At 43.5% G+C, this 121,896-nt stretch overlaps 5 protein-coding genes and 2 non-coding genes across 12 annotated transcripts; 5 read left to right on the plus strand and 2 right to left on the minus strand.

Moving 5' to 3' along the window:
* The first annotated feature begins 2,753 nt into the window (after positions 1–2,753).
* On the plus strand, positions 2,754–16,316 carry LOC109893855 (SLAM family member 5-like). Its single transcript, XM_020487057.2, has 6 exons — positions 2,754–3,146; positions 12,397–12,711; positions 12,811–13,092; positions 13,209–13,325; positions 14,470–14,540; positions 15,293–16,316. Exons 1-6 carry the CDS (start codon positions 3,077–3,079, stop codon positions 15,410–15,412), a joined length of 975 nt encoding a protein of 324 aa, XP_020342646.1. The 5' UTR covers positions 2,754–3,076; the 3' UTR covers positions 15,413–16,316.
* A 14,448-nt stretch (positions 16,317–30,764) lies between these two features.
* Positions 30,765–33,385, minus strand: LOC109894185 (uncharacterized). 2 transcript variants are annotated; one of them, XM_031828485.1, is made up of 3 exons: positions 33,287–33,385; positions 32,605–33,132; positions 30,765–31,782 (listed from the first exon to the last, which is right to left on the minus strand). In XM_031828485.1, the coding sequence occupies exons 1-3, from the start codon at positions 33,374–33,376 to the stop codon at positions 31,540–31,542; spliced, it is 861 nt and encodes a 286-aa protein (XP_031684345.1). In that variant the 5' UTR covers positions 33,377–33,385; the 3' UTR covers positions 30,765–31,539. The 2 variants fall into 2 exon arrangements, with proteins under 2 accessions (XP_031684345.1, XP_020343051.1); XM_020487462.2 differs by having other exon boundaries at positions 32,605–33,346.
* Positions 33,386–34,242: 857 nt separating this feature from the next.
* LOC109894184 (protein PAT1 homolog 1-like) lies at positions 34,243–62,235 on the plus strand. 2 transcript variants are annotated; one of them, XR_004210551.1, is made up of 19 exons: positions 34,243–34,384; positions 35,959–36,061; positions 46,690–47,189; positions 47,593–47,673; positions 49,423–49,635; positions 50,029–50,130; positions 50,404–50,490; positions 53,498–53,724; positions 53,931–54,075; positions 55,041–55,158; positions 55,436–55,533; positions 57,688–57,747; positions 58,192–58,337; positions 60,226–60,385; positions 60,547–60,672; positions 60,873–60,964; positions 61,285–61,434; positions 61,934–62,010; positions 62,103–62,235. XR_004210551.1 is itself a non-coding variant. In XM_020487459.2 (18 exons), exons 1-18 carry the CDS (start codon positions 34,370–34,372, stop codon positions 61,953–61,955), a joined length of 2,445 nt encoding a protein of 814 aa, XP_020343048.1. In that variant the 5' UTR covers positions 34,243–34,369; the 3' UTR covers positions 61,956–62,235. The 2 variants fall into 2 exon arrangements, 1 of the variants encoding a protein (XP_020343048.1); XM_020487459.2 differs by having other exon boundaries at positions 61,934–62,235.
* Positions 62,236–70,766: 8,531 nt separating this feature from the next.
* On the minus strand, positions 70,767–70,839 carry trnak-uuu (transfer RNA lysine (anticodon UUU)). The gene has a single exon. It is a non-coding gene; the product is annotated as a tRNA-Lys (tRNA).
* A 921-nt stretch (positions 70,840–71,760) lies between these two features.
* On the plus strand, positions 71,761–71,852 carry trnar-ucu (transfer RNA arginine (anticodon UCU)). The gene is given in 2 exon segments: positions 71,761–71,797; positions 71,817–71,852. It is a non-coding gene; the product is annotated as a tRNA-Arg (tRNA).
* Positions 71,853–73,182: 1,330 nt separating this feature from the next.
* On the plus strand, positions 73,183–107,035 carry LOC109894186 (programmed cell death protein 4). Its single transcript, XM_020487463.2, has 12 exons — positions 73,183–73,507; positions 73,639–73,738; positions 90,694–90,993; positions 91,236–91,333; positions 93,325–93,438; positions 93,644–93,865; positions 94,154–94,251; positions 95,153–95,267; positions 99,965–100,072; positions 103,864–103,974; positions 104,406–104,545; positions 105,237–107,035. Exons 2-12 carry the CDS (start codon positions 73,693–73,695, stop codon positions 105,286–105,288), a joined length of 1,404 nt encoding a protein of 467 aa, XP_020343052.1. The 5' UTR covers positions 73,183–73,507; positions 73,639–73,692; the 3' UTR covers positions 105,289–107,035.
* Positions 107,036–107,497: 462 nt separating this feature from the next.
* Positions 107,498–121,668, plus strand: LOC109894187 (mannosyl-oligosaccharide glucosidase-like). Of its 4 annotated transcripts, none has more exons than XM_031828486.1 (5): positions 107,498–107,596; positions 114,256–114,615; positions 116,439–116,662; positions 116,913–117,106; positions 118,076–121,668. In XM_031828486.1, exons 2-5 carry the CDS (start codon positions 114,264–114,266, stop codon positions 119,835–119,837), a joined length of 2,532 nt encoding a protein of 843 aa, XP_031684346.1. In that variant the 5' UTR covers positions 107,498–107,596; positions 114,256–114,263; the 3' UTR covers positions 119,838–121,668. The 4 variants fall into 4 exon arrangements, with proteins under 4 accessions (XP_031684346.1, XP_020343055.1, XP_031684347.1 ...); XM_020487466.2 differs by having other exon boundaries at positions 107,518–107,768; XM_031828487.1 differs by lacking the exons at positions 107,498–107,596; positions 114,256–114,615 and adding an exon at positions 107,612–107,768 and having other exon boundaries at positions 118,076–120,595.
* The last annotated feature ends 228 nt before the right edge of the window (positions 121,669–121,896 follow it).

Raw genomic sequence — 121,896 nt, forward strand, 5'->3', positions numbered from 1 at the left:
CTCCCATATAAGGAGAACGACAGCGACTGACCCATATAGGCTACTGACCTCAGAGAGAACAAATAAGCGATAACCACACGCTGACATAGAGGAATGTACATGCACACACACACACGCATTAATAAACACACAGACAATATGGGGGTTGATGTGGGGGTTGATGGAATCGATGTATGTTGACACTCGTTCATTTTGATACATGTACAGTAGGGGAAAAAAGTATTTAGTCTGCCACCAATTGTGCAAGTTCTTCCACTTAAAAAGATGAGAGAGGCCTGCCATTTTCATCATAGGTACACTTCAAATATGACAGACAAAATGAGAAAACAAAATCCAGAAAATCACATTGTAGGATTTTTTATGAATTTATTTGCAAATGATGGTGGAAAATAAGTATTTGGTCACCTACAAACTGCCTGGTTTCCTCCAGACGTGACACTTGGCATTCAGGCCAAAGAGTTCAATCTTGGTTTCAACAGACCAGAGAATCTTGTTTCTCATGGTCTGAGAGTCCGTTAGGTGCCTTTTGGCGTCCGTCTGGCCACTCTACCATAAAGGCCTGATAGGTGGAGTGCTGCGGAGATGGTTATCCTTCTGGAAGGATCTCCCATCTCCACAGAGGAACTCTGGAGCTCTGTCAGAGTAACCATCGGGTTCTTGGTCACCCACCTCCCTGACCGAGGCCCTTCTCCCCCGATTGCTCAGTTTGGCCGGGCAGACAGCTCTAGGAAGAGTCTTGGTGGTTCCAAATGTCTTCCATTTAAGAATGATAGAGGCCACTATGTTATTGGGGACATTCAATGCTGCAGATCTGGTACCCTTCCTCAGATCTGTGCCACGACACAATCCTGTCTCGGAGCTCTACGGATAATTATTTCGACCTTATGGCTTGTTTTTTTTCTCTGACATGCATGGTCAAGTGTGGGACATAGACAGGCCTTTCCAAATCATGTCGAATCAATTGAATTTACAACAGGTGGACTCCTAACCAGTTGTAGAAACATCTCAAGGATGATCAATGGAGAAAAAAAAATGTTTTCGCTTTGTCAAAATGGGATATTGGGTGTAGATTGATGAGGGGAAAAACAAAGATACACCCAAAGATAGAGACGTTCTTCCTGACTCAGTTGCCAGAGAGGAAGGAAACCACTCATGGATTTCACCATGAGGCCAATGGTGACTATAAAGCAGTTACAGAGTTTAGTGGCTGTGGTAGAAAATTGAGGATGGATCAACAACAGTGTAGTTAATCCACAATACTAACCTAAATGACAGAGTGAAAAAACATGAATCTTGTTTGCAATTCGGAACTAAAGTAAAATTGCATAACATGTGGTTATGAAATTAACTTTATATCCTGAATGCAAAGTGTTATGTTTAGGACAAAGTACATCACTTCATATTTTCAATTATGGTGGTGCCTACATCATATTATGGGTATGCTTGTCATCGGCAAGATTTTGGGAGTTGTTTAGGATAAAAAAATCAACAGAATAGAGCTAAGCACAGGCAAAATCCTAGAGGAAAACCTGGTTCAGTCTGATTTTAAACAGAATGGGAGACAAATTCACCTTTCAGCAGGACAATAACCGAAAACAAAAGGCCAAATATACACTGGAGTTGCTTACCAAGATGACAGTGAATGTTCCATGAGTGGCCTAGCTACAGTTCTGACTTAAATCGACTTGAAAAAAGGCCGTCTAGCAATGATCAACAACCAACTTGACAGAGCTTGAAAAATAAGAATAATGTGCAAATATTGTACAATCCAGGTCTGCAAAGCCTTTAGAGACTTGCCCAGAAAGACACAGCTGTAATCACTGCCACAGATGCTTCTCCAAAATATTGACTCAGGAGTGTGAATATGTAAATAAGATATTTCTGTATTTCACTTTCAATTCATGTGCTAACATTTCAAAAAACATTATTTCACTTTGTAATTATGGGGTATTGTGTGTAGAGGGGTGAGAATTTAGGCTGTAACACAACAAAATGTGGAATAAGTCAATGGATATGAATACTTTCTCAAGGCACTAAGTGTACAAAACATTAGGAACACCTTCCTAGTATTGAGTTGGCCCTGCCATCAGAACAGCATTAATTCGCAGGGGCATGGACTCCACAAGGTGTCGAAGCGTTCCACGGGGATGCTGGCCCATGTCGACTCTAACGCTTCCCACAATTGCGTCAAGTTGGCTGTATGTCTTTTGGGTGGTGGACCATTCTTGATACACACTGGGAAAGTGGTGAGTGTTAAAAACCTGGCAGCATTGCAGTTGTTGACACACTCAAACCCGGTGCGCGTGGCACCTACAACCGTACCCAGTTAAAAGGCACTTACATCTTTTGTCTTACTCATTCACCCTCTGAATGGCACACATACACAATCCATGTCTCAATTGTCTCAAAGCTTAAAAATCCTTCTTTAACCCGTCTCCTCCCATTCATCTACACTGATTGCAGTGGATTTAATAGTTGGCCATGATATCAATAAGGGATTATAGCTTTCACCTGGATTCACCTGGTCAGTCTATGTCATGAAAAGAGCAGGTTTTCCTAATGTTTTGTACACTCAGCGTATATACCATAATAGAACATAGAAGGCTACCATACAAGATTATGCAAACTGTAAACAGTCGACCATGAAATTCTACATTTACTCCACTAGAAGGTAGTCTTTAACAACCTACAGTACAGTACTCTGGTTCATCACTACGCAACAAATCTCCTAACCGCTCCCCGTCTCAAGAGCGATGAGTATTATAGTCTAATGAGCTGATGGCAATAATGGATTATATGATTTCTCACACATGCGTCTTCTCCAAGGCCTCCATCTCCACAGGGTGTTGTGATGTTGTCTCTAGTACCGGAGGGGTGGTGATGAGATCGGGGTGTAATCATTAGTCCAAACAGTTGCAACTGAAACGACAGGTTCTATTGGACAAATTCAGGTCGGTCCCTCCCCATTTAGTTTGCTTCTCTTTAGAAACATTTGCAATACATCTGTACAACAAAAACGTCACAACTTTCAGGTTGTTCACAGTGGACACGACTGAACAGCTCGAGTTTTAGAACAATGAACCATTTGTTTGGATGGAGAAGGCTTGCCAGCCTGATGTTAATGCTGCTATATTTCATCATTGATGGTATGTTTCTTTTGTTACTGATTTGCTGTGTATGTGGGAGATAATAGATAAGTAGCCTAAACTTTACTTGTTTTAAATGTTCAATGTTTGAATTAGTAACTTTAGAAACGTATTTTTGTACGTTTGTTGTGGCTCCTGATAAGGGAGCCTAGGCTACCAGCTGTAGTGCATGGAGCGCAGACCAAATGTCAATTCCCCAAATTGCATTCCCAACCCCCCCTTCCCACCCCCTTATTAAATATGGTAAAATGTGTAAAGGCTAAATTATTTAAACAGTGCCACATTGAAACTTAGCCTGTCGCTAAGACTCAAAATAACATTCCTCTCTCTCTAGAGACATACCCTCCTGTATCCTGTCCGAGCATTTGATAAATATTTACAGTAAGGGATAGATAACGACAGAGAGTAGGTTGTATAACTGAGCTCTTTCATGGGAAGAAAGAGGTGGAGGCTATAAAAGTTTGCAATCTCAACACCAACTACAGAGTAGTACTTTGATGCTTAGACTTATTTATATGACAGATGAATGATCTTTTGGAAACAACAGGCTGACAACCTTTCATAATATCTGAGATTGAGACTGTAGCAAGTCATATGAAACTAATTTGCATGACTATTTGCATTTTTTCCCAACTGACAGAGCTCACAGGCTCACTGTGTTAAGACTCACAGTGCCTAATGACTATAGATATGAGAATAAAATACGCACCTTTATGGTGTTGGGACTTCCCTCAACCATGTTGAATCATTGAAGGGCAACGGACATGGCTTCATCCCCAAAATGAAGAAATCCTTTCACGGATATATCAACATCTAAAAGTCATGAGGTAAAATGAACATTCAAACTCAGTGATGTACTTTATTGAAGCTACATTCGATCGGAACATTAGATTGTTCTTCTCTAAACAGGAAACGTTGGTGGTTTCCTGTGATTACGTGGTCAGTGGCTGTCTTTACCCTGAATTACAGAAAGGACAGAAAATACACACATCAAAGGAAAAATACAAAAAATGCAAGCAGAAAGATAGAAAAACACAGTCGTAAAAAATAAAGACATTCATCAGTAAAAAGTTCCTCAATCAGCTTTCTGAATTGCCCCAGAGGCACCAAAACATCACATTTCAGAACATTTTGAAGATTGTTCCACAAATAAGGTGCAAAAAAAGCTTAAAGCTGTTTTAGCTAACTCAGTAGAGACCAAAGGAATTTCCTGGGTTAACCATCCCTGAGACCGGGTGCGGTAACTCGTTTGTCTGAAGTTTAGTAATGATGTTAGGTACAGTGGGACGTTTTGTAAAAGGGATTTATGTATGAAAACATAGCAATATGTCAACCTACGTGATATCAGAGGGCCAACCTACATTCTGGTAGAGAATGCAGTGATGAGTGCTAAAATTGTCGGCTTTAATGAAGTAGCAGCTGCGTTGAAATAGATGATGTCGCCATAGTCTAGGACCGATAGGAACATCGGCTGAATAATCTGCTTTCTCCTATTTGTTGAGAGGCAGGACCTTTTTCTATGGAAGAGCGAATTTTTATTCTCGGCTTCTTAACAAAATCTTTTATCTACGCTTTTTAAAAGACCCTTGACGTGTCATTTTGCCTGCCCCCTGTTCTAGTAATTCACTTTTGTTACTTTGATACTGTCTGCATCTGGGTCTTCTCCTGAAATGTGAATTCACCTGTATTTGGGGAGTTTCTCCCTCTCTTCTCTGCAGATCCTCTCAAGCTCTGTCAGGCTGGATGGTGAGCACTCCTGCACAGCTATTTTCAGGCCTCTCCAGAGATGTTCGATCGGGTTCAAGTCTGGGCTCTGGCTGGGCCACTCAAGGACATTCAGAGACTTGTCCCGAAGCCACTCCTGCTTTGTCTTGGCTGTGTGCTTACAGTCATTGTCCTGTTGGAAGGTGAACCTTCACCCCAGTCTGAGGTCCTGAGCGCTCTGGAGCAGGTTCTCATCAAGGATCTCTCTGTACTTTGCTCCATTCATATTTCCCCCTGATTCCCTTCTCCCCCGATTGCTCTTAGGCAGAGTCTTGGTGGTTCCAAACTTCTTCCATTTAAGAATGTGTGTTCTTGGGGACCACTGTGTTATTGGGAACCTTCAATTCTGCAGAAAAGTTGTGGTACCCTTCCTCGGATCTGTGCCTCGACATAATCCTGTCTCGGAGCTCTACGGACAATTCCTTCAACCTCATGGTTTGGTTATTGCTCTGACATGCACTATCAACTGTGGGACCTTAGATAGACAGGTGTGTGCCCTTCAAAATCATGTCCAATCAACTGAATTTACCACAAGTGGACTCCAATCAAGTTGTAGAAACATCTCAAGGATGATCAATGGAAACAGGATGGACCTGAGCTCAATTTCGAGTCTCATAGTATAGGATCTGAATACTTATGTAAATCAGGTATTTCTGTTTTTTACATTTAATAAATGTGTAAAAATTACCACAGACCTGTTTCCACTTTGTCATTATGTGGTATTGTGTGTAGATTGCTTAGGAAATAGTTTTATTTAATCCATTTTAGAATACGGGTGTAACACAACAAAATGTGGAAATAGTCAAGGGGTCTGAATACTTTCCAAAGGCACTGTACTTAGTTTTACCTGCATTCAATACTAATTTCAGGTCAATAACGTTTTTCTGTAATACAATGAAGGCAGACTGTAGTTCAGATGGAGCCTGTTCAACCGTGGGGCAATAGCATACACAACAGTATCATCAGCATACACAACAGTATCATCAGCATACAAGTGCAGGTACATTTATTTTACAGACAAGGCGATTTTGTTATTGTAAACAACAAAAAGTACAGGACCCAAAATCGACCCCTGCAGGACACCTTTCGTAATATCCAGGAAACTTGATTTAACACCGTTAGTAGATACACGTTGAGTTTAATCTGTTAAGTAATTTTTAAAACAGCTACATGCAGCCTGGTTGAGGTCACTTGAGGACAGCCTTTGAATTAGTAGTGAGTGATCAACAGTATCAAAAGCCTTTGACAGGTCAACAAAGAAGGCGGCTCAATGTTGCCCTTTTATCCACATAATTAACCAGATAATTTATAACTAGGGATGCAGCAGAGATAGTGTTTTGACCTGGTCTAAAACCCAACTGATGTACATTTAGAAAACATATCAAAGATAAGAAAGATCTTAATCAAGGATTCTAATATTTTAGCTAGGTAAGAAAGTTTAGAAGTAGGCCGATAATTATTTAGGTCACAAGGGTCACCACTTTGGTGAAGAGGGAGTACATGGGCCGCCTTCCAAACCCTGGGGATGGTACCAGATATAATCATCCAGTTAAAAATATGGGTTAATTATTCAGCAATCAGGGGGCAGAGACCTGGAGCAAAAATAGATCAAACATATCAGCCCCAGTGGTCATTTTTACATCTTAATCAAGGCATCTAGCACATCACAGATAGTATGTTTGCTGATATGAAAACAAAGATTCACTAGAAGATGACGTGTTAATCATCGAGTAAGCTAGAGGCTGGCATAGGGAAAAGCAGTTCATTGACTTACCAGGGTTAATTAAACCACAGTTTCTCTCAAATAAAAAGCCTGCCTATATAAAATTATGACTAAAAGCATCACTTTTCCCCTTCTCAGTTATGATGCCACAGTCAGACATAACTTGCTTAGACAGGGAGGAAGAGGAATTTGTACGCTTGAGTGCATTTACTGTTCTCCCAACTTTTTAAGGATCACCAGCCGAGTCAGAGATAAAGCTTAAAAAGTAGCTTGATTTAGCTTCCTTAAATCACATAGTAGATATGTTTCTCAATGGTCTAGAAAATTAACAGGGTCCGTTTCCTTGCCTTGTACCAGGCCGGATTTTTCACCTGATTGAGCTCAGATAGCTCAGAAGAAAACCAAGGGTTGGATCTATCTTTGACTCTGAATTGTTTAAAAGGGGTGTGTTTATCTGCCAGAAAAATAAATATGGAGGATACATTTTTACAGGAGACAGTGGCTAAATCAAGGCCAGAATATGTCACGTAAAAACCCTTGAGGAGAGAACTTTTAAAAATGTATCTTCTTAATTAAACGAGGATTAGTATTTTGCTGTCAATTCTCCCTCAAAGCTCTTCTCCTTTAATAAACCAAGGGGCTGTCACCACTCCTGCTATTGAAATGGGTGGGAGTAGAGTATTATCTGGCCTAGCAAAAGACAGTGGGCCTGTGTGTTAGTATAATGCAAACAGTGCATGGTCCATCCCACCTAGAAATCATATTGACTTTCACAGGAAAGAGAGCACACACGTTGTAACAGTTTCACACCAACGCTGATAAGAATGAGATTGGGGCAAGGTTCGCCCAAAATACATTCTAGTGGCTCTCCTCTCATTTTAGGGCATCGCTCTGTCACTCCTTCTCGCCTTTCCAAATCATAATTAGAACCCAATCAATGAATGAATTATCCAACCCAAATTTAGAATCACTCGAAGAACCTCAACTTAGCACACACTTGCAGAATGTACATTTATGTTGGCATGAAGGATCATCGTGAACGCCATTATCGCCCTTACTTCAGCCGGTTAGAGGGGGTGAGGTTCATACCGTTCTCGGCCAAATGATCCCTTCCGTGCATCTAGATACCATCTGTTGTCACCTTCGCAATCACCTCGATAGAGGACAAAACAGGACAACATTTTAGTTCAGGTCATTTCTGATTCAGGAAATCCAGACAAAGGGTGAGGGAGATGATGGCAAATCCTTAAGGAAAAATCCCAACCATCCAGCAGACCCAATCTGGTGAGAAATAATAAACAACCCAACAACAACAATACACTTCTTCATATGAAACTAGAGGTCGGGAAAACTTCAATCAACACCATAGTGCCCTCAAAGCTCATCACTAAGCTAAAGACCCTGGGACTAAACACCTCCTTCTGCAACTGGATCCTGGACTTCCTGACAGGCTGCCCCCAGGTGGTAAGGGTAGGTAACAACACATCCGCCACACTGATCCTCAACACTGGGGCCCCTCAGGGGTGCATGCTCAGTCCCCTCCTGTACTCCCTGTTACCCATGACTGCACGGCCAGGCACAACTCCAACACCATCATTAAGTTTGCCAATGACACAGCAGTGGTAGGCCTGATCACCGACAACAATGAGACAGCCTATAGGGAGGAGGTCAGAGACCAGGCAGTGTGGTCCCAGGATAACAACCTCTCCCTCATCGTGAGCAAGACAAAGGAGATGATTGTGGACTACAGGAAAAGGAGGACCAAGCATGCCCCCATTCTCATCGACGGGGCTGTAGTGGAGCAGGTTGAGATGCTCAGTCTCCGAACGCAAGGCACTACAGAGGGTAGTGCGTATGGCCCAGTACATCACTGGGGCCAAGCTTTCTGCCATCCAGGACCTCTATACCAGGCAGTGTCAGAGGAAGGCGCTAAAGATTCAACCACCCTAGTCATAGACTGTTCTCTGTGCTACCGCACAGCAAGCAGTACCGAAGTGCCAAGTCTAGGTCCAAAAGGCTTCTTAACAGCTTCTTCTTGCCCCATGCCATAAGACTCCTGAACCCCCCCCCCATCAACCCCTATTTTACGCTGCTGCTACTCTCTGTTTATTATCTATGCATAGTCACTTGACCTGTACTTACATGTACATATGACTTAAATTACCTCAACAAACCTGTGCCCCGCACATTGACTCTGTACTGGTACCCCCTGTATATAACCTCGCTACTGTTATTTTATTGTTGCTCTTCAATTATTTACTATTTTTCTTTTTTCTTTTTTTTCTTTTTTTCTTCGGTTTATTTTAGTAAATACTTTGTTACTTAATTTTTTTTTTATAGCTTATGGTTTATTCGCGGTTAGTTAGCACCTCTACATAAAATAATTTTCTCTGGGTGTGCGCCAGCTCATGTTTTTTATTCAAGTAAATACATTCTTAGCATTTATTTTTCTTAAAACTTAAAACTGCATTGTTGATTAAGGGCTTGTAAGTAAGCATTTCACTTCAAGGTCCACACCTGTTGTTTTCGGCCCATGTGACAAATAAAATGTGATTTGTTTTGGTAGGGGCTGGAGATGTCCGTGTCTAGATCAGCTGAGATGAGATTGGCCTCCTCTCTCTCCTTGGAGATGCGGGGAGGTGTGGGGGGGGGGGCTGACCTGGTTTGATTGTGGAACTCTGCCTAACTTGGCGTTCTTCAGGTCCTTGGCAAAGATTCTGACTCCCTCATGGTCCAGTTGCACATGGTCATACAAGTGTTCACATGTCAGGGTGTGGTGGTGAGAGACGCTGACATTTGGTAATGAGGAGCAGCTCCATGGTGATTTCTTTGTATACATTTTGGATAATTTGCCGGGGGAGATCTTTCCTTGGTAGAAGGGTGGATAGAATCAAGTTTCTCCTTGGGACCAGGGTGTGTGCTTTCTCTGCCACCTTTCTCACTTCCTCAGCCACTCTTTCACCTTTTGTGCGCAGGTCATTTGTCCCAGTATGTATGACAAGGTTGTCAGGATTTTCCAGCTTGACTTGATAGAGCAGTTGTAGTGCACTCGTTTTCAGTTGTGGTACACCAGCATTTAGCCATCTGGTATCTGGGGAAATGCTCCTATCTTCCAGATACTTCCTATTAGAGTCTATCAGAACTGGAGTTTTGGGAGTTATCCTGGGTTGAACTCGATCCTGTCCTCGGGAGGTGTTCGGCTGAACATGGTCAGACTGCTGGGAGGTTGGTGAGGCAGGGTAGGGTGTGGCAGGCTGGGAGGTTGGCAGGTCAAAGTGGACCGTGTAAAATGTAAAAACAATGTTGTAGAAAAATAATGTAGTTACACTCCTGGGCCTACCCACCCAAGCAAAATAGCCTGCATGTGAGACAGGACACCTGTATGCAGGGAAGACTGTGTGGGGCTGCTTCTCAGTGTGGTCAAACCACTAACATGACAGAAAAAGGCAGAACACACAATGTGACAGACTGAGGAAACGAGTCTGTGTTCACAAGCAGAGACACGGTCACATATTAATATGATTTGAACTTACAGCTGCAGGAGGATGACTGCCCGCTAGCCCCTGGTCTTCTTCCATAACATCATTGATATGTCCTCATACAATGCCTTCATGATATGGAACAAGATCAACCCTACCTGGATGGCTGATAAGCGGAACAAGAGGAGGGTGTTCCTGGAGCAGCTGGGAAAGGCACTTGTAACCCCACACATTCAAAGAAGGGAGCGCCTCCCCCGCACAGCAGCCTCTGCAGCGCTTGTGAAAGCTGTTCAGGGGGCGGAATATTGTCCTGATCCGCCTGAGGCTAAAGCTGGGGCAGGCAAGAGGAGGAAATGCCAAATTCCGCCCCCCCAAAAAAGGACTGTAAAACAAATACTATGTGCTACACATGTTAGAAATACATCTGCAAAGTGATGTAAATTGATTGATTTATGTTCTTCAAGTTTTTGTTTGTATTTATCTTATTTTGTTCGTATTAATTGTTGTTGTTTATACACCTTGTGGGTGGGGGCAATGGTTTAAAAATATGGGAGTAGACTAGTATTTTGTACTTGAATTCCTCATTGTACAGTATGTAAGAATATATAATTTTGTTGCCAAAAAAGTTCAAGACTGTTATTGTTTCTCTTCAATAAAATGCTTTCAAAACTACTTTCTGCATGTTTCTGCTACTAAAAAAAATATGTTTACACCTATGCAGTACTTTTAGCAATAATAATAATAATAATAACAAACCTCTACTTTAGTAAGGAAAACAACCATGACAGGTGTTTTGTAATACAAACGAGTGGTGTCAACTGATTAAATGCAGTATTTCTACATTGTGAAGAGGGAAAACTCAGATATTCACAAAGTTTGTCATGAATGACAGGTTGTTTCTTCATGAAAAATAGATTTAGGGTTTAAAATTCAATTAAGCTGCTTCATTTTAGGGGTTTAGTGAAGGCGTACCCTTAAGGGGAGTATACAGAATGTTAAGACTACACAAGGGTTAATTAAGCAGTTTTTTTGGGGGGGGGGATCTGTACTTTACTATTTATCTTTTTGACAACTTTTACTTTTACTCCACTACATTCCTAAAGAAAATATACTTTTTACTCCATACATTTCCCTGGCACCCAAAAGTACTCATTACATTTTGAATGCTTAGCAGGACAAAAAAAAAATCCAATTCACACACTTATTAAGAGACATCCCTACTGCCTCTGATCTGGCGGACTCACTAAACACAAATGTTTAGTTTGTAAATTATGTGTGAGCGTTGGAGTGTGCCCCTAGCTATCCGTAAATTTCAAAAAACAAGACAATCTGGTTTGAAATTACTTATACTTTTACTTTTGATACTTAAGTATATTTAAAACCAAGTACTTTTAGACTTTTACTCTAGTAGTATTTCACTGGGTGACTTTCATTTTTAATGAAGGTATCTTTACTTTTACTCACGTATGACAATTGGGTACTTTTCCCACCACTGATTATTGATATACATTACTTCTGTTTAGAAGAAAATTACATTTGAGTAATTTAGCAGACACTTTTCAACAGTCTACAGCTGCTTATAATCAGAATATTTTTGCAGTGTCCATATGTACAGAGTTCCTCCCACTTCCCTACTGCTAGTAGGACAACCATCATGCCCCTCATCTCTTTTTCTGTGTTGTCAACACAAAGCCTTGTTTCAACAAATAACACATAGGCTAACGCCTACATTAGTCCTCTGTCATGCTGCAATGTTCCTCTGACCCTGAAATTCAAAGAATGCAATCTAGGCTATTTTAGAGGCTGCCGTGGAAAATGTTAGGTGGTAATGAAATATCTCTGTAAAGTCGTGTGCTTTTTCAGTGATATCCTTGACTTTTATTTTGGAGGAAAAACAAACAGTCAATTGGGGAAGAACTTCCCTCACTCAGAGAATCCATTTCCATGTGAACTTAATTTCTGACAAAATATTAAACTACTAGTCCTAACAATTATTTCCTGACCCCAACCATCACATTAGGCCTGTAAATAACTAAGAAGGACTGTGATACTCAAGTCAGTAGTGTCATTCCAGGCGACTACATTGCAGCAAAAAAAATGTACTAATGATTGTATGTCATTGTCATCTTCAGTGCAGTCTGGCATCAGATCACTATATCATATGGATGCAGTTACTGACATGTTAAACACTTATCCAGGTGTTGTGAGATTTAGTGTGCGACTGTTTTACAGCCCCCCTGGAATGCAGTTGTTGTGTTGATATTGAGTATCTCTCTTTCCACAGTACTCTGTGCTTCCCAACCAACAGTCCAGTCTGAGACTCAGCGGGTGAATGGCATCGTGGGACAGTCTTTCTCTTTTCCAGAGAGGGTGATCAAGTCTGGCAATTTACTTTACGGAGACCTTGGCAGTATTGCAAATGTGTACCCTGGTAAAGAAGGCAAAATCACCCTTGAGAAGAGATTTGAAAATCGTATCCACTTGAACAGTGTTACAAGATACTTCACTCTGTCAGACCTTAAGATAGACGATGCTGGGGTTTATACTGTGGAGAATACAGATGGAGGGGGAAAAAACAAATTTGAGCTCACTGTATACAGTAAGTGTGTGTGTACGTGCGTGCGTGTGTGTGTGCTGTATATTACAAAAACATTAGATATAGGTTCCATTTCCAATTTATTCCAAATTTTTCTTCCAGATGTTGTTTCCAAACCTCAGGTGACAGAATGTGACAGCAGCTCCTGTCGTGTGGTGTGTTCTGTGGACAACGAAAAAGAGGTGACCTTGACCTTGTACAGGGGAGAGGACATACTAAACCAGACCAGCAGTCCTGATCTCACCACCGATCTATCTCTCCGTTTGGAGGTAGAGGGAAAGAACTACAACCCCACCTACAGCTGTGTGGCTGCTAACCCTATCAGTAATGAGACAGTTCCTGTCCCAAAATGTTGCAGCAAAGATGGTCATCCCAAGGAGACAGGTAAGAGCAATTTTGAATTAAAGTCATCCAGAAAAGAGCAAATACCAAGTGAAAGTGAAGTGTCGTTGAGCTCATTCAAAACCTATTTTACAAAAAATAATTTTCATTTATTTCAGACCGTGATGAGAGGGGTCGGGGTATTCTTATTATTGCTGTATTCTGCGTTTTGGTTGCCTTGGGGCTGGTTGGACTTGCAATCTATCTGAAGAAGAGAAGAAATAGACAACCAAAAGGCAGGTATTTATATTTTAGAGGTGAGAGGTCACCCCCCTCAAAGCATGCTTAGACTTTTTTCATGTATTTTTTTATTATTCTTTTAAAAAATCAAGGGTAGTGTTTTGGAAAAGGTAGGAAATGTTTGCTTGAACACAGGATGCAGGTCAAATAAAGTGGCACATCTTCCACACTTCCTCTGCTTGTCCCGACAGTGTCATTATTCCAAACAGTTTCTCAAAATGTTGAAAAAGCAGAAGGCGTGCACACGCATACACACACACACACACACACACACACACACACACACACACACACACACACACACACACACACACACACACACACACTCTCTCTCTGACAATGATTACCTGAATAGCTTAGCTTTTCTGACACCAAAAAGACTGCAAGCACAGAGACCGGTACCCATAGTAGACCGGTACGGAGACCCGTACCCATAGTACCCGGTACCCATACCGGTACAGAGACTGGTACCCATAGTAGACCGGTACCCATAGTAGACCGGTACCCATAGTAGACCGGTACCCATACCGGTACAGAGACCCGTACCCATAGTACCCGGTACCCATACCGGTACAGAGACTGGTACCCATAGTAGACCGGTACCCTGTACCCATACTGGTACGGAGACCGGTACCCATAGTACCCAGTACCCATACCGGTACAGAGACCCGTACCCATAGTCCCCGGTACCCATACCGGTATAGAGACCGGTCCCATAGTAGACGGGTACCCATCGTAGACCGGTACCCATAGTAGACCGGTACCCATAGTACCCTGTACCCATACCGGTACGGAGACCGGTACCCATAGTACCTGGTACCCATACCGGTACAGAGACCGGTCCCATAGTAGACGGGTACCCATAGTAGACCGGTACCCATAGTAGACGGGTACCCATAGTAGACCGGTACCCATAGTAGACCGGTACCCATAGTAGGCCGGTACCCATAGTAGACCGGTACCCATAGTAGACCGGTACCCATAGTAGACCGGTACCCCTAGTAGACCGGTACCCATAGTACCAAATGAGTCCTGAGTTTTTACAGAACCTGTCCTGGGCGGTGAGCATCTGTATGTCTCTGTCAGTTAGTCACTCCTCACCTTAGGCCAATATTTACTTTCCTTTATTTCTCTTCATAGATTCATCTCAAAAAGTGCAAGTGGACATCGTGTATGCAACGATAACTCCTAAAAAACAAGCAGATAATCAGGTTAGTAAAAAAAAAATGCTACAGGCTGAGAGACAAGACAGCAGCATTTGCAGCCCTCATGGCGACAGCTGTAGGCTTTAGCTCTGCGCCAGTGGATTAATGTGGTCTTGAGTTGCACAGACCACATGAGCGTGATACGCAGCCTGAAGTCATTGCAACCAGTTTTGACCATATGATATGGTTGGGTTGCACAATGAGAAGCCACACAGCACAAATGGTATACAGTAATGCCTTTGATCTTCACATAGTCTTTGTCAGTATTTGCAAAGTCTGTGGGCTTTTAAAGCTTGGCCTCGTGGTTCCTCCCACTAGCTTTAGGAATGGTCCTAGGTGTGTTGTGTTGACTGTTGAGTTACTTACTGCAGAACAAACAGGATAGACAAGAGAGCATGTCCTGTTTCTAATAAAGCATAAGATAATTTTTTCGGTTTGTTCCTTTCCTACCCCTTTAATCCCCTCCCTCCCTCCCTCCCTCCCTCCCTCCCTCCCTCCCTCCCTCCCTCCCTCCCTCCCTCCCTCCCTCCCTCCCTCCCTCCCTCCCTCCCTCCCTCCCTCCCTCCCTCCCTCCCTCCCTCCCTCCCTCCCTCCCTCCCTCCCACTCCCTACACCTACTTCCCTCCCACTCCCTTTCCCTGTCTTTCCCTGTCCCTCCATCCCTCCCACTCCCTCCTGTACCTCCCTCCCCCTCCCACTCCCTTTCCCTGTCCCTCTCCAACCTTCCCTCCCCTACCTCCCTCCCTCTCCCTGCCTAGGAGGAGCGAACAGGTGTACCAGAACTGGATTCACTTAGAGACAAACCAAAACTGACATCAGTTTATGATACACTACAATCACATCGCATGTCTGCCAGCGGGGATGTTGACACAGCATGAAGGAGCGAAATGGGAAGTCACTGAGAAACCGACATGATAATTCACATCCTGGAGAGGACGACATATCATGAAGAGGATATTGAAACAAACTGAAAGTAAAAGAATATTCGCCCAGAAAACCTTTTAGAGGCACAGTTGTAAGTTTCCCCTGAAACTTTTGCACTGATGTTATAATTTCAGGCTTTCTTTGTAGGTCATTCTCACAGACCTTCTGCCAAATGACATCCATGACATCCACTGGTGCGGACCAATTCAATAACTACGCATTGAGTTAGTAGCAGGATCTGTATAATCCTTCTTTTCAAGTGCCTTTTGTCCCAAATCCCAATTTATAGGTTAAAACAAATGGAACCTGTCTTTTAATCCAATTCCCTAGTGTGTTTGCTATGCTACTGCTGGGCCAAAGCTTCTTTTCAGTACTGACTGTTCTGTTGTTTAAATGTAGGTCCATCCCCTGTATCTTTTTACAGCTGGTAATTGTTTCGCTTGCCAGAGGATAGCAGCTGTGTACGTATTATAAAAATAGCAGTAGTTTGAGATAGACACCTACTCCTTAGAAGCAATGGCTGTTAGGTCGCTTTAGAAAAACAAAAGTTCCATAGATGTATTTTTTCCTTTCACCATATATGTTGTATTGAAACATTTCTGAGGGTAGATTTGCTGTTTGATCTTCAGCGACATTTTCCTCTTCTTAGCGTTTTTCACAAGATGGAGGTCTGGGCTAAATTGTAACTCTTAATCAGCTCATTTTATTTATTATGATGGACCATCTATTGGTTATCCTGATCTAGGTATTTTTATATGTTTTCATTTAACCTTTAACCTATTTAACTAGGCAAGTCAGTTAAGAACAAATTCTAATTCACAATGACGGCCTACCAAAAGGCAAAAGGCCTCCTGCGGGGACGGGGCCTGTGATAAAAAAAGATATATATAGGACAAAACACACATCATGACAAGTGAGACACAACACCACTACATAAAGAGAGACCTAAGACGACAACATAGCATGGCAGCATCACATGACAACACAACATGGTAGCAACACCACATGACAACAACATGGTAGCAACACAACGTGGCAGCAGCACAACATGGTAGCAGCACAAAACATGGTACCAATATTATTGGGCACAGACAGCAGCACAAAAGCAAGAAGGTAGAGACAACAATACATCACACGAAGGAGCCACAACTGTCAGTAAGAGTGTCCATGATTGAATCTTTGAATGAAGAGATAAAACTGCCCAGTTTGAGTGTTTTTGCAGCTCGCTCCAGTCGCTAGCTGCAGCGAACTGAAAAGTGATGGGGATGTGTGTGCTTTGGGGACCTTTAACAGAATGTGACTGGCAGAATGGGTGGTATGTGGAGGATGAGGGCTGCAGTAGGTATCTCAGATAGGGGGAAGTGAGGCCTAAGAGGGTTTTATAAATAAGCATCTACCAGTGGGTCATGTGATGGGTATACAGAGATGACCAGTTTACAGAGGAGTATAGTGCAGTGATGTGTCCTATAAGGAGCATTGGTGGCAAATCTGATGGCCGGTGGTAAAGAACATCTAGCCGCTCGAGAGCACCCTTACCTGCCGATCTATAAATTAAATCTCTGTAATCTAGCATGGGTAGGGTGGTCATCTTAATCAGGGTTAGTTTGGCAGCTGGGGTGAAAGAGGAGTGATTACGATAGAGGAAACCAACCTCAACTTCTTTGGTATCTAACCCTAACCCTAACCCAATACAACTCGTTTTGCTGTGTTTTGGGGGAAGAACATTGTTTGCATCAAATCCATCAGCTAGCTAACCTTTTTACGACCAGCACTGTCCAGAGCTTGGGGAAGGGCAGGTGGGCGAGACAACTTTGCCAGCATCAAAGCGATATGTATCGATTATTCGTTGTGACATATTAAATACGAGTGATAGTGTAATCAATGTGTAATAACTACGTAAAAATAATGTATGAACGCGCTCAATTATTATGTGACGTGCAGTCATATTCAGGTCCCGATTGGTCAACAAGCTTATTTGACACGTCAAATAGTGTTATTTGACATGTATCTTTTTTGACACGTAAAGACCCAAACGGCGTTCCATAGAGAAAGCTTGTTGGACACTAAGAAAACTTTGGTGTAGAGCGTTTAACACAAAATCCGGGGAGGGGCCAGCTGAGTAAAAGACTGTATCATCTGCATATACATGGATGAGAGGGCTTCCTCCTGCCTGAGCTATGATGTTGATGTAAATTGAGAAGAGCGTGGGGCCTAGGATCGAGCCTTGGGGTACTCCCTTGGTGACAGGCAGTGGCTGAGACAGCAGATGTTGTGACTTTATACACTGCACTCTTTGAGAGAGGTAGTTAGTAAACCAGGCCAAAGACCCCCTCAGAGACACGCATACTCCTTAACCGGCCCACAAGAATGGAATGTTCTACAGTACCAAAAGCTTTGGCCTAGTCAATAAAAATAGCAGCACAACATATGTAGCACATCATCCCTTCAAAATACAATCACTCCCTCCTGCAGACTCCTGCTGCAACTCCTGCAGACACCATACACTCTCCTTCTAGCAGAGCATTTTGTGGTCCACCTACATTAGTGTAACCTTTGTATGGATCACTGTCACCCAAAAATATTAAATCTGTCGATACCATAGTGAGTTGTTGCACTGTAGGCCATTTCAATTTTATGCCACTCAATTTCTGAGTAGTTACTGAGACTGAATATGAAGATATAATTCACTTTTCACTATTTTAAAATAACCTTGTGACTTGTTGTAAACATAAACATGTTGTACTGAGCTTCAATATATTAAGTCAAAGGCTTACCCATACCTTTCCTTTAAAGTCATACATTGTGTATATTTCCTGATGTTTAACAGTCATCAATACATCTATAACCATGCTTGCAATATATACATGTTTTACATACCCTATCACAACCCAAAATATGATTACTCTATTCTCCATTTATGTTTTTGTTGTAATTTAGATCTTTGTAAACAAAGTATGTATTGCTTCAGAATACCTGTGTAGACTGCCATTCATTGAAGCCAAAACTGTCTATGAGTTTGAGAGGGGAAACATTTCTCCAGAGACATTTCTCCAGAAACACAACTTCAGATTGTGGTTTTAATGTAGCCTACTTCTAGGGTCAAATAGGAGGGATCACTGTAGTTGTTTGGTGGATTCTCTATTTTAGAGACTTTAAGTGTGTGTGACCTTTTGTCATGTCACTTTGCATGCCAGGCAGCTGTACATTTGTAAACGATAATGACTGGTAACAGTGATTTACTCATTTGTATTTAAAAATCCTATACAATTTCAAGCATTGAAAACGTTAGCCTTTTCCTCCAATCCTTTCCCCCCATCTAGTGGTTGAACGTTTTTATATTTCAGTATACTGTACATATTGCACAAAGTTTTGTTCTGAGACAGCGTACTGTAAATTGTGTAAGTGTAGCTTAAATCATGTGCAACCAAAATGTAATCTAACCTTTCTATGCTTTGGACTGTGATCCCGCATGTTTGTGCCATTTGTGCCATTTATTGTAACGTTATTGTGAGTAACAATTAAAACAGTTGTGTCATGACGTTGCCCTCTTTGGGTACAGCAAGCCCATCCCCCTCTCCCTGCCTCCCCCTGCCTCCTTCAACTAGGCTGCTGTGGTCAGAGAGAGGTCGTAAATTCCTGAGAAGACCCTGCCTCATGGCCACACAGTATAAGAGACAGAGTGATTTTTCATAGAGAACAAAGGAATTTCTTCCACCTCACAGAAGTCCGAACAAATGTCATGATCTGGACGAGGTATAAAAGATCGGTGAAGAATCCAGCTACGAACTGGTCCGTTTGTCACAACTTGGGGAAGCTCATGGGAGACGGTGTGGCCACATTGCCATAACGCTGTTTATATAATAGCCTCAGATATTAGGTTTACATCTAATTGTTGTATAAGATGAATGAGTGAGTATGATATTGTTTGTAAAATTGTGTAATGTGATTTTGGACTGTTTAATGATAGAAACTCCAATTCCCTTTTGAGTTGAACTAAATCAGAGGACCGCCCCTGAGTCCAGTTAGGGCCAGGCATCCTGGGACAGCCCTTTTCTGCAATTCCCAATAAAACTCCAACATAGAGATAGACAGAGGACTCTTCTTTGAATCTGTGCCATTATAGAATCTGTGACAGCATGGGTAGCCTCATTGAAGCTATTTCCATTTTAAATTAGCCAGTCTTCTTCTTCATTAGCTGATTAATCCCATCTCATAAGAATCCCCACCCAGTTGACTACCTTAAAATGGTTGAACCCCTCAATGGTATTGGCCACGCTAAAACAACATATATCCAAGATGAGTCCTCTATCTATCTCTATGACAACAAGCACAACTCTGATATAAAGTCGTTTTTTTGTTGTTGCCGAAATGCCAGGTGCATTCATAACAACCTAACCATTATGAAACTTCTATTAGATCAAATAAGTCTCACGTAGCAAATTAGTAATTACATTTTTTTGTTGACCAAATTCAAAACTCATTGACCTCAACATAAAATGTTCTCACTTCGTGGGCTTATTTTCGTGGACAGATTTTGTGGGTGGAGTAAACCTCTTGTTTAGTCTCTTCCTCTCTGGAGCAATTAAAATAAATTCCATTAAGTTATTAAACCGAAGAGTTTCAAGGAATCGGACAGGTCACTCTTCCAGATACCAAAGAATATATCACTTTTCTCTGGAAAAAAATGTCGCATACCCTTTTAACCTTAGTGCTTAGAATAGCCAATTAATTATACTTCCACCAAATTCGTTTGGCTTCTTTTTGAAGACCTGAGGCCAGGGTCAACTTGTGGGTTAACCTAATGTATTCAGGGAACTGTAGCATTTTTCCAATATCGAATGAAATGTCAGTGATGAATTAAAGATAATAACTTTGAATATTTGCATGCAGGTTTTGTCATTTTAAGAGTTTGTCATGAAAATCTATTGTTTCAACAATATTTTATATGCTTGTACTGTATATAACGGCATGTTTGATGTTTTATGTAGAAGTATATTTGTATTGACTACTACACCTAATATGTATAAACTACTACACCTAATAATAATACAACACCCGTTCTGCCAGTCACATTCTGTTAAAGGTCCACAAAGCACACACATCCCTGGATCGCTCCTCTTTTCAGTTCGCTGCAGCTAGCGACTGGAACGAGCTACAAACAAACACTCAAACTGGACAGTTTTATCTCCATCTCTTCATTCAAAGACTCAATCATGGACACTCTTACTGACAGTTGTGGCTACTTAGCGTAATCGACTATTGTCTCTACCTTCTTGCCTTTGTGCTGTTGTCTGTGCCCAATCATGTTTGTACCATGCTGTATTGTCATGTGTTGCTGCCATACTATGTTGTCATCTTTAGGTCTCTCTTGATGTAGTGTTGTGGTGTCTTTCTTGTCGTGATGTGTGTTTTGCCCTATATTTCTATTTTTAATCCCTGCCTCAGTCCCCACAGGAGGCCATTTGCCCTTTGATAGGCCGTCATTGCAAATTAGAATTTGTTCTTAACTGACTTGCCTAGTTAAATAAAAGTTTAAAAAATAATAATATGGTAATAATAATAATATAGAATAGTAGAGGCATTTTAATTGAACTGAATTCAATTATTTTTCCAATAAATTCCTTATCCTGTTTACTACTTCGATTCGAATTCAATTCAAATTCAAGAATTTATTTGGAATTTGAGGCATTCTCAATTCAATTCTGAATTGAGCCCAACCCTGTTTGCTATTGAAGATTGACAGTATTATTTTTATTTATTATTATTTAAACTAATATTCCCGTTCAAATCAGTGTTGTCTGATAGGTGTGTGGCCCTCCAAACATCTTTGAGGTACCATTTGAAAGTTGAAACTTCTATTGTATTCCCATTTTAGTACATTTAACAGCCAAAACATGACTCCCACCCTGTATTCAAGAGCATGCTGAATTGAGCCCAACCCTGCTGTGAATCTCTTCTGGGAAGAAATCACAAGTGTACCGTACAGATTGTGACATTAGCCTGGCTCAGACTGGAATGGCGGATTCTGGCCAAAAGGGGGAGACCCTGCCACACACCGAGGGAGAACATACAACTCTTACTCAGAGGAGTGAATGTAAGTACTGAATCTCTTCATGATTTTCATATGCCTGGCCCTACAGTGCATTCGGAAAGTATATAGACTCCTTTACTTTTTCCGCATTTTGTTACGTTACAGCATTATTCTAAAATGGATGAAAAAATTATAATAATTCTCACACAATACCCCATAATGACAAAGCGAAAACAGGTTTTTAGAAAAAAAAAAAACTGAAATACCTTATTTACATTTTATTCAGACCCTCTGAGACTCGAAATTGAGCTCAGGTGCATCCTGTTTCTATTGGTCATCCTTGAGATGTCTCTACAACTTGATTGGAGTCCACCTGTGGTAAATTCAATTGATTGGAAATGATTTGGAAAGACACACGCCTGTCTATATAAGGTCTCACAGTTGACAGCGCATGTCAGAGAAAAAGGTTGAAAGAATGAGGTCGAAGGAATTGTCCGTAGAGCTGCGAGACAGGATTGTGTCGAGGCACAGATCTGGGGAAGGGTACCAAAACATTTCTGTAATATTGAAAGTCCCCAAGAACAGAGTGGCCTCCATCATTCTTAAATGGAAGAAGTTTGGAACCACCATGATTCTTCCTAGAGCTGGCCGCCCGGCCAAACTTAGCAATCGGGGGAGAAGGCCTTGGTAAGGGAGGTGACCAAGAACCCGATGGTCACTCTGACAGAGCTCGACAGTTCCTCTGTGGAGATGGGAGAACCTTCCAGAAGGACAACCATCTCTGCAGTACTCTACCAATCAGGCGTTTATGGTAGAGTGGCCAGATGGAAGTCACTCCTCAGTAAAAGGCTTGGAGTTTGCCAAAAGGCATCTAAAGGACTCTCAGACCATGAGAAACAAGATTCTCTGGTCTGTTGAAACCAAGATTGAACACTTTGACTGGATTGCCAAGCGTCACGTCTGGAGGACGTTGGTGGCAGCTTCATGCTGTGGGGATTTATTTCAGTGGCAGGGACTGGGAGACTAGTCAGGATCGACGGAAAGATGAACGGAGCAAAATACAGAGAGATCCTTGATAAGAACCTGCTCCAGAGCGCTCAGGACCTCCGACTGGGGGTGAAGGTTCACCTTCCAACAGGACAGCGACTCTAAGCACACAGCCAAGACAACACAGGAGTGGCTTCAGTACAAGTCTCTGAATGTCCTTGAGTGGCCCAGCCAGAGCCCAACTTGAACCCGTTTGAAAATCTCTGGAGAGACCTGGAAATAGCTGTGCAGCGACTCTCCCCATCCAACCTGACAGAGCTTGAGAGGATCTGCGAGAAGAATGTGAGAAACTCCCCAAATACAGGTGTCCCAAGCTTGTAGTGTCATAACCAAGAAGACTAGAGGCTGTAATCACTGCCAAAGGTGCTTCAACAAAGTACTGAGTAAAGGGTCTGAATACTTATGTAAATGTGATATTTCATTTTTTAAATTTATTTTATGTGCAAGAATTTCTCAAATCCAGTTTTTGCTTTTGTCATTATGGGGTATTGTGTGTAGATTGATGAGTGAAAAAAACTATTTAGTCAATTTTAGAATAAGGCTGTAACGCAACAAAATGTGGAAAAAGTCAAGGTGTCTGAATACTTTCCGATTGCACTGTATATACTGAATCTACTTCCTATTGACTCATCTCACTGCACACACAACAGTTAGAGCTAAGTTCACTAGAGACAATAGATTTAGTGTCATTCAGAAAGTTTCTCTTGTAGGCATATATACATACTGTATCTCTTCATGATTTAGGCAAAAATGTGTGACCTCATCAACCACTTCCACTCGTCCATGATGTCAGAGAGCGAGACCCCTCTGCGTGCTGTGCCAGACACCGTTGTGCTGTGAGATCTTGGTGGCCATTTTAGAAATCACTGTTGGGGGAGAGTGTGTAGAGATAGACACTCCGATGCAAATATACACTCACTTTTTGCTTGTTCAGATCGGGTTGAAGAACAATCAAAATGGTGAACACTCAGAATCAATCAGAGAGGTTGTTCATAAGCTATGGAAGCTGGGTTTTCTACAACTGGAGAGAGTAAGCCTCATATTCAGCGAGAGCGATGTGAATGAACACAGAATCGAAGGCTCCAAAAGTTCCACATTCCACAGGTTGTGTAGGCCGCTCATGTACCTGGAGATGTACCACTTTCTCACCTACACAAACAAAAGGAGAAACCTACTACTCCAACCTACTACAATCTTTGATCGATTGAAAAGGAGGTTCAGGAGAGCAACCCTTTTAGACCTCAACAGATGCTACGTGGACAGGGTTTTACAGAATACGCAGAGAACTGTTCTGATACCAAGAGGAACGAATGCTGTGGTCTTCAACCACACACAGACAGTAACTCTGTCCTTCTCTACTACCATTTCCATGACATTATTTGGTTCCAATTTAAAAGGAATTTGTTTTTGAGAAATTGAGAAAAAAGGGGCCTAGCCCTAAGGAGATTTAACTAAAGTCAGAGTATGCAATAATGAGACTTGCTCCCTCTGCAAGAACACTTCCCCTTTGTCTAATTTACTGACTCAATATCCTGTTATTTAGCAGTACACTGAACTAAGCTGTGAGAGACGAGCAAGACAAACAGTTTAGATTCCTTTGAGAAACAGTGTTGTGACAATGAGCACTGGGAAATGGCGTGGCAATACCGGTTACCAAATGACAGCACATAACACATACAAGTGCCAAAAACACGGTCTAAAACAAAAGTGCAACGCCTGACAATCGTCCACGTAACAAATAACAATCACTCACGAATACCACATGGGGAACAGAGGGTTAAATAATTAACAAATGATTGGTGAGTGAAGCCAGGTGTGATAAGACAAAGACAGAACAAATGGAAAATGAAAAGTGGATCGGCGGTGGCTAGAAATGTAACGGTCTGAGTGTAGTGGGTGAGGAGTCAGGCGCAGGAAGCAGAGAGTTCAGGGGAGTGCTATTTTAATGCACTGAGAAAACCGTGACATAAGCCAACCCTCACAAACACACAGGGCGTACTGAACAAACAAATGGCCCAAACAGGGGGACTTAAACTGTCCCGGGAAAAACCACAAAATGGGAAAACACAAAAACCCATAGACGTGCACATACGTACACCAAACAGACGATCACAATAATTAATCCCGCACAAGGAACCCTGCGGGCCGGCTGACTAATAAAGCCTACTACCTAACACAAAACAGGTGCACACAATCAACACATAAGGAGGGGGAGGAAATAATCAGTAGCAGCTAGTAGGCCGGCGACGACGACCGCCAGGCGCCACCCGAACGGGAAGGGGAGTGTCCTTCGGTCGGAGTCGTGACAGTACCTCCCCCTTGACGCGTGGCTCCCGCAGCGCGCTGACACCGGCCTCGAGGTCGACCCGGAGGACGAGGCGCAGGGCGATCCGGATGGAGGCGATGGAAATCCCTCAACATTGACGGATCCAAAATGTCCCTGGTGGGTACCCAGCACCTCTCCTCCGGACTGTACCCCTCCCAGTCCACGAGGTACTGCAGGCCCCTCACCCGGCGTCTCGAGTCCAGAATGGCCCGTATCTTATACGCCGGGGACCCCTCGATGTCCAGAGGGGGAGGAGGGACCTCCAGCACCTCACCGTCCTGTAGGGGACCAGCTACCACCGGCCTGAGGAGAGACACATGAAACGAGGGGTTAATACGATAATAGGAAGGGAGTTGTAATCGATAACACACCTCGTTTATTCTCCTCAGGACTTTGAACGGCCCTACACACTGCGGCCCAAGCTTCCGGCAGGGCACGCGGAGGGGCAGGTTTTGGGTCGAGAGCCAGACCCTGTCCCCTGGTACAAACACGGGGGCCTCACTGCGGTGGCGGTCAGCACTCCTTTTCTGCCGTCCACTAGCCTGTTGAAGGGATTCCTGGACGGCCCTCCAGGTTTCTTTGGAGCGCTGCACCCATTCCTCCACCGCAGGAGCCTCGGTCTGGCTCGGATGCCACGGTGCCAGGACCGGCTGGTACCCCAACACACACTGAAAGGGGGACACATTAGTAGAGGAGTGGCGTAATGAGTTCTGGGCCATTTCCGCCCAGGGGATGTATCTCGCCCACTCCCCTGGCCGGTCCTGGCAGTACGACCGCAGAAACCTACCCACCTCCTGGTTTACTCTCTCCACCTGCCCATTACATTCGGGGTGATAACCGGAGGTCAGGCTGACCGAGACCCCCAGACGCTCCATGAACACCCTCCATACTCGGGACGTAAACTGGGGACCCCAATCAGAAACTATGTCCTCCGGCACCCCATAGTGCCGGAAGACGTGGGTGAATAGTGCCTCCGCAGTCTGTAGGGCTGTTGGGATACCGGGCAACGGGAGGAGACGGCAGGACTTAGAGAACCGATCCACAATCACCAGAATCGTGGTGTTGCCCTGAGACAGGGGAAGGTCGGTCAGGAAATCTACGGATAGATGTGACCATGGCCGTTGTGGAACGGGGAGGGGTTGTAACTTCCCTCTAGGAAGGTGCCTAGGAGCCTTACTCTGGGCGCATACCGAACAGGAGGAGACATAAACCTTAACGTCCCTAGCCAAGGTAGGCCACCAATACCTCCCCCGAAGGCTCTCTACTGTCCTCCTCACCCCAGGGTGACCCGAGGAGCGTAGGACGTGAGCCCACCGAATCAGTTGGTCCCGAACACCAAGCGGCACGTACCTCCGCCCCGCCGGACACTGAGGAGGCGCTGGTTCAGCCCGTAACGCCCGCTCGATGTCCGAGTCCACCTCCCATACCACCGGTGCCATCAGCTTTGAGGCCGGAAGGATGGGAGTAGGTTCGGCGGACCTATCCTCCGTGTCGTAAAAGCGGGACAGTGCGTCCGCTTTCACGTTCTGGGAGCCCTGTCTATATGATAAAGTGAACCGGAATCGAGTGAAAAACATGGCCCACCTTGCCTGCCGCGGGTTCAGTCTCCTAGCTGCCCGAATATACTCCAGATTTTGGTGGTCGGTCCAGATGAGAAAGGGGTGCTTAGCCCCCTCAAGCCAGTGTCTCCACACCTTCAGAGCCCTGACCACCGCTAACAACTCCCTGTCCCCCACATCATAGTTACGCTCCGCTGGGCTGAGCTTACTCGAGAAGAAAGCGCAGGGGCGGAGTTTTGGTGGCGTACCCGAGCGCTGTGATAGCACGGCACCCACCCCAGCCTCGGACGCGTCCACCTCCACTATGAATGCTAGAGAGGGGTCCGGATGCGCCAACACGGGTGCATCCGCGAACAGCGCCTTCAACCTGTTGAAAGCTCTGTCCGCCTCTGCCGACCACTGCAACCGCACCGGGCCCCCCTTTAGCAGTGAGGTAATTGGAGCCGCTACCTGGCCAAAACCCCGGATAAACCTCCGGTAGTAGTTGGAAAAACCCAAAAACCGCTGCACCTCTTTTACCGTGGTTGGAGTCGGCCAATTACGCACGGCCTCACTGCCGTCACCCTCCATCTCCACCCCCGAGGTGGAAATAATAACCGATAACGGCTCGTTTGGAGAACACACACTTCTCAGCCTTGACGTATAGGTCATGCTCCAGCAGTCTACCAAGCACCTTGCGTACCAGAGACACATGCGCGGCGTGAGTGGCTGAGTAGATCAGAATGTCATCGATATAAACAACCACTCCCTGCCCGTGCAGGTCCCTGAGAATATCGTCTACAAAGGATTGAAAAATGGCTGGAGCATTTTTTAACCCATACGGCATGACGCAGTACTCATAGTGGCCCGATGTGGTACTAAATGCGGTTTTCCACTCGTCTCCCTTCCGAATACGCACCAGGCTATACACGCTCCTGAGATCCAATTTTGTGAAGAACTCCACTCCCTGAAACGATTCCACTGCCGTAGCAATGAGAGGTAGTGGGTAGCTGAACCCCACTGTGATGGCATTTAGACCTCTATAATCAATACACGGACGCAAACCTCCCTCCTTTTTCTTCACAAAAAATAAACTCGAGGAGACGGGTGAAATGGAGGACCGAATGTACCCCTGTCCCAGAGACTCCGTGATATAGGTCTCCATAGCCAACGTCTCCTCTTGGGACAATGGGTACACGTGACTCTTGGGAAGCGCAGCGTTTACCTGGAGATCTATAGCACAATCCCTTCCCGGTCGATGTGGTGGTAATTTAGTCGCCTTCTTTTTACTAAAAGCGATTGCCAAATCGGCATACTCGGGGGGAATGCTCACTGTGGGACCCTGGTCTGGACTTTCCACCGAGGTGGCACCGACGGAAACTCCCAGACACCTTCCAGAACACTCCTCTGACCACCCCTGGAGAACCCCCTGTCTCCACAAAATTTTAGGATTGTGCCGGGTCAGCCAGGGAATCCCTAACACCACTGGAAACGCAGGCGAATCAATAATATAGAGACTGATACGCTCCCTATGATTCCCCTGCGTTACCATGTCCAGTGGGATCGTGGTCTCCCTGACCACCCCTGACCCTAATGGCCGGCTATCTAGGGAGTGCACGGGAAAGGGAGAATCTATCGGCACAAGCGGAACACCTAATTTAATAGCAAGTCCGCGATCCATAAAGTTCCCAGCTGCGCCTGAATCGACTAGCGCCCTATGCTGGGAAGAGGGGAAAAATTTAAGGAAAAAAATCAAGACAAACATGTGACCAACAGGGGGTTCTGGGTGAGTTTGGTGCTGACTCACCTGGGGTGATCGAGAAATGTTCCGCCTGCCATCTCGACTCCCAGACGGACCCCCCCAGCACCGATCGGCCGTGTGTCCTCTCCGACCACAGTTGGTGCAGAGGGAGCCTCCTCCTCCAGTACCCCTCGGCAAAGCCCCTCCCAACTCCATCGGAACAGGAGTGGAGGTGCTGGGTGGTGGAACACACAGGACCCTCTCCGAACGCCCGCGGGCAGCCAGCAGATTGTCCAGTCGGATGGACATGTCAATTAGCTCATCCAAGGAAAGAGCGGTGTCCCGACACGCTAGCTCCCTGCGGACGTCCTCCCGGAGACTACACCTGTAGTGGTCGATAAGGGCCCTGTCGTTCCACCCGGATCCTGCTGCCAAGGTACGGAACTCCAACGCGTAATCGTGGGCGCTCCTTTTCTCCTGCTGGAGATGGAATAGTCGTTCTCCCGCCGCTCGGCCATCTGGAGGATGGTCAAACACGGCGCGGAAGCGGCGAGAAAACTCGGGGTAGTGCTCCTTAGCTGAGTCTGGGCCATTCCAAACTGCATTTGCCCACTCCAGAGCACGACCGTGAGGCAGGAGATGAGGACATTCACCCTCTCCGCTCCCGAGGGAGTAGGTCTGACGGTGGCCAGGTACAGTTCTAGCTGGAGTAAGAACCCCTGGCACCCTGCTGCCGCTCCATCATAGACCCTCGGGAGCGTAAGACACAGGGTGCTGGAGTCGGGAGATGGGGAATCCTGAGGAGGGGGGGCCGAAGGTGGAGAGAGGAGACCGCTTCTCTCCCATCGGTCCATTCTCTTCATCACCAGATCCATCGCAGTTCCGATCCGATGGAGAACGGTGGTGTGATGTAGAACCCTCTCTTCCATCGATGGGAGGGGAGTGGCTGTTGCTCCTGCTGACTCCATTCAGTGGTGCGGGATTCTGTAACGGTCTGAGTGTAGTGGGTGAGGAGTCAGGCGCAGGAAGCAGAGAGTTCAGGGGAGTGCTATTTTAATGCACTGAGAAAACGCTGAACATAAGCCAACCCTCACAAACACACAGGGCGTACTGAATAAACAAATGCCCCAAACAGGGGGACTTAAACTGTCCAGGGAAAAACCACAAAATGGGAAAACACAAAAACCCATAGACGTGCACATACGTACACCAAACAGACGATCACAATAATTAATCCCGCACAAGGAACCCTGCGGGCCGGCTGACTAATAAAGCCTACTACCTAACACAAAACAGGTGCACACAATCAACACATAAGGAGGGGGAGGAAATAATCAGTAGCAGCTAGTAGGCCGGCGACGACGACCGCCGAGCGCCACCCGAACGGGAAGGGGAGTGTCCTTCGGTCAGAGTCGTGACAAGAAAGCCGGTAATGTCGACCGCCGCCCGAACAGGGAGAGGGAACGACTTTGGCTGAAGTCGTGACAGCTGGTCATTCCCTAACTGAATAGTTGCCAAGGGCACAGACAGATCAATAAACCTGTTGAAGACCACAGAATCCTCGTCCCCACCGGCATTATTAGGTTCTCCTCCTCTCCAGAACCTAAGAACTAGTTCAGCAGAAAATTATTTTAACATGATATTAGTACAAGAATCAATACGCTTCAAAAAAGAAACAAGTATATGTAACGAAGTGCGTTGAGATTCGGGAAGCAAGTTCAGGGAGTGAGTGAGGACCGCCACAGGAAATGAAGACCCAGAGTTACCTCTGCTGCAGAGGATAAGTTCATTAGAGTTAACTGCACCTCAGATTGCAGCCCAAATAAATGCTTCACAGAGTTCAAGTAACAGACACATCTCAACATCAACTGTTCAGAGGAGACTGTGTGGAGACTGCTGCCTCCACAATCACCCAACCTCAACCCAATCGAGATGGTTTGGGATGAGTTGGACTGCAGAGTGAAGGAAAAGCAGCCAACAAGTGCTCAACCTATGTGAGAACTCCTTCAAGACTGTTGGAAAATCATTCCTCAAGAAGCTGGTTGAGAGAATGCCAAGAGCGTGCAAAGCTGTCATCAAGGCAAAGGGTGGCTACTTTGAAGAATCTAAAATAGAAGATATATTTTGATTTGGTTACTACATGATTCCGTATGTGCTATTTCATCAATTTGATGTCTTCAACCGTGTAGAAAATAGTACAAATAAAAAAGGGACCTTGAATATGTAGGTGTGTCAACTTCTGACTGGTACTGTATATATAGTTTAAATTGTTACTTTTTTGTTGTTGTTTCTCTGTGATACTACTAGCCACCTAGCAATTTTATGGAGTTGGTTTTCACTTGGCCAGTCAGGTTCCCAATCTCCCAACTTCATAACTAGCACCCTACGGAATCTTCCATGTCTTTGGACTCTTTAGAGTAGCTCCAATTATTGTAGTTCTGGTTTACAGATTCTTATTTATGATCAACGATATTTATGTGTGTGTGTGTGTGTGTGTGTGTGAGAGAGAGAGAGAGAGAGAGAGAGAGAGACTGTGTGTGTGTGTGTCACTCAACTCATGATAACTCTCAGTAAGAATCCGTAAATCACACCTACCTGTTCCAGTTGAAATAAAGACAAATGATTAAACTTGTCTTCTTTGCATTTTATTCTAAATCGTCACATAAAAAATCTGATAATATCTTATTGATAAAAAAATATAAAAAAGGTAACATTACATTTCACATTTTAGTCATTTAGCCGACACTCCTATCCAAAGTGACTTACAGTCAATGAATTCTGTTTCAATATGCTTTGTGTTGTAGTCACGACAGACAAAGATATATAGTTAAGCAAACTTTACTTTTAGGCATGTTGTCAACCAGCACATTAATAAAGTAAGCAACAACTGGTTTCCGTTTCCTGTGTAACATCAATATGAGTAACGTCAATATTGCTACACATTCAACTAAGGAAGGTAAAGACAACCACATATCACAGTCATTGCAAGGAAAATCCGTGCCAGTGAGAAAAACAAGTGCGAGTGCAGAAAGACAAATACAAGAGTAATGTGCTATAAGAATTGAGTTAAAATAATCATGAAACATAATAATATTTCATTTACCCCTGAGAAATGATCGATGGACCTCAGGGTTGGGGTCAATTTCATTTACCCCTGAGAAATGATCGATGGACCTCAGGGTTGGGGTCAATTTCATTTACCCCTGAGAAATGATCGATGGACCTCAGGGTTGGGGTCAATTTCATTTACCCCTGAGAAATGATCGATGGACCTCAGGGTTGGGGTCAATTTCATTTCTCAAAGCTTTTCCGCTAAGAAAAATGTCCATTTGAATTTCTGTTTACTTCCTGACCCTGATGGACACACAGCAGCACAAGGGCTACAATGACTACTATTTCTACAACTTCCCTAAAATTGCCAAAACGGTCAAAGTGATGACCAGGGAAACCACTAGGATGACGCTAAAGACTTTGCAGGATCTGGAACACCGTTTTCTCAGCGATAGTCCCGGCGGGGACATGGTCGCGTCCTGCTCCGGATCCAAAAGGGTCCGGACCGAATTGTCCCAAGTTGTCTGGTCTGGACGAGATCGTTTTGAGTGTTCGGAGTCAAACTTCAACGAGATGACATCCATTTTTTTCTATAAATAAACAACAAGAGAGATTACATTTTTTGCTATAATGTAGGGAGTTGTACATCTGAATGCATTCAACTGAAATGTGTCTTCCACATTTAACCCATTCCCTCTGAATCTGAGAGGTGTGGGTGGCTGCCACAATCAACATCCATGGCATCCAGGGAACAGTGGGTTAACTGCCTTGCTCAGATTGACATATTTTGACCTTCTCAGCTCGGGGATTTGATCCAGCATTACTGGCCCAACGCTCTAACCACTAGGCTACCACCAGACTACCTGAAACAACGACAAGACATGTTGGCTCTTTTGTCTTCCTTTCTTTTTTGATTTGTACTCAAAATAATCACAGAAAGAAAGGTGTCATTCATGTAAATTCATGTTTTTAAACAGATAATATATCATCTATTACAAATAGGCCTAATAACATACCATTTGTAACATAACTATTTTACTATTTATACAAATAATACAACTATTTTATTTACTAGGCTATATGACCTAAGCAACCAAAACACTTTGGCAAATTACCTATGGACTTAACCAGTCCCGCAACTTTGGTTTTAGAAGTGAGGGGGACATAATTATATATATATATTTTATCCAGTTGTATAAACCGCATTCTCTTAAAGGGGAGGGGAGGGGAGGGGGGGGGGGATGTGCCCAGTGAAAGTTGCTCCCCTGGACTTAACCTATAAACGCACAATGGCTAACATCGGACTCCTCTCTCTACAACTCCCCTAATATGCTCAAAATTATAGAAGCGATCACCAGGAAGAACACAAACAAGATGAAGACCTTGGAAGTTTTGAGGAGGCGCTCTCTCACCGTCTGGTCCAGGAATGTCTCAAGCTCAGCATCCCGAATCATCCGTATCAAATCCGGATTTACAAGGTGGGTGCGTTTGGCGTCAAACTCCCCCCGGCGGCCGCCCTGCTTGTGCTCGGTGACATAGGTGGCCATCACGTCCCCCTGCTTCAGCCTTATGATGATGCGGTCCTTGTTGCATTGGCTCTGGTCGCCCTGGGAGTACTCTCTCACGTACTTCGGTAGGTCCTCGGCTTTGGGATAGTTCGCTGTGTTCAGGTTGCCCACCTCGAAGTAGCGTTCCGTGCGGCCCGTGAGGTCCGGGAGAATTTTCTCATAGTTGCCAAAGTAGTGGAAGCCGAAGTGCTCTTCCTTAAGATTGCACCGTAACAGCATGTTGCCGTGTTGATTGAACTCCACGCAATCAGTGGCGAACCAGTAGAGGAGCCTGAGTCCATGTCGTGGGGGAGGCTGGCCGAAGCCATTGTCCTTAAGGTCTTGTATGGTGCTTAGCTGCCTACGTTCTTCCACAGACCGCACCATCTTGAACTGTACGGATAGAGACAGAAGGGGGATTGGAGAGACAGAGAGAGTCAAACTGAGCGAAAAGACTAAAGAGAGAGAGACAGATACAGGGAGAATGGGGAAGTGATATTCAGGTATTAAAGTAGAGTAGTAAAACCAATATCCAAACCATTTTTACTTTTTCAAACAAGTAGGTTGCTAATAACACCAACCACCATATAGTCAGTGGAAACCCGTCATTTTGGGCAGGTGGGGCAGAGGCCCACATTTTCTGAAACAAAAAATAAAAAATAAATGTTATTGCATGTTATTTTGGTATTAATACATGTCACGTATCAGTTTGCAAACAATTTAAAAAATACACTGCTCAAAAAAATAAAGGGAACACTAAAATAACACATCCTAGATCTGAATGAATTAAATATTCTTGTTAAATACTTTTTTCTTTACATAGTTGAATGTGCTGACAACAAAATCACACAAAAATTATCAATGGAAATCAAATTTATCAATCCATGGAGGTCTGGATTTGGAGTCACACTCAAAATTAAAGTGGAAAACCACACTACAGGCTGATCCAACTTTGATGTAATGTCCTTAAAACAAGTCCAAATGAGGCTCAGTAGTTTGTGTGGTCTCCACGTGCCTGTATGACCTCCCTACAACGCCTGGGCATGCTCCTGATGAGATGGCGGATGGTCTCCTGAGGGATCTCCTCCCAGACCTGGACTAAAGCATCCGCCAACTCCTGGACAGTCTGTGGTGCAACGTGGTGTTGGTGGATAGTCTGTGACTAGTCTGTGACTGTGATAGATTGATTATTCACATAGACTTATGCAATGGACTGATTGTTGCCTAGGTAAGAGGTGAGAGGGAGGGACGACCATGGTAGGGTTCATCAGGCTGAGGAAACCACATTGAAAATTGTCATAAGAACTCTGCTCAGGACTATGTGGGTTTTCATGTCTGCATTAGCTTTACTGTAGAGTACTGTGCGTGCACAATAGTGTTTCAGGTTACTTTGAAGGCAAGATTCGAATGTATGTCAATGGACCTTACCTTGCACCTAGTCACATATAATAATAATACATTGCATGCACTTAAACGTTGTGGTAAATCGTGCGTCGCAGTCTCTCCCCGTGTGCGTACTCGTGCACATAGACTTGGCCGCGATCACGCGAACCCCAATGCTGTGTAATTTGCGCGCCGCCTTCCACCAGAGACACTTGGGTGAATTGTACCTTTCACGGATTGAAGATACATGTTCCGTTTTCAGGTGAGCAGTGTTTAGATTACCTCTGGCAATTTCTCTACACATTTTAGCTAGCGTTCCCTCAAGACGAGTTGAAATGTGGCCATTTTCTGGAGGATTTTGCCTTTACTTATCGACTCCGTTGACAAAATTCCTCCGTGCGGCCTACCAAGCTTTCCCTGGGTAATTGTCCCCGGCACCTTGTCCCCCACTGTCACCGGCCTGGGTGTCCAGTGAACGGAGTATGGACATGGCTGTCGGGCTCAACATTTGACCTTAAAAGAAAAGTACTAAAGAATGCTGGATTTTTATTAGGAAATGTTCCAAGTTCGGTACTATCGACGTGGATCCCGTGTGATGTAACCTAACTAGCTAGTTTGCGCAGCCTTCCACTGCTAACGTTAGCTTGCTTTTCTGGTTCGCTATTTTGTCTGGGAAACATTGTCTTGATAGGTGATAAGATGGCTAGCTAAGTCGCTAGCTAGGTGGCTCATGTTTGACAGTACATTATAAGATTCAGAAGTATACTTGCTATGCTTTGAAATGGAAATGCAGTGTATTGTTGACAAGTGAGTCGATTGATAAAGCCAAGGTGATTTGGATCACTCTGCCTGTGAAATGCTGGACTGTTCTTCTCCGATTTATCTTCTAAACTAACGTTAACATTTTCATAGACGTTAATGTCTTAACAGTGACGTTATATCTTTGGGCTAGTTACTTCAAAACTAGCAGCACCAATCAATCTAGTTGCAGAGGTAACTAGCTGGCAGCATTGACCTCCCCCATCCACGTGGGTTCACGAAATACTCACAATATAATATATATATAGGGTTCTAATCATTCGCTATCAAATTGAGGGAAATCTGTCATTTCGTTCCTATTGTACCCAGAGCCTCATCTGCGGATGAAGTCAATACTTTTTGCTTGAGGAGCTTGCTAAGAAACCTGCCTCGACTATAATTATCTAAAAAATGATTTTTGACATTTGTTGAAAAACAACATTTTGCATGAGGAAAAACAACATTCTAGACTGAGTTCTTAAATCTTAAAATTTCTTGACCTCATCACCTCCCCTCCCTTCAACAACAATCAATATATTTCCTGTTGCTTCTCTTTGTCCCATAGCTCCTTTCTGTCATCCTTCCATATCTCTCTCATACCTTCTTTCTCCTATCCCTCTCATCCCTCCCTCCTTACTGTCTCTCATCCCTCCCTCACTGTCTCTCATCCCTCCCTCACTGTCTCTCATCCATCCCTCCTTACTGTCTCTCATCCCTCCCTCCTTACTCTCTCTCATCCCTCCCTCCTTACTCTCTCTCATCCCTCCCTCCTTACTCTCTCTCATCCCTCCCTCCTTACTCTCTCTCATCCCTCCCTCCTTACTCTCTCTCATCCCTCCCTCCTTACTCTCTCTCATCCCTCCCTCCTTACTCTCTCTCATCCCTCCCTCCTTACTCTCTCTCATCCCTCCCTCCTTACTCTCTCTCATCCTTACTCTCTCTCATCCTTACTCTCTCTCATCCTTACTCTCTCTCATCTCTCATCCTTACTCTCTCTCATCCCTCCCTCCTTACTCTCTCTGTTCTCTCTCCCTCCAGTCCCTTGATGAAGATTGTACCCTGGAGAAGGAGGAGGGGCTGGTAGAAGAAGAAGATGAGATTGACCAGTTTAATGACGACACCTTCGGAGATGGGGCCATCGGTGAGTCACTTGCCTGTCTTTCACCAACTGACTGACAAAACACATTAAACTGAATAATATAACAAAATATTAATATTTTATACAACTAAAATTAAATAAATACTAGCAAACCGGGCCTGAAAACTAACAAACTAAACTGAATAAACAAATCTAAAATAATTCACTTGGGCCGTTGGATGTCCCCTTTAGCCTTGTGAGGGAAATGCCCTCTGTATAATCGCAAATACAACTCACACACTTTACAGTTTTGGAAACATTTGAAGCGTAACTTTCAAATGAACATGGGGGGGAAAAAATGTAAAATACAAAAGATGCACTTTCTGTATGCAGTTTAGCAAAGTTACACCCAGCTGTGTTTTGAGTAACACCTGCTTCTGACCGGAAAAATGGAAATGCAAGCACAAGGTGAGAGGATGTTTGGTACCTCGGCGGGAGGCTGTTTTATAGCCGGATGCAACTTTGCTAAACCGCTTACAGTAAGTGTAGCTTTTGCATTTGAAAGATTATTTCTCGCTGGTACTGAAGTTAAGTTCCAACGGTTTCTTAAAGGGTAAGCAAGGATTACGTTAAAGCAAAGCGTCAGGATTGTGGTTCACATGGAGCATCTGAGACCCCCCATCCCCATGAGTTCTCGAAAGCTGTTTCGCCTAGGCTGAAGCTCCTTTTGAGAAACGGTCCCATAAAGAATAGAAAGTTCACGCACTGTAACGTTTTCTGTTTTGTAGGACTGTCTCAACTAAAACAAATTTCTGTTCTTTCGACCAATCGATGAAATCAACTATTTGTAGGCTACTGAGCTTGTCTGATGTTTTGAGCACACTGATTAAATCATTTAGAAACGCAAAGGAAGCGAACCTGTTCCCGACTCTCTCTCTCTCTCTCTCCCGCTGCGTCTGGCCTTCGCGGATTCTGCTGTTACGCTCCTAATAGGCTACCCCAGGCATCGGCAGCCAATTCCATTTGGAGTGCCAATTTATCTTACCATTTCTACCGATCTGCGTGGCAGTTATGATTTTTATATGCACATTGTCGTGGAACAGTTTAATTTATAATAGTCTTCATATCTCAGTCATTATGTGGTAAATCAAAATTCTAAAAGTAAATTCTATAGCCGTTGCAAACTATGTAAAAATATCCTACAAGAGCCAACAAATCAAAACATTGCATCCAGCAGGTAGAGAATATTCTATAAATCCCAATGGTTAGGTATGGCCTGTATGCCACGAACTTGAAACATTGTATCAACTATTAATAACTTGGGTCTCTTGAAGCTGGCATGAGCAAACATGCAACAATGCATAAAATATTCTGTACCCTCACTTTCCTGCTCCAGACAGACATAACTGTAGGCTGTTTTGTGCAGGGGATAAGAAGTAATCAGGTAGGCCTATTTTATGAATTCCACCAGATCAGAGCATGACATTTTATTCCCCCTTTCATGCTGAGTAGCTATCAAAAGGTGAGAGCTGGGGAACTATTGTCATTTTCAATGGATGTAAAAACAGACTGTTTACTTGCTGTTTGAAGTGAAGAGAAAATTTGCTTTGAAGTTCAACAGTGGTGGTGAGTTAAGACAATCAGAAATGTTATCAGATCTCCAAATGGGCACATTTATAGGCCTACATTTATGCACAGGCTAGGGAGCCTTGGCCTACTTCTATGAATAATCAGGTGCGTGTCCTTACTGAACATTGACAGGAGCGCTACAAACAAATGACAATGTATACATTAACAACTCCTAAATGGAATGAAACAAACCAACTTGTTCCTCACAAGTGTAGCCTAGATTGTGCAGTCTGCAAAACAATGTGACCACTCCTACAATGAGAATGGTAAAAGATTGTAATAATAATGTATTGAATGGATTAACATATATTACCGTAACCAAACAAACATTGTAGATTAGAATTATGGGAATTCATGGAAAATCTACAAATGGTGGTACTGGTGTGCCATCCCCACGGCTTCCAAAATACATTTGTCCACTGAGACAGGTGTGAATCAGACAGGTGTCTCGTGCCATAAAAAAATATATACAGTACCAGTCAAAAGTTTGGACATTGTTAGAATTGCGTCAATTCGAATCTGGTATCAGGATAAATATGACAATGAGTCACCGATTGTATACTATGTATTTTTTTATTAGCTAAGCAATAAGTGGTAAATGCAATTTTCGTATATACGGGCTCTCTGTCCCACCTCACAGGGCAAACAGAGAACTGACAAGATGTATATAAACAGTATTCTTATACTGTGATAGGCCAACAGACTGGTTGGGACAATGTCTATCACAGTAGAGACTGGGCGTGGTTTAGACTCACCCAGCCTATTATTGATTGTTGTTGTACGTGCTCTGGTACCAGCCCCCGGGCGCTCCAGTTGATAGATGTAACTTGCTGTGAAGAATATCTATGCGCTCATGCTCGATACCGTTATCTTGCACCTGGCTCCTGTTATCTAACAAAAGACTGCTTGTTCTCGCAACCCCACGCTCTGAATGTGCCTCCCCCCAACTCATTGCACAGTTCCTGTCTTCATGCTACTCTGTATTTTTCCATCATGAGAAAGGCCCATGGCCCTGAAACTGTTAACAATGTTTCAAGTCAGCCATGTTGCATAACACATACATCCACACAAGCCAACAGCAGATAATATTCAATCACATATATGGTAACAGGCTATAGTGCATAACACAGAATCCTCATAACACCTACTCATTCATGCTGTAACTCACCAGCATTACGACCAGGAATTTCTCTAATCGGATCCTTTGTTCACACCCCAACGGGCAATTGAAATGATTCCAGAGGCTGACCCAAAACACTGCCTGTGGAGGAGAGGTACTCGGAGTGGACTTCTAGTCCGGCTCAGGATGCGTGCACACCGACCACCGCTTCCAAGTATATTACTCACTAATGTTCAGTCTCTGGATCATGAAGTTAACGAGCTCAGGGTGAGGATTTCCTTCCAGAGAGACATCAAGGATGGTAACATCCTCTGTTTCACGGAAACATGGCTCTCTCAGGATATACTGTCTGAGTCCTACAGCCAGTTGGGTTGTCAGTTCATCGTGCAGACAGGAATAAATATTGCTCCGGGAAGGAGGACGGGTTTATATGTTTCATGATTAACTACTCATGGTGTGATTGTGATAACAACATACAGGAACTCAAGTCCTTTTGTTCTCCCGGCCAAGAATACCTCACAATCAAATGCTGACTGCTATTGACTATTCAACGCTGGTCTGACCAATCGGAATCCACGCTTCAAAATGGTTTTGATCACGTGGACTGGGAACATGTTCAGTGTAGCCTCCGAGAATAACATTGACGAATACATGGCCACGTGACTGAGTTCATCAGAAAGTGTATAGGAGATGTTGTACCCACTGTGACTATTAAAACCTACCCTAATCAGAAACCATGGATAGATGGCAGCATTCATGCGAACCATCACATTTATACATGGCAAGGTGACTGGGAATATGGCCGAATAAAACCGCATAGTTATTCCCGCCGTAGGCAATCAAACAAGCGACATGTGAGTGTAGAGACAAAGTTGAGTCACAATTCAATGGCTCAGACACGAGATGTATGTGGCAGGGTCGACAGATTTTCACCAACTACAAAGGGAAAACCAGCCACGTTGTGGACACCGTCTTCCTTTCTTCACCTGCTTTGACGATAACACATTGCCACTGACGTGGCCCGCTACCATGGACTGTGGGCTCCTTCTCCGTGGCAGACGTGAGTACCACATTTAAGCGTGTTAACCCTCGCAAGGCTTCCGGCCCAGACGACATCCCTAGCCACGTCCTCAGCGCATGCGCAGACCAGCTGGCTGGAGTGTTTACGGACATATTCAATCTCCTTATCCCAGTCTGCTTCAAGTTGGCCACCATTGTTCCTGTACCCAAGAAAGCAAAAGTAACTGAACTAAATGATTACCGTCCCGTAGCACTCACTCCTGTCATCATGAAGTGCTTTGAGAGGCTAGTCAAGGATCATATCACATCCACCTTACCTTCCACCCTAGATCCACATCAAGTTGCTTACCGCCCTAATAGATCCACAGACGACGCAATCACACTGCCCTATCCCATCTGGACAAGAGGAATACCAATGTAAGAATGCTGTTCATTGACGAAAGCTCAGCATTCAATGCCATAGTACCCTCCAAGCTCATCGTTAAGCTTGAGGCCCTGGGTCTGTCTCCACCCTGTGCAACTGGGTCCTGGACTTCCTGATGGGTTGCCCCCCCCAGGTGGTGAAGGTAGGAAACACCTCCACTTCGCTTATCCTCAACACCGGGGCCCCACAAGGGTGCGTGCACAGCCCCCTCCTGTACTCCCTGTTAACCCATCACTGCGTGGCCATGCACGCCTCCAACTCAATCATCAAGTTTGCAGATGACACAGCCGTAGTAGGCCTGATTACGAACAATGACGAGACAGCCTACAGGGAGGAGGTGAGGGCCCTGGGAATGTGGTGCCAGGAAAATAACCTCTCACCAAACGTCAATAAAACAAAGAACTTCAGGAAACAGCAGATGGAGCACCCCCCGAGCCACATTTACGGGACTGCAGTGGAGAAGGTGGAAAGCTTCAAGTTGCTCTGTGAACACATCACTGACAAACTGAAATGGTCCACCAACCCAGTGTGGTGAAGAAGGTGCAACAGCGCCTTTTCACCTGAAAACCTCAAACCTTTACAGATGCACAATTGAGAGCATTCTGTCAGGCTGTATCACCGCCTGGTACGGCAACTGCACTGCACACAACCGTAGGGCTCTCCACAGCGTGTTGTGGTCTGTTAAATAGCCATCACTAGCACATTAGAGGCTGCTTCCCTGTATACAGTGGGGAGAACAAGTATTTGATACACTGCCGATTTTGCAGGTTTTCCTACTTACAAAGCATATAGAGGTCTGTAATTTTTATCATAGGTACATTTCAACTGTGAGAGACGGAATCTAAAACAAAAATCCAGAAAATCACAATAGGCAAGCAGCTTGGTGAGAAGGCAACGGCTGTTGGCACAATTATTAGAAAATGGAAGAAGTTCAAGATGATGGTCAATCATCCTCGGTCTGGGGCTCCATGCAAGATCTCACCTCGTGGGCCTCAATGATCATGAGGAAGGTGAGGGATCAGCTCAGAACTACACGGCAGGACCTGGTCAATGACCTGAAGAGAGCTGGGACCACAGTCTCAAAGAAAACCATTAGTAACACACTACGCCGTCATGGATTAAAATCCTGCAGCGCACGCAAGGTCCCCCTGCATGTCCAGGCCCGTCTGAAGTTTGCCAATGACCATCTGGATGATCCAGAGGAGGAATGGGAGAAGGTCATGTGGTCTGATGAGACGAAAATAGAGCTTTTTGGTCTAAACTCCACTCGCCGTGTTTGGAGGAAGAAGAAGGATGAGTACAACCCCAAGAACATCATTCCAACCGTGAAGCATGGAGGTGGAAACATCATTCTTTGGGGATGCTTTTCTGCAAAGGGGACAGGACGACTGCACCGTATTGAGGGGAGGGTGGATGGGGCCATGTATCGCGAGATCTTGGCCAACAACCTCCTTCTCTCAGTAAGAGCATTGAAGATGGGTCGTGGCTGGGTCTTCCAGCATGACAACGACCCGAAACACAGCCAGGGCAACTAAGGAGTGGCTCTGTAAGAAGCATCTCAAGGTCCTGGAGTGGCCTAGCCAGTCTCCAGACCTGAACCCAATAGAAAATCTTTGGAGGGAGCTGAAAGTCCGTATTGCCCAGCGACAGCCCCGAAACCTGAAGGACCTGGAGAAGGTCTGTATGGAGGAGTGGGCCAAAATCCCTGTTGCAGTGTGTGCAAACCTGGTCAAGAACTACAGGAAACATATGATCTCTGTGGATATATTGAAGCAACATCTTAAGACATCATTCAGGAAGTTAAAGCTTGGTCGCAAATGGGTCTTCCAAATGGACAATGACCCCAAGCATACCGTAATTTCCGGACTATAAGCCGCTACTTTATTCCCACGCTTTGAACCTCGCGGTTTATACAATGACGCGGCTAATTTATGGATTTTTCCCGCTTTCACAAGATTCATGCTGCCAAAAAACTGAGCACCGTCACATAATGTGACGTAAATATAGCACGCTCAAACTTCCCATCCATTCTGATTACGGTAGTCATTTTGTCACCCTCATCATGGCAAAGACACGGAGAAATGCATATGATGCAGCTTTCAAGTTGAAGGCCATCGATCTGGCTGTTGGAAAAGGAAATAGAGCTGCTGCACGGGAGCTTGGCCTTAATGAGTCGATGATAAGACGTTGGAAACAGCAACGTGAGGAACTGACTCAGTGCAAAAAGACAACAAAAGCTTTCAGAGGGAAGAAAAGCAGATGGCCCAAAGTATTTGCAGCCACTCGACATCAGTGTAAATCGTGCATTTAAGGTGGCGCTCCTTGTTCAGTGGGAGGCTTGGATGACAAGTGGGGAGAAATCCTTCACTAAAACGGGCCGCAGGCGAAGAGCATCTTATGGTCAAGTCTGCCAGTGGGTCCTGAAAGCGTGGAACATTGTCAAAAAATCCACTATCATCAACAGGTTTCGAAAGGCTGGACTGCTGCGTGTTGAAGGGGCAGCATGAGCTCAGCGGGGTATTTGCCTCCGGATGAAAGTGACGAGAGCGACAATGAAAACGATCCAACATCGGATGAAGCAATTCTGAGGCTATTCAACTCCGACACCGAAGGAGATGACTTCAGTGGTTTCAGTGCACAGGAGGAGGAAGATAGTGACCAATGACTTTCTTGGTAGGCTACTGTTTAATTTTTGTTACAAGCAGTGTTTCGTTAAAGCCTATTTATTTTTGTTACAAGCCGTGTTTCGTTTAAAGGCTGTGTACATTTAATTTGTTTCAATGTACCCGGTAGGCACCTGCGGCTTATAGACATGTGCGGCTTATTTATGTACAAAATACATATTTTTTAATAATTCAGTGGGTGCGGTTTATATTCAGGTGCGCTTAATAGTCCAGCAATTAAGGTACTTCCAAAGTTGTGGCAAAATGGCTTAAGGACATCAAAGTCGAATTATTGAAGTTGCCGTCACAAATCCCTGAGCTCAATCCTATAGAAAATGTGTAGGCAGAACTGAAAAAGGCGTGTGTGAGCAAGGAGGCCTACAAACCTGACTCAGTTACACCAGCTCTGTCAGGAGGAATGGCCCACAATTCACCCAACTTATTATGGGAAGCTTGTGGAAGGCTACCCGAAACGTTTGACCCAAATTAAACAATTTAAAGGCAATGCTACTAAATACTAGTTGAGTGTATGTAAACTTCTCACCCACTGGGAATGTGATGAAAGAAATAAAAGCGGAAATAAATAATTCTCTCTATTATTCTGACATTTCACATTCTTAAAATAAATTGGTGATCCTAACTGACCTAAGACAGGGAATTTTAACGTTCCTGCTGTTCTATTCTGTTAGTGCCAGTCTGCATGTTCAAACTAAAACAATGTAACTAAGAATGACATCTTAATGCTTTCGTTAATAAAATAATGGTAAAAAATACTCTTTCAAAATGCCTATATTTAATTAGTTATGGATCCATAACAAATTACTATGGGAATAAATCACTGAATTACAGAAATATTGGAACACAGTTGTTTAATGAAGGTCAACAAATGGTTGCTTACTGGAAAATACTCATTCAAACACAGTCACGTTGTACAATGCCATTATGCCTATTAGCAGGTAGCTAGACAATAGACTTGCCTACAAGGAGGGTGGAGAGAATTCTATCGTCAAATGTATTTCTTAGTTAGGCTGGCTGTATCACAACCGCCCGTGATTGGTTGCAATTTCAGTTTAATCCACCATAAAAAGTAGACCTCATTAGGAAGAGGGTCTGGGCACCCCTGGTCTATAACCTATTCTACTATATTTAACATTGCTCACCCAACTATTTCTATCCTCTTAATTCCTTTACTTTAGATTTGTGTGTGTTGTGAAATGTAGATATTACTGCACTGTTGGAGCTAGAAACAAGCATTTTGCTACACCTGCAATAACATCTGCTAAACACGTATATTTGACAAATACATTTGATTTTGATTTATGGAATTATGTAGTAACCAAAAAAGTGTTCAACAAATCAAAATATTTTTGAGATTCTTCAAAGTAGCCACCTTTTGCCTTGATGACAGCTTTGCACACTAGGCATTCTCTCAACCAGCTGCATGAGGTAGTTACCTGGAATGAATTTAAATTAACAGGTGTGGATTTTCTTTCCTCAATGCGTTTGAGCCAATCAGTTGTGTTGTGACAAGGTGGGGTTGGGACCACCACAAGAAAGGACCACCACAGGAAAGGAAGACCCAGAGTTAACTCTGCTGCAGAGGATAAGGTCATTAGATTTAACAGCCGTAGAAATTGCAGGCCAAATAAATGCTTCAGAGTTGAAGTAACAGGCACATCTCAACATCAACTGTTCATAGGAGACTGCGTGAAACAGGCCTTCATGGCCGAATTGCTGCAAAGAAACCACTACTAAAGACACCTTGGGCCAAGAAACACGAACAATGGACATTAGACTGGTGGAAATCTGTCCTTTGGTCTGATGTCAAAATTTTTGGTTCCAACCGCTGTGTCTTTGAGACGCAGATTAGGTGAATGGATGAACCCTGCATGAGTGCTTCCCACCGTGAAAGGAGGTGTGGGTGTGCTTTGCTGGTGACACTCAGTGATTTATTTATAATTCAAAGTCTCACTTTACCAGGATGGCTTCCACAGCATTCTGCAGCGATACGCCATCCCTTCAGGTCTGCGATTAGTGGGACTATAATTTGTTTTTCAACAGGACAATGACCCAACACACTTCCAGGCTGTGTAAGGGCTATTTGGCCAAGGAGGAGAGTGATGGAGTGCTGCATCAGATGACCTGGCCTCCATAATCACCTGACCTCAACCCAATTGAGATGGTTTGGGATGAGTTGGACCGCAGAGTGAAGGGAAAGCAGCCAACAAGTGCTCAGCATATGTGAGAACTCCTTCAAGACTGTTGGAAAAGCGTTCCAGGTGAAGCTTGTTGAGAGAATGCCAGGAGTATGCAAAGCTTTCATCAAGGCAAAGAGTGGCTACTTTGAAGAAACTCAAATATAAACATGTTTTGTTTAACAGTTTTTTTGTTTGTTGGTTACAACATGATTACATATGTGTTATTTCCTAGTTTTGATGTCTTTACTATCCTACAATGTAGAAAATAGTAAAGGGGGAAAACCCCTTGAATGAGTAGGTGTCCAAACTTTTGACTGGTACTGTATATTTTAGACTGCTCGACTACAAAAAATCTTGGTTGACCAACAGCCTATCGACCAAAATTAGACTAAATGGGGTCAGCTCTTCTGTTTTGAGACACATGGTTAGCTTAGCTATAGCATGTCGTTTGGTGGCATACTAAGAGCATGAAAGACTGAGCCAACCACAAACTCTTCTTGTCCTGAATGACAAAGGCACAGAAGCCGTTACCATCTACTGAAGCACCTCCGCAACGTTTTTGTGTTCTCGCCAGCAGAAGCAAGCTCCTTTGTCGGCGACTCTTTCGTCCACGCCCATGTGTGCGCGATTGGCACTAAACGGCTGCTGGGTGTTTTCATACGATTCTGTGCATCGGATTGGACACCTAGTCCATTGCACAATTATGTAGGCTATTGCGCAACACCCAACAGTATTTTCCTTTCCATTATTCATGACGTTTAGAATGACGACAAATTAGTCGTCTAGTGGGCTTTAAAAAATATATATCAGGTCCTGAAAGTTTTTGTCCTAGATTTATTGTTAGACCCAATGTGTATCTCCTTTAATGTCAATTAATACATGGTGGACAGTCGAATTGTGAATGTGACTTTATTAAATTTGAATAATGTGAAAAACCTGATGGTGAGAGCCCAGTAACAAATTGACTGTTGTAGTCCCCTTAAACATCAGCTGTTACATTATCTCTAAAATCACGATGACTCCATTTCTATAATTGTGTCTTTTGAAAAATTGAAACGTCCAAATGCCAGCCTTTGACCAGAATTGTTTTCCTGCATGAACGGTTGTATTTTCATAACTGATCAAAATATGCTATGTTTTACTATACATACATACATAATTTGCCCATATGAACTTATTTTAAGCCATATAAAGTACAGCTATACATGACTTGAATGGAAAGCATCAAACGGATGCATTGTTAAACATTTTCTTCATAAACTACTCAGGAACAGGCAATAGGCTACAGCACGTAGTACATTCCACAAAAGCATAATTTACACTATGCAAATCTGCACTGCATACACTATATTCAACATATATCCAAGCCTTTTCTGCATACAATACACGCAGGGTATTCAAGTCTGTTTCTGCTTTAGCTAGCTTCAATGCTGTGGTCATGGTAAAATCTCTGTCGTGCCAATTTAGCCAGTGACAAAGGAATTGGCTAATTGGCACCGTAGGTTAATTATAAGTATCGGCCTTTACCTCATCGCTAATGTTAACATTCACAGTTCATATCCCCCATTTGTCAGTCAGTCTTTATTACTTGGATGGATGACACCTGTGATAATGGAATGATGTATTACCTCCTACAGACGATGACTGGCAGGAGGAGCACAAGCGGCTAGCCGAGCTCGAAGAACAAAAGAACGATGGACTCGGAGGTTTAGGGCTAGGGACACTAGGGATGGGGGGAATGGGAGGAGGAAACGCCTCCACTGTTCACCTTCCTCCTCCCGCCAGTCGCGTCCCCCATCCGTCTTCCCTCCCACCACCACATCACTCCCTCTCTTCGATTCCCCCTCCGGGCCTAGAGGAGAGGGGGGGAGGCGACCTAGCCGAGTCCCTAGCCATGTTGATTCTCGGGGTGGACCCGGCCATCGCCAGTGTGGGTGGTCCAGCCGGGCCTGATGACCGGTCCACTGGTCTCCCTCCTCCCCCTTCCATTCCCCAGCAGCATCACCACCCCTCCCAGCTCCCTCCCCACCACCAGCTGACCCCGTCTGGGCTACCCCCCGGCCCACCGCACCTCTCCCTGCTTAGCTACCAGCAGCATCAGCACCTTCTACGACGAGGGGCGGCCCCCATGCAACAGGTGAGACAGTCTAGTATGTTATACTGTAGTAATGCTGCAGATCATTGTATCTTGTGCAGTGGTTCAAACCTCTCCTGGGTACCCCCAGGCGTTCCATGTATTTGATCTATGCCAGAGTTAGGCACACCTGACTCAACTTGTCAACTAAATAGCAAACTCTTGACTAGGTGAATAACGTGAGCTGGTTCAGAGCTACAACATAATTTTGAAATGTCTGGGGGTCGCCAAGGAGAGGTTTGAGAACCACTGATCTAGTATTCTGTAGCTCTAAATGCTGCAGAACAACGTTATAGTTTCCTTCTCCAAAACCTATCAGCTCGTTCAATGAGGGACGATTATTATGCATCACTAGGGGAGCGGTGCCTTCTGACACTCTTTCTCTTCCTCTGCCTCTTTCTTTCAGATGAACTCTCACAATATCTGGGAGAACAACTTGGGATTCGGGCCTGTGAGCATCACCCCTGGACTAATCACTCAAATGGAGGTAAGACACCTGCCTGCTTTGAAACGGGCTGTAACGGGGGATGTACTTCCTGAATTTGTCAAATAAGAACACTGCTTTTCGGTTAAGTTGTAATGTTGTGCCTTGCTGAATGTGGCCCAGTACTTTACATGAAAAACAACATACAGTGGGGCAAAAAAGTATTTAGTCAGCCACCAATTGTGCAAGTTCTCCCACTTAAAAAGATGAGGGGCCTGTAATTTTCATCGTAGGTACACTTCAACTATGACAGACAAAATGAGGGGGAAAAATCCAGAAAATCACATTGTAGGATTTTTTATGATTTTATTTTCAAATTATGGTGGAAACCTTTTTTATTTTTCACACACTGTTGCTAGTATTTTGGCCCATTCCTCCATGCAGATCTCCTCTAGAGCAGTGATGATTTGGGGCTGTTGCTGAGCAACACAGACTTTCAACTGCCTCCAAAGATTTTCTATGGGGTTGAGATCTGGAGACTGGCTAGGCAACTCCAGGACCTTGAAATGCTTCTTATGAAGCCACTCCTTCGTTGCCCGGGCGGTGTGTTTGGAATCATTGTCATGCTGAAAGACCCAGCCACGTTTCATCTTAAATGCCCTTGCTGATGGAAGGAGGTTTTCACTCAACATCTCACGAAACATGGCCCCACTCATTCTTTCCTTTACACGGATCAGTCGTCCTGGTCCCGTTGCAGAAAAACAGACCCAAAGCATGATGTTTCCACCCCCATGCTTCACAGTAGGTATGGTGTTCTTTGGATGCAACTCAGCATTCTTTGTCCTCCAAACACGGCGAGTTGAGTTTACCAAAAAGTTATATTTTGGTTTCATCTGACCATATGACATTCTCCCAATCTTCTTCTGGATCATCCAAATGCTCTCCAGCAAACTTCAGACGGGCCTGGACATGTACTGGCTTAAGCAGGGGTACACGTCTGGCACTGCAGGATTTGAGTCCCTGGCGGCATAGTGTGTTACTGATGGTAGGCTTTGTTACTTTGGTCCCAGCAGGTCATTCACTAGGTCCCCCTGTGTGGTTCTGGGATTTTTGCTCACCATTCTTGTGATCATTTTGACCCCACGGGGTGAGATCTTGGGATCGATGGAGATTATCAGTGGTCTTGTATGTCTTCCATTTCCTAATAATTGCTCCCACAGTTGATTTCTTCAAACCAAGCTGCTTACCTATTGCAGATTCAGTCTTCGCAGCCTGGTGCAGGTCTACAATTTTGTTTCTGGTGTCCTTTGACAGCTCTTTGGTCTAAGCCATAGTGGAGTTTGGAGTGTGACTATTTGAGGTTGTGGACAGGTGTATTTTATACTGATAACAAGTTCAAACAGGTGCCATTAATACAGGTAACTAGAGGAGGACAGAGGAACCTCTTAAAGAAGAAGTTGCAGGTCTGTGAGAGCCAGAAATCTTGCTTGTTTGTAGGTGACCAAATACTTATTTTCCACCATAATTTGCAAATAAATTCATAAAAAATCCTACTATGTGATTTTCAGGATTTTTTTTCTAATTTTGTCTGTCATAGTTGAAGTGTACCTATGATGAAAATTACAGACCTCTCTCATCTTTTTAAGTGGGAGAACTTGCACAATTGGTGGCTGACTAAATACTTTTTTGCCCCACTGTAGCTGGCGCATTTGCCCTCTGAATGACTTAACAGATCTTGTTTAAACCAATTGTTTGAATTATTGATTGTAGACTTTATTGATCCAAAAGTTAAACTCCGTTTCTTCTTTCCAGGACAGTCCACTTATGTCTATCATCAAGGAAGTGGGGCTGCCCAATCGGCCTCCGCCAATGATGAGCGAGGATGGGCGGGACTTGTCGGAAAGGGCCCCCCCGCCTCGCTCGTCCTCTCCCGTGATTGGTAGCCCACCAGTGAGGGCTGTGCCTATCGGGACTCCGCCCAAGCAGCCGATGAGTCATGCTATGAATCATCATCATCATCAGCAGGTCAGTGGGAGAATTCTGCCCTCCCACTTATATTTTAAATAGTTATTTGTGTAATTTTGGCTATTTCTTGTAAACTGTGTATGCCCTTGTCAGTGTAGTTTTGTATAACATGGCATTATTCTGCAGAAGTAACTACGGTTCATAGTAACTACTGTTCAAACTTCCAGTTCATGGGCCACATCTGGCCCCCGAGTCACTACGTTAGCCCACAGGCCTGGATTTTGAAACCACTCTATTAGACTATTAGTAACTGCTTGGTGTTATCCTCCTGTTTCTGCCTCTACTCTCTTCCTATCTGTTGCAAAGCTGGTTGTTAACCCTCTCTCTGTGTACAGTTATAGGCTAATGAGTTTTATTGAAACCCTCTCGCTCTCTCTCCTGTGTGTGTTGCAGATCCACCACCCCACCGCCATTCATGTGCGAGCCCCGGTCCAACACCGCTACCCCCCTTCCTTCCCTGAGCGCATCTCTCCCAACACCCTCTTAAACATCGCTGTGAGTCCTACCTCTCCGGCCTTCCCTTACTTTATTAGGTGGGACATGTGAAGTTGTGGAATGTAAAGTGTTTTTTATTTTGTTGGTCTGTTGTGGTGTTTTTGACCAATTGTTGAATGAGTGTTGACTTCTCATGGTCAGTTACTTCCGTGAGGGTGGATATATATACACACAAAATATTAATTATTGCATAGCAGCTAGCTTGGTTAGCTCACTGCAGATGCAGTTTCCAGGTCAGTGTTGGTTCTGAGTTGGGTTCTCTCTCTCTGTTAGAACTCTCCTCTGTGTCGTCCTCCGTTCCCGGCCGGCGTGGGCCCCGTTCTGTCCCAGATCCAACGTGCCCAGATGCTCAACTCTCAGGTGAGACTCAACCAGTGGCAACCTGTCATTCAGGTCAGGTGGGGCAGAGTTTAGCATGTTATTTTGGCATTAATATGTGTCACATATCAGTTTACAAACAATGTCACATATCAGTTTACAAACAATGTAAGAAAATATATTTTTATAAAAAGTAATTGAGTTAATAAAGCTGCGTACAAACATGGTCTCTTTTTTTGCTTTCTTGAGTAAGGCAACACTAAAATGCAGGTGTTTCAGCATAACTTGGTGCTTGCTGTGGTGGGGCAGCCAGCGGAAAATACGGGTTTGCATAGGGGTTGGTAATGTTCTCTAGTTGCTCTGTGATTGGCTCAGTGTTCTGTCACTCATGGGGACACTACTACAAAATCTATGGGGAGAGCTCGAAAATTCAAGGCGCTTGGGTGCTGCCATAGAGTTACATTAGAAGTGCCCATCCAAGAAGGTTCAAGGTCATTGGCCACAGATATAACGTAATTTTATCTACATACAGTAGCTTTGATTGGACTGATCATGTCAGCAACATACTTTCAAAATCTTAGCTAGCAAGCTAGCAGTCATCATGAATCAAGTCGACAATCTACTGTCAAATCCTTTTCAATCCTTGTCATATGAAGAGAAATTGTAGATAAAATGTATCGGTGCTCAACGGCCATCGGACATAAACATTACACAACAAGTTGGAAATCCAAATTCAACAATGAGTGGCTTGTGAGGAATCAGTGGCTAACTGCAAGCATTGCAAAGCAATCATTAGTCTGCTATTCAGTGGAGTGGATGTGTGGTCAAAGTCTGGGTTTAAGGGTCTCTTTTCCAACCTTCAAAGGATAAACATTCAACATTGGCCATGCTGTCAATTCTACATGACTTCTGCCGCTTTCAAAACAACTGGAAACTCGGAACTGGGAACAATCTGACTTCCGTGAGTTAACGACAACTGGGAACTCTGGGGAGAAAACGACCTCCGACTGGGAAAATACATTTTGAGCGGTCATCCAACTCAGAATTCCAAGTCGGGAACTCGGCCTCTTTCTAGAGCTCCGACCTGAAGATCACTAACGTCATGATTCAACCTTGTTTTTTTCCGAGTTCTCAGTTGTCTCGAAAGCACCATGAATCCAGAGAATGCTCGACTTTGGTGACAAAATTTGCCCACCAAGGACCGCCGCGCCACCTTCCAGTTCAAGTGAGCACAGAACAACAAGGTGAGTCCAAAAATGTATTGTATGCTGCTGCATAAATGATATAATATGCCAGGGAGATATGTGTACTGTAGTTAAGAAAGTAATACTAAGTGTATGTTAGTAGCCCATGTGCCTCACCCTAATAATTTGGTCCCTTTTCCCCCTCATAATTTAGCCTACTGTTCTGACTTGCTGGGGCACATGTAGCCCTGAGCCTGTTTCAGATAAATGTCATTGAATATTGTAAATGCTTTCATTGTCTGCTTCTATGACTCCTTTATCCTGTGGTTCTGACTTGGTGTACAGGGAGAATATTGTAAGAAATGTCCATGTTCTGAATTCTGTTGCTATAAGTTTCTGAACAAATGGTTATAATCGACTATGTCCGTCCTAGCTCGCTCATTTGTATTACTCGAAATTACGGATTGCCTCTTCGCTCGTCGTCCCCTTATGCCACAGTTTGTACATCTCAATTGTCATTAGAAACCACATTTGTTTTAAGCAATTCAGCCATATCAGCTATGTTCTATTTTAAAGGAAGTAAATGAGACTGAACCAACTGTTTCGCTGCAAGACAAGGCTCCACTGATAGCCAGGTCTAACAGTTATAAAGCTGTCAAACACCTTACGTAGGTTCTATCAGTTTTGGACACCGTCTGTCAACGTTATAGTCCATTGAATGTGTTGTGTAGTGGATATGCTGGTATGCATCTAAAAACATTTTTTTGAGTTTGTCCCACCAAGATTACACGATACAAATCGTCACTGGACACCGCTCACCTGTGTTCTCATCCGTACACCTGAATGCACTCGCCTTGAGCCGTCTCACTCACAAATTTGGCCACCTGGGGTGTATTCATTCGTAAGTGCACACCGTACCAAAAAGTGTTGCAACGTATTGGCTAATGAAGGGAACTCTGGGTAGTGTTCTATGCTTTGTGTGCATGTGGGGTGGTGGTGAGAGAGATCCGGTTGGCTCTCACCTGTGTTTCATCTGAAATGTGTCCCAAATATGTTCTATCAGATTAGATCAGACTGCTGTAAAATGTAATTTTGGTGGTTTTATGCTTCTGTAACACTTCTGTTTTGTCTTAATGTTTCAGAATGTATTTATTTTGTATTGCTGTTAACTTTTGATGTGGTTTTTGCTGTTATTTTTTCCCATGTAATATTTCTGCTTATTTAAGTCTTGTTAAAAAAAATCAATAAACAATAAACAATACAAATCTAAGAATTTAGTCCCTCCCTGTTTCAGACCTTTTGCTTCTGATAGGTGCGTAGGGAATATCCTCACTCCCTATGAACAAAAATGATTCACATGTGCAACATACCTATGAATGTCTATACATACTATTATGTGGAATGGGTGTTTGCATAAACACACGAGGGAACATTTTGTCTGAAGACATCCTTGAATTCTACACACCTCTCACTCTCTTGGTTCGTGCAGGTGACTGTGACCACCACCTCAGACCAATTGGCAGTACTCCCAGAACGTTGCTCTGGGATCCTTCTCAGTTTCAAGGTCCTAACTTTGAGAGGAGCCTAGTCAGTCACATGCAGGAACCAACGTTAATAATGAGTAATGTAAATCATTCTTATATAACTTGTTTGTGGAGAAGTATATAAGGACTGAAAGGGAACCCCTCCTTTTCAGAATGTTCATCAAGCTTGGATTGAACTTCCCTGGACGTGACCATAATAAAAATGGATTCATTTACATTGAGTTCGAGTCCTTAAATTTCCACGACCCACATTCAATGCTAGCCTCCCTTCCTTTCCTCTAAAATATATATATATATTTTCTTTCCTCCTCCCCCTCTCAGGTTGCTGGCTTCCCCAGGGGCTGTCAGGGTCCCCCGTTGCTGCCTGGTGGCGGAGGCTTCAGACCCTTCTTCGGCCAGCCCCCTCCCCACAGGATGGGTCCCCACCCCGGCGGGCCCCCCCCTCCCAACCACAACCACGTCCCTTGTCCCATCATCCGGCACAACACCACGCACCTGCACCCCCAGCACCGCCGCATGCTCACCCAGAGGATGCAGAGTAGAGGAGGGTATGTAGATTGAAGTGTGTGTGTATAAATAATTTGAGTTGTCCCAGCATCCGCATGTCTCCTCCATATCTATCCACAGTGCTGTTGCCATAAACTGCCTCACGAATTTCCTTGAATTGCTAATGCTTTACATTCAGCTAACCTGCATCTGAAGCAGCTTTGGAGCCTCTTTCTCACTTTGCCTCCCCTATCGTCTTTCTCCCCAGTGAGCGTGGCGGGCGTGTTGGGGACTGGAGGAGCAGGGACCCCTACAGTAACTTGATGAGCCAGAGGGAGAAGGAGTGGGTGGCCAAGATCCAGATGATGCAGCTGCAGAGCACTGATCCCTACCTGGATGACTACTACTACCAGGTCAGTACAGCCAAGTCAATGGAAAAAGCCATGGCCCTGTTCATTAGGTACCAAACGGAACAAAATGGACTGAAATAGGGAGTGAGTAGTTGGTCCTAAAAGAAACGCCAGTTTTTTTTTTTCTGGTGCAAAATCTTAAAAAAAAAAAAATTCTTCTGCGTACCCTAATGAACATTACCCCGGATTGTATTCACTAGGTGCAAAGGAACCAATGCAATAGTCTCCAAAGTGCAAACACTGCCCACACCAGGCGGTGTGCCAAGCGCTATTTAACTGCGCAAGAAAATGGATTGAAATGGGGAATGGCTACCTGGATTTGGTCCAATTAACGCTCGTCATTTTCCGCTGCAAAATGTTTTGCTACGGTGTTCCCTAATAAACATGACCCAGGTCAGTGCAGGGTTATGTGCTGGAGGGTGTGACGTTCTGAACAAGCAGATAGAAATGTCAGTTATAAACCTGACGCAACCTCTTGCAAAGATGCATGTCGGATTTACACAATGTTTATATCTGAACTATCCATCACCTTCTGTCCTACAGACCAACCTAGAATGAGATGAAATAGAAATGTAATTTATTGAGCTTACACGAGTCCTTACGTTGTTTCTATCTGATCGTTACCAGGCTAGACAGACCAATCCAGAATGGGATAAGGAGGGAGCATGTCATAAACAAGATCATAATGTCCACCAGGGAAACAGCTGTTCCAGGCCTGTCCTTCAGATCCTTTATTAGTTCCACTTGGCGGTCTACCTCAATCTAATCCCTGTTCACCTGCTTCTAGGGACCGATAGATCTTGCTGTCCTTTGACCTTTGTTGTCAGAGCTCCACCTTTTTAATTTAATTTTCCTGATACATTTTATATGATTAGGAAACTTTTATTTTCAGTAGTTGTCCCTGTTTATGGTGAATTAGATGCAGAAATATGTAAATAAATGGATGCCAATGTTGTGTTGCCTGGCAGAATTACTTTGAGAAGTTGGAGAAGAGGCAGGAGCGAGACAGAGACGGCGTGAGGAAGGAGCACACCACCAAACTCATCACCCCCCAGGTGGCCAAGCTGGAACACACCTACAGACCAGGTAACGCATGAATGATTATTGTAAAACTAGGATGATACATGATCAATTATGAAATCCAGACCTGAGTTCAAATAATGTTTGGCACACTACCTGGTGTACCAAATGGGCAGGGTTTGCACTTTGGGGACTACTGCGCTGGTTCCTAAATAGGCCAGGTTTGCACTTTTGGGACTATAGCATGGGTTCCTTTGCACCAGGCAAGCTCAAGCAAGTATTAAAATGAGAACCAATACTATTTTTACCGAGATCTACCCCCCCCCCCCCCCCCCCCCCACAGTGCAGTTTGCAGGCTCGTTGGGTAAGCTAACTGTGTCCAGCGTCAACAACCCCAGGAAGATGATCGACACGGTGGTGACTAGTCGCACTGATGACGAGGTACGTACTACACACACCACAATCTCTCCAGACTCCTGTGTCTCATGAGTCCTGCCATTCTACCTCCTACTGTTTTTGTATCTGACGTATGTTCCCCGTTCCTTATCACGCTCTGTTATTATTATATTGCTTTTGTCTCGCTCCTCCAGATGTTACTGTCAGTTGTTTGGTGTATCCTTCCTGCATTGATATGGAGACAGGACAACATTAATCATTTTCAGGAACTTGTTGGTTCCTTTTTTCTGGGCTCCGTTATTTACTTAAAAAATTATCTAAATGTGCACTTATAAATCATAACAATTTTAATCAAAATACAGCTCTCGACAGAAGTCAAAGATCAAACACCCAGCTGATGTGTCTCCTGAGTTCTGCAAAATAGGAAAAGTCCAAGTTGCTTTTAATATGCTTGCAGTCAAACCCTAGTGATGTAACTGCCTAGGTCAATACCTTCTACTCATGAGACCAAGCCCATGCATATTCAGTTTTACAAACTTGCAGGAGAGACACTAGTTCCAGTGTTTTCTAAGGGCTCAGCAGTAATTTTCCACTCCCCAAGTTGCTTTATAGTGGTATGTCTGACTAGTCTCATCTCTTTCACTCCCCTGCAGAGTTCTGTGTCTATGAATCTCTTTTGGCCTTGAGGCGCTTTCTCACAGACACCCTATTTTGACTGCAATAACACACATCTCTCAGAGCGTTTCTTGTAGAGACTAAAAAAGAACTGTGGAACAATATTAAACCTTATAGTGTGTGTGTGTTAATCTGTAGTCTAGGACCCTATACATTTAGTGGGGGGAGGGGTCTAATACCCCCCTCAAAATAACATTTGGTGCAGCCCCTATCATGACCCAAAGTTTACCCCATCAAACTTACCCATAATAACGGTTTTTATTTTAGTAGGTATTGTAGTACAGTGGTACAGGGTATGGTAGTACAGTGGGAGTGCGAGTGCTCAGACAGAAAATCACTTCGGCCCGCAGCTCAAAAAAAGCGGAGGCGTTTTCTCTCTGGGTAACCAACGGATGTCGGTGTGAAGCAGTAGCTGCTGGAACTCAGTCCCACTCATCACAGAGCCTTTCAAAACAAGTTGGTGATTCGGAGGCCTGGACTGGATAGAGTGAATCACTTTCACTGCCTTTAAAAAAACTAACATAATGGAACTCGGGACTCATTTTCTTGCTGACCAATGCCTCCATCTGAATGATAGTGATTCCATTCAACGTCCGGGTTTACTTTATGTGGGCAATTGATCCTTTCATTCTCCCAGTCATCGATGCCGCACCATCCGTGCACACGCGAACACAGGATTTCCCATCCAGATTGTGTTCTGAGGAAAAAGCTGTCAATAACGTGAAACACATCTTCACCTGTCGCTCTCCCCGTTAAGATTCTCACTGGACCGAATGTGTCTCAGTATCGCATAAATGCAATCAACTGTGTTTAAAAACTGGCATCCGTCCATTCGTCCAACTGCAGCTCAAATGAACTGAAATGGAACTTTCCCACCACTTGGATCAATAATATCAACACCCATGTCGTCGATTGTACAGCACACCGTGCTATTTGACGATGGTACAGTCTTCAGTGCATCAGCTGCTGTCTTATCAGTCATAGTTTCAGTGAGGATAACAGCAGCAGGCAAAATTAACTCCTCAGCTATAGTGAATGGCTTTTTTTGACTTGGCCACAAGTAGCGACATAGCATATGAAGCCTCCAATGCTTTGGTTGACGCTAGTCACTTTCTTTAGTTTCTCTCGACTTTCCAGGAGGTGAAACCGAAGAGGACATACTGTTCATGAAATTGACTTTGTTACTTTGATATTTCTTTCTTTTTTCCACGGGTTCACTTGAGCTGGCGCTAGTGCTGCTACTGCTGCTTGAAACGGTGCGTTTCAGCCATGAATCCATAGTTAGTTTCTACTCAAAGCTAGCTGTTAGCTGAAATGGTGAGCCACTAGTGGGGAGCAGAGGGTCACGTGCACTTGGGCGTGAGCAGAGGATAAACAGGCGGACAGAGGCCAGGGAGACCGAGCAATGCACACCGAAACTAAAGTTTGACAAACCCCCGGGGACTGCCCGCCTTCCCCCCGTTTGGGAAACACTGCGGTAGTACAGTATTCTACTCCTCTAACCGCTCCCTCTATCCCACGCAGGAGAAGAGAGAGAAACAGGTGTGGAATAAGAGACGGCAGATCCTCTACACTGTGGAGAAGGTAAAGAGAACGAAGGGGGAGGATTACTTTGTTGTCTCTGCAGCTCTGTGGTTGCATTCATTTGTATTACCTTGATTTTTTTTTTAAACTTCCTTCCTTCCTGTTTTGAACTCTGCAGTGCTCTCACTCTTAACATGTATTATATCTGTATACAGTCCATTATCTCTTTGTAACCATCTTGTGTTGGTGCCTTCTTGCGTAGCTAGCTAGCAGTAACTATGTGCCTAAACGTTGGTGTTGCCTATTCAATTATTGGGAGCATATATATTGTTCAATCTTTATTCATTTATTCTATTTTTTCACATTTGTAACCATTTACTACTATCTACTCATTATCTATGAAACTCTGCACTATTACCACGCATCCCGATAAAACACCCGTGAGAGCTTGGCACACTGGGGACCCGAACATGATCTCCCTCCCCCTCTCTCTTTCTCCATCAGATGTACAGTTTGCTGCTGGAGGTGCAGGACTTTGAGAAGCGCTTCATGCAGACGCCGGAGGAGCAGAGGGAGGCCCTGCTGGAGCAGCACAAAACCCACACACTGCAGCTCTACAGCTCCCTCAAGGAGAAGGAGTGGGACGACAGGTGAGATGGAGGGATGGAGAGGAGAGGATGGGGGAGGAGGGAGAGGACAAGACCCACACTCTACAGCTCCCTCAAGGAGAAGGAGTGGGAAGACAGGTGAGGTAGAGGGATGGAGAGGATGTGGTAAGTGAGGGGGAGGAGGGAGAGGACAAGACCCACACTCTACAGCTCCCTCAAGGAGAAGGAGTGGGAAGACAGGTGAGGTAGAGGGATGGAGAGGAGAGGATGTGGTAACTCTACAGCTCCCTCAAGGAGAAGGAGTGGGAAGACAGGTGAGGTGGAGGGATGGAGAGGATGGGGTAAGTGAGGGATAGGGTGAGGAGGGAGAGGACAAGACCCACACTCTACAGCTCCCTCAAGGAGAAGGAGTGGGAAGACAGGTGAGGTGGAGGGATGGAGAGGATGGGGTAAGTGAGGGATAGGGTGAGGAGGGAGAGGACAAGACCCACACTCTACAGTTCCCTTAAGGGGAAGGAGTGGGACGACAAGGTGAGATGGAGGGATGGAGAGGAGAGGATGGGGTAAGTGAGGGGGAGGAGGGAGAGGACAAGACCCATACTCTACAGCTCCCTCAAGGGGAAGGAGTGGGAAGACAGGTGAGGGATGGAGAGGATGGGGTAAGTGAGGGGGATAGGGGGAGGAGGGAGAGGACAAGACCCACACTCTACAGCTCCCTCAAGGGGAGCAAGGTCCAACGGTAACCTTTTTTTGGTCACTGGCCCAGTCGGCCAAAAATCTGTTGGCCCCTGACTTGGGGTAGTTCAAATGCATTAAGATCCTGCAAGGCCTATAGGTTGGCATGCTTTCTCTCTATATACAGCTACATATTGTTATTATGGTTTGAAAAAGCTGTGTAATATAATTTAGGCAATTTTAGTCATTACATTGTATTAGTTGCAATAATTGTTGTTTCTAAAGTATGTCATTTTGAGAGAATATTTTTTTTGTACATTTTCAAAATAGGCCGCTTCCCCTTTAAAAGAACGAGTCCCATAAAATAAATATCTGGCTCCAGTAGGCCGGTCAAGATGAATGCTAGGTGTGTTTTTGTAGCTTTCTTTTTTCAAGTCTATCAACAGTAGCCAGCAAGTAGGTTCACTATTGAAGGTTTACTTTTTGTAAATCACTTTTCTTAAAATAAATCAAGCGCAGCGAGTGGATTGACGAGCGCTTCTTTTTGCTCTGGACAGCCCGTGTGTTCTGTGTGACGGCATCAACTCATATTCTGCTCAAGCAGTTGTGACTTGCGGGGGTGTGGTGGTCCTTGAATGAACGGCCAATCATTTTGCGTGTGGTTTTCGACAGTAGACTGCGACAGAGCATGTAAATGTTGAACTGGAACGCAGAAATACGCCGAGGAGTTGATGAGATCCACTGGGCCGACACACATTTATTTATTTTTTACTGTCAACGGGCCGTCGTTAATGTCGGCGCCTGGGTGAGGGAGGGAGAGGAGGGGAACGTGGGTCCCTGAATTCCAAATGGACTCCGGGCTCCCCCTTCCTAGACACTTGTGTAGATCTGAAGGGTTGTGATAGGTGGAAGAAATATGGTGGAAATGACTATTGCTTATACCGATCCCACCCTTTCAGATCAACATGAGTGCCTAGGGTGAAGGGGCAAGGGAACGATTTGGAATTAGGGGGAGGGAGGAGAGGAAGGGGTGAACATGACCTCCCCATACCCTCCTGCTTCACCACTCCCTCAGGCAACCGGCTGTCACTAATGTTCAATGTTTAACTTTCAAGTAGTCAACCCCCCCCCCCCCCCCCCCCCGGAGCTATTTGGCGGAAACCCTAATTGTCCCTGAAAAGCTTTGCTTCCCCCCGTCACTAATATTCACTGCAGACTCAGTCGCCTCTCCTCCATCTGTCCCCACATCCTGCAGAGTGAGTGACGAGCAGTGTCTGTTGATCATGTCGGTGCGTAAGGGAAAGCGCCTCATCTCCAGGCTCATCCCTTTCCTGCCTCCGCTGCAGGCCGCCACCGTTGTCATGGGGATTGCCCGGAACCTACCAGCCCTGGCCAAGAAAGACAAACAGGACCAGGTAGAGAGGCACACATACACACAAAGTTGGTTAGCGTCAGGTCTTTATTGAAAAAAAACTATGTTCTCTATGAGATACTCAAGCCCACACACACAGAGACGCACGCACACACATGCATACAATTTAATGCTCATAAGTGGTCTATAATTGCTCTCCCCCAGGTGCTGTGCTGGTTGGTGGAGCCAATTGCCGTAGTGATCTCATCCCTATCTAGCGCCTCCCTCACAGATTTGCTGCAGGAGCTGCAAGGCAGCGAGGGTCAACTGTCCAGAGTGTTACAAAATAAGGTACCTGCACTGGCCTGCTGTTAGAATTATGCAAAATAGTGCACCTTACCTTCCTCTGTCCAGCAGTGATATTGGTTCAGGTTCAATGGCGATAGATAAGGCCATGATGGCATTGATGTTATGAAGTCAGTGGGCTCACTTTTCCTGTCCCCATCTCTCCTTTTCTACCATCTCTTTCATTTTCTCTCCCATCCTCCCAGTTTGGTGTGACACTGCTTTACCTGATCCTGAGTGAAGGAGAGCGAATGCAGAGCTCCAACCCCACCTGTCAACTCATGGATGACAATCGATGGTGAGCACAGCCTGCCTCTTACTAGTCAGAAAAAGGTGTGTTTTGTGATTGGCAACATTTAGAATGGCGGTTAGATGTTTACATTCATCAATATTAGCTAGTAATGTTTCCATCAGAAGCTAATGAAATAAGGTACCAGTAATGGCTAGTGATGCATGGTCGATGTCTCCACCTAGTGGCAGGTTCTGGAAACACACAGCAACGACAAAACTATACATATTTTGTTTGATGTTGAAAACACTGTTTGTGTATTGTGGTTGCAGTCTAACTCTCCACCTTGTCTGTGTCCTTTCGCCTCTTGCTTTCCTTCGCTCTCGCAGGACAGAGTTGGTGTTCTCTGTGACCAGGGAGCTGCTCAACGTGCCCTCCTCGTCCCTGTCCCCTCCTCTCTTCACCCCTCCCAACCTGCTCTCTCTCTTCTCGCGCTACGTCGACCGACAGAGGCTGGAGCTGCTGCAGGAGAAGTTACAGTGAGTACAGTCTCTCGTGTCCTTGGCCCAATTTAAATTATCCCTGAAGTGTGCTGTTCCTAGCTCCCCTTCAATGATTTGAAAAGCATGGATGGTAAACAAGTTCACATGCACGATGCCTTGGCGCTTTTTGAGTACATTGTGTTACGGTGCTGATGGTTGTGAGTTCGCATCTCAGTCAGAGGTGGAATTTCCAATCTGTCACACACTTCAGGGTGATCTAGGGCTGCAGTTAGCCTGTGGTTAAGAGCGTTGGGCCAGTAACCTAAAGGTACCTGGTTCGAATCCCTGAGCCGACTAGGGGGACAATCTGTTGACGTGCCCTCGAGCAAGTTAAATCGCTTGGGATAAGAACGTCTTCTAAAATAATCAAATATAGAATGGGAGGAATTAAATTTAGTACACACGCGTTCTTCTTTGACCACTGGACATTTACTTTGGACTCCCATCTGTTCACTACTTTCTCGCAATAAACCCTCTTTCCTTTTCTCTTTCTCAGGATCTCTGCATTGTCCAGGTAGAGGTGACTACAGACATCAAGAGAACCTCAGTTGAAGCGTGTGTGCGCGCACTATTGTACGCAGAGGAGTAGGATGTCTACTAGGGTTGATAACTGATTTTAATCCAGCAGAATCTCTTGTCATTTTTTTTTTCTTTGTGTCCATTAGGTGTGTATGGGGATGCGCGTGAGTGAGCGATGAAACTGAGAGAGAATACAAATCTGCTTCTTTTTTAAAAATTCTTGTTAACGTTGATGCCTGTGATAAAACATCAAATTAAAAGTATTTCTATTGTATACAACCGGTTTGTGCTGGTTTGTTTCACTCTTCATCTCATTTGTTAGACTGGCAACCAACAAGGGTCGTCGGTTCGATTCCCGACAAAAGGCCACATGAAAATGTGTGCACTCACTCTACTGTAAATAGCTTTAAATAGAAGGGTATGATGAATTTCATATATTATAGTGTTAGAATCATTCATTTATCATTCAATAACCTTGCCTGTCACGTGTCAAGATTGTGTTGCAGGATTCCCATAAATAGAAATACTGTTCCATCAGAGAAGCTGGAAATAAGATACCCATAAGACCTCTTTCTGTGTTTGCAAACATTGCCACACTAGAGTGAGGAGTAGCAAGTTGGTGGCATAACATGGGAGTTCTCATAGAGCTGCATCAACAAAATAAAGGCTACATTTACATGTTACTTATGAGTGCATTTCACAAGACTTTTGGATTGTAAATTGGATTTTAAGGCTTGTATGAATGTCCTGCTTAATATGCATTACACTTCAACCAGTACAATGCCTGATCGCTGACCCTACCATCCGGCAGCTGAACAGGATGGGTACGTTAGGATAGGTGCAAGTAAAACTAAGTGCATGCTCTTCAACCGATCACTGCCGGCCCATCCAGCATCACTACTCTGGACGGTTCTGATTTAGAATATGTGGACAACTACAAATACCGAGGTGTCTGGCTAGACTGTAAACTCTCCTTCCAGACTCACATTAAGCATCTCCACAATCCAAAATTAAATCTAGGATTGGCTTCCTATTTCGCAGCAACGCATCCTTCACTCATGCAGCCAAACATACTCTGGTAAAACTGACCAGACTACCGATTCTTGACTTCGGCGATGTCATCTATAAAATATCCTCCACTCTACTCAACAAATTGGATGCATTTTATCACAGTGCCATCTATTTTGTCACCAGAGCCCCATATATTAACCACCACTACGACCTGTACACTCTCGTTGGCTGGCCATCGCTTCATACTCGTCGCCAAACCCACTGGCTCCAGGTCATCTACAAGTCTCTGTTAGGTAAAGCCCTGCCTTATCTCAGCTCACTGGTCACCATAGCAGCACCCACCCGTAGCACGCATATCTCACTGGACACCCCCAAAGCCAATTCCTCCTTTGGCCACCTCTCCTTCCAGTTCTCTGCTGCCAATGACTGGAACGAACTGCAAAAATCTCTGAAGCAGGAGACTCTTACCTCCCTCACTAGCTGTCAGAGCAGCTCACAGATCACTGCACCTGTACATAGCTCATCTGTAAATGGCACATCCAATCTACCTCATCCCCATACTGTATTTATTTATCTTGCTCCTTTGCACCCCAGTATCTACTTGCACATTCATCTTCTGTACATCCTACCATTCCAGTGTTTAATTGCTATATTGTAATTACTTCGTCACCATGGCCTATTTATTGCCTTACCCCTCTTATCCTACCTCATTTGCACACACTGTGTATATAGACTTTTTTCTACTGTATTTTTGATTGTATGTTTGTTTATTCCATGTGTAACTGTGTCGACCTGCTTTGCTTTATCTTGGCCAGGTCGCAGTTGCAAATGAGAACTTGTTCTCAACTAGCCTACCTGGTTAAATAAAAATAAATAAACATTTTCCCTATATCCATGTAGTATATGAGGACACAGTGCGATGCACAGTGCTTGCTTTGTAAGTAAGCATCTATCTTGTGATTTAAAAATAGACTTATTGTAGGTTATTTGACTGATTTTAAAGATCATGGACTATTTTTCTGTTTTATATTAGGATACTTTTTTAATAGATTGAAATAACGTTTCCATATCTCAATGTCTTTAGAGTATCCTGTGAGGCAGATCAAAGTGCCCTATGGTCAGGAGGAGAGCAGCTTCTTGAAAGTTTTGGGGGAAACATTTCCCCCAGATGAATCCAAATGTTGAGGCCTTTAAGAGGGACAGGAGGAGGAGACTTGTTCCCCTACAAAAAAAAAGGGTTTTTGTCAAGACAATGGAGGACAAGAGATGTGGTTGAATTGGTGGCTCAACAATTTGTCCGAGGGAGCATGCAGGTGGTCTTGGAGCAGTAAGTCAACTCTGTCATAAATCTGTTTAGTACTTGTCATTACCTCCTCTAACATATAAGTATTTTAATCAGTCCCCCCCCCCCCCCCCCCCCCCTAAATCAATACACATCACTATATTGTACCCAGAGGCAAACACGTGACACACTGTGACACTAAGGCTCCCTTCTTCATAGCACCTACAATGCCTTTGGGGAATTCATGACCTCCGGTAATTGTGAATTCCCCACATATTTCGGTGTTGCATAAAAAAAAAATTTACGACACATAATTGTATCTAGTAGCACTAAACTACAGTAGCAATTGAGTGTCTGAAAATGTAACTGCACATCAACATGTAAGCATTTATCTACTTGTTTGTATGGTGCATTCGGGACGTATTCAGACCTCTTGACTTTTTCAACGTTTTATTACGTTACATCCTTATTAAAAAACGGATACAATTTTTCCCCTCATCAATCTACACACAATACCCCATAATGACAAAGCAAAAATAAGTTTACATTTTTGCAAATGTATATAAAAAAAGAGGAAATATTACATTTATGACCCTTTACTCAGTACTTTGCTGAAGCAGCGATTACACCATAGTCTTCTTGGGTATGACGCTACATTTTAATTGATTTAATACATTTTAGAATAAGGCTCTAATGTAACAAAATGTGGAAAAAGTCAAGGGGGTCTGAATACTTTCCAAATGCACTGTATTTCCATATTGGCTGTTATTGTGCACTTAATGATCATGAAAATTAAATTATTACAATCCATATTGCTTGTCTTGGCGTTTCGTTTTTTTAGAAACACTTTACTGACACTTTACTAATAACCAATATCCTTTGCTGATATTGACTGAAGTACTCCTGCCATATCGCAGCCAACTCATCCAAATCTGATAATTTGATGTCCTACATTAAGAACAATAAACTTCAGCCATCATTTAATTAGAACTACATGAAATAAGACTTCGTATCCACTGTATTAAGTGACAGCTCCACTTCTGGGAACTGCACCTTCATAGTGACTTATCAAATTTCAAATGCATTGATCTAAGAACTAGATCCATTAGTCCAAAGCTCTCCAACCCTGTTCCTGGAGAGCTGTCCTCCTGTAGGTTTTCAATCCAACCTCAATTGTAACTAACCTGATTAATTTATTAAGCAGGTAATTATTCAAATCAGGTGCACTAGATTAGAGTTGGAGTGAACCTACAAGACAGTAGCTCTCCAGGAACAGGGTTGGAGAGCCCTGCTCTAGTCCATCTTCAACCACATCATTTGAGCTGCCACAATGTGTCAACAATGTTATGTTAGTAACTGTAATCTGTTGCTGTTAATCACAATGATATAAAATGTAACAGGAGCCGAACCACCGAATCACTATCTTCATAGTTTTTATTTTATTTTTTAACTATAGGGCTTTCTCCACACAATTATTTATTTTAACAATTTATAAAAGTCCCGATTGGGCATTACAAAAATGCAAGTTCTGTTTTAATAATGTCCATTCAGAATGTTCTGTTGTCCTCCCACAGCAGGCGCGCTCTGAAGGCTCCAATCCAGTGCTTGCAGTAGGCCTCTCCTGGGTCGTGTTGTACTGAGGGGAAGACAAATATTGTGTCAGCAGATGGAATGCTGTGCTAAAGCGCCATGGAGCAAAATACAATAACCATCGGCCTTATATCTTAACAGTACCTGACACTCTCCAAATATGAGCAAACAAAATCGTAACGGAATGGAGAAGTACATCACTTTTGTTAAGGCCACCTGTGTCTAAACTCTGGTCCCCATCTGTTTAGAGTTGTAGATGTCTGTCGTACCTTTCTAGAGACCAAATCATACAGTGTGTGAAAGAGGGGGAATGTTAGTATTATAAAATGTATAAGAGTATTATAAAAATGAACTGATTCAAAGGACGGAGTGGCGCTGAAGATATAGCGTCCAATCCCTCATCCCAGTAGGGGAGTATAAATCAGGTTGGAGTAGGAACGAGTGGCGCTGAAGATATAGCGTCCAATCCCTCATCCCAGTAGGGGAGTATAAATCAGGTTGGAGTAGGAACGAGTGGCGCTGAAGATATAGCGTCCAATCCCTCATCCCAGTAGGGGAGTATAAATCAGGTTGGAGTAGGAACGAGTGGCGCTGAAGATGTATCTGCCATAACCCTCTGTAGAATGTCAACTCCCAGGCTGCCTCTGGGGCCTTCCAATTGAATTATTGTCCGCAACAGCTCCATCTGTGTGTTGCTGATGGTGAACTGGGTTTGTGGCACAATCACCCATTCCGACCAATAAATAGCTGCGGCGCCAGTGGTTGGAGGAGGCGCTGAGGTGATGGTTGTTGGAGGAGGAGCTGAGGTGGTGGTTGTTGGAGGAGTATCTGAGGTGGTGGTTGGAGGAGGCCCTGAGGTGATGGTTGTTGGAGGAGTATTTGAGGTGGTGGTTGGAGGAGGCGCTGAGGTGATGGTTGTTGGAGGAGGAGCTGAGGTGGTGGTGGTTGTTGGAGGAGTATCTGAGGTGGTGGCTTGAGAGCTGATAGTGGTTGAATTTGGGGCGAACAAATCCCTTACTGCTGTCAGATTGGCCCTCTGCATTGCCAGGGAGCCCGAGACGAACAACTGCAGAGGTGACTGCCGTTGTTCAGTCCTCAGCCCATGGTGGTTCCTCTGACTGGCAAACACAGCAAGATCTCTGTTCATCCGTGGCAGGAATACAAAGTGCAGTGCCCACAGGTCCACCTCATTGTTGATGTCGATGATCTGTTCCGTCTCCAAGAAGGTGAACAGGTCATGGTAAACGCTGGAGACTCCATGCCAGACAGCCCCCCCACAGCTACTCTATCCTCTGGTTGTGTGCTCCTTCCTCTGAGGGCACTTCCCCTCTCACCACCCCTGAATTGCTCCATGAAGGCACAGATACGGTTGTTTTCACCACCTGGGTCACATCTCACCCAGGATGGTACTCCGTAGCTGGTGATGGCTGCTTCGAATGTCATCCATGACTGTGGCACTCCTGTTGTTGTCAGAGGCCTTCAGAAACCCAACAAGTCTGCTGTAACCATCCACAGCATCATGGATAACAATCCTCCACCTAAAAAACAAGATATGTTTGTTTTACAAAAACTTTTTGGGGGTCTCTTATAGGGACGCCATTCTGTTTTTATTGATATCAGCCCTTTGATCCTCTTATCCTGTAGAAAAGGCCCATTGAGTTGGTGCAATAATCCTTTAATTCATTGCCATTTACTCAGCTGGGCCGGGGGCGCTTTAATTAGGTCAGGTGGGAATGTCCGACAGATCTCAACTCCATAAAAGGAGGAAATTGCCATCGCCTGATCTCGCTGCTTTCTCTTCCTTAACTCCATCTGATCCAGAGGGTCTGTGCGTCCATGAATCCACGTAAATCGACCGACTCTTACCTTTCATCTGGATTATCTGTGGCGATCGGGAATGTGGGCCATTCAGTTACTGTTAATAGTTATTACCGCGGAGCGCGGCTTGGAGGGCAGCTTCAAACATATTGTGTAATGTGAATTGTCAATGATTACGGCCCTACGGATCCTCATAGGCCAATTATGCAATCGATATGGTTCATGTGTATTGAAATGAATTATATGTACACATGAAGACAATTGAAAGAGTGAAATGAGAAACGTCATTGTTTGCTAACTGATTGACTTTGATCATGGGGATTATAGATTGTATCACCATTCACTGTTTGTATTCTTTCATAATTTATGTTAAATAGTTACGAGCCTAAATGACTCGCGGATGATTACTATTGACTTCTTAATGAACTGGACTGTTGAATTCCCTAAATTATGTTAATAATGAATGATATGATTTGATATTTGATTATGAATTTGATTGGATACATGTTATTTGTTTCCTTTGTGATGCAGCACAGACTACTCAGTAAATATACCACTTTATGGTTAAAGGAATTCCTGCCTCAGGCTCATCCATTCCTCTGACACGTGACCACCTGTTCACCTTCACTGTCAGTCATCCTACCTGTCCAGCTACCCACACAGATTCCACTAATCTTTCACATCCAGCTGAGCGTCTGACAACAGTGAGTAGGACCTGAAAAGCTGAAAATGACTCAACACAAAAAGATACATCAATCAGGAATGTGATCAAATCTAGAGAGGATGTAGAGATCTCCCTCTTGTGTTACAATTGCTTTATTCTTGACCACAGAGTGCGACACATTGAGAGCATCTGCCATTTGTCTCACGGGCTCCTTGGTGATGTGATACCACCTTCCCTCCAAAGACGCTTGATAGGATAATGAAATTTAAAAAATACAATAGATAATTAATGACAAAATACACTCCTAAACGTTTTGCAGCTTGTACACCACACACTCTCAACACCTACATTAGATAGATAGCTAACATTAAGTTAACGTTACCGGGCTATTGATGGTTGAAGTCCATCTCTTCTGTCCGTGAGCAGCAGTCTGGTGCAAATCAGAGATGGTAGATTTACGATCTTCCAGAAATTGGGCAGCCATTTAAAAAAAATTTACCTCGGGAGAACAGAAGTTGAGTGAATGTCTTTCATCAGTACCTGAGACTTGGGCGGAGTCCAAACGACCTTTATGCAAATGTAATCATCGGTGACAAAATCTATCACTCATAGCGATACGTATCGGTGAATCGTTGTGACGTATGAAATACAGAGTGTAATCAATAGACAGAGTGTAATCAATGTGTAATAACTACGTACAAAGTGTTAAATTATTATGTGACGTTTCGTCATATGCAGGTGCAGGTGCAGATTGGTAAAGAAGCTTACGCGACGCGTCCAATAGTGTTATTTGACGCCTCAAATAGTGTTATTTGACGTGTATCTTTTTGACACTAAACTCCCAAACGGTGTTCCATATTATACAGCCGAAATTCGCGCGCATCTGTGTTTACATCCGGCTGAAAAGCCCATGTCAGCCCGGCAAATTGAACTCCCTTTGCCTTCTCATCTGAAAGAACGGCCTCTTTACAAAATCATCATGCCTTTCATTGATTTAGAAAGTAATTTACCTGAGAGTACGTTTTCTGAGAAAAAAAAAAAAAAGCCGTGCTCCAAAGCAGCCGCTGTTCTAGGGAAACCCGACGAGAGAATGATGTTGGTGGTGAAACCTGGACTGCCAAGGCTCATGGGTGGAACTTGTGCTCCTTGCGTGATACTGTCCGTGTCCGCCATCGGTGTCACTGACACTGCCGAGAAGAACAAGGAACACGTTGTCAATATCTTCCCTTTCCTTACAGGAGAACTTGTATTTACTGAAGACCGAGTCGTGATCAGGTTCTACCCACTGGAGGCACATCAGGTTGGCAAAGAAAGGAACTGTTATGAGTTACCTGTAGGAGGAACTTTCTGCACCAGAAACTTCCCACATCTGTTCCACAACAGTTACCTTCGGAGAGAACATACCCCGGCAGTGGATTTTCCACCACTCAACTGGACATCACATACCATTTGACAAAGACCTGTAATTGAATTATATCACTATGGTATTTGACCCCATGAATCTATGCCCTGGAAACTCGTTAATGTGTGTTACATCTGCGATATTAAACCAGAACCACACATTTGACAAGCTAGATGATATAGTTTGGGCTAGTTTGATTAGAGGAAATGTAAACCAATTGACCTTTATTCAAATATATTACTATGTCATTTCACCTATTCATTTCATATCTCAACAATCTGATAATGTGGTTGAGATGGTTTTTTTCTGCTATGTTTTGTTAGTAAGAATCACAATGACCAGCATAGATGATAGACTAGTATTAACAGTCAATCTTGACGTACGTACTGTGCAATGGAATTCAGGTAAATGTCAATGTGCAGCTGTGAAACACCATCCTATGCATTTGTTGAGAGTATAGAAATAGATAAGGACATAACATGGTGTTGCATTGGACTAACATGCACTCTAAGCACAGTGAAGGACTGTGCTTAGTAAATTTACATATAATGTATTCCTTTTGAATTTCAGTCCTTTTAATAATATAAGTATCAAGTAAATGTTGTGAAGGCTTTGCTGTACAATTAGTCATACTAGAAGTAAAAGTACTTAAATTCTATTTTAAAAAATAATTTAAAAGCCTGTCAGCCCATAAAGTACATGTACAATGTCTCCACCTAGCGGCACGGTTGGGAAATGCATAAATTAGCCCCACAGAAACGTTCACCAGACAGCCTTGAAAGTGATATTCCAATCAAATCCAGTCAAAGTAGACTCTTGTTCTGTATTTATTATTGACTATAGCATAATTACTGCTTGGCGGTCTTTAAAACTGATATATACAAGAAACGGACCTTCTGAATACAACGAATTAGTGTAAACACAAGAACGCAATTTAGGCGTCGTCTTCAAGGTGAATTCAAAATTCTCGTTTAGCCACCCAGCAATCTAATGAAACGTAGATGATGGCCAGCAATATTTATTTAGAGGGTAAAAAAAAGCATCGCCCGAACAGGGACTTGAACCCTGGACCCTCAGATTAAAAGTCTGATGCTCTACCGACTGAGCTATCCGGGCTCTGTCTTCTGCAGGCCGTGTATGGTATTTCAACACATTTCTAAGACTCTGTTACAACCTCATTTCTAGTTGCGACAACCAATCATATCGCCGTCTGCAACCAAGAATTGGCAACCAATCCGAGACGACAGTGCAGCCACGGAGTAACCAAGAATTGAAGAGGGCGAGTGGTTTGACAAAAAGTTACGGATGATGATGACAGATTTACAGGCTGAGAGGATTGTCGGATGAAGCCCTATACTTTTCTACTCTCAGATTGTCACTGTAAGGAAAAGAAAGCATTAAAAACCATTCAAGGCTAAATACAGCACCCGTGTTGGGATTCAATATAGTGTATGCTTCGACGAGTATGTTGGTTCTTGATAGAAAATGCCCCCCATTCATTAATTCCTGGTGTAGCAACCTCGATTGATGAGCGATAATCTTCGGATTGGTTGGCGAGTGCAAATCTTGGTTACTTGTTGGTTGCAGACAGTGATATCATAACTAGGTTGTCTCAACCAGAAATGTCCTCGACTAACTGGGGGATGCTCATATAGCTACAATGCCAGTTAGCACAATATATTCGGTTGTTTCACTAAACAGTATGTGATTATTGCTCTATTGACAATGCGAAAGAGCCGTCCCTTTTATGTTCAATCCACTGCACAACGCGTCCGTGGCAAGAAAACGCTAAACTAAAGCGGTTTCAGATATCAGCCAGAAAATGTTTTGTTATTCAATCCATACTACAGCAATATTATCAGGGCTAATGTATATTATACGTTGTTCACTTACAATGTACACGACATCTATACTTTTCTTCCTTCACATATGACGTAACCATTGTGACGTATTTAGCAACCTGTGTACATACAAAAGCTAGCTCAAATGCGGGACGCCGCAACGTTATATTTGCTAGTGCGAAACCTATCAACAGGTGGCTCCGTGGCGCAATGGATAGCGCATTGGACTTCTAGTCAAGCACTTGAGGAGTGATTCAAAGGTTGTGGGTTCGAGTCCCACCGGAGTCGCATCTTTTGCGGTATAACTTCAAACACAAAACCTGTCTTTATACTCCTCAGGGCGTATCAAACAATTTTCGGGTCTATGCGTTTCTCACGTCAAGTTGATAGAACCATTTGTTATAGCAAATATCTAAATAACATTACAGTAATAGTTATGGCACTCCATTTATAACCCAGAAAAACAGTTACTTTCGAGGGTTTAAATGTGTTTGTCACGTCAATATCCAAGGTAGGCCTATTTCAATTAATTGGAATTAATTATACATTTTTCCTTTGAATACACTGCTTTAAACCTCCGTGACAGGAGAGCACCACCCGGTAAGGTGGACTCATAGTTTAAAGGAAAAGCTTAAACGAATATAGCTAGAATGCTACAGTAGTGCGTTATCAACAGTGCAAGCTAACCTAACATTATAAACAGTATAAACCCATACATAGGCAAGCATAAGTTAGAACGTTAGCATTCATGTTAGCATGCGGCTAATTACACTAGCATGCTAATATAAAGTAGGCTAAGGGGGCCGCCATCTTGGAATGGTCACATGACAATAATAACCACTGGAAGCGACCATTTTAGGCCTATAGGGTTCAATGGCAAGAAGTATTCATACAAAAAGTGTACAAAGCAGGTGGTGTAGAATGAACATATAATTCGACATACCAATTAGGATCTGAACCCATTGCCCTTTATTGTTATGAGGTCTAGGGTCCGCTCCCCAATCAAGAATTCACAAAATGGGATAACACCAAATTGAGATTATTCATGCAGAATTCTGCAAAAAACGGGACCCGGGTGGCGCAGTAGTCTAGGACACCACTTCGCATATATATTAATTGCTAGCTGTGCCACCAGAGACTCTGGGTTCGAGCCCAGGCTCTGTCGCAGCCGGCGCGACCCGGAGGTCCATGTGGCGGCGCACAATTGGCCTATCGTCGTCCGGGTTAAGGAGGGCCATACAACCTATGTTTATTTATTTTCCCTTTTGTACTTGAAATATTTGCACATCATTACAACACTGTAAATATACACAATATGACATCTGAAATGTCTCTATTATTTTGGAACCTTTGTAAGTGTAAATGCTTACAGTTAATTTGTTATTGTTTATTATCGATTTCATTTACTTTAGCAATGTAAACATATGTTTCCCATGCCAATAAATCCCTTACATTGAAATTGAATTGATTGGTCCTTGCAATATCGGTTCCTTGGGACGTCCCTACCGCATTGAAGTTGATTTTTTTTAAATGGTTCGGGTTTGGTACCGTTATGATTGGGATAACGGTAGGGGTTAATTGTAGGGTTTAAGGTAGGGACTTCCCAAGAATCTCGGATAACACTAACCCCAAATGATTGGCCAGAACAGAAAAGGACTTGCCCCTGTATTAACCACGTGACATTGAGACAGACGTTCCAAAGTTAAAAACAGACTTTGTTTATTTTCTAGGTTGCTGCGGAAAGGTCCACGGATTATTTTCTATTTGCGCATCGGTTCCCCCCCATGCTCTTGTCAGATTTATTCTGAAAGGAGTAGTAGATATATATTAATTTCATTTTAAAAAGTGTCGAATTGATTTGACATTCATTTTTCTACGGCATTTCATATGTGTTGGGTATTATAGCTGACGTTATATAGCACGAGCAAGCAAGCTGCTAGAGGGTGAGGATTAACGTATTTACATTTTTTTGGCATGCATGTGCATAACACCAATGTTTCCTTTGTGTGCACATTTTGTTTGATTGTTTTGTTCACACTGTTTTGCACGTTTCTGCTATTTGTTTTCGTGACAGGCCAAACGGTGTGGATCGCTATCAAACGGTAAACAACCAGTTCAAGAGAGCGCCATGGCGACCGAAGTGGAGACATGGACCACCGTTCAAAAGCACGATGGTGAGTTATTTGAATAGCATATGCACGAATTGCATGGTTAATTCAAGGCAGTAAATCGTTTGGATTGAACGACGAAAACAACATGTTTGCCCAGTTCGCCTATTGTCTCAAAGGGTTGGGCTGCAGTTCCAGCCACACTCCACCATGTGCTCTATTGCTCGAGCACTTGTATTAGAGCGAACCAGTTGGCAATGTAGCTAGTTAGCAAGTTAATTCGAGAGCCAACTCACAAATTGCTGGACGACATATTTGACTATGCATTGTTTTTTATGGACCATTGTCTCGCTGGGCACATGTGAAGACTCACTCTAATATGTAACCCATTCGAGACTTGTTTTGCAGTGCATTAACGTCCCTTCCTCTTTGGCGAAAGGCTAACGTATCTGGCTAGACATTTAGATAGCAATATGTAATCAACATACTGTGTTGCGCAATCAACCACTAACAGTTATACACTGACCTTTCAAATGTTTCAATTACGGACATTTGCCTACAAATGTATTTAGTTGTATTTAAAGGGTGTTTTGTGATTTAATGTTACTGCTTTAAAGGAATGTCCATAAACATTCATGCAACATTGCTTTCATTCATGGCCAGTGCTATCGTGTTTTTATTCATAATCTCGGTAATTTGACTCAACGCAATATACCCTGACAAACATGCGGTCAAACGACGAACTGAATGTATGTTGTCAAACACCATCACGCCCCCTTACCAGACGTGCAATCCGTTGCGTGCAATACCATTTTTATTGGGCTACATAAAAAAATAGTGCAAAGAACAGCAATCAACTTTTATGCATATTGGTTAAATACAGCGTGTCATATTGCCCATCCATTTATGCCCATCATTCATTTATGCCAATGTTGAATGGCATGGATTCGTAAAACATCCTCTATCACATTGACATGAATTTCCCCACTGAGCAAAATGGTCGCATGATGTCTTGCATTGGCCAAAGACATACATGTGGCTATGGACTTTTGCCATTGAGGGATTCACTTTTATTTATTTTTTATTTTTTTATAAAGTAGTCAACTGGGTGGGACTTCCTATGGGTGAAGCAAGGATCACATGATTCCATCTGGGTCATCAGGAGGGATCCGCCAATATCAAATACAGTGTTATGTCACATGCACTGAATACAGTTGTAGTAAAACATTTTTGAATAAGATTAGATTATACTTGTGAGGCAAATATTCCATAACTGTAGGTGGCAGTAAATTGCCATCCTTGGCTCTATACCTGGTCAAACAACACACTCTGAATGGCAGTATGCACCCTTTCAGTTTGTTTGCCAACTCCTAGTAGTAGAAAAATATACTACTTCAAAATGGAGATGGCCTCAATGCGCTGCCTGTGTGCTCACAGATGCCATAATGGGACATATATAAAGATGATATCTTTATCATTCTCTACATTTACCACATATGACTGGGAAAATCTATGTGAACATCCCACCAGCTGTTAGAGACTAGTGGGGAAACGAGTCGATCATCCTTGAGCTCCAAGTGGGAGGTGGAAATGTACCATTTTGAAGTCGAAAATACCAGTTGGATGCATTCGCGTGCTTTGAGCTCATTTGAGAAACACCCAATTAGCTAATGGCCAACAAGTTGTGTCAACCATAAACTAAAAGTACAGCTATCAGGCTTGTAAACAAATTATAGTGTTAAAAAAAAACCATATGAATAGATTGCTTTAAAAAATAATGTTTTGAGTTGCTTTTATCGAGAATTTCCTTAGTAGGTAACATCAGAGGTCACCATGTGAAGGAAGTCGGAGCTCAGCGGCGCTAGACGAGTTAACCACAAGGAAGTACCAGTTGGAGGGCCGTTCAAATGTTGTTTTTCCCCAGTCGTATGTGGTAAACAGTCTGATAGATATCATCTTTATATGTCCCAATGTGGCGTCTGTGAGTGTAAGGGCAGTGCCAGTAACGCAATCTCAATTTTGAAGTAGTATAATTTCTTATCTACTACTTCTGAGTTGGCAAAAAAACTGCAAGGGTGCATACTGCCGGTGTGCTGCCCTTTATACCTGTTCAAACAAGTTTAGCCATTTACTGCCAGCTAAATTTTTGGGGGATGTGTACTAGCGTATATAATTCATTAGCTGATGACCTGGATGGAATCATGTGATCCTTCACCCACTTTTAAAATGGTGGAAGGTTAAGGGCAATGTCCATGTCAAATTTGGTTTTATCTATCTACAGTTTTATCTATGGTGGGAAATTCCCACTTGGTTACTAACGCAGTATCAAGTCTTACAAGATTAGTGACGTGGGCATTATATCTATCTATCTATCGATCTGACGTAATGCATGTGCTTAATGTGAAATGGATGACATTTTTGTTTATAGTATATAGATTACTATGGTTTGGCGATAAGGTTGCAATTGTCTCATTTACAGTTCCTTGCCTACAGTTCCTACTTGGAATATCTGTTGAGGATTAAAAATAAAATAACCACAATTCAGTGAAAATATTTACTAATATTTTTTTACTAAATATTTACCAACAAGTGTTCAGCAGAATTAAACCCATGGTTTCATCCTTGTGTCACGTGTGAAAATACATACGTTATTGCCAAGTACATACATTGGAATGTGTGTGCCCCCCCCCCCCCAAAAAGTAATGTTGAGAAATTATTGTTTTTTAATGCCATGTATTAATTTTTTTGCAATCAGTTAATTATGAAATATCAATTAAATAAATTGAAATTACTGTGAAATAATACAATATTTCAGTTGTGTGTATTACTTAAATAGTAAAAAAAAATAATAATTCTTATTCCTAAATGTAATCTCATCTCTGCTCAGGCAGTAGCAACCAAACAGCCAGACAACGTTCTCTGTGCTCCCCATACTGTACTGTCTTTAGTCCTTCTATATAGCTAGGCATGCTGCAGAGCTGTCTGACAATCATTTTACTAGTTCTTCAAAGTAGATCGGACATACTTTTACGAGCTGTCTTTTTCCCTCTCTCTTGAATGTGGTGTTCCTCTCATGTGGTAGGATATGCATATTCTTGATACCATTTGAACGGAAACACTTTGAAGTTTGTGGAAATGTGAAAGTAATGTAAGAGAATAATAAACAACAACTCCCTTCAGCCCAGCGTCCCACATACAGTACCAGTCAAATGTTTAGACAAACCTGCTCAATCCAGGGTTTTTCTTTAGAGTAACAGTGAAGACATCACAACTATATTAAATAACACATTTGGAATCATGTAGTAAACGGTGTTAAACAAATCTAAATATATTTGAGATTCTTCAAAGTAGCCCCCCCCCCCCAATATGTAAGGCAAGGAATGTGCACTTTAATGGTACACTCCATGCTTGAGTCATAGTTGTTTCCCATACTGGTGAATACATCTGCACATATGGGCTGTTGCTCTTTCATATGAACTGTGTTGGCGCTAGTCTACTCGAGGAAGGCCTGTTGTGCTTGATTAAATTGCTCAACTGCTGTGGTGGTGATAACACTCCCCGTCAAAGACGCCTTTGTGTGTGGGTTGGAGGAGAAACCCTCCCACAGAGGCCTATGTGCGTCTATTGAGTAAAACACAACTCTCAGTGAAATAATTTCACCCCTGAAATTATGCAATGCCCACTCCACTGGTGACATGTCTTGCATGGGCATACATATAGCCTAGCAGAAAACTGGAAGAAATGTCATTTGAATTATTTGTTGTATACTTGTTTGAGTTCACATTCTGATTATCTGATGCAAGTGTAGCATGTAACCCATCTTTTGAATGGAGTAGCAACTTGCTTATAGAGTATTAACATGATAGGCTACAGTGTTTATTTTAGCAGCATTGTAAGGGTACTTCCTGTCCAGAAAATGTTATATAGATAGTAGACCATAGGTAAATATAGGCTTATAAGTATAATGGAGCGTGCACTACACTGAAATGTCAAGCCGGATTTGTTTATGGCCTACTGACTACACATAATGCAAGTTATGTCCGCTCCGCCGATTTTTCATTTCAAATAAAGACCGGAAAACAAACCCAGCTGAGAACCGATATATGGCCAGTAAGATATGGCACCCTATTCCCTATCTCCCTATGCTATTTGGGATGCAGCTCATTGACTATTTTAGTGCAAACAATTATTTACTTAAAACAAGGACGTGTCAATTTTGAGGGAGGCCAAAAACAACCCTTAAACCCCCCCCCCCCCCGCCTAATTCAATAATAGACCTAATGGGAAATCGTCCAATATCTTCCCAGTTAAGCTTATTCTTCCCAGTCAGCTCTGTAGCTAACTTGTCTTTCTGTCCGCCCCTTAGTGACAGTTGAACACCCCCCAGGACAGAACCACCAACCAACCACACCCCTCTCTCTCTCCCCCTCCTTAACCCAACTGTAACAACACACCCAAAAAGTATGATTGTCCTGGATTAAGCCCCATAGTGCTTGTTCGTGTTCAGCAGGGCCCCTTGTATAAAGACATTTAGCAACAGAAAACCATATGTCTTGTTGGTCCAGGGAGTATCACCTCCCCTTTACACCCGGTTTGGAGACAAATTCTCCACACCGAACACAGCCTTGTCAGACAGCAGTTTGGGACTGCATTTCAACATGTGAAGGCCCCCTCCCTTGCCTTGGCTTTAGGGTTGCAAAACTTTGGTAGCTTAACCAAAATGCCCAGGTTTTCTATAAATCCTGGTTGGAGAACAGAATCAGAAAGGAATAGGAAATCTTCCAACCAGGATTTTGGGTAGTTTTGAGAAAGTTGACAGAATTAAAAATAAAATAAAAAAACCTCTACTTTGCGTCCATTACCCCATTACCCCAATCTCTTTGGCTGTGAGTGACCTTACTGAACTGCCACCTCACACCAAGCAGCCATTTAGAACTGTGGAACTGGGTCAATTCTCCCAGCTCTCTGAAAACTTTGCTCTACTGACCCCCAGGGCTGACCCTCTCACCACTTCCAAGCCAGTGCCAGGCCTAAACAGTGTACACACACACTAGGGATGTGACAAATGAAGAACCGTTTTGATTAACATTTAAACTGCCAATTTTATATTTTTTCCCCCATTTAAAATGCTAAGGGGAAAAAAAAATCTGACGTCAATTCACAATGCGGAATAATGGTCCTATTACATATGCACGACAACTTCATTTCCCAGCCTTAGTGATCTACCACAGTCAAATACCCTTGAATACACCTCAGCTACTACGTTTGTTTGTCTGCAAGGGTACTCTACGGCTTTTTAAATGACGACACGAAACCTTCACTGGAGATAGTTTCGAAGCGCCACTGAATGGGCATTTTACTTGTCTGTAAAGGAATATCGCTTCTGAAGCGGGACGAACATGTCCATCACTAGGCGACCAGAACTGTCAATCAAATAATCTTGAGCTGCCTTCGCGCCGACCACTCTTTCCCCAAAAAAAGTACTTTTAAAGTTAAATACTGTGAGTTACCAAGTCATTTAGTAGAAAGATAACCTTTTCCGGCTAGGAATCGACTCATAAAGCCCTATTTGAACAAGATAAGTTTGACTGGGGGAGCTCAGGTAATGTAATTATGTGCACGAGCACAAATCACCACATCTGTAATTTTAGTCCCGTCCGAATCTGCTATGTCAGTCATTTTTACTTGGCAGGAAGGTTATCCCAGTCCTAAAAACCTACTGTTTTTCGGCAAACTCCCAGGACCTCTGATAGTACTTATCCTGTGCGAATCCTCAATCCTGTGTATCGAGGGATATTATAAACAGGTGCTGCACCCAGTTTGGGTAAGAACACGGAAACAAGTTGATGCTTAAAACAAATTGCTATGCATGTAGCCTACAGATAAATGATACATTTTTGTCAAATATCATCTTTCCTAGTGCCATACATATCTTTTAAAAGATTAAGTGGACGATATCGTACCAATGGATTGATAAATTGCCAAATACGTCAGGTTAAAGTTCATGGTTCTTACTGATATCCATTATGACTTTTTATGAAGGCCATTGGGCCAATATTAGGCTATCCCTAGATGTTTGAAATGTGGGTATCCCTGCTGTTATTGTGAAGTGGAAACGTCTAGGAGCAACAACGGCTCAGCCGCAAAGTGGTAGGCCAAACAAGCTCACAGAACGGGACCGCATAGTGCATTAACATCTTCTGTCCTCAATTGCAACACTCACCCCGAGTGTAAAATGTAAAAAATAAAATAAACAAGAACAAAACTGCTTCGTTTTAAAATAAAATCTTGACCTATACCAGCCATGAATAAACAGAAAACCCATTGGGCTTAGTGTATTTTTTTCCCCCCTGTGACTCTAGATGGTTGGGTTACAGTATGAATGCCCATTTTAAAATTTTGACATTTGGGGGAGGTTTTTCTTCACAATGAGGACCTGCTAGGCTTTGTGTTAATTTTTTCATCTACAATCTGTGCAGCTGCACTGAAAAGGCACTCACTAGGCCTCCCGGGTGGCGCAGTGGTCTAAGGCACTGCATCACAGTGCTAGCTGTGCCACCAGAGACTCTGAGTTCGAGCCCAGGCTCTGTCACAGCCGGCCGCGACCGGGAGGTCCATGGGGCGACGCACAATTGGCCTAGCATCGGCCGGGTTAGGGAGGGTTTGGCCGGTAAGGATATCCTTGTCTCATCGTGTACTAGCGACTCCTGTGGCGGGCCACGCACAGTGCACGCTGACCAGGTCGCTAGGCGTACGGTGTTTCCTCCGACACATTGGTGCGGCTGGCTTCCGGGTTTCTGGGTTGGATGTGCGCTGTGTTAAGAAGCAGTGACTCTTCTCTCCTCTTCTCTCCTGAGCTGTAGCGATGAGACAAGACAGTAACTACTAACAATTGGATACCATGAAATTGGGGAGGAAAAAGGGGATAAAAAAAATAAAGGCACTCACTGTCCACACTAGTACAGGGATTTCCAAGATGCGTGCTGTTTTAGCTTGGATGGGGAAACTGTTTGTTACTTCAAACAGATCCAAGTGCATCTTCGTTCCTGGGAATAGTTGGTATGCTCGTCTCTACAAACATGTTGCATTATTCTTGCATTCCAAAGTATCATTAGGCATAGATTGGCAAATGTTGGCCAAAGTAGTAACAGAAAATTTCAATTTCTTTCTCCCACACACCACACTGACCAAAAGTTATTTTGTTTGCATTTACGTATGTCCCCATTACCAGTAAAATATAAATCAAAACATATTTATTTCACTCACTTGCTTGTTCAGTCGTTTTATTCTCAACCAGGATTTCATCATGCATGTCAAGCAGTGAAGCTCATGTCCGTGGCCTCTTCTGTTGCGGGTCCTCTTCCTTGGTGCACACTGTCACTGTCCGTTCCCATATTGTCCAGCCTTGTCTAATATTTCACGTAAACCCTGTTTCTTGTCTGCATCGAAGTAGCGGTCCTTGTAGCTAGCATCAAGCATGGCGGCGACACTGTAAAGAGGCCTCTTAGAGAATGCCACCACATCGCTTGTTCACAGCCTCTAGTAGAGTACTTTTGTACGTTTTTAACCCCACGGTCTGTCTGCAGTTTTGAGCAGGTGTTTCAATGCCATGACAGAGGGTATCACGTCTGCTGCAGACACAGTTGATGAGCTTATTTCTCCAGTCAGTTTCGACTGGAACTAGGAGTGTGTTCATGTTTTCAATGAGAGTCCACTGTTTTGTACTAATTGTTGCAGGTAATTCCTAGTCGGCTGCGTATAGGCCAATCACTCGTTTTTGTTCCAGCAAGCTCTCCATGAAAACAGTACTGTTCCATCTGGTGGAAACGTCTTGCTTAAGCCTTTTTTTGTTTTCACTCCAAGCTGCTCCTTTATTGCTTGTAGACGGCTGTCTGCTAGCTGTGAATGTTTAGACTGACCCACTATCTTCCAACTTATTGCCACTGTGTCAGATATGCTGCGTTGGGCCAAAACACCTTTGTTCACAGCCAGTTGCAGCGTGTGTGCCATGCATGGCAAACTGGCGACTCCGCATTCTTCCAAAGCCTTTGTCATGTTAGTGGTTCTTCCTTTAAAGTTTTAAGCTTTTGCCGTGACCGTTAGTGGTAGATGGTGGCATTCTGTCTTTGCACTACACTATCACAAGGGGGAGATCAGCGTTCTATCGGTCGTCTAAACTGTGGCACAAATTGACTATCGGTTTGTAAATGAATGGAGTTGTTTTCAGTCTTTTTAATAAATAATTGTTTTGACCAAGTTAATCTGCTCATGTTGTGTTAAATTATTTTCCGTTCCTCCTGACAGCCATAGTATTAAAAAGTCTGTCGCCCACACGCGCTTTAAATATTTGTACAATAAAGCATATTGAAGATAGACGCCGCCTCGTAATGAGTTCCAAGAGCCGATCTGTTACCAACTATTATTATTGATATTGTTTTTTTTTACATATTGGATCACAACATTTTTTTACTTTTACATTACCATGTAGTTTGACCAATAAAATCGATTGACAGGGATGTGGACATACTCTGTATACATGTTCCCGAAAGAAATCTATTTTGGGAAAATAGTCAAATGCATTTTCTCCATCGACCTCACGCACTTTAAACATTTGGATAATAAAGCATTTAAAGGCTGACATTGGTCGATTTTAATACTGCTGACAGCCAAAATTCTAGCTCCACCCATAACTTTTGGACTTTTAAACATTGCCTTTGCAGATCGCTCATCTTCAACCATCAGTGAGTCGATAGCTTGAATAGTCTCGCTGGAAATGGAATACAATGTAAAAGTTTGCAGCATACAGTAAAGACCAGCAGTCAATTTTATTTAAGCAAAATAATTTTTTGAATCATTAGGCCTACTTTACAATATTGCAGCCTACTATTCCTGTTCATTTTCCTGGGTTTTCGCGTTCGGCGTAACTCAAGCGAATGGCACTGTCCGAGACCATAATCCCCAAGTCTAACAGTATTTGAATTTTACCGACATGGCTGCTTTCTCTTCCCTGTGCTGGAGTACTTTTAAAACTTCTTAATGCTAGGCATCCCGCTAGCAGGACAACTTCCGGTGAAACTGGAGGGTGCGAAATTCAAATAAATAATCATACAAATTACGGATATTAAACATTTATGTACATACTAGTGTCTTATATCGGTTAAAAGCTTAAATTCTTGTTAATCTACCCGCACTGTCCGATTTTACAGTAGGCTTTACAGCTAAAACATGCCATGCAATTGTTTTGAGGACGGCTCCCCACATCAAAATATTTTTCCGCTGGCACAGGTTTCATACATTCACAAATAGCAATTTTAAATATTCACTTTTTAAAAATCTTCCTCTGATTTTGTCATCCAAAGGGTCCCAGCTACAACATGTAGTGTCGTTTGGTAAGATTCAATCCTTCGACACACACTTGTCAAAAAAACAACAACAAAAAAACACTGAAGTAGAAGAACTAGTTTCTAGCACTTTCAGTTCCCTATACAGTCCGTGACAACCTACATGGCCTCAGGCTACAGATCATTGCATTACACATGCCAAAGGGCATGTGTCCAGTACTAGCTTCTCAGAGATGTATAATGTTACCTTTGCTTGTTAGGTATCACATTTTTTTGTTTTTGTGGTTTACAATACTTGACTTGGCAGAACCCTAGTTTCCTCTCTTTTCTCCTCTCGTTTTCTTCCTTTTTCCAATTGGCCAGGCCTGTTTTTGGCTGGTTGACATTGATCTTCCCCTAATTTACTGGTCTGGCATGTGCCTATTTGAAGGGAGTTGGAGGACGACGAGGGACTTGGTCAGTTGTTTACAGCTTTGCAGGCCCAGTGAGTGTTTTTGACCGACGGTAGGCCGGCCCACGCTTGTTTAGAATCGGATAGCGAGGACTCTGCTGTACAGTATGCACAAACACTGGACATCTGTTGGACCTTTTACACCCCGTAGGAATCTTGTTCACTTGATCCATGTACAAAACGTCTCACTGGCTGCTAGCTCGTTGACTTACTCGTGGGGGCCTGGCTCATCTAGCCCTTCTAGGAGAGCAGGCACACAGGCTTTATCCTAAAGTGCACTGCTTTTAAACTGGGCCCACTGGGCGTAAAGTAGTGCAACAGCTTGGGAAACAGGGTGCCATTTTAGATGCAGGCACATACAGCACTCATGGCCAGGAAAAGTGGTTTGGCTGGTGATGGCTCCACTCCAGTCTCCAGACAATGCTGGATCAGCTCTGTGGTTAGGCCGCCCTCCTCTTCCCTGTAATCTATAGGGTCGTGTCTCCTCTTAGGGCTCAGCGGTGGTCTTTGTAGGAGGGCTCTGGGGTATTCATTACACCCTAAGAAATTCCTTCTCCTCTTGAGGGGTCATTTGACTGGTTGTGGGCTAGCACTGCCATATGTAGTCAGACCCACGCTGAGTGGTAGTGTCGAGATACACACTAAAAGGATAGGGGAAAAGTGCTCACGTCATAATTTTTCTGTGTTTTTTTGAGTTGTGTGATCAGTCTCCATAATAAATTGGGATTAGTGGGCCCTGGTGTTGTAAGGGCAGCGGCCTTTAAGTCTTCTGTGTGCACACGCTACCGTGTGCCTGCAAAACAGTTGTGCACTAACACTTTTGACATATGGAAGCGGGCCAACTATGCTTGGGGTAGTCCTGGTAGTAAGACGATGTGACTTCAGAATGTGACCAGCATAATGCATTTTCTCTCTTTCTCCTGGTCTGTTTATTGTAGCTCGAAAGGTATTTTTAGACTTTGGTGTAGACCATTAGGCACGTTTTGGTTTGCATATGTTGTCGGTGTGGACTTCGCATATGTTGTCGGTGTGGCCTCTTTAAATCACCTTATTAAGCTATGTAGTGTGAGCAGCCAAGAGGGCTTCTAACAGCTGGTAACGTCCCACACCGCCTGAGCGTGCTCTGCTGTTTGAGCTGACATGTTGATGGTAGAACTGGAGAGATTGAAGCGCTATCATTGACGAAACCATTGGCTAGTCATTATTACTAGAATGTACCCCCCCCCCCCCCCCCCCAAATGGCTTTATCATAAAATAGGCCGGAGGCTTAACACTGTTGACAGAGAAAGGTAAAGGCCTAGTCTAAAGCTGGACTATTTACCACTAAGACTACTTTTTATGATTCGGGATTTATGGCTTTATGGGCCTAAGCAGTTTGGTTAGTAAAACTCTTAAACTCTGTAGGGCCCCATTCGATCATAAAGTTGATGTTGCATCATTTTCTAGAAGCGGCAATTTTAAACAATAACAAAGATCTTCCTGGCTCTGTTTGACTAAAGGCAGAGGGATGGGTCTGGAGAAATGGAACCACTCAAATGTTTAGACTGAGCTATCGATGCAAGGATTAGTTTTTATCATGTTTTGTTGCGATACAATGTTTGTTTATGAACATTGGAGTAAAACAAGCATATGTTTTGGATTCTGATGGGATAGGGCAGTTCAACTAAGCTCATGAGGCATTTATAGGTTATATTCGTCAAGAATCAATGGTTACACGTCATTTAGAAGTCACAAAATTGATGGGCTTCAGATGGGGGCCCCCCCTCCAGTACAGCACACAAAAATAGACAAGGGCATATTTTGCCATGGCAGAACAGTGAAGCACTTTGGTTGTTGGTCTAAAGGTTCAATATGCACAAATCGCTCCGCCATTTCCATTCATGGGCGGCGTATTTGGAAATGACCATGATGTTTTTTTCAATACAGTTTAAACAAACTATTGTTTGAAGTTTATCAATAAATTATCATATTTGTAGCTAATTTTTAAACACCTGCAGTGAACTAGGAGATATTTCACCTGTCACATTATTTTACATGAAGCTTACTGTAGTTCCCCAGAACAGTTGAGCTAGTCACGTGTTAGTTTGCCAATAGCACACAATGGGAGAAAGCGGGAGCAGAAGAGTCCCGCTGTTTATTGACGGGTGGGCCAGTAATCAAAGTCGCTGCTTCAAATCCCTGAGCCGACTAGGTGAAAAATCTGATGTGCCCTTGAGCAAGGAACTTTACTTTAATTGCTCCTGTAAGTCGCTCTGGATAAGAGCATCTGCTAAATTACTAAAATGTATATTTTACCGAGTTCATATGAGGAAATCAGTCAACTGAAATAAATCCATTGGGCCCTAATCTATGGATTTTACTTGACTTGGAATACAGATATGCATCTTTAAAAAAAAATGGGCCTAAGGATCTCGTCACGGTATTTTTGAGCATTCAAATTGCCAATTGATAAAATGCTGCTGTTCGTTGTCTGTAGCTTATGCCTGCCAATACCATAACCTCACCGCCTCCATGGGGCTCTCTGTTCACAATGGTGACATCCACCCACACGGCGCCATACACATGGTCTGCGGGTGTAAGGCCGTTAGAGGCGGCTTACAGTAGAGAAATTAACATTCAATTCTCTGGCGACAGCTCTAGTAGACATCTTGCAGTCAGCATGCCAATTGCACGCTCCCTCAACTTGAGACATCTGTGGCATTGTTGTGACTAGTGATGCACTGATATGACATTTTTGGCTGATATCTGATATTTTCCTTGCCAAAAAAAAGGAAAACCAATATTTTAAATTTTAGCAGCCTTTAAGCATTCTAGTAGAGTTAAATAGACCGCTGTGTCCATGTGCGTGTGTTAAGGCAATGCATCTCAGTGCAAGAGGGGTCACGACAGTCCCTTGTTCGAATCCAGGCTGTATCACATCCGGCTGTGATTGGGAGTCCCATAGGGCAGCGCACAATTTGGCCCAGCGTCTACCGGGCAGTCATTGTAAATAAGAATTTGTTCTTAACCGACTTGCCTAGTTAAATAAAGGTTACACACACACACCACATTGAGCAAAAAGTTATTTTGTTGACATTTACGCATGTCCCCATTACCAGTAAAACAATCAACCTATTTCTTTCACTTACTTGCTGTGCTGTTTCGTTGTTCATTTGTTCAGTCTTTTTTATTCTCAACCAGGATTTCTATGGAACGCCGTTTGGGTCTTTGCGTGTCAAAAGAAAAACACAAAATAATCTGTTTCGGTAGCTATAGCTAGCTAACTATATAGCTAGGTGTCATCTAAAATAACGCTAATTTGTAAGACCGTTCTTATTTGATAAATGGTGGTCAGACCCATCTGTGAAGCTAGCCACAATAGTGGACTTTGCGGTTAGCCTTCAAAATAAAAGTGTGGTATAATTCTGTTTGTATTCATTTGCATCACTGTCAATTACACTTATTTTGAAGGCAACCCCAAATTCCACTTGAGCCGTATTCTGACTAGCTTCACAACACAAACCGTTAGTCGAGCCTCACTAGCCAGATGACGCTTGCTGGCTGCTTGTAACGGTAGCTTTGGGCAACCGGGTTAAGTAGCTGGCTAGCTATTTATTTTCATGAACTGAAGTTCAATTTCAATAGGCGAACAACAAGTGGCAACCTAGCTAAAACTTACTCTCAAGGATTCCTAAATCACCGCTAAGAATATTGAGTGACTACAGTTTCTACTGGTCATTGTTTTCAGGCTGGTTGTATTGGTGCTAGCTAGATACCAAGCTAAAGCTAGCTACCCCAGATGTTGCGGTCAAACAAATAATGCTTTATTACCAACGGGGTATTGTAAACACATCTTTCGTGACTGGTGTTGGCTTGTTTGCAGGCTTTTTTTGTATAGCTTTGACAGTGCTACTGTATCTTTTTTGACAAAAAGTCCTAAACGTCGTTCCATAGTATGTATGTCGTGAAGCTAATATCAGTGACGCTATTACTGTGTAACTCCGGTAGGGCAACATCTGAAAAATAGTGCACTTGGTAGTGTGTACCGGTGCTCGAAAATACATTAGACAACACATTCGACAGAAGTGCAATGCTATTTGGCTGCCAGCCACAAGTAAATGGAAAAACGCCTTCTTTGCAAAAATAATGCATGGTCATCATTTCTAATGTTTATCCTAGAAAGAATGTAGCCAGCTATATTTCTTAATGTTTTGCTTAAAATTAATCTGCCATTCTACCTGAGAAATGTAGCTACACATCAGTCAGAGCACTGTCTGCTGATAGAATTCTCAGTGAGCACAAAATTAGTCTTAGAAATTACAATAAGAAGCATTTTTTCCCCCCCTTAATTTTGTGATATCCAAATGGTATTTATGGTCTCATCGCGAGAGGCGAAGGTTGAGTCCTCCAAAGCATGACCCGCAATAAAGAGATGGGCATCGTATAGTGTTAGCTTTCTGCCTTGTTTGAGAATCTGTACAGCTGCTGCTGTCTTGTTTCCCCCCCCCCCCCTCGTTTTCTCTCAGTTCTTGGCCCCTCTGCTTCTCAGAGCAGGTAGGCCTGTTGCCCTAGTGACTCCACACATACACAGCTTGTACACATGCTGCTCCAGAGCCTGTACTGTGCTTCCTTCAGACAAGCATGCATCTCAACTTTATTGTCTCTCATTCACATTCGCTTGTAAACTTACCACAAATGACAAGCTCCTACCTTATACAGTTGAAGTCGAAAGTTTACATACACCTTAGCCAAATACAGTTAAACTCAGTTTTTCACAACTCCTGACATTTAATCCTAGTAAAAATTCTTAGGTCAGTTAGGATCACCACTTTATTTTAAGAATGTGAAGTGTCAGAATAATAGTAGAGTGATATATTTCAGCTTTTATTTCTTTCATCATCATTCCCAGTGGGTCAGAAGTTTACATACACTAAATTAGTATTTGGAAGCATTGCTTTTTAAATTGTTTAACTTGGATCAAACATTTCGGGTAGCCTTCCACAAGCTTCCCGCAATAAGTTGGGCGGATTTTGGCCCATTCCTCCTGACAGAGCTGGTGTAACTGAGTCAGGTTTGTAGGCCTCCTTGCTTGCACACGCTTTTTCAGTTCTGCCCAAAAATGTTCTCTGGGATTGAGGTCAGGGCTTTGATGGCCACTCCAATACCTTCACTTTGTTGTCCTTAAGCCATTTTGCCACAACTTTGGAAGTATGCTTGGGGTCATTGTCCATTTGAAAGACCCATTTGCGACCAAGCTTTAACTTCCTGACTGATGTCTTGATGATGCTTCAACATATCCACAATTTTCCTTCCTTTTGATGCCATCTATTTTGTGAAGTGCACCAGTCCCTCCTGCAGCAAAGCACCCCCACAGCGCTTCACGATTGGGATGGTGTTGTTCGGCTTGCAAGCCTCCCCCTTTTTCCTCCAAACATAACGATGGTCGTTATGGCCAAACAGTTCTATTTTTGTTTCATCAGACCAGAGGACATTTCTCCAAAAAAGTATGATCTTTGTCACCATGTGCAGTTGAAAACCGTAGTCTGGCTTTTTTATGGCGGTTTTGGAGCAGTGGCTTCCTCCTTGCTGAGCGGCCTTTCAGGTTATGTTGATGTCGGACTCGTTTTATTGTGTACTTTTGTACCAGTTTCCTCCAGCATCTTCACAAGATTCCTTGCTGTTGTTCTGGGATTGATTTGCACTTTTCGCAGCAAAGTAAGTTCATCTCTAGGAGACAGAACACATCTCCTTCCTGAGCGGTATGACGGCTGTGTAGTCCCATGGTGTTTATACTTGCGTACTATTGTTTGTACAGATGAACGAGGTACTTTCAGGCGTTTGGAAGTTGCTCCCAAGGATGAACCAGACTTGTGGAGGTCTACAATTTGTTTTCTGAGGTCTTGTCGGATTTCTTTAGATTTTCCCATGATGTCAAGCAAAGAGGAACTGAGTTTGAAGGTAGGCCTTGAAATACATCCACAGGTACACCTCCAATTGACTCAAATGCTGTCGGAAGCTTCTAAAGCCATGACATAATTTTCTGGAATTTTCCAAGCTGTTTAAAGGCACAGTCAACATAGTGTATTTAAACTTCTGACCCATTGGAATTGTGATAGTGAAATCATCTGTCTGTAAACCATTGTTTTGCATGCATAAAGTAGATGCCAAAACTATAGTTTGTTAACAAGACATTTGTGGAGTGGTTGAAAAACAAGTTTTAATGACTCCAACCTAAGTGTATGTAAACTTCCGACTTCAACTGTATGTATACCTTTGCGCTAGATTGGCTATCTTTTGTAATTTGTTTTTGTTGTTAGCATGTTTAGCTAGCAGCCCCCGTGGAAACTAAAACTCACATTTCTATATGAATTTGGTCGTGTTACCCGAAAAGTTACATATTGCAGCTTTAAGCTATGCAGATAGGATACGGCAGTCACTCTGAACTACCAGTTGCCTTGCAAGGCGCTCTTAACTCCAAGCAAAATGAAGTTTAGTACCATATGAGCCTGTGTCAACTGGCCAGTTTGGGCATGATAATTGGCTAACCATTAAACTAGATGTTCATGTGACCATTGAATGAAAGGGATTATCTTAGTTAACTTCACAGTTCGACTGCATACAAGTGTTATCTGCAATTCTTATAGATGTTGTCAACATTATTTTAAGGATAACAGCTGTCCTGTCCATAAAAAGCCACCAGTCTCAATTTACACTAGACATTGTCCATAGTGCCAAAATAACAACAAATTATCTCATGCCTGCAAGTCATTCTTACAGTGATGTTATCTGTCAGGGAAATTAGTGTCTTTGAACATCCTCCAAGCCCTTGGAAAGTTTTGCATTTTCCTTGATTTACTGGCTCTCTGTACCTTTAATTATTATAATCTCATGACTGTGACTGGACACACTTCTGCTTGGGGATTCTGATTGTCATTTGTAGTAGGAGTGCTGGCAGTTGACATGTTTCTACAGACCTTAGACCTTTGAATATCCATCCCCATAACTTGCAACTTAACAATGTAGGATACACAAACAAATTCATACCTCGTGTTGTCAAAGGTGCATTCTGCAGTCGTTGTCCCCCTGTGGCCACTGGAAGAACTGCAAACATTGTTTAATAAAAATTTCAAAAGTAAACTATGCAGACAAGTATTTAAGCCAACCAGGGTGCGTTCCTGCAGGTTCAATATTATTAATATTTACATGAAATTGATTAAACTCACACTGCCTGTCCTTGTATCCAATCGCAGGGGTGTTATCCTTTGACGATGATGTGGATATGGACCATCCCTATTGCGATGAGGACGAGGCGGCGCTCGAGGCGGAGGTGAACGGCAACTGGACGCCACAGGAGAAGGCGCTCCACGAGGCGCGGCTGAAGGCCAAGGCCAAGCGGCGTGTGCGCAAGTCGTCATCCCGCAGCGAGTCGCTCTCAGAGTCGCTGTCGGGTGAATTGGCCGATGGCGATTCCCACAGCCCCAAGGGCAAAGTCCCCGTCCCCAACGACCGCAAGTCCAGGACAGGCAAGGGCCGGGGCCTGCCTAAGAAAGGTCTGTGCTATGCTAATAATGGTTGAGATAGATGGAAGTCATCTACTCTGTAAGCGGTGGTGGTCTACTACCAGTTTGTCTGGGGCCATAGGTTTTTGTTTAGGATTGAAGTCTGGTAAACTGATCATAGAGCAGTGCTTATGGCTGAGATAATCTCCCTGAGTTCACAAAACCATCTATCCTAAACGTGTCTCTAGTGCTAACTGACTAGCTCTGATGTTGATGTGGTCTTTCCACTACAGGTGGCGCAGGGGGTAAAGGTGTATGGGGAGCAGCAGGTATGGTGTACGAGGTAGAGGAACCAGATGTCAAGGACCCCAACTACGACGAGATTGCACAGGTAAGAGGGGGCACGGGCAAGGTATGAGTGTGTAAACGACATGCGCTCTCTCCTACCCCAACCTATACGATAGAGCCTCTGCACGCACCCCTCTCTTCTCATGTACACCAGAGTCCCCACAATCCATGTCCCAAATTGTTACTACAAAGACAACAGTAGCTTAGATGAGGGGGCCAGGTTGGGTTCTTTCTGTAGTTGTTTTGTGCTGACCTCTGTTTTTGGACTAGCTTTGTTCAGAAGTGGCCAATCGTCACAAAGTCGCGGCCCGTGTTGGATCATACCACTTTATGGGTTGTGGAAAATGAACATGCTTATGGTGACTGCTGGGATTGGCGGTGAATGCAGGGGCCACATGTTCCCAGACAAGCAGATATTGTCCATACAAAGTCCACAACTGGGTCATGCTCATCAGGAAACATTTTGTAACTGAAAACCAAAACCAGCTTTTCTTATTGGACAGATGATACCTCCCCATTAGTTCTCCATTTCGGACTGCTTTCTTCCTTTTCGTGCCGACTGAACACAACCCTGTAGTTAACATCCATCGCCATAATAATGAGTCGTACATCCTCTTGTATCTTTTTGAATGGGATCAGAATAGACTGTTGCCAGATCTTTTCTGGGTGAAATATCTTCCATTTTGATCATGAAGGTAGACTTATTCTGTCATAGGCCATTTATGACGAGTCATTTCGTATATTCCACCATACACCTTAGGAATGACCTATGATGGCGAGAGTTTTTTTTTTTTATTTATAAAAAAACTTTCAGTTAAACGTGGATGTCGAAGGTGTTTGCTATTCTGTGTAGTGAGAAAGTGCCTCCAAGGCTATTCCTCGAGAGAAACCTAAAAGAAACAGTACTGGAGCAGTAGTGCCGTGGCAGCAGGTAACTAGGACAGAGTTGGTGACACTGGAGAGCAGCCCTACTGACCTCTAAAAGCATATAGCCCGAAGGCCCTGGTCAAAAGTAGTGCACTATTATAGGGAATAGGGTGCCATTTGGGATGTCCCATGCTCTTGAGACACACATGCCTGTCTCCAGTATATCCCAGTAGTGGTGTGTCTGGGATCCCTACTAGCAAAGGGAGTGGTAAGGGTCGCATGGGTCCAAAACTTGAAAGTGTTCATCCATCCTCCTCCCTTCCTGGAAGTAATCACTCATCAATCACGACTGGGTCTGTGAAAGTTAAATGGTGTAATCAAATTCAATCAAGTAAGATCAATGGTTACTTTTTAAGGAAGGGAGTTGCAGGACAATACCAGAACAAGTCATTGGTGTAGCCTGAACATTTTTGGTTGTTCTTAAAGGTCAAGCATACTTCTGAAACCTGGAGAGAACCGGAAAGGGAGTCGGTGCGTTGAGTAATTGCTTAAACACCGACTGTATATGTCGGCAGCACTTGGCACAGAACTGCTATCATGCTGTTACATTTGCCATATCCTGGCCATTCAGCCTAAATATGATGGCAGTTATTGACCCCTGCTCTATACCTTAAAGGCCCAGTGCAGTCAAATGTGATTTTCCTGTGTTTTATACACATTTCCAAAATAGTTTAGAATAATACTGTGAAATTGTTAAAAACAAAATGATTATCCCCTTTTTTAGCAAAAAAAAAATGTGTAGGTGGGAGTTTTGCCCTTCCACATATCACTATGTTGTAAATTAGTTAATAGACCAATAAAGGATTCCAAATCTAATTTTCCCCACTCAAACCACTCCGACAGACCTAGCAAAACTCTTGCTTGAGAAATTGCTCTTTTGTTTTAAGAAGCTATTTATTTTGGACAATTAAACTCTCACAGTAAGGTACTTAATTGTTACCCAGAAATGATTTGATTTTGAGATAAAAAAATGGCTGCACTGAATTTAACAAATGCACCAGTAGCATTTCAGATTACAGCCTAATCCTGCCTAATGAGCGGGCCGGCCGTGTTGATGTTATTAGATTGCTATTCCTGACCTACAATGTCTGTGCTTTCATTTTAAAGGGAGACACCGTGTATGCCACTGTTGTTCCAGAGCTGGACGAGAGGGAACTGGAGAAGACCGTCAACCCCATCGTACAGGAGTACTTTGAGCACGGGGACACAAAAGAAGTCCAAGTATGTGTTTGACGTTGCACTAAAGAGAGGAAGAGGTTGGATGGAGGGTTGGTTATTTGAGAAGGTCTTTAGGTGGCGGTGCATCTATTTCCTTTTACTGTTTTGTCTCAAAACCATGCAGGGTCATGTCATTTTACTTCACGTTAACTGCCTTTTGTGTGTGTGTGTTTCTCTGTGTACACCCCACCCCCTCTTCCACTCCCAGATGCTGCTGAGGGAGCTGAACCTGGGCCACCACAAGTACGAGTTCTCCAGCCTGGCTGTGTCTCTGTCTTTGGAGGGCAAGGCCAGCCACCGGGAGCTCACCTCCAGGCTGCTCCGTGACCTGGTCGGCAAGGAGCTCTCGGAGTCCGACATGGCACGCGCCTTCGACAAGATCCTCAAAGAGCTGCCCGACCTTATGCTGGACACGCCAGAGGCTCCACAGGTACTGGATGGGGGAAGGACTTGTTAGAAAAATTCTTGGGCTACATCACAAATGGCACTTTATTCCCTATTTAGTATACTACTTTTGACAAGGGACCATGGCTCTCTGGTCTGAAGTAGTGTACTATATAAGGAATAAATAGGGTGCCATTTGGTATGCAATCATTGTACATTTTTCTTTCAGACAAATTATAATTTGTCATGCTGCTTTAAACCCAACCCTCTAATTTAAAGAGAATAACCGATCATCTACTCTAGTTTGACTTTTTAATTCTCTCCAACTCTACAGATGCTGGGACAGTTTATTGCCCGAGCCATCGCCGACCACGCTCTACCTATGGCATTCCTGGACCGCTACAAAGGCAAGGTGGACTGTGACCACGCTAGGTGAGGGTTAGGATAATAAAAAAAGATGGGCGTTGATTGGTGGAGGGGTGATTTAAATTCAAACAACTTTTTAAGTCCTTTGAATACTTTTTTTAGGGCTAAAGTAGTGAAGTAGTGCTTCGGACAAACAACAGACAGGCACAGACAAATGGACAGCAACATTTAGACACTGATATGAATCATGTGCAGAAGGCAGGGAGAATTAGTTCATGTTGGTCATTTAGGGTGAGGAGAATTCAGATGAGGTTGCCCCTGTCAGTTTTGCTCACAATCAGTATTCTCTAAGGATTAAGGAAGAAACTGATCTTGGATCTGTTGCCAACAAGGAACATGGTGGAAAAGCCTACTTCACATCAAAGCAGCCTGAAGTGGTTACATATCTCTGTTGCTGATGTTGTCAGTTAAGCACTTAACAACCGCCTGATGAAGGGCCAGGGTAAATGTTTGCGTCTTCTCACCATGGAAGCGTAGTCATTCTCCAAGCAACTGAATGATCCCCCTCCAGAACTGATAACGACCCTTATTTGATTTCACCTAATGTTTGGAATCTCCAATTTTTTTTGTGAAAGATATACTACTCCAACCTGAGAATGTGAATTCCAATGCAAATTATACTGTTATATTTATTCTGATGAGTTGGGGGAAGTCCATTTTGTAGTTAACTGCTGATTCCTTTTTTTTTTTTTTATATATATATATATATATATATATATATATATTTACATTTACATACCCTGTCTTACTAGGCAACTTTATTCAGAAAGTAATTTTGTTGTGAATTCATGTGACCATGTTCAATATCTAGCAGTGACTTGACACATTCCCCTTTTCTCATTGCAACTCTCTGTGGTTGTGGTCACGGTTGCGATCATGACTGTTGCGGTTATTCCCTTCCCCACAGAGCTGCGTTGGACCGCGCGGCGGTGCTCCTCTCCATGAAGAGGGAGATGGTGCGGCTAGACAACGTGTGGGGTGTGGGAGGCGGCCTCAGACCTGTCAAACACCTCGTCAAAGAGGTAAGAGGCCGTCTCTGCCAAGTAGGCGGGACCTGGCACCCCGCCAGCCAATCATCACATGCCAGTGTTGTATCATTGTGTGACTCATCAAAACATTCCAGGTATACAAGCAACCTCCCATTCCGGATGTTCTCTCTCTGCATGCATGAAATGTGATGCCTTGTTGGAAGTGACAGGAGACACCTAATGAGAACAAAATATGGATAAATGGCAACAGGCCTGGGTTCTGTTAATATTATTTGAACCCAGGTCTGAATGGTAATTCAACAAAACCTATATTCAGCTAACACCCATCTATCAGAGCTAGAAACATGCACAACCAATCAAAGGAGAGCTTTGTTATATTTCTCTGCAGCCTTCCATTGTGGGCCAACTGTATTTACACACAGTGGAGATTACCTTTCTGTTCCCTCCACCTGAACCCAGACTCTCAGTGCAGAGAGATGGGCTCTGTCTGGTTGTTTCCCAAATGGCACCCTATAAAGTAGTGCACTAAATAGGGTGCCATTTGGGACATAACCTGCCTGGTGATCTGGATCTGTACTCGTGTGGTATGTAAACACAACAAGGTGGAGAGAACTTCATGCTGGGAAAAGAGCCGTAGGGAGCCCTGCCAGGCTGGTGTCAGCACAACGGTGTCCCTCAGAGCTTGGCTCTGACTGCAAAGCCTGGAACAAAGAGGCTGATGCTCACACTTACAGGGACACAGGCATAGGGACACATGCGTGCATGTATGTACGTAAACAGATGCACAGGGACACACACACACACACACACCTGAGTGCAGGTTTTCAAGTCGTGTGTGCATTTGTATATTCTAGAGTGGTCAAGAGTCTTTGCTCCCTGAACTAAATGGATCATTTGGCATGCATGTATGTACGTAAACAGATGCACAGGGACGCACACACACACACCTGAGTGCAGGTTTTCAAGTCGTAAGAGGTGTGCGTGTGCGCATTTGTATGTTCTAGAGTGGTCAAGAGTCTTAGTTCAGGGAGCAAAATGGATCATTTGGCACCCTCGTGTGTGAGTGTGCACGGTTGCACACATGCGTGTGACGATGTAGCAGAGCAAGAGTATTGTGTAACCCAACGTACGTTAGTCTCTAGCCTGCAGACTCCAGACCAGGTTTGACTTCCTGCCTGTCCTTGTTGGGCCTCGGGCCCTGATCGAGTGTGTCTATACTGGGCTACAGAGGGCACGGCCCACACAGCCTGCCAGAACAGGAGCTCCTTGGGTGGCACCTTATCGCCTGTATACTGCACTACTTATGACCAGAGCACAATGGGTCCTGGTCAAAAGTAGTATTACTTCATAGGGTCATTAGGGAAGCAGATTTAGCCTCTGGGTTTGATCAAATCACTCTGCCAGAGACTACATTTGAAGTCAGTATGGGTGTTGAGAGCAATTTCAATAGCAGTATCCCCCTAGGGCGTTTTCACATATGCATTTAGTACTGTGGTGAGGCTCCCTGGAGTGTTCTTTCACAAGACCTGGAAATAACCCTTTCAGGGTGTGATTTGACAACATGCTCCAAGAACCGGCTCATACAGGGATATGCGTGTAAGAGTGCCCTTATTCCCCTGCTGTTACTGTTATATAGTGCTTTTGGCCGTGCATAGTGATCAGAATTGAATACAGGGGTGTGTGTGTGCACAGTGTGCAGTATCTTTTGTAAACAAAGCTGCCTGTGACGACTGCACAAACATTAAGCTAGGGTTGATTGAATACTGTACCATCGCACACACAACCCGAATAGGACTGATAAGTCAGTGCTGGGAGTGACTAGGAGACTAGTGGAGTCCTACAGAGCATCTTGCTTTGTCCCAAATGGCACCCTATTTCCTCAATAGTGCACTACTTTTAACCAGAGCCAATAAGTAGTACACTTTAATAGGAATAGGATCAGGGTGCCATTTGGGACACAGCCCGTCTGTCTCGCTTCTCTTAATCTGGGCTTTAGGAAGGCTGCCTATTATACCCCCCACCACTTAAACACTGTCTGCCAGAGGACTGGATTGGTATGGTTTGGCAGTACCGTGCTCACTGCTCAGGGGTGAAGCCCTGGTCACGCTAGGGTCATCACACACTCGTCAGTGAGATCGCGCACCAGTTAAACCCCCCCCCCCCCCCCCCCCCCAGTATTGGCAACCGCTGGAACCCTGCCCCCATTTCACTGCTTCACCATGGAGAGGGGTAGTCGGCAGTGTGCCTGCTCCAGCTGAGGGATGTTTGGGGGGTGCTAGGGCTTCTCTCCTGCCAGTGCATTCCATAGGAGATTGTTTACGGCTTGGGCTGTAGAAACAGAAGCAGTCCCCGACAACAACAAAAAACAACAACCTTGGTTGACTGAGTCTCTGTTCTTTTGACTAATCCATTGGTTAAAATGTATAGACACATCCTGTGTTGTATTCAAATGTACTATATGCACTGAGCTTGTCTGATGCTTTAAGTGCACTGTTTTGATGAAATGACACACGGATAACTAGAGGGAGTCTGACCACAAGTAATTTTATTGTACCGGGCTCAGACTTGCTGCGCAGAAAAAAGAGAAGGGGAAAAAAAGACTGCCCCATTGTCTCTCTCTCCTCCCTGCTGCAGCGACCACCACAGAACATCAAGTGTTTATCGCGCTGTCCATGTTGCTGAACCGGCAAAATAATTACAGCCATTTCTGACAAAGTTTCTGTTGCTGAAATCATTTGTTTTAGGATTGTCTACGCTTATTATTCAAGGGTCGTTTTGTTATTTTAAAACGAAAATGTTTGCTTGCGTTTCAAATCATGAATCAAATGTATTTATAAAGCCCTTTTTATATCAGCAGATGTCAAAGTGTTTATACAGAAACCCAGACTAAAACGGCAAACAATGCTGATGAAGAAGCACGGGGGCTAGGAAAAACTCTCAAGAAAGGCAGAAACCAGGCTCTGAGGGGTGGCCAGGCATCTTCTGGCGGTATCCTGGGTAGAGATTATAAGAGAACATGGCCTTCAAGATGTTCATAGGTGACCAGCAGGGGCCAAATAATAATAATCACAGGGGTTGTAGAGGGTGCAACAGGTCAGTATCTCAGGGCTAAATGTCAGTTGGCTTTTCATAGCTGAGCATTGAGGTCTAGACGGCAGGAGAGGGAGAATTGAAAACAGCACGTCCGGGACAAGGTAGTGCGTCCGGTGAACGGGTCAGCGTTCCATAGCCGCAGGCAGAACAGTTGAAACTGGAGCAGCAGCACAACCAGGTGGACTGGGGACAGCCAGGAGTAATCAGGCCAGGTAGTCCTGAGGCATGGTCCTAGAGCTCAGGTCCTCCGGGATGGGAGGGAGAGGGCGAATTAGAAGAAGAGACCAGAGAATTACACCAGATAAAACGCTGACCCTAGCCCCCCGGCACAGACTATTGCAGCATAGATACTGGAGGCTGCATAGATAACCCCGGACAGGGCCAACCAGGCAGGATATCGCCCCACCCACTATACACAGCTCCCACACTACTAGAGGGATATTAGACAACCAACGTGCTAGACAAGGCTGACAATAGCCGACGAAGAGCTCCTCCACCGCACGACCCCGAGGGGGTGCAAAACTGGACATGAAGATCATGTCAGTGACTCTACCCACTCAAGTGACGCACCCCTCCTAGGGACGGCATCGAAGAGCACTCGTAAGCCAGTGACCCAGCCCCCATAATAAGGGTCCGATGCAGAGAATCCCAGTGAAGGGGGGAGCCGACCAGGCAGAGACAGCAAAGGCGGTTCGTCGCTCCAGTGCCTTTCCGTTCACCTTTGCACTCCTGGGCCAGACGACACACAATCATAGGACCTACTGAAGAGATGAGTCTTCAGAAACCTAGTCTGCGTCTCTCACATGAATAGACAGACCATTCCATAAAAATGGAAAGCCCTGCCTCCATCTGTTTGCTCAGAAGTTCTAGGTACAATAAGGAGGCTTGTGTCTTGTGACTGTAGTCTACGTGTAGGTATGTATAAGGCAGTGACCTCTATCCAATGCAGGAGAAAATATATAACATAATATTAGTGTTGCACCATTGTCCTTATGTATTATAATTGTATACAATTTCAGTAGCACATGTCTGATGGACTGTGCCATCCCCACTGCCTCTACAATAGATTAGTCTAGTCAGACAGACGAGAATCAGACTGGTGTCTTGTACACAGCGACTTTTTTTCCCCTTCTTTTTTTTTGCTATATGCTCAACATAGGCTGTTGGTCCACCAACATTTCTTATCGCCCCCAAAAAATTGGGGTAAGCCCGAGTCACCAACGGTTCATAGCCCGTTGCACTCACGGTTCATAACTGAACAGAAACATGAGGGTTGAGTACTACACACACAAAGCAGACATTGTTTGAGCAAATAGTCAATTACGATGCTCAATGACCAACTTGTCCAGCCAGTGATTGCTTGGGAGTCCTCCCCCCGATTCATGACTTCCTGTATTAAACAGGAAAAATCTTGCACTACCAAATAAACGATGTCCGGTAGTCACTGCTGAGAAATGTCTGAAACTATAGATAAGATGCATCTTTTATCTATTGGACATAGGCTTTAGCTCAGTGGGATACGTTGAGGTTTGAAACCTTACTGGTAAAATTTGTATTGGGCAGTGTTATCCATGGGCGGTGAATGATGGTATGATGGAGAATTTGATTGTTTCATACTTTATTGATATGCGTTTCAGATGAACTTGCTGCTGAAGGAGTACCTTGTATCGGGAGAGGTGAAGGAGGCGGAACGCTGTCTGCGTGACCTAGAAGTCCCTCACTTCCACCACGAGCTTGTCTATGAGGTAAAGAAAAATACAGAAAGCGCTTTGTGTCCTGTTTTTAAAAGGACACACTGTATCAAAATGTTTTGCAACAGAAAGCAAACATATTTTATTGGACAACTACATGGAGTTTATCCATACTGAATATGGCCTTTGTTAGCACATAAGGATATTGATAGCAGATCATTGATGGCTCTACTGTACTTTCAATAGTGGCAACATATGGTGTAATCTTACTTGCCTTTTCAGTATTGATAAGACTATAGTGTGTTTACTGTCATTAAAATGTGAAGACTTATATTTATCAAATCAATTCTCTGTAATTGTTCCATGATTAAACAATCACGGAACAGTATTTCACTAGAAAGTTTGGGCACCACGGGAAAGTTTTTTTTTTTTTTTCAATTTCCCGACTATAACGCTTCAGCTATTTTCTTGTTGATTTTAGTGTTCTATTAATGTATTGTTACCTCAGTCTCATTCTTGAATGTCACAAACCCTAACATGAATCAGCAATTTACAAATTGGCTTAATTATTTATTTACTAACTAATCAATCACAGAATTCCATAAACACACAATTAGTTATACATTGGTTACTGACATGATACACTGAAAAGTCCCTAGTGGACTAAGCCTATATGCCGGCTTGGTAGACAAAGGAAAGGGGTGTGGCCAGCTCCAGAGCGGGAAATTCAGTGGACCGCATACATACGCTACACTCCTGGAAATGCTTATACTTTTTGAACAACTGCTCATTTGAAAATGGCAATTTACAAATTTACGAGTGTATGCCTTTGTTGTCCCCCTCTGCGATTGCCGGTCTGTCTGCTGGATAGATTGTCAACAAAGTCTCTGGTTGGTCCACCAGAGATCAGTCTTTCGGAGTTGAAGCTTGTTATAATGGATACGTCAGAGTACCGTTCGACCGGTTGCGTTTACCAGACTAAAGTACTCAAAAACAGCTGCAGCCTGAATAATTGTTCTTTAGATTGAAATGGCTAAGAAATCTACAATGTGGGAATGCTCTCCACCTTCTCTGGTCTTGTCCTTCGGTAGAGCTGAAATTATTATTATTAATTTTTTTAACCTTTATTTTACTAGGCAAGTCAGTTAAGAACAAATTCTTATTTTCAATGACGGCCTAGGAACAGTGGGTTAACTGCCTGTTCAAGGGCAGAACGACAGTTCTTAACTGACTTGCCTAGTAAACTGTCCCGGCTTTATCTTGACTATATTTAAATCGACAACCATTTCAACATGTAGCGACAGCTCTGTGTTTTCTGATCTAATGTAAATTTGGTCGGGAGTCCTTTAGAAGCACTTGCCTTGGGGGGCGATTCCATGATGTTTGGGCGTAATGTCTGTGCTCACGGGGGTGTGGCCACTGACTAGTTAAAACCTTAATTGTTTTCATATCTCGTTTAGAAGGCTAAAATCGCATTACATCTTCTCAAATAGTTTCATATTTTATACAACCTTCAGATGCAAACCCCATAATTGAAAAGTGTACACAACCAAAAAGACTTTCATGTCCTTCATGAGATTCACCAAATTAAACAAACTTGACATAAGTGTCCACCAACCATTTCAAGTGGTTTGAATACAGAAATGTTGTTACATTATTCGACCTTGAAGGTATACTGTACTGAAAAATATTTCTGTGGTAACAAAGGGATTCTCAACCTTCATTTTTGCCAAGTGGGGAAAAGAGTTTTGGGTATTTATGACCGTCATAAACCTGTGGTGGGAGGGAGAGGGAGGGGGCTATGATCCTCACCCAAAAAGGGCGCGTCGTGACGATTGGTTTGACTTGCGCTACCATTCAAAAATGTCTTGTCACCTAGAAACTTCCGTGTTTTTGAAAGAAAAGCTCTTTTTTTTTTTTGTCCATTTTAAAATAACATCAAATTGATCAGGAATGCAGTGTAGACATTGTTAATGTTGTAAATGACTAATGACTATCAGCAACCATCACTCCTGTGTTCCAATGGCACGTTGTGTTAGCTAATCTGAATGGATTATTTTAAAAGGCGAATTGATCATTAGAAAACCCTTTTGCAATTATGTTAGCGCTGCTGAAAACGGTTGTTCGGATTTAAGAAGCAATAAAACTGTCCTTCTTTAGACTAGTTGAGTTTCTGGAGCATCTGCATTTGTGGGTTCGATTACAGACTCAAAAGGGCCAGAAACAAATAACTTTGTTCTGAAACTCGTCAGTCTATTCTTGTTCTGAGAAACTAAGGCTATTACATGTGATAATTTGCCAAGAAACTGAAGATCTCATACAACGCTGTGTACTACTCCCTTCACAGTGCAGCGCAAACTGGCCCTAACCAGAATAGACAGGAATGTGAGGTTCCGGTGCACAACTGAGCAAGAGGACAAGTACATTAGTGTCTAGTTTGAGAAACAGACCCCTCACAAGTCCTCAACTGGCAGCTTCATTAAATAGTACCCGTAAAACGGCATTCTCAAGAAAAGATTAAGATGGGCAAAAGAACAGACACTGGACAGAGGAACTCTGCCTAGAAGGCCAGCATCCTGGAGTCGCCTCTTCACTGTTGACGTCGAGACTGGTGTTTTGCGGGTACTATTTAACGATGCTGCCAGTTGAGAAATTGTTTGGTGTCTGTTTCTCAAACTAGACTTTAATGTGCTTGTCTTCTTGCTCAGTTGTGCACCGGGGCCTCCCACTCTCTCTATTCTGCTTAGAGAGAGTTTGTGCTGTTCTGTGAAGGGAGTAGAACACAGCATTGTACGAGGTCTTTCCTGGCAAATTCTCACATGGAATAGCCATGGTTTCTCGTCAGAGTGTCGGAAGAAAGTTGTTTGTTTCTGGCCGATTTGTGACTGTAATCGAACCCACAAATGCTGACGCTTCAGATACTGAACGAGTCTAAAAAAAAGGCTAGTTTTATTGCTTCTTTAAGCAGAACACAGTTTTCAGCTGTGCTAACATAATTGCAAAAGGGTTTTCTAATGATCAAATAGCCTTTTGAAATGATAAACTTGGATTAGCTAACACAACGTGCCATTGGAACACAGGAGTAATGGTTGCTGATAATGGGCCTTTGTATGCCTATGTAGATATCTCATTTAAAAAAATCTGCCGTTTCCAGCTACAATAGTCATTTACAACATTAACAATGTCTACACTGTATTTCTGATCCGTTTGATGTTATTTTAATGGACATATTGTGATTTTTCTTTCAAAAACAAGGACATTTCTGAGTGACCCTAAACTTTTAAATGGTAGTGTGTTACCTTAATGTTTATGGTCCATGCTGCTGTAAAGAAAGTTTAATTAATTGTTTATCTGACATGTTATCTTGCAAATCATTGCCAAACATTTTCCCACCAACATCCTAGATACTAATTAAATGCAAATGTTATCAGTTACTCAAAATATTTCATGCCAAATCCATTCACGGTGGTGAGAATTAAAGCAATGCTGCCCCAATGTGGTTAAATAAGGGATTGAAATCTCTCTGAAAATAGTCTGGTCTGAAAATAGCAAAATTAACAGCGCATTTTATTGTGTCAAATAATTATTTCTCCACTCAGTCTCATCTTGGTCAAGCTGTCAATGCACATAATGGAATAGTTAAGACACTGTGTGCATGACATAACCGGTGTTCCAAATGGCACCTTATTCACTTTATAGTGCGCTGGACAGAGGTAGTGCACTATATAGGGAATAGGGTGCCATTTGGGACACACATTTTAAAATCATTTTGTACATGAACATCCTGTTCATAGACATTAGCATGAAGTCCAATGCATTTTCTTCCTCTCCTGGCTGGACACCAGGCTGTTGTCATGGTGCTGGAGTCCAAGGGGGACACGGCCGTCAAGATGATGTGTAAGCTCCTCCAGGCCTTCTGGAAGATTGGCCTCGTCACAGTGGACCAGATGAACCGGGTACGTCCCCTTACGCACCAGAAAGTAGCACCAAATTCACTGGTAGCACTAGCACAAAACAATAACTTCCAACTTCTAAAAACTATTTCCAGTGATATGACTGCAGGTTTTTATTTTCCAGCACTATTAACATAGCATGACTCATGTTAAACGAGTATTAATTGTCAACGTCAGACCTTTTGAATTTAACCCGTCTGTAGACCCATCTAACAACTCAGTCAAGGCATATTTACTGTTGCTGATATAGCTACAGTATTTGGCCATATCCTCTCTAACTATAGCCACAGTATATATTGTGATATTGTCTCGAGTCACTGTCAAGGCATATTAGTTACCTGACAAGCTCAAGTGACAGAATTCAATCATCTCTTATGATCGAAAGTGTTCTTTGACTGTAGGACTTGCTTACTCTGAGTTGTTGTAACATCCAGGGCTTCCAGCGTGTGTACGACGAGCTGCCAGAGATCAACCTGGACGTGCCCCACGCCCACTCCATCATGGAGTCCTTTACGGACCTCTGCTACCAGGAGTCTGTTATCACCAAACAGTTGAGAGACTCCTGTCCCTCCAGGTCAGTCCCAGTGTAGAGTGGTGCAAACTCTCATTTTGTCTCTTGGGTATAGTCAGTTCCTGATTCTGCGATCGCATTTATTTTTGCAAAAATCAACAATTCCTTGCATACTATATGCGCGAGGGCTTGCAAATTTGACCTGTCACTGCACGATTTCGGCATGAAACTAAAAGCATTGACCCATCACCACAATACAAAAATAGGGCTCATGCTTTCAACCAATCAACGCACATTTACTGCAAAATGATTCAATCAAGCCACACGTCAACAAACCTTTAACCTCTTCAGTGCATTTTGACAAATTGGACAGAATTATTGCACTTTGTCATGCAAAAGGTCAGAATTGCTGCTTCAAAATAAAGCATTTTTACCTGCAAATATCACAATCTCTGCCAAATCCTGGAGGGGCTTTATAGTAAAGTAATGTTTTTGATAAAACGAGACAAATCAGAGTATGCATACTTTATGACCTTACTTCAATTAAGGTAAGTGTTTACATTAATAATGCCATAGTCTGAGTAATATCAAGTTATTAGCGTACATGTAAACCCACTTAATATGAGTATGTTAATTTCTTTATCTATAGCTGTTCACTAGGCCCCAAGTGTTTTGCATTGTAAGGCTGAAAACTCATATCCTCAACTCATTGGTAGCCTGAAGTACTGAATTGCCTGTTCTGTCTGTCCACCAGGGGGCGGAAGCGGTTTGTGAGTGAGGGAGACGGGGGCCTGATCAAGAACTAGTGTGGAGGAGGGTGTGCTCGGCATCCCTCTGCCCCTCAAGCCGCAGGCCTGAGGCTGGGCAGGCTCGCGGTCAGACTCCCCTGCTTTATCTCCAGCCCTTCGTTATCACCACCCACACACCAACGCTGACATCAGGTGAAGGAGGACCGAGGAGACGGGCAATCTTTTACTTTATTTTTTTTACTTTTTCGGTCATTTTTGTGTAAGATTTTATTTTTAATTCTGGGTTTGGTGATCATTCTTTTCAGTCTGTTCTTTGAGTGAGTCAAGGCCCTGGATAAGGGGGGGGGGGGGGGTCAAATGGAGTCACTTAAGCTGGGGTTAAGGGTCAATGGAAAGTGGAAAAGGGATTATGTATTGTCTTGTGCTGGGCACGGGTTATTTGGGCTTTTTTTGTTTGTTGCTATACCGGTGACTCTCTAATTTTCTTTTCGCTTTGCATGTATAACGCTCATAAAAATGAATAAAAAAAACAAAGACGACTCGTCATCAGCATACTGCATCGCAAGCTCTTTATGAATTGAATCGCTCTTTGGAATGACATGGACCTCTGCATTTGTTTGCCCAAACGTTTCTGTAATTACACAAAGACAAAGTTTATATGGTTTTTAATTTTTGATGGTGATTTTGCTCAGTCAGTTGGGTTATTTATCTGTCCACTCCACAGGCAGGGTTCTTAAACTGTTTTCAGCACAGCAGCAGTCACAAAAGCCTGTCGGGTTTATAACTAGAGCCCAGATCAGGACCTTCCTGCCTTCCCCTTAGTGGAAGGCCTCTCCCTTCTAGTACACTAATTGAGTGTCAGAATGGGAGGGTTAGCGTCTTTAAATATACAGTACAAATACGCGGGGTCTCTAGAACCCCTCTTCCTTTCGCTGAGCTGTTGACAGAAACTGGAACACCCTGGAGGCTTTTGTGTCTGTATTGTGATGTTTAATTCTCATACTCCAACTGTTACATGTCATCTAGTGGAACCTGTACAATCTGTTTTAGGCAGACCTGGGTTTAAAAAGGTTTATCAAATACTTTGTGCTTTATTAGACTTGTCTGGCACAATGAAACCAATGAATTAAGTCTCCCTACCTTTTCAGGCACTCCAGGCAGGCTACATCAAATGCTCAACGAGTAATTGAAAATACATTTGAACCCATGTCTGGCCCTAGGAGTGCGTGAAGGAAACAAGTCTTATCGCTGAGCTAGGGTCTCGTATGAGAATGCAATGGATTTTTCCTGCCTTTGTTGACCAATATGTAAAGTAATAAGCTCAATCGAAATGTGAGGGTTCTGGATGGGGTTAACAGATTTTTTTTTTTATGTAACAAAACTAGTGAGGTTGAGTGTCATCACCCCTGTTTTGTTTACATAAACTGGTTTGGGAATGGCTTTAAGAATGAGCTAGAAGTGAGTGGTCATCGCCACCTAGGGCTGAGAGGAGGCGCCTGACGTCAGCGTTTACTCCTAGTCATCAGCTCTGAACCACCTGTTCCTGATTGCCATTATCCATTTCACTTATTTTACAGTGTTTTGTTTTGAAAAGTTCATAGCAGATACAGTTGTTACATATACAATCACACCCAACTACAGTTTATGGATTTCAATGCATTTGTGAATGCATTTCAAAAAGAAAATGTGGGTTTTTACACACAAGCCCCACAGAGCCATCATTATTACTTTAAACTGTTTCCAACTCCTTTCCTCATGCAGTTCATTATACAATCATTTCAATAAAATTCCATATTTCTCTTCAGTGTAATATTCTTTGGACATTTTTGTATAACCAGTTCCTATTACGTTACATGCTATTGCTAGGCATATGACAGTCAAATAAATGCTCGTTCCATACTGGATAGCAAATTGATAGGTTTGAATGATAAACAATGATCAACATTATAATGCATTGTACAACCTGACCCAATTCGAATACAAACATTTTACTTTATCTGCATATTCTGGTTTAGTGAACACCATTTAGGATGACATAGTCCCAAATGTCATAGTCAACTACTGATGGGGCGGCAGGGTAGCCGTTGGACTATTAACCGAAAGGTTGCAAGTTCGAATCCCCGAGCTGACGAGGTACACATCTGTCGTTCTGCCCCTGAACAGGCAGTTAACCCACTGTTCCTAGGCCGTCATTGAAAATAAGAATTTGTTCTTAACTGACTTGCCTAGTAAATTTTTTTTTTTTTTTTAAATCAAATGGTGTGCATAGATTGAATGTTGTGGTTTCAGACATTTCGAGTTGTGGTGTAATCAGAGTTGCGGCGTTCCGTTTCGCAACAAACTAATTTAAATTCGACTAATGCAGGTAGGTGTTACGTTTTCTTCCGCGTAAGAAACATTTCGCAACAGAATGGGCGCAATGAATGGGCCCCTGGCCTGGGCCGTCAACACTATGTACACAGTCAGTGTTTTTACGAGAGCGAGGGGATCAGGATCTAGCAGAATGATGTGCCGCTGATATTATGTCCATTTGAAATGTGAGTTTTACATTTACTGTCCATATTACAGGATATATATATATATATATATATATATATATAGTACATTTCTCGGTGATTTGTGCTGCATTATTGTCAGAAAAGCTTGTTTTAAAAATTCTGCAAACTCGTGCTAAAACAGGTCTGCCCGATAGCTTCGTGAGAGCCACCGATTTGCTAACCGTTCATTAGCCAGTTAGCTTTAGCCGAAAGGCTTAAATGTATGCTTTGCCTAGCGCAGTAGCTAAAACAAAAGTTATGTTGTAATAGTTTTCAAATGTATTTATTCATGCAACTTTGCGGGTTAATCATTTTCATTGTCGACGAGGCAACATTACATTTGCTAGCTAGGTAGCAAACTACTAGCTAGTTCTGTAGTTGCAAGCAATGTTACCTGGCAGGTGCATTATAATTAGCCAGGCTAAAAGCTGAAGATGAGGTCGAGTTAGGTCATTGCGTTTAAGAAACGCTAGTATTTACACACTGGCGTTGTTGTCAATTCGCTTACAAAATAACTGAATAGTCCGCCGAAAGCTAGAAGTGAGAAATTAAATTGATTGACTAGGCTTTGTCCTTATGCAGGCGGAATTCCAGAATGAAAAATAATAATAAAATGGAATGTAACAGTTCTAAATAAACAGAATTCCCAAACGTAGGTCTGTTGTAGACCCATGCAGTTCCTCAGCGAGATTTGCCTGACAACTCAAACTGAATTATTCTGCTGGTCTGTTTGCTACATAATTCAGTAGTTCTTGGTGAAGTGAACATAAAGGGGTGTTGTTCAATGCATGTCATCAGCAATTGGAGTATCAAAGCCAATTTAATCATTTCAAAATGCTGCTTTACCCACGTGTGGCTCTAGCCCATCGCTTTCAACAAAAAACAAAAAACAAATTAGAACTGTTAGAATGTGTTTGCGTTCTGGAAATCATTGGGGAGCTACTCAGATCTAGACTAATTGCTGGGGAGCTACTCAGATCCAGACTCATTGCTGGGGAGCTACTCAGATCTAGACTAATTGCTGGGGAGCTACTCAGATCCAGACTCATTGCTGGGGAGCTACTCAGATCCAGACTCATTGCTGGGGAGCTACTCAGATCCAGACTCATTGCTGGGGAGCTACTCAGATCCAGACTCATTGCTGGGGAGCTACTCAGATCCAGACTCATTGCTGGGGAGCTACTCAGATCCAGACTCATTGCTGAGAAGAAGCTGGTTCGGCTGGCACCTAGACGAGTTTCTGAACGAGTGTGCTTGCATACTCCCTTTTAAAGACCTTCACTTGAACAACCAGAAAATCGAATAAAATGTTATTGGTCATATACACATGGTTATCAGATGTTAATGCGAGTGTAGTGAAATGCTTGTGCTTCTAGTTCTGACCGTGCAGTAATATCTAACAAGTAATCTAACAATTTCACAACTACTTTATCCACACAAGTGTAAAGGAATGAACATGTACATATAAATATATGGATGAGTGATGGCTGTGCGGCATAGGCAAGATGCAGTAGATGGTATAGAGTACAGTATTTACATATGAGATGAGTAATGTAGGGTATGTAAACGTATGAAGTGGCATTGTTTAAATTGACTAGTGATAATTTATTACATCCAATTTTTAATTAGTGGCTAGAGATATGAGTCAGTATGTTGGCAGCAGCCACTCAATGTTAGTGATGCCTGTTGAACAGTCTGATGGCCTTGAGAGAGAAGCTGTTTTTCAGTCTCTCGGTCCCAGCTTAGTAGTTTGCCCCCGGTGATGCGTTGTGCAGACCTCACAACCCTCTGGAGAGCCTTACGGTTGTGGGCGGAGCAGTTGCCGTACCAGGCGGTGATGCTCTCAATTGTGCATCTGTAAAAGTTTGTGAGGGTTTTCAGTGACAAGCCAAATTTCTTCAGCCTCCTGAGGTTAAAGAGGCGCTGTTGCGCCTTCTTCATCGCGCTGTCTCTGTGGGTGGACCATTTCAGTTTGTCTGTGATGTGAACGCCGAGGAACCTAACTTTCCATCTTCTCCGCTACTGTCCTGTGGATGCTGTTTTCTGAAGTCCATGATCATCTCCTTTGTTTTGTTGACGTTGAGTGTGAGGTTATTTTCCTGACACCACACTCCGAGGGCCCTCACCTCCTCCCTGTAGGCCGTCTTGTCGTTGTTGAGGATCAGCGGGGTGGAGATGTTGTTTCCTACCCTCACCACCTGGGGGCGGCCCGTCAAAGTCAAGGACCTAGTTGCAAAGGGCGGGGTCAAGACCCAGGGTCTAGAGCTTAATGACGAGTTTGGAGGGTACTATGGTGTTAAATGCTGAGCTGTAATCGATGAACAGCATTCTTACATAGGTCTATATATACACTAGAGGTTGACCGATTTAATCGGAATGGACGATTAAAAAACGATCTATCAATCATAATCACTAGATAACTACACATGGTTGATGATATTACTAATTTATATAGCGTGTCCTACGTTGTGTATAATCGATGCCGTGCGTATTGTTGCTCCAGTGTGTACCTAACCATGAACATCAATGCCTTTCTTAAAATCAATACACAGAAGTATATATTTTTAAACCTGCATATTTAGCTAAAAGAAATCCAGGTTAGCAGGCAATATTAACCAGGTGAAATTGTGTCACTTCTCTTGCGTTCATTGCACGCAGAGTCAGTGTATATGCAACAGTTTGGGCTGCCTAATTTGTCCGAATTTTACGTAATTATTACATAACATTGAAGGTTGTTCAATGTAACAGGAATATTTAGACTTATGGATGCCAACCGCTAGATAAAATACGTAACGGTTCCGTATTTCACTGAAAGAATAAACATCTTGTTTTCGAGATGATAGGTCATTACTATGCCCGAATCCGGAAACTAAGGTTCGTATTTCTGTGTGTTTTCATGTTATAACAAAGCCTATTATTTGAGAGAGCAGTCAGACTGAGCGATGGTAGGCAGCAGCAGGCTCGTAAGCATTCATTCAAACAGCACTTTCGTGCGTTTGCCAGCAGCTATTTATGACTTCAAGCCTATCAACTCCTGAGATTAGGCTGGTGTAACCGATGTGAAATGGCTAGCTAGTTAGCGGGGTGCGCGCTAATAGCGTTTCAAACGTCACTCGCTCTGAGACTTGGAGTGGTTGTTTCCCTTGCTCTACATGGGTAACGCTGCTTCGAGGGTGGCTGTTGTCGTTGTGTTCCTGGTTCGAGCCCAGGTAGGAGCGAGGAGAGGGACGGAAGCTATACTGTTACACTGGCAATACTAAAGTGCCTATAACATCCAATAGTCAAAGGTTAATGAAATACAAAAGGCATAGAGAGAAATAGTCCTATAATAACTACAACCTAAAACTTCTTACCTGGGAATATTGAAGACTCATGTTAAAAGGAACCACCAGCTTTCATATGTTTTCATGTTCTGAGCAAGGAACTTAAACGTTAGCTTTCTTACATGGCACATATTGCACTTTTACTTTCTTTTACTTTGCATTATTTAAACCAAATTGAACATGTTTCATTATTTATTTGAGGCTAAATTGATTCTATTGATGTATTATATTAAGTTAAAATAAGTGTTCTCATTCAGTATTGTTGTAATTGTCATTATTACAAATAAAATAAAAAATCTGCCGATTTAATCGGCATCAACTTTTTTTGGGGGGGTCCTCCAATAATCGGTGTTGGCGTTGAAAAATCATAATCGGTCGACCTCTAATATACACGGCTGTGATTATAATCCAAGAGAATTCTCTTGGTAAATAATGCGGTCGGCATTTGATTGTAAGGAATTTTAGGTCAGGTGAACAAAAGAACTTGTGAGCTCCTGTATGTTGTTATGATCACACCACGCATAAGGCATACACCCCCTTCTTCTTCTTACCAGACAGATGTTTGTTTCTGTCGGTGCAAACCCGGGTGGCTGTACCGACTCTGATAACGTATCCCGAGTGAGCCATGTTTCCGTGAAACAGAGAATGTTACGATCTCCGATGTCTCTCTGGAAGGCAACCCTTGCTCGAATATTGTCTACCTTGTCAAGAGGCTGGACATTGGTGAGTAGTATACTCGGGAGCGGTGAGGGATGTGCCCGTCTACAGAGCCTGACCCAGAAGACTGCTCTGTCTCCCCGTCTGCAAAATGAGCATCGAAGGGGCCTAGACTTCGGCTACCGAAATTAGGCTTGCCTTGAGAAAAAATGTAATGTGCACAAACAGCCCAAAAACGTCACAATGTTGTCATATAATACAGTGCCTTGAGAAAGTATTCATACCCCTTGACTCTCGAGTGGCGCAGCAGTCTAAGGCACTGCATCTCAGTGCAAGAGGCATCACTACCGTCCCTGGTTTGAATCCAGGCTGTATCACATCCGGCTGGGATTGGGAGTCCCAAAGGGCGACGCACAATTGGCATAGTGTTGTCTGGGTTTGGCCCGGGTAGGCCGTCATTGTAAATAAGAATTAGTTCTTAACTGACTTGCCTAGTTTAGTAAATAAAATGTAAATCCACATTTTATTGTGCTGTAGCCTGAATTCAAAATAGATTAAATAGATTGTTTTTCTCACCCATCTACACACAAAACCCCATGACAAAGTAAAAACATGATTTTAGACAGAAATATCTAATTTACAGAAGTATTCACACCCCTAAGTCAATACCTTTGGCGGTGATTACAGCTGCGAGTCTTTCTGGGTAAGTCTCTAAGAGCGTTTCACACCTGGATTGTGCAACATTTGCCTATGATTTTGCGTTTTTGTTTCATCTGGCTGCCAATTCCTGATCTTCTGAGAACATCATTTGAGGAGTCGCCTGAAGTGTAAGAGGAATGGGTGCTACAGGTATTCAACAGTGCTGCGACTGGCTACTGTTCTGAACTTTGTGGTGAGCTTTCTGACGCCCAGAGCTGCTGAGGCGTCACAAGTGGGTGCTACAGAGTGGAAGAGAAGTCCAGAGGCTATAAGACTCACGCTGGTTCCCAGACTTGCCCTCCACAAGATCAGCAGCAGGCTCCCTCTGCTCAAGCCATGAACCTTTCCATCTACGGAGGATGCAGCTTCCAAAGACTTGGCCTCTCTCTATTGGTTGACCTGTCATGATATTTTGCTTTTTTGTTTTTTGTTTTGAAGCGCTTTGAAATTCTATGAAAACGCTTTAGAAATGTTATAAATTATTATTATTCAAAATTCCTCAAGCTTTGTCAAATTGGTTGTCCAAGTAGATTTAAGTCAAAACTGTAACTCTGCCACTGTCTTCTTGGTAAGCAACACTAGAGTAGATTTGGCCTTGTCTGTTAGGTTATTGTCCTGCTGAAAGGTAAATTAATCTCCCATTGTCTGGTGGAAAGCAGACTGAACCAGAATTTTGCCTGTGCTTAGCTCCATTCCATAAATTTTTTTATCCTGGAAAAACTCTACTGTCCTTAATGATGACAAGCACACCCACAACATTATGCGGCTACCACTATGCTCGAAAATATGAGGGGTGTACTCAGTAATGTGTTGTATTGGAATTGCCCCTAACAAGACAAAAAGTGAAATGCTTTGCCAATTTTTTTTTGCTGTATTACTTTAGTGCCTTGTTGCAAACAGGTTGCATGTTTTGGAATATTTTTTATTCTCTACAGGCTTCCTTTTCACTATGTCAATTAGGTTAGTATTGTGGAGAAACTACAACGTTGTTGATCCATCCTCAGTTTTCTCCTTTCACAGCCATTAAACTCTGTAACTGTTTTTTAAAGTCACCATTGGCCTCAGGGAAAATCCCTAAGCGGTTGCGTTCCTCTCATGCGACTGAGTTAGGAAGGACGCCTGTATCTTTGTAGTGACTGGGTGTATTGATACATCATCCAAATTGTAATTAATAACTTTACCATGCTCAAAGGGATATTCAATGTCTGCTTTTTATTGATTTTTTACCCATCTACCAATAGGTGCCCTTCTTTGCGAGGCATTGGAAAACCTCCCTGGCCTTTGTGGTTGAATTTGAAATTAAATTCATGCGGAATATTCATTTTTTTGCAAGCTAATTCCAAGCAACGCTAGTGTGTAAATGATAGCGTTGCTAAAAGCAGTTAAGGTCTAGGCCAGGGATGGACACCTTTGATGGGGGTGTGGCCCACAAAAAAAACAGAATTTATCATGAGGGGCCGCAGTGGGTCTGCGTACCCACATCCATTGGTCCGCCTTCAAATGAAGGGCCGCCAGTTGCCCATCCCTGGTCTAGGCTAATGTTTATATGGTAATGACTTTGTCCCTGTTATTCTATAAACTAAGAGCACTGGCATGCCATTCTTTTTATGGTAACCAAATATGATAACATACTGGGTAGAACTTATACACGGCTATGAAAGTAGTGTAGACATGTTCATATTACCTATAAACATGGAGAGCATTCCTTTCCTCGTGTCCTCTCCTCGCTTCCCACTTTGTTGAAAAGGATGTGAGGAATTGGAGAGAAATGTGAGATTCACCCACAGTAACCTTCTCTTCCTTCTCAGCTGGAAGGATGGGCAGGCAGAGGAAGAGAGTGGTGTCCGGCGAGGCTGACCCCCCTCTCACAAGGAAAGACGAGAAACCTGCCACCCTACAACGCAAGGAAAAAAAAAAAAAGCTTGACATCGGCAAAATCTTCATCAATATCTCCATCGGCCTCTGCATCTTCAGCCTTACCTGGTTCTTCTATGCCCTTTACATGCGTTCCTCGCTGGCCAAACGGGTGGTAACTCTCCATCACTCGCCGCCCGTCCTCGATGCCAACAGCAGCAGTGCTGAGGTGTCACCTGAGAGGTTTTGGGGCTCCTACCGACCCCAGGTCTACTTTGGGATGAAAACCAGGAGCCCCAGATCTGTTGTCACAGGTACAAGACTGTCGTTTCTCTACATTCACCCTTAAATATTTCCTAATACTATTGACTAAAGTGTCAGCTGGAAATAACTGTATTTTATGTGGCAAGCGCTACTAACCTGTTTGCGAAAACACCAGAGGAACACAATGGAAATAAGTTGTATGACTTATTGTGTTATCCTCATATTATATGTGGTTTATATCAGTGTTTATGTTAGGACCCTACCGTTACTCCTTAAGGTCCAAGGATCTTATGTTATTTTCAGAGGTAGACTGGCTCTGGCGGCCAAAACTCTTATCTAAACATGAATTGATTCTTAATTGCGATATATTTCTAGAAACATTTTTATTTAACCTTTTTATTTAACTAGGCAAGTCCGTTAAGAACAAATTCTTATTTACAATGATGGCCTACGAACAGTGGGTTAACTGCCTTGTTCAGTGGCAGAACGACAGATTTTGACCTTGTCATCTCGGGGGTTTGGTCTAGCAACCTTTCAGTTACTGAAACATAAAGCCTTTTACTTTCATCTCACATCAAAATCATTTTACAAATACAAATTATACTGTACACTTTTATCTGGCTTTATCACAGTTGCAGCCAACAGTATTTTTCGGTGACAACATGTTTCTGGTGGCCTTCCATTACACACAGGTATTCAGAGCATGCTAGATAGCTAGTTAGCACACGTGGTCCCTCTGTCTTCCGTAAACATTTGCTGAAACATGACGGGATGACCGTTTGGAAGACTAAACCTAGCCCTATATTTTTATTTCCCAATTGGTAATTCAAGCGAGCTTCCCATTCGCCATTCAAGTGCATAGACAACTTGTCAGGCTTCAGCGCGTCACACACCGCTTTTCAATGAGCTGGAGGCAGTATGCATTTTGAAAACATATAGTTTGAAACCTTAATGTTTTGCTACATATTATGAGGCATGTCTTACCTTGCTTCACAGTAGCCTAGCCAAAATCTAACCAAACTTGCAGGTAATTATTATTATGATTTTTTTTTTTACAGAGACTTCCATATGCCATTGAAACCAACTTTCTTTCATTGTGCCTTTGGCAACAGGACAATCTTAGTCATATTAACAACCCCGGTTAGTTGTCTTTAGATCTCTACTCTTTCAACATTTCCAATGGATATTTTCATCTCTGTCTCATGAAACCGCTAATTGCATTAGGGAACGAACATGCGTGTGTAGCCTACTGCCCTTTGCACATTGCTGCGCGTATAATGTGAAGAAATAATATTTGATCAACATTTTAAACTTAACGTGAGCGAGCCTCATTGCTTTTTTGTGTTTTTTTGTGATTGCAGCCTGGGCCTACTGGTTGTATGAATGTGGTATCTATCGTCTCTCAACTGTCCCTGTCTGTTTGGAATTGTCTTTCTTTCTCACACAGAATGACAAGCTGACCAATAGAATAGGTAAATTTTTCTATAATGGGGATAGTAGATTGACCTAGGCTAGTGATTTAGTTTTTCGTTACTCGTCTTGATGGCTGAGGAAAAGTAAATGTGGACAGTTCAAATTTTTCATCAGAATTCGATAGGAAGGACACGTTATTGCATCCTCGAATTGTATGTTTTGTTCAAATGAATTCCCTTAAAGTAAATGCCATTTCTTTCATTCTGAGCACTGTGGGTGGACGCTCTAATCAGGTTACGCACCCAATGTACATTTCTTAAATGTCCCGTAAATGAAATGTCCAGAGGCACATTTTTCTAATGGAAACCCTGGATTATATACATAATCCGTGTAAATGTTTAATATTTTTGGGAATGATTTAAATAAATAATTTCTGTGTTTCCATTTCTCTACATCCCAGGGATGATGTGGATGCGCCAGTTCTCTGAGGTGGATGTGAACCTCCGGCACACATGCGAGCAGGGTGACCGGCTGCAGGGCTACGGCTGGATGATGCATGATGGCCTCAGCTTTGGTGTGCAGGAGATCCATGACAGCGACTTTACGCTCACCACGGAGTTCGTCAAGCGGATGGGCGGTGAGCACGGAGGGGACTGGACCTGGAGGATCACAGCCAAGCAGCATGTGAGTGTGGTGGGATACATTCACACACCTTTAAACCCACCTGGCAATTAACCAGGCATATTTTGTTTTGATTATTTGTCTTAAATCGAAAGACATTTGAGTTTTGAAACTATTCATATTACTCCTGGTATTGAACTTTTTTTTTTTGTAATTTGAATGATACTGAGCAGAGTTTTTCTCTCCCATTTCACTAGGTTTCAAAACATTTTCTCCTTCTTATTGAACATGACCCCGTTCTTCCTTCCCCCAGAGTTCGGCTCCGCACGCGCCAGTCATCTCCCTGATGTTCTATGCTGCTGCTGACACCCAGGGTTCCCTGGAGGCCCACGTGGAGGAGAGGAACCGTCTGGGCTCCATCACTGGGTTCTCAGAGGAGCTGGGGAACTTCAAGATCACCTTCCGCAAGCCTGTTGCTGGGGAGTCCTCCAGTGCCAAATATGCCAGGTAGGTACTCTCCCAAACTGCTAACGTTAGTATTTTCATACCCAAAAACCAATAGAACTCAATGAATGTACCCCAAATTATTAATAGCATGCTTTAAAGGTCATTCCAAAAACAGAGACTTTTGCAAACATTGGACAAATGTGCCACAATATTCCCTATTAATTAATATTTAAATAATACCAAGCAATATTAAATATCTGAAGAAAATGTTCTAAGTGGAAAAAATAGAAATGGCACATAATCAATCTTTTTCAATAAAATCAGTGAGCCTGTCAAGAGAGAAACATGATATGTGACAGAAATAATGTAGTATGAAACAAAGCATTGCATATTAATAAAGACACAACTGCTACAGCAATGCATTGAGAAACAAAGCAGAGATGGGATATGTCCCCAGTGTCTGCGGTGAAGATGGCCAGCCAAACTGCTCTTCTGGCTCTGATATAATGGTTCTGTTCAATGTTTTGAGGGACAAAACAGACAGACATTGATCTGTTCCAGTGGTGAGGACAAGGTCAATAGAGACTCCAATGCATAGATATCGAAGGGACCGCAACGTTTCATGAGAAGGTTGCACAATCAAGCCATAACGCAGGCTAGAAAAGAGCATTGAATAGAAGGTAGGAAGAGCAGGAACACAGCAAACAAACAAACCTATCACAAGTGTGTCTGCCATTTAGTGTTTCTGCCATTTAGTGTGTCTGCCAATTCAACATAACCCATCGGTCAGTATGCTGTACTCTTTATGCCTGACCCTTGGCTGAAGTAGTATGAAGTCACAGATGTAGGTTTAAGGTCATGCCACTTTCCAGGATGCCATTGCACTCTGAAGGGTATAAAACCCTATGGTGATGGCAGGTCAAGGGTATTGGTGCCTTGCTCCAATTCTGAGAGGAAGCTTTGGCAAGACGAGAACATGAGGGATTCCTACTACCTTCAGGGTGGTTCACCTTCATCTTCTTTCCTCAGCTACAACTACCTCCAGACCTTGTCGCCAGGCTTGGAGAGGCTGACGGACATCGTGAGGAACAGCTTGAACCGCAGATTCGTCTACAGCCCCCCCTCTGGTGGGAAGAGGCAGTACATCGCGGTGGACACCTACAAGCCCCTGCACCAGCCGAAACCAGCCGACCCCAGAAAGGAGAGCGACTTTGTCCTGCACCAGGTCACCGTCCAGGTGCCCTTCCAGATTGAGGTCCTGTTCGAGTCCGGTAGCTTCCGCAACCGTCCCAACCAGCTGTCAGCGGCGGCCATGACAGAGGAGCTGGAAGAGAGGAAGGCGGCATTCGATGCCAAGTTTGAGAAGAAGTTCGGCCTCCAGGCCAAAGGCTTGGGCCATGCCCAGGTGAAGTTCAGCAAGGCGGCGCTGAGCAACATGCTGGGTGGGATGGGTTACTTCTACGGCCAGTCGGTGGTCCAGTCGGTGTACAACGAATACCCGCTGCTCTACCCCGAGGGTGCCCTGTTCACCGCTGTGCCCTCGCGCTCCTTTTTCCCCCGGGGGTTCCTGTGGGACGAAGGTTTCCACCAGCTGCTGCTCAGCAATTGGGACCCCCAGGTGACGCGGGAGGCCATGGCCCACTGGTTGGACCTGGTCAATATGGAGGGATGGATTCCCCGGGAGCAGATCCTGGGCGATGAGGCACGCAGCAAGGTCCCTGCCGAGTTTGTGGTGCAGCGCAATGAGAACGCCAACCCGCCCACCCTCTTCTTGGCCCTGCAGAAGCTAGTGGAGCAGCTCCAGGCCAATCCGGACTCAGAGTCCTCACGGCCCACCCTGCCCTTCCTCCGCAGGCTCTACCCCCGGCTCCAGACGTGGTTCGAGTGGTACAACACCACCCAGACAGGCCCGCTGCCCAACTCCTACCGCTGGCGGGGCCGCGACAAGGACACCAACCTCTTTCTCAATCCCAAGACGCTGACGTCTGGCCTGGATGACTACCCGCGGGCCTCGCACCCGTCAGCCGAGGAGCGCCATGTGGACCTGCACTGCTGGATGGCCCTGGCGTCAGGCACCATGGCCAGCGTGGCCCGGCTGCTGGGAGAGCCCCACCAGGAGTATGAGCGCACCCACCAGACGCTCAGCGACAACGCACTGCTGGACGAGCTGCACTGGTCAGACCAGCTTCGCTCTTTCAGCGACTATGGAAACCACACGCAGGCGGTGTCACTGCAGCAGGAGAAGGTGTACGTGCCCCCGGGGCAGCCGAGGCGCCAGTTTCCCGTGACGCGCCTGGTGCGCTCGGTCCGCCGGGCCCCCAAGTCGCAGTTCGTCAATGCTTTGGGCTACATCAGCCTATTCCCCTTCCTGCTACACATCCTGAAGCCCGACTCGCCCAAGCTAGAGCACATCTTCAGAGACATGAGGGACGGGGACAAGCTGTGGACGCCCTACGGCCTTCGCTCTCTGTCCAGGGCCGACCCGCTCTACATGAAGCGTAACACGGAGCATGATGCCCCCTACTGGCGGGGCCCCATATGGATCAACATCAACTACCTGGCCGTCAGGGCCCTGCACCACTATGGCAACACTGAGGGGCCATATCAGGAGAAGGCAGCTGCCCTCTACCAGGAACTCAGAACTAATATCATGAACAATGTTTACAGACAGTATGCAGAGACTGGGTATATCTGGGAACAGTACAATGACAGCACGGGCAGTGGGCAAGGGAGCCACCCCTTCACTGGCTGGTCGGCACTAACTGTTTTGATAATGGCTGAGCAGTATTGACACTGATGCTAAAAAATCTCATCTCGCTTTTTGTAAGATGTTCTCAAAAAATTTGCCATTTTTAACGTCAATAGATTTTAAGTCTATGGGCCAACTCTAATGTTCCAATTTTTCCCCTTTGGCTGTCTCAGTGAGTGTTTGTGCAAAGCCCATACCCCAAAGAACAGATGAAAGGTTATTTTTGAATACCCCATATACTTATCAATGAACTCCCCAAGTGCCGCCTGACTGAGAGAAGTCTGTTTGATGGCAGAAACCTTTTAAGAACTATAGTAACAATAGTAGTAGTAAAGAATAGTCTTGACATAAATCATTCATACAGTATCATATCAAGACTACCGTACTAGGAAATAATGCACTTTTTCAAAGTCGATCATTCAAACTTTTTTTTGTCTCCGGGGATGCATTTATTGTTGAACAAAATAATACCTACAATTGGTGGACCTATTGAGAAATAGTATATTCCGACCCTAGGGAACAAATATTTGATCCCTAGGGTCATTTTGTTTCTGGTTGCTTTGTCCCCTCATACAATCTCATTTAAGCCCGTATAAAATTGAGAATTAAGTTTAGTTTTTTTGCCAAATGTTTTGCTGCAAACAAACTGTTTCCTGTTCATTTTTTATCAATGCAAAACAAGTCACAGATGTATCTCCACTGGTAGCAGATATCCGGAGTGGCACGGAATAACACGAGTAACTTCATTGCGTTGGTTTGTTACATCTTCAGTGGAAAGAACAATAAATATGTCAAAGCCTTGTGCTGATTACTTTTTATCTATGGGAAGGATGTCATTATCGCCTTTTAGGAAGACGCTTATTTTCTCAATATGTACTGTTGTGTGGTGTTGTTACTCTAGCCTCTGGTTTTGGTAACCAATCATGAAATATTAGAAATTCAATCAAAGTATGTATTTTTTGTATAGTTTATAGCAGTGCTTATTAAGATGTATTAAACTACAGCTGATAATGTACACTTCTGATAGGAGTGACCCTCCAGATCAATAACCGGTGACTGGGTCAATTTGTCTTGCTTTGATTTCTTGCATCCTCCCTCCTAGCCAGCCTCCTTCTCAACCATACTGGACGAGATGGTCTCCTTCCCTGGGAGCTCCTCCTTCGATGGGTTTTAAGAAAGGTGAGGAGAGATGATGCGAGGAATCGAGGAAAGATGAATTGAGAAAGAGCCTCTGTCAGAGCCTGATCCTGGTCCTTTGTCAGACTGCGACACGCGAAGGACAGCCGCTGACGTCAATCCACCGAGAGTCATTGTTTCTACGGCGCCCGGTTACCATGGCGAGGCATCGTTGTGAAGGGGCCCAATGCTGAATTGGATAAAATGGAGAGGCGAGGAGTGCATCGCCGGTGTCAACTTCTTTTCAAGCGTTGACATGCAGAGAGTCGAGACGCATTCAAACAAGACAAGAGCATAGTGTTCAGTCGCTAGATCTTTATTAACACAGCAGTGTGTACACCATTACAGAGGGCCTGGCTCCTGAATGCACTGATGTTGGTTTTCAGCTTCCGCGTGACCCTGGGACCTAAATCTTTCTGGCTTTCATGTTATCACAGCCTTTTGAATAGATGTGTAGTTCAAGGTCTGTCTTGTCACAGTCAGGTTTGCAGTTCTATAAATAGGCCTATGCTCAGGAGGAAGCATAGCTAGTTAGAGAATGACTGTAAAAGGTGAAAAACCTAGCAATGCAACATTCAGTATTTATCTTTAAACTATCATCACCAACATAAAGTAGACATTTTATGTATTAATGTAATTTGCCTCACTTTTGGGAAATAGGCTACTGGAAATGTTTTATTAAAAAAGAGAAGCACAACTGCTGTTGTCTTTATTTCACATTCAGAGTTGTCCTTTTTATTGATCTACAAGAGACATTCATTGTCGTTAGCCCACAACAGTTCCAATGTAGAATAGGTTTGCAAAATTCCTGTAACATTCCCCAGACTCCTGAAATCTTCCAAATGTAATTTCTAATTTAGAAACCCTGGACATTTTAGCAACCAACAGTTGGGTGTGGAAGTGATAGCTCACTGTTGTCCAGTAG

This window comes from Oncorhynchus kisutch, linkage group LG7, assembly GCF_002021735.2.
Source record: "Oncorhynchus kisutch isolate 150728-3 linkage group LG7, Okis_V2, whole genome shotgun sequence".
Taxonomy (NCBI): domain Eukaryota; kingdom Metazoa; phylum Chordata; class Actinopteri; order Salmoniformes; family Salmonidae; genus Oncorhynchus; species Oncorhynchus kisutch.

Coding starts and splice junctions, on each gene's coding strand:
- LOC109894184 (XM_020487459.2), top strand. Junction 55,534..57,687: donor CTAGTCGCACTGATGACGAG/GTACGTACTACA, acceptor TATCCCACGCAG/GAGAAGAGAGAGAAACAGGT. Junction 57,748..58,191: donor TCCTCTACACTGTGGAGAAG/GTAAAGAGAACG, acceptor TTTCTCCATCAG/ATGTACAGTTTGCTGCTGGA.
- LOC109894187 (XM_031828486.1), top strand. CDS start 114,264: ATGGGCAGGCAGAGGAAGAGAGTGGTGTCCGGCGAGGCTGACCCCCCT. Junction 114,616..116,438: donor CCCCAGATCTGTTGTCACAG/GTACAAGACTGT, acceptor TCTACATCCCAG/GGATGATGTGGATGCGCCAG. Junction 117,107..118,075: donor TCCAGTGCCAAATATGCCAG/GTAGGTACTCTC, acceptor TTCTTTCCTCAG/CTACAACTACCTCCAGACCT.
- LOC109893855 (XM_020487057.2), top strand. CDS start 3,077: ATGAACCATTTGTTTGGATGGAGAAGGCTTGCCAGCCTGATGTTAATG. Junction 3,147..12,396: donor GCTATATTTCATCATTGATG/GTATGTTTCTTT, acceptor CTCTTTCCACAG/TACTCTGTGCTTCCCAACCA. Junction 14,541..15,292: donor AAAAACAAGCAGATAATCAG/GTTAGTAAAAAA, acceptor CTCCCTGCCTAG/GAGGAGCGAACAGGTGTACC.
- LOC109894186 (XM_020487463.2), top strand. CDS start 73,693: ATGGCGACCGAAGTGGAGACATGGACCACCGTTCAAAAGCACGATG. Junction 93,866..94,153: donor ACACGCCAGAGGCTCCACAG/GTACTGGATGGG, acceptor CCAACTCTACAG/ATGCTGGGACAGTTTATTGC. Junction 103,975..104,405: donor CAGTGGACCAGATGAACCGG/GTACGTCCCCTT, acceptor TGTAACATCCAG/GGCTTCCAGCGTGTGTACGA.
- LOC109894185 (XM_031828485.1), bottom strand. CDS start 33,376: ATGTGGGCCTCTGCCCCACCTGCCCAAAATGACGGGTTTCCACTGACT. Junction 33,133..33,286: donor CAACCTACTTGTTTGAAAAA/GTAAAAATGGTT, acceptor CTATCCGTACAG/TTCAAGATGGTGCGGTCTGT. Junction 31,783..32,604: donor AGACATTCCTGGACCAGACG/GTGAGAGAGCGC, acceptor GTTTATTTATAG/AAAAAAATGGATGTCATCTC.